Below are 144179 nucleotides of genomic sequence, written 5' to 3' on the forward strand. Positions count from 1 at the left end.
GTCAGTCAGACTGACATGTCACCCTGGCTCCTTTGCTGAAAATACTTGAGGCATTGCTTTTTTTCAAACTGGAGAACTACTGCTGGCTGTGACCCCCACAGCCACTGTCATATACTCTCCCACAGCTACACTCAGATGATCTTCTCCCTCTCCAGGTATAGTCTCTTCATCATCAGCCTAAATTACATCATTGCCTTGAAGTTCCTACTTGTAACAAAACACACAGAGTAAGTGGGAAGGGGCAGGTGCTATTATGCTAGGACTGTTTGCCTAATAGAAGATGGGGTTTCTTGCTCAAATCAGCTTTCTCTGCAAATTTCTTGAAAAGAGGTGACTTCATAACTGCCAAATTATAGTCACGATGGTCAACTGCCAATGAACCTTCCAGAGTCCATAGACACCCAAACACAAGTAAAGATCAGAGTATGATTTTACCACGTAACAAAGAAAAAAAAATCCAAAGAACACAGTCTATATACACAAGGCTTCTCTAGACTGTATGTTCATGGAACCATTATTCAAAACAAATTATGTCTGCAACCCCCACTGTAGCTTGTCTGTAGACCAGTAACATGGTATACAAAAGCTTTTGAGCAGTCCTGCACGTGGAAATAAACAGAAACAAAACATCAGGTAAAGAACAAGCAAATGAAAAAACCCACTGTAGATCTCATACTGTGATAACTTCCAGGCTGCTAAAGTGGCCCTTGCGAGGTTCAAGCAACCACAGTAGTGGATGTCTTGCACATCTCTCCTACTAAGAGACTGACTTCGCTTGCCAGCACCAAGCTGGCTGGTTCAGCACAGACCTCTATTGCATAGCCACTATCGAGTGAGAAAGGCTTTAATCTGACACCAGCTGAACTGCCCTTTTGTTCAGATCAGTATGACTGAATAGGCACATCAAGTCTGGTCATACTAGTTTTACCGTGCCTTCTCAGCTAAGTGACAGCAAAAAATCCCAACTCTCCATTTTTTTGAGAACAAGTACCAATAATACATTGTGGTCAAGCATGGAAATCCAAACGTGGTTTGGCTTCATTTACTCCAGCATCCAGTATTTCCAGGCTTTCAGACCTGCCACCTTTGATTCCACCACATTCTTCCATCAAACATGGGTCTTCTGGAAAAGCAGCAGCTGTTTCTCATGTGTGGTTCCCCGCAAACTTGATGCCTTCTTTCTCCTACTGAGGAAAAGTGTAAGGCCAGGTGGGAACAAAGAGCAGCAACACAAGGGTTTGCAAGGCACATCTCATTAGCCTTCTCTCAGGCTCAGCTCAGACAGGACAGAACTTGAAATTTTCCCTCTTAAGCACCAGAAGACCGTTTTTAATATACACAATTCATGTCTTTTGAACCTGCTAGAAGACCACTCACCTGCTTCAAATGCACAGGGCAACAGCACTCTCAGTTGTTTCTAGAAGACACCAGGAAGAGAATGGTAACTGAACCAGGAACCACTGAACGAGGTAAAAGCAATACAAAGACTTTAATAACCTGTCAGGCAATAGAGTCCATTGCTCAGGCCCTGTTGGGGGCACACCACATACTCACAAATGGGTTTTATCAGTACCAGCTATTTGTCCTCTGTCTGATTTGCTCCTTTTATGAAGGTCAGGCAGTGAAGTAATCTAAAAAGCCTTTAAATTTTTATCTTCAGTATCCAAACATTCAAATTTTCCCAAAGAGTTTTTTGAAAATGCACTTTTTGTGCTATAGTCTCTAGAAACATGCTTATTCCCATGCAATTCAAGTATTTTGCATTCAAGTTACTGGATTACACAAAAAAGTGTCTTGGAAGCAACAGCTGAAACCCTGAGTCCCCTGTTCTTGATGACAGCTCTAATTGCTAGACTCAGATTGCACCCCATGTGTGTTATCTCTTTGTAAAGAAAGGATTTTGAATCCCATGACACAATTTGGATGAGGAGAAAAGATGAGAAAGAGCACCATCCCCAAAACATAAAAAGTTAAAAGATTAGCGTTAAAACCACTGCATGTGGAGGTTGATAGTTATAGCCATAAACTCTTTTTTTTTTTTTTTTTTTTTTTGAGTATCCAGGTAGGCTGTGCTTTGTACCTCTATCAGTTAACGGTAAGCTGGACCAGACACATTTGGAGCGCACAGATAGGGGTATACTTTCAGGCACCTTCACACGCAAAAAGTGCCCATAATATCCAGAAGTATTATGCATTCAGAAAAAGGCCTTATGTGACCTCCCACAAGCTGCTAAGTTGTGGTAAGATGGAGGCAAGTGGCCATCTCTCAGTTGAGACAGGGAAATACTCCTTGGCTCTCCATTGCAGCTGCATGGCAGATTTCCACTGGCAGAAAACCTGAGCATGTGGGCAGAGAAGGCACTACTGTCCCTAAAAGGACCACTGCAGACTTGGTCCAGACTGGGAACACAATTGAGCACAGCAGCCGCATCGTTTCTGAAGTCCTAAGGAATTTCAGCAGATAAACCAAATGAGCCTCCAAGTCTTACAAGCATGCAGAGGTTAGGAATCTCCAGCTTTGGGAGGTGGTATGCTCAAAGGAGCCTAAATACCACACTGCGCACAGAGCCCTCCGTGGGTTTGGGTGTAAGCCTTCTCTACAGGTAACTCCTACTTTGTCAAACAACCTAAAGACACTCAAAAACTAATGAAACAAAGCTTTAACGAGATAAAGTCAACTCACTTCACTTGATAAGATTTTTCAATTTTGATTGATGAGGCTTTTCAATTTTGAGCGGCACTAAGATAAAATACCTTTTAAAAAAAAGTCTCTGTCAGTCCTTCCTCCAAGATATCCAAGCCTAGGTAGGTGTCATTGTTAAAAACAGGGGGAACTAAGTGTTCATAATTCTTTTAGAATGACAGGCATAATTATCAAAGTTAGAACATTTGCTGGCAATTCAATAAAATACTTAAAATAGAAGTATTTCCTCAATTGGGGAGGTTGACACCATAATCTACAGTTTGAAGAAAATCTTACACTTCGACATCATTATCAACTGCTTAGATTGGAATAAATCATGATTTGTTTTTGTCTAACCTATTTCAACAGACATCCTACAGTCCTTCCAATCTATCTACTAAGAGACAGAAAACACTGTTTATAGCTTTGAAACAACTATTTACAGATTGTTATTTTTCTAATCAACACACAACATATGTGAATATATGTGTAATGAGAGAAGTACCTACAGTGAAACACTGAAACTGGAAAATAGAAGTTTCAGTATTTTATTAAAATAGCATATTCAACCACTGTAACCAATAATACATTTACTTTATTCCCAGAGTACGCACAACACAGTAGTGATTCAAAATATCCTTATCCATGGTAATCAATGAAAATATCTCAAATTCAAGTGTACAACTAAAACTAAACCTTTGAAAAAAATCTCTCATTTAAAGAATACATAAAGCTCTCATACAGAATTCTTTTAAACTCCTATATACTAGATGTCAGAGTTTCTCTCACCTGACAATATCACTCACTTTTTTCTTATGCATAGTAGAACATCTCATATTTTATAGTACCCATTTTATAAATAAATTGGCATTTTCCATCCCATTTGTGTTCATCTTCAGCTTCACAAAGAAACCAGTAAATAAAACTGTCAAGGACAGTCACAACAAAATGATCTCACAGCAAGATATAAAACTTGAAGATACTAAAAGATGCTTCTACTCTATTTTACATAAAAAGACAGATTTAAAAAGTGCAAGGCAAGATTTGCAAGGGAAGGGGATTTCTGTTTTTTTTTTTTTGTTTGTTTTTTAGGCACATCCACTTCTTTAAAGCAAGCTTCAGAATGAAATTCCAGTTTGTTCTTCATGATACCTGTTCTAAAGTCTCTCTTAAAAAAGAAAAATATTACATCCCATCAAATGTCAAGTAGGGAATTTCCTGTCCAACTAACAGTCTTCAGTTATGTCTTGTTCTTCCTTTCTTCATCCTTGCGGGTTTTGGTTTGGGAATATACTGATTGTTCGCCTGATACTCAAGTTCTTTACGGAAGTAATGAATGGCTTTATTCAAACCTTCCTCCAGTGGGACCTGTTCCCAAAAACGAAGAGAGAATCACATCACCAAGTTCACATCAGCTCTTTTCACAATAGTATCTTTTTAACACAGCTACTACAATACTGCTCTGAAGTATTTTAATTCTTAGCCAGTATAAGTATTAACAGCACCACATACTGGTTACATCTCTGCACTGCTAATGTATGCTAGCTTTCAAGCATCAGATGTATCTTCTGATGTAGTAAGTTAAAAAAATAAAGTTCATATCAAAGAGTTGTAACTGGTCCGTTTTATGTCCTGACTTACAAAATTCTTTTAGTACACAATGGAATAAAAGATAAGCACAGAAATTTAAGCCCTTCCTGGTTTTAATTATTTATGATCATCTTCCACAAAATCTCTGTAAAGGTAAAAAAGTTTTTTTAAATTGCACCACTAATATACAAAAAATACACAAACTATCAACCAATACCTCATTTTTTTTAGTTTTAAATTCTATACAAATAATTGTAATTCTTCATATTCTGTGCCTGTGTTAAATATTGTAGTTTGCAGAAAGGAACAATAAGAATATTACACACTTTTCTAAGGTGCCATATGTTTTCCTTACTGACACCATCATTAATATAAAAGGATAAAATAGCAGCACAAAAAAAAAAAAAAAAAAAAAAAAAAAAAGACTTACCTACAACATCATGTGCCAACATAGTGCTGCAACTTAAGGGTAAATTCTGACCCCCAAAACAGAAGGTCAGAAGTATATCAAAATTAACTTTTAAATCTTTTGTGATACTTAACACTTTCCATCCTCCTTGTGCCTTGAGCTGCAGCAATCTCTGGTGTCTCTGAATCCTTTTGAAGTGGTCTAGTGGAGAGGGTGTCTAGGATTTCCCTGCTCTTAATAGGCTTACAGTTACTAGACAGGGTCCATACCTTTTCTGGAAAGGTTTTCATCTGCAAATTCCCAAAAGTCTACAAACCACCAGCCTAGCTAGAAAAGGGAGCTGGCTAAAAAAGTCTAAATCTTTCCAGGATTAAATAGGCCTCACCTTTCCCAAAGAAACCAACTCTTATCTTCAGATATGCTTAGAAAGAGCATAGCTATGTATGGTATACACTTCACAGCCTTATGAACAACTGTCTTATTAAACAGGTATTTTGATAACTTAGAAGATATTATTGCCATGTAACCTGGACAATACATTAGGTTACCCCCTCTCCCCATCATGTTTTTGAGCACAACAGCAATACAATTTTACATACCACAGGTTCCCAGCCAAGCAGTAACTTGGCTTTTCTGATGTCAGGTTTTCGTTTCTGAGGGTCATCCTGTGCTTCCGAGAGAAACTGGATTTCACTTCCACTGCCTAACAAACAGGATATCGTACATTACCATCCCCAATTCACTATACTTCGCATTTACATTTTTGCTTCTTCTTGAAGCATCAGGTCTCTCTGCAGCTCTCTCTTATGTAATTCCTACCATTGAAGCGCTTTCTGCAGGTGTAGCTGCACTGACTGCAACAGTCAGTGAACCAGCTGTCAATGAGCATTTTTGCACTGGGGAAGCACTTCACTTCCTCTTTGCTCACACTCTGCAGTCTGACTGTTAAAGATCCAATACAGTACTTGGCTTTCGTCATGACAATGTACGGAGACACCACAAGGTCTCTGAGAAAATCCAGCAAACTGTTTATGTGTCATCTGAGTGATGTAATGGATAAAGAACTAAATGACCTTTTCAGGCACCGTGAAAGAGACCAAGCTGTTTATGGGCACACAGGTAAAGGGAGGTAACAATTATTTTATCTGCTAGATGATTTTGGTGCTGCAGCTTTTAATATTCTTCCCCAATCTGTGGACTCACAGATACTTTCCAGTGGGAAGAGTCCCATGACAGAATCATCACATGCATCAGCTTCCGTACCATACATTTGAATCTCTCAGGTGCCTTTTGTAGACCCCTCAGAAGTACTGCTGGGATGTACAGACTGAAAATCCTTCCCTAATGGCATCAGTATCTTTCATCTCATGAGGAAACCACATTAGAAGACTGAGCAGCACTATTTACTTCCCTTCTTGGGAGCTCAATTTGCTATGGATCTTGGAGCAAGAAAGAAGGGAGAGCCACAGTGTTTTCTTCCTAGCCACACACAAGGAAGGTGCCAACAGCCCCCACCAGAATCATTTTCAGACCTTGGAAGAATCACCGGTAGATCAGTGAAAGGTAGAGAATGACTGTCACCACAGCATGAGCTTCTTTTAACGGTTATTAAAGGAGAACAGCTTGCAGAATTTTGAAGAAACATCTTGCTGAATCTACTCTAGAAGTATCCATATTTCAATTAGGAAGTTATACCAGATATTTTCATTCACGCATTCTCATTAAATTTATGTATTGTCCTTGTGCCAAGAAGAAGCTAAAAGAAATCCCTTTAAAATCACTATCACCATTTTGTATGTATGCAGCAATCATCATGTATTTTTTTGTTAAGAGACAAACACTCTACGTAAGACCACAATGACACTTACTTGTCATCTCTATTCTGATATAACCTAACAGACGTGGGGAAAGGATTGAAGAGGAAGGAGGTGGCCAATAACTTATACACCTTCCATGAAGTAAGTACAACATGTAGTGAGAAAGTCTCTTCAGTGGCCAGTAATAGCCTACTAACTTGCAGAAACAAAACTACTGAGCTAGACCACTCAAACACACACAAACAATGTATTCATTCTACAGGTCATACACAATTCTAGATATAATTGAAAGAGGATTTTGATCATCTGATTAATATTTAATTATATGATTAGGATAGTATTAAATGACTTTGATAAAGTTATTAAGAAATCCAAAGACTAGCTAAATTATCCTTATACTAAACACATTAATCAAGTAACAATCATCACACAATAATAAACACTTCATGAGCTTCATTGAAGAAAGATTTATCATACTCACCAACAAGTTTTTTAATTAATTGGGCAAATTCCAGGATAGTATGCTCTTCTGGGTTTCCCTAGAAATGGAAGAATATTCATTACAACAGCAGTTAAACACCTTAAGATATGCTAGTTTTCTGACTTGAGATAATTATAGAGTCATGCTCAGCTTTGTGAAAAAGCTAAACATTATGCTTCATTTCTACTTTGAGGAAAAAGAATCAGTATTAAAACAAAATACACAATCCAATATTAACCCATTTTCCTCCAACCAAGGCTAGTATAAAGTGATTTTTAATTACTGAAATCTGGGTATTCCTTTTGTGCCATTTAAAAAAATAAAGACTTAATCGTTTCCTCTGTGCATTTCCCTTCACTTTTGTTCTTCATATTATAATTACATTAATCTTACAGCTAAAACAAACAATAAAATCTAGTAAATTTCTCTTATTCTTGGAACTACCAGATCCCAACTCAGTACTTTTATTTATAAAGAGAATATAGGCCTTATTCTGATGGAAAGAACATTTTTGTTGTATTTATTTCTTCTAAAAGCAAGCATCAGTGACAAGGAAGAAAACAGAGGTGATGGTGATGTTGGCTATTGCAAAGCAATGTAGTAGAACTCTCATACTCACCAAGTTGACAGGACTACTGACATTGCTGTTCATCAAGGCCACTAACCCATTCACAAGATCACTATAAAAAAATAAGAATAGATTGAGGCAGTATCCCATTTCCCTACAGATAATCTTCTCATCTAAAAAGAGAGTTGCCTCTTCAGAACTCAGTAAAGCAAACCAGTCAGCTGAGGAATGCCAAAACCAGATTGACTGTGTGTATTTCAATAGCTCCACGTTTCCTCGGCTGTTTGCTCCATAGTCACCATTAGATAAGATTTCCTGAACTGAAAGTTAGTTTTAAATAGTGATTACGCTTGCGATACACTGGATACAATTCCTCTGAGCATATGAAAGATAAAATCAAAAAACAAAAAGTTCATGGAAGACAGTAGCTTTTCTTCTTTCCTCCAGTACCTAAAGTGCTTGCTTATTCAAAGGTCAATTTCCAATATGTTTCAGATGGACTACAGAAAGTTTTTTAAGCAGAGGCACACGACAACACTGCCTGCTTTGCAGTTTATTGTTTGTGTTTGTTCCTTCCAAAAAATTTTAAAAATAGCTTGTTAAAAACAGTATTTTAGTGTCATCTCCTTTCTCCCCAACAAAATAACCCAAAGTTTTTTTGGGGGGTTATTGCAACAGACTTATTAGCTTAACCCTGGACATACAAATCCAGATGCCTTTTATTATGGCTTATTACCAGGAAAGCAATGGCTACTTCAAACAGATATGTGTTGCACTATTACTCTACCATCACCATTATTGCATTTTTAGTGGAAAAGACCAATATTTAGAAGTGCAGCTTTTTTTTTTTTTTTTTTTTTTTTTTTTTTTTTAACAGCCTTCCCCCCTTCCTCTCCCCAAACCCAACAGCAGAAGCCTGGCACTGCAGTTTAGCTAGCACAATAGAGCAAAATGTACATCTTATTCAGCTGAAACAGACTTCAATACGGCAATCTGATCAGTGCAGATGGACTGCTGCAATTGAACAAATACTGCTAATTTCAAAGGAAATGTGTAGACATCAAGATCAAATTACAGGTTTGGCTTTCTTTTAAGTATCTTAAAGCCAAGAAAGAACATGATCAAGTGAAATGTTTGTAATTAATAAAGCAGCTAACATTGCTTTTATCAGCCATAATAAACCGTTTCAAAACTAACCGTATTGAATTTATTAGCTATTTTTCAATCTTAGTTAACTAGCTAGCAGAAACAACATAAGAACTCCTTCATCTCATGGCAGTCAAGACTTGACCATAATAGTAACATAATTCTCTTATTTCAAGTATTGCATTATTCTTGTGTATATCAATGTTTATTAATTCTAAACCAACAGCTACTATGATTTGTCGGCTGCTAATTATTATGTCACTTTGAAAATCTTTCAGAAGATGTTAATGATTATATTAAACCTCCTCACAAAAAGAATTTCTAGCGCTTGATATGTCATTTTGGACAATCTGAATTCTAATTCAAGGGTTTGAATTAGAATTCATGCAACCAATTGTTATTCATGCAACCAATCCTATTGAGGATAAACTTCAGCTTCTGAACAATGAGCTGTTATAGCCTAAGTTTGGGAATCTTGTACTTTCAAACTGGTTGTGGTCATGTATATAGGATAAAAAGTATATTTGGGAATTAGGAAAAAACTGTAAGACTTGACCTGTATGTAAAAAGAAAATACAAGATAAAAAAGGAAGTAGGACTTTCACTTGCTATGTGTTTTGAACTTTAAAATGGGAATTCAAGGTGTATTTTCAATTTATCTTTTTCTTTTTTTCCTCCCCATTAATGCTTTTCACAGGCAGAATGTTGCTTACTTGAAGGATCCTATTCCATCATCACTCTTTTCTCATATCTGTCTATTTTTAACGTGGCACAGTCATGTAGAATAGCTGAAATGGCACATTTTCTACTTTATGTTATGGCACAAAACCTTCCTTTATCTTTAAGCGTTGTAGAATAACAAATCAAAATGTACCAGACAGCTCTCCAAATTGTACCACTGGAGGGCAAACAGGATCAACTCTAAGAATGAGTTCAGTAAAGTCATGAGCTTGATGTAGGTTGCTAACCTCAGCCATTTTAACACATGCACGAAACCGTGAATGTCAATTTTCGGCCACCAGTTTGAGAAAGATTCCAAAACAAAACATTATAATTCCTTTTATCACTAGCACAAACTAGCACAAACTTGATAAAACTTCTCTAGGGAGCCTTACATTTATACTTGCCTGAATCACATAAAATGCTCAAAATTAACTCAATTAACCATCTGTGTTTATGGGTTATCATGTGCGAATGTAGTTATTTAAAACAAATACAATGCATGCAAATTTTTCATAGCACTATATATATTCAATGATATTGTTACAATGTCACTGAAATTCATTAGCAAGGCTTCCCTCAACACACAAAAATGGCTTGTTTCAGGCTTCTCCAAATCCCTACTATATAATTGTATTTCACGATTTTCAAATATCAAGCATGTATTTTAAGATTTTTCTTAGCTTCCGGTAAGAAAAAAAAGATACTAGTCTAAAAAAAATTTTTTTTTTGAATGGAAAGGGAAAACAAGTCAAAGTAGTCTTGAAGTCTGAAGTATTTGACTAAATGGACAATGTTAATTCTTTGTAAAAGCTGTTTTCCCTAAAATAGTAGCTGGAAATTAATGAGCAAAATTTAGGCAGTCTTGTGTTTAACACTGGGCAAAGAAAATACTGAAGTTATCCATTTTGGAGGATGCTGGCTTCTATCCATAAAAGGATATGTAGTAATAAAGTTAATGCCTAATGCTTACTGTCTGAATTTTGTATTTGCTTTCAGACTACGCTTTTACTTGAAATGTTCTGTTTTTCATGCTCAAAAGCCTTGGAAAGAAGGGTTATCAGAAAAGAAATCCAGTAACTCTAGGTACAACCCCTCTGTATCAACAACAACAAAAAAGCACTTCGAATTTGCAGAATCCTATGTTTACATTTTTATTAGGCAATTCCACCTTAACCATCTGAAAAAAAAAAAAAAAAAACTTAACGAAATCAAAATCAAGTCCCCTCATATTTCCAAGTGAATTCTAATCTTGAAATGTTTCTACTGTATACTAAGCTAGGTGAACTTTCAACAGATAGTTGAAAATAAAAAGCAGTTAGCATTCTTAATCACCTATAATCCACTCAGAGCCAGATATTTTTGAATGAATTCTGCAGAAATCAGTTGCAAAACAGAATCAAGTTGACCTAAACAATTTGTCATTGCAAATTTCTGTTAATACAGACTAACATAGAAATATGGCATTAAAAAAAAAACAATACACTGAAATAAAGGATTCTGGGCATGTCTTTCACTTTTTTTTTTTTTTTTTTAACTGAAAGAACATTCTTGTCTTGCCTACCCTGTAAATACTAACTAAAGCAATAACCCTTCAACCCCTTCCTTCTGACAGACACACACAAACTGATAGCATCTCGCAAAGACACAAGGTGGCAGTACCGCATCAAAGTGCAAGGACTTGCAACTGAGGCTTTAAGCAGCATGACAAACCTATTGGTTACTTGCTGTGCCTCCAGGGGAAGAGCACATTAATACCTTAATCCAAAGTTCTAAATCAAATGATATTTTGTTTCTTGGGTATTTTTAAAAAATCTTCAATGTTTCCTTTCTGAAAGCAAAGTTGTTCTAAGGATGAAAAAAAAAAATTCTTTGAATAAAATGGAAGTGCATACTTGTTTTATGTTAACGTAAACTGGCCATGCTCAAAGAGCTATCAGGCTAAGTAAACAATATCAGACAGCATAGACAAGACTTACCTGACATACTGGAAAGCTCTTGTCTGAGTTCCAGGTCCATAGACCTAAAAATAAACAAAAACTAGAAAAGTTAGAGGAACATGAAAGTCTACTTTTCCCCTAATTCCTCACAATGCTAGAAGTCCCGAGGAGAAACACCTGGGACATAAAGCCCATATTACAGGGATTGATAAAGATGTGCTTGCAGAGCCTCTGGCAAAACAGCAATTCTTTGATGGTCTTTGTTGGAAGCGTCTCCAGGAAATATACCCTTACGTATCACATTAATCTAGAATTCTGGATGTACGAAACATTTTGAGATGTGCAACAAAGCAATGTTTTGTCCTCTTCTGGAGCACTGAAAGAGGCTGCAGCATGAACTTAGACAGAAAAAAAAGCCAAATATTTAAATCAACCTCAGAATATTAAAATATCATTATGACAACCAATTTTTATTTGCTCATAAAAAAAAAAAAAAAAAGGCAGCTTAAAAGTAACCACTGAATGTTAGTGTCCTGTACAGATTTGTTTAGAAACCCTGAGGGGTTCCCTCCCTCCCCACTCTGGGGGGAGGAGGAGCGGTAGGGCACAAATTTTCCCTCACATTTTATGCTGACACTTTGGAACAACCAAATTGTTTAAGTCTAAAACAGACATTAAAACATAATTAAACTACATATAATGGCTTGAGATAATGTTAGTTATTTCACAGCTTAGTTGGAGGCAGTACTGAAATCCCTGGAATATAAACATATAAAATCTTAAAGCTACCATTAGGCATATTTAAACAGAAAAAACACTTAGGCTTAAACAGGGACAAATACATCTTCCTACAAGCTTGCTACATTAGAAATACTTTTCTGAAGGGAAATGTACCAGAAGAGGCCAGCAGACTGTCACTATGCTCTCAGAGCAAATAGGAAGCAGATTTTATGTAAGTATAGAGCTTCCCGCATACCCTTGATTAACTTGTGGAATAAGGTTTGGAGACAAAATTGCGTGCATGATTCCTGAAGAGTCATCCTTGTGGCTATACTTCTTAAACATAGGCAATGGCTGGAGAATACTCCGTGGTTTCCAAAATTCCCTTCTTCCTTCTGCACCCTCCCTCCCAGTTTGTCTTAATACAACCTTTACAGCAATAAAAAGCAACAATGGCCTCATCTACACAGGCTATGATTCCTTAAATGAGAATAATTAAAGGAACTGTTTTCACTTTGCAAGATTAATTTACTCCATTTGAACAATTACTTTGAACCAAAAAGAGACTGAATACATTTGATTCCAGAAAGGTTAACACTAGATATTCTTGTCAGTCAAACAAACTCTCTAGTAATACACGAGCAAAATATTTTTTGGGGTCTCAAGTACTGCTTCTTGCTGACAATTCATTTTATTTGACCTGGTCAGTGAGACAACTCCACCCTCAGTTCCCTTCTCATATCCAGTAATTTTCAATGTCAGATAATTACTTCCTAAGAACAATGATGTTGGGCAAAATGTTTAAAGCATTTTATCCTTTGTTACATTCCTGATAAGGTCTGGATGGCATGGCATTAGTTTAACAACAAGAACAAAAAAAAAAAAAAAAAAAACCCTTCAATATTCCCTCCCACATGCAGGCACTGACTCCAGATTTATCTTACTGACACTCCGAAATATCTCAAGGATTGCGTATTTAAAAACAAGATAATGTCTTCAGATTTAGTAAGGCTTCCCAGAACTTCCAGTGATTGTTCTCACTCAGTTCTACTTATAAAAGATACAAGGCTATTTTCAATAAAACTTGAGCCGCTAGGCATGAATGAGAGGAAAAAAAGAAAAAAAGATCCACACCCACATTTTCAACACCAAATACTCTACATGCACTACTAGGGGAACAAACAGGGAAGACAAAATACCTTCTGACCCTCTGTAGGCTAAATAAACTTTCTTGATGGTCCACTGTGAGCCTGTTTTGTTTGAACACGATAGATTTGGGCAATCTACTACAAAATATAACTGACTGCCTGCAACAGCAAAATGTCGTGTCAAGAAAGGGTTGGCATAGAGTAGATTCCTTCCATCCCATAACCCCAAAGCTCTGCCCATCAGTCCCAAGTGTAGGGCATCACTGAACAAATGGAAAGAATAAAGCAGTCTTTGGACAAACAATTACTCTGGCTGTTTAGAGACTGGCTCAACATTCACATTTGAAGAATATATCCATGCCAAAGCCTTGTGGTTTTCATCAGTAACTATTTGCTTCGGAGACAGAAGAAACAACACTTGGAACATTGTTAAGCAAGTATTAAAAAAAAGGAATGTTCCTATAGGTTCTTCCAGCCAGCCAGCCTTGGTAACAGGTCCTCGGTCCTCAAAGCTTGCTAGTGGACACCCCAAGGCTTAGATACCTTTGCTGTCTGCAAAACACTTCTTTGCAAATAAACTACAGTAGTTCTGTTAATGCATAGACAAGATAGGGATTATCATTTTCATGCAAATAATTCACTTCTTGCTATGATCTAAGAAAGGAGGAGGAAATCAGTTTATCGTTGAAGTGCATCCAGCACTCCCAAATCACTTCAGACTGTATTTCAATGCAAATTTTCCCTGTGGGAAGCCATGGTACGGTCTCTTGACATGAGCATACAGTAGTATAAAATTAAAAGTTTGCTTATTTTTGATCATTATTGGCAAATGATGATTCCTTCACCTCCTCCTCCCTCTAAATTGCTTAGTATCACTGCTCCAGAACAGAAACAGCAGAATTCCTGAGAAATCAGGTAGGCAAGTGCTTATTTCTGAATAGGTAGGGTGTGAGCTTTAACTGGCAGACTTATTTTCCCAGCACCAGCACTAAATATAAGTGGTCTCCCTGTTTTAGGGCATTTTACATATGTCCTTTATTTTACAATAGCTAACTAAACAGGAACAGGACATAGGCCAGGTACTGTCTGTATTGTTGAATTATCAAGCAGCGTCTTTGGCATCATTTTGGCCCGTTCCAGCTCTTGCTCTCCCAGACAATGTTGTGACACCATTTAAGCATTAGCAAGAGCCAAGGACCCTTCACAACAGCCTGGACCTGGCAATTTGTTTTAGAGACAGGAAAATTTAGCTGTATAGAGGCACGTTATGCCACATCAGTTTGTCTACAGTCACAAAAACTGGTCCTGACCTGCTTTATTTACTAATATACGATGTAGCCTGAGGGTCTTTAATGTTATTTTTCACATGGAAAATTTTGGCTGTTCTATCATCCTACAAAAAGGTATTTAGATCACTATCTTCCAAAAAGAGCTGAGGGAATAAAGTTCCTCAGCAGAAATACTAAAATAAGTTACTTGCTTAGTTGCTGTGGATCTTGCCATGACTTGTTCCCATGGAAGAGCTGTGACAGAGACTTAAGTTCAGGGTAACTTAAAACACTTTCTCACATTACAACCAGTAGCCTTATTTTTCTCTGGGAAAGGAAGACCAGTAGCATTGACAGAGTGCATCCTTGCTTATATAATTCTGTACACTTCAGCTTGATACACTGAGATTAGATTTTTGGAGGTGGAAAGCCTCAATGCTTACTAAAATCCAGCCTCTTTCACAGCACGTGAGGATAAGCCATACAGCAAACAGACTCATCACATCATTAAAAGGTCATTACTTACAGTTAGGGGTTCTCCCTGGAGAGCTTGAAGGATAAAATTACTGACAACTCTACCATCATTCATGTGCATCCGAGGACCAAAGGTATTAAATATTCTGGCAACTCTCACTTCAACCCCTTCCTGTGGGCAAAGACAAAGAAATGTTACTACTTTATTTCTCTTTCTTCCTAAAAGTGCAAATTAACCCCTCTCCCCCAAGCTTCCTTAAGAATATCTCTTACAGATTTAAAAACACATTATTTTCCTACCATGAAACAATTCTAACCTCTCATCAACCCTACTGCAAACTACAGTGCATACAGCATGATGATTTACACAAAGTCTCACTATTTGTAATGCAAAGTTTAAATCAGTGCTAGCACTGCTGCTGATTTCCGTACACGTTTTTCTTTACCAAGAACTTCAACATTTTCAATAGTACCCTTCCAGCAACAACAACTTCCATCTTGGGCTTATCTAGACATAGACAGACTAGATCAATTAGACTGTTGTTTGACATTTTCCAGGAAAGCAGGGGTGTGTACAGGAAGTGTATTAGTAGTACATCCACAGCTGATGGACACAGCTCACATACACTTCATTCAGGGAGACCCTATAAACTTTTTTTTTTTGGAAATAAACGTAGGTTCATGTAGAAGAGAATCTTGCAGGCAAACTTGATCTTCTCTCTTGGGTTTCCAAGTGACTCATCAAAAAATGAATCCTCAAAGGAGCTTTATGAAAGCAGTGGCATTAGTACTCCACAGATGGGACAATAAAAGAGAAAAAACACACTCTTAATATTTTAGATGTTAACTAGTGTTGACAAATAGGAAACACCAAGCAACTCTGCCCAGTGCTGTCACAAAATAACCTCACATTCTCTTTATACCACTGTGTTACCCTGGGAAGAGCAGAGGTCCCTGCTCATGCGAAACGCAGCAATTAGAAATGTACTCTTCATTTGCAGTTAGTTAAAAAAGCATTGTAGTGAAGATGTCTAATCTTTGCTTCCAGCATCATATCACTGACCCTTTACCAACGTCATCACTGTATCGTAGACTATACTCTGACAGAGTTTCTTGTTCTTTTGTTTTCCCCAGCACTCTGTCCTAAAAGGACATTAACTCCTCCAAGAAGAGGCTGTATTTCATGGGGACTTTCCAGATACATTCTTTATCAATAAGTGCTGAAAATATGGCACTTGGAAGCTAGGGCCCCAAGATAAAAGTAACTCATTAAACTATTGCCCAAAAAGTGACTCTCATACTGCACAAGCTGCAGCAGTGGCAGCCTTGTTTTCCTGTACTGGTTGGAAACTAGTGAGGCTCTAAGTAAGAAAAACAACACTCATAGTATAATAGTAAACTCAGCACTTCCCCTTCCACTATTCATTTTTTTTTCATTTTGTTTTGTCCAGTGTGGCAATTCTGTCCTTTAAAATGCTTAACTTTAAATAAAAAGTGTCATCAGATAAAGCCCTCCCCCGCAGCATACTGAAAATCATATTTGAAAATTATGTGAATTTTCACGTAAGCCTCTAAAACTGGAATCTATCCTCTCTCAAGAAGCATTTCCACAAACAAATATAATTTGGTGCCAGGAACTTAACATTTGACCTAAACATTCCCTTTTTCACATCAGAAAAACCTCTCTGTGATCCTTCGAGCACGTTCAGTAGTTCTCTACTCCTTTTTGCATTACCTGCCTACAAATATTGATAGGTAAGCTCCCATGCCTGGTTCTTTGAACATCTATATCACGTTAACTATAACCAACTCCTCCACAGAATTTCCACTAGCAAAGTCAATTATTTTCCCAGATTTGTGGGCAAACCTAGCATTAAGTCATGTACAATTTTTTATTACATCTTAAAGAAAGGAGGAAACCTTTCCAGCTCACACTGATGCTGCCAACAAAATAGAACCCAATCCCTGGCCCTGAGGCCAAACAGGATCAACTGGCTTTTGTCTACACTACTTAAGACTAGGCCTTCTTATAGCAGATTAACAGAGAAGAAAGTTCCTTGAGCAATCCAAAAAAGAGTCATGGAGCAAGCTAATAAAACACAGCAATGTGGGCTATCAAACCACTTGTATTCATTCCAACTCTCTTGTTTACCAGCAAGGACACATTCACAGAGGCTATGCCTGTGCAGAGGAAGAGGGAAGATAGAAAAATCTAACACTAATTTAACACTAATTAAGTGTTAAAACTTCCTTCTTTGGAAAGCCTGTGGATGTATCTAAACAGCAAGCATAAATCAGAACTCTCCACAGACAAAAAGAAAATCTTAAACAAAGCAGGGATTGATCTCTCAGGGAAAGCCTAGGCAGTTGGACAGGTATCAATGAGCTAAGTCTTGATCAACATTTTGGGTAAAACTATTAAGACTGCTGCCCACCTCCCTTGCTTTATTAGTCACTTTGCTAGTGACTACTATTCTTTCCCAAGTGTTTCAGACCTCACTAACTAACTCTCTTAAAATTACTTCCCATATTCTGAATTGTAATCACAGAAGAATTCCCAGCAGAGTTTACCAGGATTCATTGGTAGTATGTTTTTAAGCTACAAAACTAATACTAAGGTATTATATGTATATCTATCTATATATATTGCCTACTGTATAAGCAAAGTGAGATTCATTTCTGGTTACTAACAACTTTTAGAACTATTTTGCAAATACAGCAATGGTGAGATTGAATTTCATAAGTGATAAGCTCTTAAATAAGCTTGGAAGGACAATCATGATATCTGATTTCACTTTCTGCATAATGCAGGTTCCTGAACAGAGCCAAGGAATACCTGCAATTCTCCTGCCTCATGCTTACAGTTCAATAGTTCCCAGACTACAGAATTTACCATATCACTTCAAGGACTCTTTGTATCATTACTGACACCTCCCTGTTAGAAGTTTGTCTTATTTCTGGTGCGTGCATTTTGTTTGTATTGTATATGGCCAATGCAAACAGTAATAAGCCCATTCCAACAACATTTTTATGAGAGACATCATCGTTTGGAAGAGATATGCACTCATTTAAGTATGTCTATGCTAGGACATCCCCACCAAACATGGATTTTAACTTCAGTATTGTACTGCACAAGCCAGCTTCTGAACATGAGGAGGCAGCTTTTGTCTAGTCAGTGCAGCTAAAATCAGTGTAATGATACCCAGTGAATGAAAACTTTAACACAGTTTCCAGTAAGTTTCCAGCAGGGCCAGGAATATATGCAAACAATAACAATTTAGAGTCCAAACAATTTAATTCTAGATTTCATTGTGATGGAGAGTTCTGCAGAAAGTAATACTTATGAATTAGTGCAACAAGAGCAGTTATGGATGTAAGACAATGGCAATGGCTTTAGAGTCACAGCAGCCATCTTAAAGATGCTTATGAAATTGAGAAAGTGTCAAAAACAATATACTGTTTGTATCAGAAGACAAATACTACTATGTATATATTTTTATTAAAATACTGGCTAAACTTTCTGAAATGAATCAAAAAGAAGAAAAAAAAAGGCTTAGAGTCTTCCAGAATTCTGAATTCAACTTGCCAAACAGTAAAGCAACATCAAGAAGAAAGGACTAAGTTCCCTGATGACTACTTGAGGGGAAAAAAAAAAAAAAAAAAAAAAATCAGAAAATGGACCCAGAGCACACACAGATTACAGGAAGCATTCAAGCCTTTTTTGGGAAACTGCCTGTATTTGTTTAATCTATGGCTTTGACACTCACTACAAGTCAATTTTCTATCCTGGTCTACAGTACAATGTTTTTTTGCAATTGTTAACAGCACAGAGCATATAGAAACAGTAAAAGTACTACTGTGTTAGTAAAATTGTTTCTCAGAATATGGACAGGAAGACCGAAAGGCTTTTTCCTACTGTATACTCACATGTTCGCATTAGGAAACTCCAACAAGGCTGGCATACCAATCCAATTTAGAAACAGACAATCTAGTAAAGAAACCCTCCACTTCACAGAAAGGCTCCTACTACTAACAACCTGATGAAATGATAGATTGCATTTCTATGATATTGCCTTAGACATTACAAAGTTCTGCTTCTTCCCCTCCCTTTCTAACTGGATATAAACAGGTAACTTTGGAAGACGATATTCCACTCCTACATTTCACAGTGCCAAACATAATGATATTGTGGTTCACATGCAAAGTTCTAAAAACAGTAAAAGAAATTACAGATAGCTCTGACAATTCATTAGAAAATGTGCAAATCCATGAATCCAATAGTATGGAGCAGAAATACCAGGAGCTTTTAGAAAATGACAGCCTGCCAGAGAAATATGGTATCACAGCATAATAGTAACTAGAACAAACCAGTTTCAAAAGCTTGGAGGTATTTGATCTCCAAATTAATGCAGTTTGTAGGACTTAAGTTTACTGAACTATGGAGAAGCTGTGATTTTTATCTGATATTTCTTTTTTTCAAAGTATAAAAGCCTATTTGCGAGCCATACAGTTACTATGATTGAAATTAGCATCGCTTCCTGTCTCTGCAAAGTGAGGCCAATTTCTTAAAAAGATAAAAACACGACTAACAAACAATGCTTGATATCTTCAATGAAACCACTACATTTATTAAGAATATTGATACAACTGTGAGATCGCGTGACCTTTCAAACTTTGCAGAGGAAAGAAATTGTGTCCAATTATCATTTCTTTCTGAATTTCACTGACCTGACATACAACTCAGGTAACAGGAGAACACTAGCTGTGATGATGACACCTGCAGTTTAAGAGGTGTCAACGCCCTCTCACAATCAGCAGTGAGAGTATGTTAGCATTTTACAGACTCCTCTCTCCAACCTTTGCCTCAGACCTGCGATTCCTGGATGCAAACCTCTTCTGTATAGCTTCTAAAAAGCTAAAGGGACCCATGATATTTAACACTACTACTTAGTTTTGGCCTGATAAACCCAACAATAACCATCATCTCTGGCACTAAAGGACTGTTCTCTGCGCTTTAGACTACTGCCCTGATGAGATGCAGTGCTTTCTCTTCTTCTCCCCTATGCTGTCAGAAGCATAAGTACTTCAATTTTATTCTTCCACAAAGAGAATCAAGTCTGCATCTTGTCTTAAGCAATCTGCTAGCAAACTTAACATGACAGCACCAAAATAAAATTGCAGAATGCATGAATAAATCTATATTGACAATCAAGGGAAGAAAACAGCTAGCAATAACGAGAGAACGCTAGATAAACTCCCAGAAGACATTTAGGAGCAAACAGTTTTATTCCAACGTAAGTGTTTTCTATCTAATTACTTAACTACCTGGCTATTCATATTCAAGATCTTTGCAGTTGCAATTCAATCAACAGTTTTCATTATTCTTACAGTTTGCATCAAGGCTTTTTATGATTACTGAAATCAGTTTGTGAATTAAAGATTAGAGAAAAAAGTACAACTCATAACACAAACTTCTGAACAAAGCACAAAATTACAATATAATATTATGTGCTGAACTTCCATCCCCATTGCAGGCACTTTTTTCCCCACCTACGTGACCACAAGAACTTATTTACCATTTATTTTAGAAAATGCTGGTTTCATCTTATCTGGTAAGTTATTTTTATATATATCTCTCCATATATCTTTCCATATATATTTTAAGCTGTGTTTCTGAAGGAGCAAACTACTAGTTAGGCAATCCTATCACATATACAACAAGTACACACCACAGATGAGTGTGAGAAAAAGCCCAGGAAGTATTAAGAAGGATAGGCAGAATAGTGCCAAAGACAGGAGTCTAGAATGAAAAAAGCATATAGATAGATAAGCTGTTGTTATAAGCAATGACAAAGAGTTTCAAAGCTAAGCCTTGCACCTTGTTAGGGAAATGGAGTGAACTGCAAAAGGCTTTCCAGGAGGGGTGCTAATAAACACTGAATGAGAGATCAAGAAAATAGTATTGAAGTCTAAATCAGAGGATGCAGCTTGGTTATGAAATGAACAGAGCAAGGAATTAAAGCTCCTGCTGACTTCAGAAGAGGTCCAGCAGTAGGGAGGGTAACACCTCCTGAATTTATTCTACTCAGTTGCATGTGACTGACAGGTACATTGAGCAGGACAGCTGACCTATATTCCTACAATAATTTAAGGAAGGAGAGCTGCTCCCAAAAGCTTTTAGCAAATAGGGTACTCTCAAATCAAAGTCAAGTGCTTCATAGAATCACAGAATCAGTAAGGTTGGAAGGGACCTCTGGAGATCATCTAGTCCAACCTCCTTGCTCAGCAGGGTCACCTAGAGCATGGGAGACAGGGTTGCGTCCAGGCGGGCCTTGAAGATCTCCACAGGAGACTCCGTAACCTCTCTGGGCAACCTGTGCCAGTGCTCTGTCACTCTCACAGTGAAGAAATTCCCCCTCATAGTCAGGCTTCACACGAGATGAGATGGGCTTGTATACATGCTTTGAAATTGCAAACTCTACAATACTCCAGAAAATAGTTCAATTCCCCTCCTCTCCTTTTAAGAAAAGGCTACTGCTGCCCTTGGACTCCTTGAAAAATAAATACTGCTGGTGACAAGCCTGCTGGGCTTGTCAAAGGAAGGCCATTGTAAACAGGAGGCCAAAGTTAAATGTTTAATTCATAGGGTTGAAATAGTGAAAGAATAACCTTGCCAGCAAAAGGGAGTGCACAGAGGTGGTCTTCGTCAGGACATGCTATTGAAAAACTGCAACAACGGTGTATATACAACCAGCTTTGAATATAACCAAAAATTGTTCCAATTTTGAACAGCCCATTTGGAAGGATAATTTGCAAGTATATTTCTATTTTATATTTTTAAAAGTATGACTAGTTATCTAAGATATCTAAGAATGTGCATGATGATGGAAAACTCTGAAAGAAATGAGAAAAAATAGAAATAAGTTTGCTTGTTACTTCTTTTTACTGAAGTTTAAAAAATTCTGGAAATACTTTAGTCTGAAATCCTGCACATTCAGTTCTTTTGGGCCAGGTCACTCCTGTCAGAGTGCCCTTTAAAGTAAAATACTCATTTTCATAACGGAAACCAGATACTAGCTAGCAACACTAGCAAAAGCTCATGTTTCCTCCCCTTGTAAAAGTGTAACATCTAAACTCTTAAAAAAAAAAAAAAAAAAAAACAAAACTCAGCAGTGTTTCAGAATATAGAAGAATGCAGGACAAGCTTGGGCAGACTTCACTAATCTGTAATAAAGTACAGGAAGGATCTCACAGGGCTGCCTTTAGGCAGAGTTCATTTACATCACAAGTTTTTATTTAATGCGTGTGTGCACCACAGTTCCATTTTACAAGCCTTTATTATTCTTTGTAAAACCTTCATAAGGCTTATGACTCATACTAGGGCCTTAAGACACAGTCCATGATTTCCAAAACGACCTAAAATCTTCCCAGCTAAAAGAACAGTGCAGTGTGCACCCCAGACTCAGAAAAAAATACAACTCTACAGCACAAGGATTTCTCATAAAACTGTAATATTTAATGGTGAACAAATTTCCAAACCTATGAGGAATGCTATGCTACAACAGCCTGATCTCTTTCAGTAACGTCATTGTATTATACCTTAAATGGTTTGAAGTAGAGCAAAGGAGATAAGAAAGTTGAGATTTTTCTTCTCTATCTGGCAGAAGAGATGGGCTAAAATTATTACATCCTCTGTGCTAAAATACTTCCCCTCAAATTATTATCTTTTGGAGTTAATTTTGTTTTCAAGTTTTTTAAAAGCATTTAATATTCTATCATTTAAAGGCTTAAAATTCTGTAGAACATACTACATTTGATGGTATTTGCAGCCATAAAATACAAAGGTGAAATAAGAGAAGCTGTGATATGGTTTTCTTTAACGTGTCACATTTTCCAGTAGAATATAATCTCCCAGAGACTAACTAAGCAGTGATTAAGTAAGAAGAGATTCACATGCAGGTAAAAAGTCAATACTGGGTCCCTGTCGATTATTAAACCAGGAAAAATAGGAAAAATTCATATCTTTTACTAAGGGCTATATATTTATACTTACATAATTTGAAGACATTCTAAAGTGATTTAAAGTAGTCTGCTCTTATATGAAGACTCATTGAAGAACTTCTTCATCTTTACCTGTGTGTTTGGATTTCAAGTACACTCACTAAACATACCACTTTTATCTGTAATGGCCCAATTCTGTAAAGCACTTAAGCAAAAGACCAAATTTAAGCAACTTTTATCTGGCTCCCAAATTAGTAAGGTCACTTCAGTTTAATCCTTCTAAAAACTATTTTACGGTACTGAAAGACATAACAAGTTTGAGAAGACTAAAGCATATTTTCTTGGAGAATGCTACTCGACAGAAATATCACAACAGATGGGAGCAATGAAACTTCTGCACTAAAGAAACAGATTTTGTTATTGCAGTACAAATGCTCCTATTCAAGATGATCTCTTTCTCTCTTATATTCCTAAATACATGCAACACTTGGGCTTTGCTGTATATTTGGCCCTCATAATTATAGTTAATCCACTCTATCTGATAGAACTTTAATACCTGTTTCATATATGCATAGCACATGGTCTCTGCAACCCGCTTTCCTTCATCGTAGCAGGCTCTGGGGCCTATTGGATTTACATGGCCCCAGTAATCCTCATTTTGAGGGTGAACTTCAGGATCTGTGGAGGAAAAACAAAACTTAAATGATTGTTATCAACAGAAAAGGTGATTATATGTAATGAAGTGACTATAGGTGACTATATGTAATGAATCTTTTGGTAGACAATTTGGTCACTTGTGTTACGTACTTTAACTCTCTGGTCTATGTATTTAAAAAAAATACTACATTTCAACATCACTCACTAAAAGAGTATTCACTGTAACTATAATACTTCATTCTAGATTCTAATCAGAGTTCAACATTCAAAATTCCTCCCCCATCAAAGCCTTTATGAAAAAGTCATAAACCAAGATGTAGGAATGTTACAGATAACAGTCAGAGCCTGTTTCCACCACTCTGATAAAAGACTTAAAGCAAGTACTAATGGCCAGATTTTAAACTGTGAGAAGTAGATCTGACGAAGAAATGAAGGTAAAACCATGATGAAAATATACTATCTTGACCATATCATCCATCAGAAGGTGTGTAAATACCCTTTGGTTAGTGACACCTCAAGACCTCTAACAATGCTTTTATCCTTCTTACCTCCATATACCTCTGACGTAGAGGCCAGTAGCAGCCGTGCTCCAACACGTTTAGCTAATCCTAAATTTTGGAAAATAAGGGGAAAAAAAACAAAATTTGAGCAAATGAAAGAATCTTTAGGTTGTGTTCGCTGTTTTACTCTGATTGTGCTTGAATATGTTTTTAAAGGGAGCTCATTTTCCCCCAATTATGGAACCAACATCTCAAAGTAACATACTGTGTTGTGATCATCAAAATCAAAGATGACTACTTAAGAAAAAGAAATCACCTACTGTAAGACAAAAGTTAGTGTTTTTCATCATTTATAAATATGCACCTTTAAACAGTCTGGATAATCTACCCATCACTTGGGATTACTCTGCACTCCATTCCAGTAACTTTGTGACCTTAAAGTTAGCACAGCCAAGCATACAAAACTTTTCCAGGCTGTGCAACTGTCTGGTGGCATACTAGCTTCTGAATCACTTAATTCTCTGAATTGTACCCTATGTCTCATATGAGAAACTCAGCAGGGGTAGGATCCAGAAGGTTTTTTGCCTTGTAGCAACTTCTATGGTTACAGACAGCCAGTTTAAGCTGCTGCACATGTCAAATAGATTGAAGGTGTGAATAAAATGTAGTAAAGGCTTCAGGCCCTCTATTTACATGCCTCAACAACATTAGAACTAATAGCTAAAGCTGAGAACCTTGCCTTGTAATTATCAACTATAACGTTAGACATTAAACGTCTTTGCAGAATTGTTAGCTAAGACATGCACAAGAGGGAGTAGTGCTATTAATGTTTGGGGTTGACAAGATCCAATGGAGTTCCACCTAGTTCAACATTTGCTGTGATGGAAAGGAACAGCCACTCACAGTAAACATGACAGTGTTTCACAGCCATCAAGGTAAGAACGGCAGTCAGTGCCACCACATCACAATAAAAATAATCCCCATGCTCCTAATTGTTCCTATGATTTCTATAATTACTGCACAGGTTTTACTCCATAGCCAAGTAACAGACATGAAAACTCTGGTGCTTTGACACTTGAGCTTGCATGCTGTCAAGAGTTCATTTGTAGATATGTTTAAAGAAAAAGCACAAAAATCTTCAGAGGTAAAAAGCCCTATTTTTCTTCAAGAATCTTTATCTCTATCTATATTTACACATACATAAATAAATATATGTATATATGTATGTGTGTGTATATGTATGTTTGTATGTATACACACACAAACACGACTCAGCTGCCTTCCTGCCAAACTCTGTCCAGGTGATATTAGGTCTAACAATGTCAAGTAAGAAGAAAGAAGACTTCAACTCACCCAGCATGTTTAATGTCCCAATAGTGTTGGTTTTTAATGTTTTTATAGGATTATACATGTAATTTGGAGGAGAAGCAGGAGATGCTAGATGATAGATCTGGTCCACTACAGAACAGGTTTGGGGGAAGGGGGAGGAGAGTGGAGAAAAAATAAAAAAAGCACCATTATTTTTCTGTGTAGCATAAACATTAAATGAGAAAGCCTTATAAAGTCAAGAAATAAGTACACATTTTTGCCTATCTTAACACTGGAACTCAGCTCTTACTATATTCCTACCTACAGACGGCACAGGCAAAGCTACTGTAACTCATCGCAAGTCCTAATTTTCAGTAAAACAAAAACTAAAGTTTAGTGTATAACAACATTGTTGAGAGAGACATAGAAATCTGGGGTGCTGAGATTTTTCCATTTGTAAAAATTTTACTTATGAGTACTTCAGGGTCAACACCAGAAGCTGCAAGAAGACACATAATATTTTATTCCTCTCATGTTTAAGTGACTACCAGCTTCAGAGCATTTTTCTCAAGTGGAATCCCAAGGAAAACGGCAGACAATTTTTCCCACGAGGACAAACCTTTCAGGAAAATAAATACTGTATTTTTATTTGTAAGCCACTTACCAGTGAAGTATTAATGGCACTGGTATCATATTTATATTTTAATAGTTATGTCTTGAGGACATGCCTAGATACGGGATTTAACTTTTGTCCATGTTCCACTGGTGTTCTATATTGTACTTTGGATTATTCAGCATTTCAGCTTTAAAAAATGCAATCCTCAATACAAAGATTTTACCCCCTCTGAGTTATGAAATGTATTTCATGAACACACTAGACAGCACCCTACAATCAGTGAAGGTATACTGATGCCTAAGCTAACTTAAAGTACGCTAACCAGCCTAGGTAGCACAAGGCCTCCATTCTTAACTAGTTTACCTTGCCGCACTTTTGTGATCAGTGTTGGCACACCCAAAGATTCAAAACATCCACAGGAAACATATATTTCATGTAATAGCAAAATAGAGCCTGGTGTAGCAAAGCTCCATGGATACACCATGTATCAGGAGTATAGACAATCAGAAACTAGCATTCTTAATTTAACAATCATTCCTAGTACAAGAGAGCAGAGAGAAGAGACAGTCAAGGCTGTATCAGATTTTAAGTTCAAAGGACAGGCACACGACATCTTTCTCTCCCCTCTTCTACTTTTGTTTGCTGTTATCTTAAGCTATACGAATCCTGCTTTGTTCTCTGTTGATTCAACAGTTGAGCAAGCTTATTTATTTTTATCTGTTTACTCACATTTTCATAAAACACTATTTTCAGAAAAAGGTATGGCAGACATTTCTATCAAGGAAGACAGGTATAGATTTCCCAAATAGAACCTGATACAAAGAAACAAGCATGTAGGACTTTACTCAACTTTGGTTTTGTAACAGTCAGGCAAGTTGGTATCTTCATTTCAGAACTCCAGAGAAAATAGCCTGCCCCAGTAAATTCAAGGAACTTAAAAAACCCTCAGTGAGCTGTGCAGCACACCACAATCAAGTCTTAAACACAAAGCCTGAAAGAATCCTGAGATACTAGTTGATTAATACCAGTAACAATCGAAGTCATAGGCAAATCCTAACCTAAGCCTAACCAGCTTCAGCATAACAGAGTTGCTAATTTTGCTGCATGAGACAAGAACACAAGGATTTGAGCTACTACCTCGAAAGCTTCTTTTTTTAAAAAAAAAAAAAAAAAAAAAAAAAAAAACTCTAATAGAAATCAATAAAAACTGGACACATTCTTACAAGCAGCGTCAGAGTTTTAACAAACCTCAACCCACAAGCCTTTCATATAACTCCTAGAAACGTGTCTTTCTTGTCTTCTATGTAACATCAATCACCACCGTTAGTCAATACAACTTAAAAAAGAGAGAACACGGATAAGAATGTCCAAAAAAGTTAAACATAACACAATCAGTTGAGACATAGAAAGCTATGCTTAAGAAAAAGAACAAATCTTCTACCAAGGTCATCCAAGAGAAGTAATTAAAATGTTATATCAGAACTAAAAACAAGGTGAAAGGATGGAAAAAAGAGAAAAAAAACATTCTTTCTTTGTGCTGCGAAAGGAAAGTTTGCTTTTTTAAGAACAGCTGGCACTGAAATCCCAAGGAATTTGGAAAAAATCAAAGCCAGCTGCTATTCTGACAGAAGACATTGCTGCAGAAGGCATGGTAAAAAGTTGTCTTGCCCTATAACAGAACATTACTTGTTTGGTGATACACTCAAAACACTATATATTTTTAAGTATCTTCCCAGGTGTTTTATAATTAACAAGTAATAGGAAATGACAACAATACAAAATATAATGCCAATCTTGGACAGCAAACTGATTACCAGGAGCCCTCTACTGGGTTCAACTTTCACAATATCCGTGAAATAATGAACTCTGCTCTCCATTTTTACAATAAGCACTCTGCCCAAAATGTGACAGAAGCACCCTTGACTGTTAAATACAAAAGCCAAAATCTTCGCAAACTTCTCTTTTTCCTATTTAAATCTAATTACACTTGCTTAAACAGTGCTGCATATAAGCTACATATAAGCTACAACTAACAGGAAAAATAATCAAATATCAAGTTTCCACCTGCTCTCAACTAGCTGAGACAACACTGAAATGTTAGAGTAATACGTGTTTTCTGTTAAAGTCTTCACCTATTCCCTGATTTCCCAGTTTCGTTTAACAAAGCAAGCACACATCCTTATCTCTCTCCACTATCAGAAGACAGACTGGTTAGTTTGACAGTGTATACAAGCAGCTTGTTTTATCCACGTAGGATGTATTTACTACTTTTCAGTAATTCTTTAAGCAATCAAAAATTTTAAAGTAGATGAAAGCATCCAAAACACAAGCATATCTTTCATATCAAAACATCATATCCTCTTTAAGATAAATGTTCTCTAGCAAAATTTTTTTTTTAATGGCAAAGTTGGCAAGGTGTGGTATTTAATCTACCTTCTCTCCAAATCTTTACACCAAATCCAAGTGTATTTGCACATATATTCACATTTCTCTGAATTGACTGATATTTTAAAATCCACTGGGTATGCTCACAGTACCTGTGACTGCAGTGGCTCATCTGTAGGAGGCATGTTAAGTTCAACACACCAGTTAAACTTCACCCTACCCTATATCTTCATATTATTTGTGACACTGAGTTATCCACCTTAATTTCATGCCCCCCATGATACCTACAAGACTATGACTGCACAGTTAAGTAACCGAAACTGTCCTCCTTTTATCTCCTTTACTTTTACCTGATTCTTCATTCATGTTTTCTGCCTCACCCCATCTTTTTCTGCTTCCCAATACTGAAAGCCATTTGCAGATAAACATGTGATGGTGACCTTCAGCAACAATTTTTTACACAATAACAAGTTGACCCACATTTGTTTCCCCTGTTTCCACACTGGTGGAGTGTGAAGACCAGTCCAAATTGGGATTCTCTCTCATTTCCACATGAGCAGAAAGTGTCCGCAGGTCCAACTGCAGTATCAAAGCTACAAGAGTAAATCTCTACTAACCACTCTAAATATTAAAGAAGAGGGAAAAATTGTCCCAACACAATAGAAGAAATCCTACAGAACAATGAATGTTTCCATAATACAAAAGAGCGAGGCAAGGTTTATATTTTCAGGTTTAAATTTTATTCACTACTTAAAATCAAAATGTCAACAGTGACCAACATACATAAAAATTATTTCAAGTCAAATTTCATGCAGTAGAACAATTAACTGTCAGCATAAACACACAATCAGCTTTAAGATGATCTGCATGACTCCATCACCTTTAAGTCTTACTATCTTGACAAAGTAATGACATTTGATAGTTTGTATTCCCAAGTAGGTGCCACAAAACACATTCAGTTCTTACATCTTGCGATGGTTTCTTTGGTCTTCAGCATTTAACCTCAATAGCATAGAGGACTGGCGGCCTAGAAGATTTTTAAATAGCCCAGAGAGCTAGAGCGATGAAATTTAAACAGATATTTCGCTCTGGTGAAGACCTGTTCTCAAGCAAAAGGTGCAGAGAAATTTGATAGCAAGTAGCAGAGCAGTCTGCTCCATGAAATCTTATCAACATAAATTAAGCATTTCCATGCAGTACCAAATCCACTGCAGTATCAGAGAGCTTTTCACAGTATGCAATCTGTATTAACTTGACTAACTAGAACAATATCCAAAGATGATCTGAGACTACAAGTGCTGCAGGAAGCCAGCTCCCAGATCAGCCTTAATTCAAAGACTGCCTACACTCCTAAAACAAACTCAGTTGCATTAGCATTCTGTCTGCCACATGAAGTATACCATGAATATACATGAAACTTACGAAAATTTCAGGATATGTCTTTGCATGAAAGCATCCCTGCACCACAGCACAGTGCTGTCATGATACCAAACAATACAGGTAGATTGAAAGTTGACCGAAGAAATACTTGGGGGATGCATTTACTGCTGCTTATGGGCAGAATGTGCACTTCAAGAAAGGTAGCTCAAAGGAATGAAATAATGACAGCTAAAGCCACCTGCGGCCACCCCAGAGGTGAACTCTGACCTTAGTCTTTGGCTGGCTGTCTCTACCTGCTCCCTCTCAGCCCTTTCTGAAACCGCTTTTTGATAGGCTTTGGCGATCTTTTGCAGAGATAGAGTGTCATTTCAAAAGCACTTATGTCTGTCAGATAACTTACTGCCTGAACCTATTCTGTCAAAGCAGCAGCAAATACTTCTCTGCCTCCCCTCGCCCCTTCCTCAAGACCTGCTGTAATTTTCTGACACAAGCAGGTACTATAGGAACAGTTCCTATAACGGCACATGGCAATTCAGATGAACTGGGCCAAAATCTATCTTATCTCATGAATATATAGTTAAGTCTATTATTATCCAAATGGACATATAATTACTATCAAGAAACAAGTGCAAACCTGAAAAAAAAATCCAAAGATTCCTTATCATTTTCAAATTTCATTTTTGATGCAAAGGTAAGTTTAAAACATCATAACAAAAAAGAGAAAGCACTCTCCTTCTAGTTCTCCTTCCTCCCTTTGTTTCCCAGCTCTCAATTGCTTTAGAGCACAGATGCTGGGAGGAAAAATGAAAGAGAAAAAAAGGGCTTTACTTGCCCATGATATGGACATCTCCACAGTTTGCCTCAACATGCTTCCTCCTCTACACACAATGGCAAAAATAGACCTCTTCCCTACGAAAAATCTTCAGCAAAAGCAGAACTGGCATATGGAAGGAAGATGGAGCACTTGCCAAGGGGCACATGTCCATCTGTTAGACCAAACTGGCAGGGAGCCAGCCAGCTCCAGGACCTTTCTCCCTTGCCCAGAAAGAAATCTTTAGTATCTAGCTTTAGACCAGCTCAAAACATTGCTTGTTTTCCATAACATTTAAAGAGCACTGGACCTTTCAAGAAGGTGGAAAGGCAAGCTTCTACTCAATGGTGCTATCAAGCTCAGGATCTCGAGACAAGTGCAATCATTTCTAGTTCTACTTTCCTTTCTGCCAAGTCTGAAGAACACACAGTGTAGAGAAGTCAGACAAACCCTCTCTACTTTTCCCTCAGAATTTCATCGGGTAAGCCAAACTTCCCAGACAAAAAAAAGCCACATACCTAGCCTGGCTGACAACCTCCTATCCTTTAGCACAGACAAAATAGGAAGCTGTTTAAGCCAGCAGGCAACTTAAATTCTACTCAAGCCAGAATTGTGGAAAGCTAGCTAGCTACTGTTTTTCAGAGGATTAACAGTTTGGGGCATCTGGGAGGAGCATCTACAGGAGGATGCAATGCAAATATATCTGGCAGTTGGCCTCCAATCATATTCCTTTTTTATGAAGAGGAAAAAAGATTTCACAACTCTTAATTGCGCCTGCTAAGCCTTGAGCTTGCTTTGCAATTAAGCCACAGTGGAAATTGAAAATAGACTGTGCGCAGGGACGTGTAAAGCCTTAAGTGTATAAATAGGGACCATAACAGAAGAACAAGAGCAAAACTTGTAGAATTTTGACTCATACTGGAGGCAAGATCCTGTAAGTGACTGTGAACATGACAAGAAGCAGCTTACCAAGCAGGGGAAGCAGGTTTAGTCATAAAATAAAGAAATGTTATCTAAGAAAGTTTTAAATTTGAGCAAATACATTTACTATGTTCTAGTTAGCCTGACACCAAAAACCTAAAGGCAAGTTACTTTTTGGCACAAAAAAAAAAAAAAAAAAAAAAAAAAAAAATCTAAAGGCAAGTTTAATACTTGCAAAAAAGATTTTTTTCAAGCAGAGCCAGACGTTGCAGATGGAAATGACTCAGCTCCAAGTGTGTCGGCTGAACAGGACTGCAACAAAGCATATTTCTCACACAGAAGCAGCACTTACTCTAACCAAAGTCTTTAGCCAAACTGAGACACAGCTCAAGTTTTTATGTTTTCATTTGTGTTTATTCAGCTATTTACAGATTAGAATTGAGAATCTGTATAACATCTACTGTGGGAAAACATTAAGTTGCCACTCAGAAGTGATCATTTCTCAAAAAAACCTGTGAATTTTGCAAGTTACAGCTTATGCTGAAAAAAGCAATAAAATAAATTCATTTCAAAAAGCAGAGATAGAAGCTGGCATTAATACCCAAGCCACAGATTACACTGTGAAAATGACAATGTCATGTCATGAGATGAAAAACAAGCAAAAAAGAAAACCCCACTGTCCAAAAATGTATATGAAGGTACCCACATTACAAGTTAAAAGCTGTATTTGAGAAGAATCAACTCAGACCCAAAAATCAACAAAGTCCTTAAGAATAAAAGCACTGATAGTCACAGCCAAGTGAATGACCTATTACAGTTTTGTAAATAATTTTATTTCATACACATATGTGCATGTTAATAACACCATACAGTCTGAAAACTCTAAATCCAATCTCCTTACCATAATGCATGTCACGTGCTCACTTTTAACACTTTTCAGCCCGTAAAATGTATTCTTATCTCATCATCTGGAAACCTCTTAATTGAAAGTTGTAAGAGCCCAATATAAAACCTAAATCACCTTTGTAGTCGAAAAAGTTACTGAAAATAGAGCTGACATTTAAGAACTACCTTGCAAGAAACTGGACTGCTGGGATCAAGAAATAAAGAACAGTACAGATCAGCTTTCTATAACTTTCTTACCAATTCTTATAAATCTTCTCAGAAAACAAGCGATAAAGTAGCTCCTCCTTACCACATATGAAAATTGTTCTTCTCACTTGATTCATGTTATGTAATATAGGCAGTGCATTCACATGTGTTTTAAAGCCTATCTTTGAATGTCCGAATGAAATTATTCATTACCCTCAGCAAAATGTAATGGGCTAATTTCCACTCAGCTGACAGAGACAGCAATTTTAGCAATGTCTTACTGATATTTTACTGAAAGCTCTGTGTTAAACAGTGAAACACTGGAAGCCATCAACAAAATTTCTACTCTGCAACTGTGCTCCTATGGTTCAAAACCAAAGTGGCTAGCATGATATACCTAGAGAAAGAAAAAATCTCTAAATGAAACTTATGATTAAAAACATAATCCTTAAGGACTATAGTGAACATCTTTTCAAAGGGAAGAGTCTTTCTGAGTTTTATCATTTGCTTGATGTAACGATGAAGCACTCAAAACATACTGCACATTCGTGATCAGCAGAATGAAATCAGTTTAGTTGAGTCACTGTTGATAAAGCACTGGAACTCCTGTAGCATCTTCAGGCCAGCTTTTGTTTCAGATTTGTGAAGAGGGTAGTATAAACGAGCAAATAACCCAAAACACTAAGTGTGTCTGTAATACACATATCTATACGGCCAAAGGGACTGCAAAAGCAAATTTTTGCATATTATTCCTTGATTCCAAGTAGGAGGGAAACGCTTCCCAAATGTTAAGGGACTGCTAATTGATTTCAACTACTCTATTATTATTGTAACACTACTCTCACTCAAAAAATTGTAATGCAGTGCTTGTTTACAGAGTCCTTCCAGTCTTTGACAAAGGTTTACTACTCTAAAAATACTATAAGGTCTAAGTATTTCACATCATTCATTTCAATAGTTTCTTTGTGGTCACAACATTTATCATAAGACGCTGCGTACATTCAAAATCACATTTCCCTGTTTAGCCCATTGCCCAGCTGTGGGGGACCTCTTTCAATCCAAGAAACACCAAGAGGTAAAGGGAATGTGCATATATCACCTTATAAAAGACTGTTTGTAAGGCTTACAAATACTGCTAAAGAAGCAAGAAGAAAAGGCAGAAGTGGCAGCATATGGGTAGCGCTTTCTCGAAAATTTCTGGCCGAGTTACTCAACTGTTGTAGCTATTGTGGACAAAAAGGTGCATGTACCTAGTTGTAGTTGATAAGCAGCCACCAAGCTTAAGACTGAGAAGTATTAATTGATTTTAAGAGTCCATTTTGTGGTATGACTGCCATCTTATGGCTTCATCTTGAAATTGGCCAATATTTTTCCTCTTATTTTGCATAAGTTTAGTATGCAAGTAAAATGACATTTTAGCATAGAAGCACAGACACGGCTGCTGAGTGAAATAGCTAATAATATTAAATAGAACAAAAAGGGACAGAACGGGACAGATCCCCACAGGCACACAGTCAACTCTCACGTGGTCAAAACTAACAAAGACAGCACCTCAGTGACTAGGCAAACTAAAGATGTAAACATTTTCTTTTCTACATAATCTAAAATTTCATTTGGTGGTTTTTAATGCAATTCTATTACCATCAAGTCTGTAGATCACAGTGACACAGGTGCAGGCATTTATACTCATCTGTTTTCTGAGTACTATCTGTGGGTCTGTATGCTAAAGTTTACAGGGATGCTAGCAACAGCTTTCTCAAGTAAACATCTTTTTGGATTTCTAATCTTAAAAGAAGGTAAAAAATGAGAGTAGAAAATAAGAATAGAAAGATGGATGCTCCATACCTTTTGCCAGGTAATTCAGAAAACAGTCTTAAGAAATCCTTTTCTTTACAGATCACCCTTTGGAAAAAAAAAGTCTTTCCAGAACAAAACTCCTCATTTGTAGTGTACAAGAAGTCAACACGAAGGTTAAGCTAAAATGTAAGTATCTTTAAAAATCCCAGGTACTTTAAGAAGTAGGTTAAGAAGTTAGAAGTTTAACTTAAGAAGTTAAAACAGGGCTTTTAAGTAAAAATAAAACAAGCTTTATACAAAAGTTTTGAGAAGTTGTGCAAATTTTCTTTTCAGACAACATTTTTGACTATTTGCTGCCTTCCAAGATTCCCCAAAGCTACTTTCATTCAAAAACATCAGAGACCTTGTTTTTCTTCTTGAAAAAAGCCTCAGTGAAAGCTATGTGTTCTTGTGAGTTTTCTACTGACATCATCTTCCCCAAACGCTAAACTAAAGGAAATGCTACTGGAGGAAGAGGAAGTCACTCAGCACTACAATTATCACAGGATCAAGAAACAGAAATGTGTGTGTTTAGGTGATTTACCACTGTTTCTGGCCAATCAGATCTAGATTCAAGAATGTAGTTTATCACTTCATGGCATGAATCAAAGAAAGATTTAAACAAGGCAGACTGTGCACAGCATCACTGTGAAGCTAAAAAGAATGAATCAAGAGATTTAGTGAAAGATCTGCATCTTGAGACTAAATTCACTTTCAATATCAAAAGTGCATACATTTTTCCGTCTAGATTAGAAATGAGGTTTCTTACTAAATAAACCATCCATTACTGTCTCTGAAATTTAAGCATTAAACACTCTGATATGACCTTGTTCAAATATGACAGCAAATAAATGGAAATTCTTCAGATACAAACTGTTTTCTTAACATCTTTTTGTCATGACCCCAGTTACTCAAAGTCCTATTTACAACCAAAAAGATTTTAGAAGTTAGAACTAACTGTGACTAAGAGAAGAGGTAATGATCCATAGGTCAAAAGGGGAGGGGGGAATATGACTTGTGAATCTGTTAAAATTACCATCCTCATTCCACTTTTTTTTCCCCCTTTAAGCCTGTCCTTCTAGCCTTTTTTCTATGTTAGTCTATAAACTCACCACTGTTTTTATAACCTATACAAAATTTTATCACCCCCCCCTATATCAGAGTATCAAAGTTAATTTTATTTCAATATTTAACCATACCATCTTTAATTTACACTGTCATAGGACAAGAAGAAATTCAGTAAACTGCCCGCTGAATCTCACAGTGTAATTCATAATCAGCACAAAATGTGGAATTGGTATCTTAATTACATACAGCATAGGAGTTAGCATAAGCATCTTGGAATTCCTGTTAATTAGTGCCCAGTATTTGGACAGCAGCATTAGCATTAACTGGTAATTCCTTGAACAAGCCCCAAATACAATCAGTTAGAATGAAGGTGTTTCAGGGGAAAGATTAGGAAAGGTGATGGAAAGAACTGGCTGAGGTATAAGCTACAGCACCTGCAGTGAACAGAAAGCCAATTACTCAGATCCTAGTCCCATTATACCATCAGTGGAAGCAGAAGTTTGTAACAGACAGTAACTGAAGCAATGCATTGCCAGAACAGACGAGGAGCATGTCTGCAGAACTGTTTCAGTGATACTGTCAAGACTCATCACAAGCAATACCACAAGAGATAAAATTGATAGAGATTTTTTCCTCTAAAATTCAATCCATTAGAATACAGTAAGAAGGAAAAAAAAATACAGCCTGAGATTTAGTTTTTCTTTCAAAAATGAAACAACATTTCTGCAAAATTTTAAAGGAATGAGGCAAAACCATCACAACTTTAGTGAGACTAGAATAACATTTTCATTGATCTAGTACAGGTTTATTTATTTCAGAAGTCTATAAATACATATATATCTTGTAAATACATCTTTATTAATGCTGTCTTGCAATTCAGCATAATATTCGGAGGTTTATGGTAGATTATACATTGAGTTATTTCTACTTTTTCCAATTAGGATGGTTTACCTTTCTTTTTCTGAAAACTGTGTGAATTCAACACTGTTGTATTCCTGTTTTACAGGCTGCTGTAGAATGCCTGTACCTATAATAGGAGCATTGTTTTTGATAGAAGAAAAATAAGCCTGTTAAGAAAAGTGATTTGACCTGCCCTCTCAAACAGCTTATTTTCCTCTCAGCTGACTACACAGAGCTCCAGGAGGTATGCAAGCTAGTCCAACTACACTCATGAATTAAGATTCTCAGTCCGTTATGTATCTAGGCTGCATAATGAGTGAGTGTGCACACAGGGACACGAGACATTGGATGGAGACAGACAGACAACCTACCTTCACCTGTTTTCTCACAAAAATCATTGTCACATTACAAAGTTTTTAATATTTCCTTCTTCCTATCTGACTAACCACAAAGAAAGAATTGTTTCAAAGACAAAATCCCTCAGAACCTTTCACCTCATGATGGTGAGAAGTCAGGCTAATAATAAACAAAGCATACAAGTACTGGATGGATCAATCCACACATCTGTGCATAGATTGGATTTCTTTACAAAGATACTTAGAAGGCAAAGCATAGACTACTCACCTTCAATATACAGGGGCTCAACGACATCATGATTTATCAGTTCGAAGTTCTCATGACCAATCCAGTGCTCCACATTTCTTTTCCTGCCCGTAAAGAAGTTGTCCACAACTGTAACCTCATGGCCATCCATCATTAGTTTGTCAGTAAGATGAGAACCCACAAACCCTGCTCCTCCAGTTATCTGCATTAGGACAGTTGGTATAAATTTTTTTTCTTTTTACAGAAACACCAGACAAAGTCCACAAACATGAAGACAGAAGAACAGTAGCTTTCAGATCTTTGCTTACCCCAGGGGAAACAACTCCATTTCCATGTTTGCATTTCTTACCCATTTTTAGAGGATTTAAAATTTCAAGAGAGATGTTTGACATGTTTCATCACTGTCAGCCTAGAGCTTCAACTAATTATTCCCATCAACAAGTTTTTTAAAATTACATTATTTCCTTTTTTCCTTCAAATTGGATTGTGCCTGTTTATGTCACAGCAAAGCACAAAAAGACTCAAAAAGGATTCTCTTCCATTCCTATTTCTCAGAAAGATGACGACAAAATGTCAGGTTATTTTTGTATAAGCTCTATAATATCAAGGATATAAAATCCAGCCTTTCTCTGGTTTTAATGGAAAGTATCTTTAGTGTTCTAAGTAAACACTATGAATTCTTTCATTCTCCATGGAAGGAAGGAAGGAAGGAATGGTATTCTTAAACAAAAGCAAGTATTTGAAGAACTCCCATTTTAAATATTTGCTAAAGCCAAAACTATTTCTTCTCTGTTTTACTGTATCCATAACCCACATCCTAAATTTCAGCCTCTGACACCATTAGCTCCAACACCCACTATCTGCCCGTTTTAAAACTTTATGTTTTATTATACAGAAGTAAGTAGAAATCAAATATTTAAAGACTCATACTCTTGTTCCATAGTAGATGCAAGAGAACAGAGTAAATTCTTTGTTTTTTCCCTTTCTGCAGCTCAGTTTTAAGAATGAAAAAAAAAAGAAGTATCACTGAACTCAGCACTGGAACAGTCAACACAGCAGTGGAACTGCAAGTTGTGTGACATCCTAAAAGACACATCTCCGCAGTTAATTAGCTGTTTTCAAGAATACACAAAGAAATAACAGGTAACTACTCTCAGAAAATGAATGAGCTTGTTAAAGCCCGGTGCGGTACCAGCTATTATGTGACTGCATTATCAAATCCACATTTTGAAAAACTGATTCAACTATTATCTCCGTTCTTCATTTTCAATCAGAAACAAACAAACAGATTTGGTGAATTTGTCAAAAAAGAATCTAACAAATGGATTGTATGCCATGATGACAAAATGCTGTGTGCAGAATGATGCAGATGGCTGAAATCCTTTCACTTTGGACTTGTCAAAGCCTATCCTGCCCACTCCCTCAACCCACTACTGAAAAAAAAAAAGAGATTAACACATTAGGAAATCTATTAAAGTGGTAATCTGAAAAGGAAAAGTAGATAGCTACATCTACTTTCTTCTGAAACAAAAAAGAAATCCATGTCATACTTCCCCTTCTTGTTCTGCGTGTTAGTAAATAAAAAAAAAAAAAACTTGGGCTATTTAGCATTCTTTTGGATTTGTCAGTTCTTCATTGTAGCAGATTCAATATATGATTTACTTCCTTGACAAACCTGAAGAGGAAATAGCACTTACGGGAAGTGCTCTTTAAAAGGAAGTAATAGTCTTAGTGCTCCTACTGTCCTGCTACAGGCAGGAGGGAAGAACAGCAAAGTACCTGACAGAATGCTGAGAATGGGCAAGGAGAAGGGCACTAACTGAGGGAGGATAGTCCTTTGCCAGGTACAACCACTCTACAAAAGGGAAAAAATAATCTGCATGGAAAATTGATTGCCAGAAGTTCATCCCAACTCCGAAGAGAACTGTAGCCTTGTTAACCTTTCTCAAGGTCTTTTTTGTGGTGACCAAGACAAAAGTTACCAGTAGATAACTTCGATTTATTCCTTCAACTGAGGGCCAATAAAATTCCCTGCTTCTATTTCTATTTCCAGAGAAGACAAACTGCATGTACCCAATAGGTCTTTGGCATAATAAAACATGTTGAAGGTGTCTTGATCCTCAATCCTCCAATTTTTTGGAGAAAAAGAAGAACAAAAAAACCTCACCCCAAAAAGCAATTCCCCAGCAGTGCTTGAAGCATTTGTCTATGTTCTATTTAAGAAAAAGCACAAACCAATTTTGTTTGGGAAAAAAGTTTCCAATTGCTTTACTGATATTTTAATGATAAAAATCTATGTTGGCTTTATTAATGCATCACTTTCACAGGTATTAGAAAAAGAACTACTTGGAAAAGGAGCTGAATTTCCCGTGGAAAAGCAAACAATTGCGTAATTTTTAAAAAAAATCATTACTCAAAGCTTCATTAAAAAGGGAGAGATGATTATCACTGAAACTTTCTATATAACCTTCCTGTAATCACTCATAAAGGCAAAGTTAACACACTTTATTTCTAAATACAACTTTCTGTAAATCACAATGACATATTAATCTCCAAAATCATACACAATACACAAACCATTTCCATATTAGAATTGGAAAGCTGCACTTGCAGCTTAGACAGATGCACTTGGAGCTTAGACAGATATTCTTTTAAAAGCCCTCATTAATACAAAACATTTAATTATGTAACAGAGTCAAAGCGCTTGGTAACTTCAGCAATACTGAAAGTCATAAACATTACTGAATAATTTCCTCTATCTGAGGCATTTGAGAATTTTTGTATCTGCCAGACGTGTTCATTTCTACAATCTGACTGCAGATAGGAGACATCTAGTGTCCTATACAGAAATTATATTAATTTTTCATTTTATGCTTTCATTGGTTTAGTGTATTCAAGTCAGGGAAAACACACAACAGACCAATCCTATGTCAAAACTATTATCCATAATTACAACATAACCTTGCATAAAAAAAAAAAAAAATGTTGCCTAGTCACTTCAGAGAAGTGAGCAATCATGCTCCATAGCATGGAATTCAACAGACTTGAGCTCTTTCGGATGAATGTGCCAGAGAATCTAGTCTTAGCTGAAATACCTCCCCTCCTGGTAAACATCTGCAAATAGAGGAGCTATAAGCAAAGGTAATGATTAGAACTGCTGTCTGCTCAGGTCATTGATGTGGGCACCTTCAGGTTGTAATAAACCAAAAAACTGCACTCAGAGAAAAATAGAAATTAGAACAGATTCCAGGAAAACACACACCATCAGCAAAAAAAAACCCAAAGGAAATCATCTGCAAAAGTTCACTTGCCTTGCTGATTCCTATGTTTACTCCTGACATATTTCCAAGTGTCATGCAAGCCCTCCAAATGCTATCTTCTACTACTCAAAAGAACATTTTTCCCCACATAATGATGACTGTGATGATATAACAGTCTGCAACTGCCCACTTGGGCTGGAAACTTTTGAAGACCAATCTGAGTTCACACTGAACTGGTTACCAACCGTAATATATAAGAAATGACAATATAACTCACACATCCTTTTGGCCAACTTTCACTTTGGTAACTTCACCTCTCTGAATTATGCAGATGTCAAAGTTGTTCATCCCCAGGCCAGCAGGAAACATTCCAACTGCTTGCAACTAAAGCTGAAGCAATATATTTTGCTGGTATAGTTAGGAATATCCAAAATCTTTAAGTGGAGAGTTTTAGTATTAAGAGCTCCATAACTCATGGACAGCTTGCACTGATGTTTTTCTTGTAAATGACTTCTAATTTTTAAATAGAAATCATGACATTAAGGTAATATTATTACATTTGCATGTGTGAGCACACTATTTAGAAATTTTCAGCTAAGCCTGTCTATGCTTTTTCTTAAAAAAAAAAAAAAAAAAAAAAAATTTCTGCATACCTTCCAATTTCAACAAGGGAGGAAGCAGTGTAGCAGTGTACAAGTTTGTATCCTTCACACTATCATAAAAATGATGATAGAATAACACTGCAAAACTAGTGAAATTTGATAACTTATTTTTTATATAGCACTGAAGACAAATCTGCTTGTATTTGCAATTCACTTGGCCTGTGGAAATATAAAAGGGAAATTGTATGCTATCTGCAACTTTACAGTGTTTTTCTTCTAAATTGTGAAGTGTCAAGTCAAAAGAGAACACCAGACAAGTTAAAGCTACGGGCACGTTAGCAGGGATTTGCCCTAGCCTTCACTGTCTACTGAAGAGGTAGAAATTTAAACTATACGTTTACACATCTTAAGTGGCTTCACTTTCTTCTACCTCTTGAAAGCCTGGGGACAATACTGTCCCCAAGATAGAGAGAGCAAGTACAATCTGAGCACTCAGCTAACTTGAAAAGTGTTTGTAGATGCAAATTAAAAGCTGTCATAGCATCACAGCTAAGCCTAAGAACGCTCTGGACCAGTCCTTCTGACCTAACCTGCTGTATTCTCCCACCCTAAAACATCCACGGTGCTTGAAAATCCCACAGAAGCAGCACAGAAGATGACAGATGCAGGAAAACTCCCTCAGTCTGACTTACAGCTCCGCCTTAACATTGCTGCAGGGCAGCTGCTTTTTCAGCCTCATGATTAGATTTTGTCCAGATCAGTCATACAAGCTCTGCACTTTCAAGATGTGCCTAAAGAACTTCCCAGTCTCAGCAAGTTTAGTTCAGCAGGAAGCACAGACACACACCTTCGGCAATACAATTTAAGGATATTACAAGCAAAACAGTAGCTCAATCAGCGAGTCACACCTCCAATCCAGAGCCCAAGTCCATTCCTATATGCTGTATTTTCAGCACATCAACACAGCATAAAATAAGAGGATCACCTCTCCTGAGCCAGGGTAGCCCATACAAGGTCCATGGTAGTTTACTTTATTCCTGCCCATGCCTTTATTTAATTCTCTATCCCCAATTGCACTCCACATAGTTCTTTACTTCCCAAGCACAAGCCCTGATTAAATATCAACTTACCAATATTCTTTTGCGATCCTTTTCTGATAAAAACTTCACTGGTGGATATTTCTGGGTGAAACTACAGAATATTCCAAAACAAAGAAGAAAAAAATACATTAAGTTTCAACTTTGCTTTTTCTTAAGAATGCTTTTTCTTTCATATATCTATCTTTGAAGTGTCAAAAACTACTCCAATTCTGAATGTTCTTTTAAGGACAGGTTTACTTCATTTTTTTTTTCAAAGAAGAATCTGGGTCAGCGTAAGAAATTGTTTATGCTTAGCCAAAGCACCTCCCTCGATAATAACAAAAAGTTTTAAAAAATTTTGCCTAATAGATTTTCTAGTAAAAATCACTGGGCTTCTGTCTTTTGAGACAGAAGTAATGTTGTTAGGTATGGTATCACAAGAGAAAAAAACTTAAGCAATAGAAGGATTTAAAAAAAATGTTTTAAAGATCAAACAACTTTCTTAGAAGAGCTGGAAGAGCAAATAAAATGGGTTAACTTATACCACTGATTTCAAACAAATCTCCTTGAAGTTTCACCAGTGTAAAGTTTAAAACGAGAAAGTTGAAGAAACTATTTTTAAGCTAGTTCAACCATCTTACCAGAGAGTTTGTTCAGTATGAGCGCTAACCATAACTTGCTTCTCAGAAGTGACTAGACTATCATTGTTTTGATGGTCTTCAAGCTACTTTCACCTTAATTTTTTGCATCTTCTTGTTTATGAGAGCTTAGTCAGAAAAAAAATATCCTAAAATGAAGTGACAAATGAAACTTAGGTGCTCTCTTAAGTCAAATTAATGCTCAGGAGCTTCAATGCTTTTATGCACATAAATTATATCACTTTTTCTCCCTCCCCCCACCACGCCTGCTGTATATGGCAATAACCACCTCCAGAGGGAGGGAGGACAGCATAATTTTTTTTTTTTTTTTTTTTTTTTTTTTTTTTTTTTGTAAACAGCATTTTAGAGTTGACAATATTTCCATCTCAGGTGATTGTTAATAGCAACAGATTTTAAAACACTTTGAAATTTTAAGTTTATGAAGAGTAAAAGAATTAATGCCAAATGACTAGATGCAAGATAAAAGTCAATCTCCTCTGTTTTTAATGCCATACTTATATGGGCACATTAATCCAGCATGAAATCCAACCACTGCCAAAAGGACTCCCAACCATTCCTGCCCCTTTCTTACACTTAGGCTAACTTAGAGGGAATGGGCAGGATTCTAAAACTGATCCAGCTGAACGCTCAGCTGTTGGCAACAATCTAACTTAATCTTGGCTTAATACTCGCTTTGATCCAACTTCCAACTTTAGCTCGAGTTAAATAAGGAATTCTTTTCTTTCCTCCTTCTTGAAAGCATGGGTATGGCTTGCTTTCAGATTTTATCAGCTTATGAGGTTAAAAAAAAAGCCATTAGAGAAGTTTCCTTTTTTTAAAAAAAGGAGGATCACTCACACTATTGTATTTACTGTCATTTTACACAGTTATAAAATTTAAAATTCACTACCACCAAACATCTTGCACATGATCAGACCACCAAAGGTAAACAACTACACTGTTTAGGAAAAAAACAACAACCATATGTAATGCCCACTCTTTTGAGAAATTATAATTCCATATTTTACTTCTGTATGAGCTAATGTATTTCTTTCATTACTAGGGACTTGCTACAGACATTTGAAATAACTCATTAATATATGGCGCACTACTCAAAACCAAAAGAGCGTTTAGGTACCTCCTGAGAAGAGTTTAAATTAACAGATCCAACCCAACAACTTAATGCTCATTTGAAAAAAAATGCAGTAACAATAATGATAATAAAAAAGCCAATCAGGATACCCTAACAGAAAGGTTCCCTGTAACTGGCAGAAAGAAGTATTTGAACTACTGGGCTATCAGTAAAGATTAAATAAGTTAACTGAACAGAGACAAGGCATCAACAATTTCACCTGAACACAAAGTCATTAACTCTACAGTTTCTCCATTATAATTGACATGTAACCAATAGAGGTGATACAACATTGTTTAATGTTACCAATAAATTGCATAGTTCAATCCATGAAGTCCATGCTTGCATCAAAAGATAAGCAAAGGTATCAGTATTTTTCCTAAAATAAACTGCGTGTGTCAGGTCAGTGACTCTTCCAGGTCAACTGTGAAAAATCAAAACGGACTCGAACAGAAAAAAGAGTATAGGGAGAGTTGGGAAGGCAACTGCTCACTGATAAATTGGCAAGACAAAATTCAAAACTGTGAGAGTTGAGCTTTCCTCTGGCTGATAGGAATGAGATTCTGCCCCCTTAAGAGGAACAGCACATTAACCACCAATATGCCATATGTAACCACACACACCTATAGGCACTGCTTGGATAAGGCAAGATTCAGCCCTTTGCAAAACAGCACTCTCCACTAGCTGTTTGTCTGGCACATCAACAGTGTTATCTATGAACGAGCATCACTGTCAAAAGTAGCCACGTCCTTGTCACAGTTGCCAATTCCCACTCCTATTCCAGCCCCTTCTTCGTGATAGAAAACATCTGTCCAAGTGAAAACTGAAACTGGAGAACTGATATAGCTGCAAGGCAGTCAGGCTGGGGTGGGAAGGACCTGTTTATGAAGGAAGACTGAAATGCCTTAGCTTCTTCATCAATATACTATCAGCTACACAAATGGGTCTGCTGGTATAAACGTGAGAAAAGGATGTTGCAGGGCAGACGCAAGCAGAGGAGTCAGTATCCCCTTTCGCCTCGCCTTTTTTTTTTTTTTTTAAACAACTATGCCAACTTAAAGTGCTCAAGGAACTATGGCGCAGAAGCTCTCCATATTTAAGATTTGTGTTTAACTTAGGATTTGCTGTTCACTCAAAAGCTTGTCTGCTTTTCTCAGTCATATAATCTAGTTTAATTCAAGATCATCACCTTCCCTTACAAACTTTGAGAGAAGAGTCTGTTACTTGTACTCATGCAGAGCACATGTATAGACTAAGATTCACAATCATATCACTCTGCATTAGCTGAACCATGGTAACAGACCACAAACACGGGGAATACAATACTTTACTTTCAGTCTCTTGAGGCTGAAACCAATACATTTTAGTACACACCTATGCTGGACTTATTACACGATGGTAATCTGTGCACCAACAGGACTTAACCCAGCTAATTCCTCCACAGTATTTGAACTTCACAAAAATCAAGTGATCCCCGTTACTTCAATGGGACTATTCAGTCTGAATGTTTTAGACATGCATTAATGTATCTTGGCATTCAAGGCCCCAGTTTTCAAAGGTATCGAGGGCATACGCAAAACATGCAAACATCTCAATCCCAAAGCTACAAGACTGTCTGCTACAAAACAGAAACTGCTTTTTGATCAGTTTCCAAACTTAGTAGATGACTTACCTTTTCTCTAGATCTTTGATTTTCTCCCTTAGAGGTGCAACAGCCTAAAATAAAGGAATAATATTTAATCTTTGAAGAGCAAGATTTGCATCACAGAATATCCATAAAAGTTACTTTAGAGCAAGAATTGTGCAAATAGTCATACTTTTCATCTGAACAGCTTCACTGAAGACACTCAAGCTTACACCTTCAATGTTCTAGGTCAAAAAAAAAATCCTTTAACTTAAAAAAAAAAAAAAAAAAAAAAACAAAAAATAGATCAGCTATTTTACCAAAAGCAAATCAGCTACAGTGTGAATTCCCTTAGCTTACCAGGGAAGAAAAAGCACCTCCAAAGCTAATGCAGTTGCTCAAAACGCAAATAAGAACACCTAAGGACATAATTTCTATCTACCAAAATGCAGGCATGAATGACTTGCCCAAGGTGGTTCAAGACAGCCTATACAGCGAGCTACAGCACAACAGACAATCAGTAAAACCTCAGCTACTTAAATGGACAACATACATACATACTTCAGTGGGTACAGAGAAAGAGGCATTAGTTCCAGTGCAATAGCTATAATTCTCTCAAAACATGGTATGAGAATTTAAAGAAACATTTTTAAAAAACTAAAACATACCCTCAAATTATGTTATAAAACACATTTTGGCTTTTAGAAATTATTATTAAAAGATTTCCTAGACAATAGTTCACCTACCAATATTTCTATTTGCATTTTTGTAGTTTTGGAAGAGAGAACCAGTGAAGTTGGCATCAATTTCAAGTTCTTTATCACAGGACCCAAAATTCTAGCACCAGAAACAAGTTCCCAAGCTCTTGTTAAGTTCACCAAAAGTCAGTCATACATAAGTTTAAAATTATCAGCAGGTATCACCTGAGATGTTACTAACTAGCAACACATTACCAACCACCATTCATCTCTTTTGTACAAATACTACTGGTAAGAGCTAGACAATTCAGAACTTCATGAACTGAAATAAGCTGCATATTTATGTTAAGAGAAAATATAGTATTGTTATTTATGTTCATTAAAGATCTATCTCTGTGGACCAGCAAGTAGTCCTTCAAACAGTCCTACTGGTTCTGATTGTTCAATATACTGCACAACTAAAGCTTTAGAAGGAAGGACTTGAATCACTTGGGGCAGTGATATTGAGGCTCTATATCCTATTATTGTAGTTTCTTTCTTTCTCACTCATTTGTACTGAAGCATACTTGAGGCTTAGCACACTTGAATGTGTCTGCTGCACTTGGGTCATCACTATATCTCATTCTGCTTTTTATTACCAAGCAAGGAAATAGCCAGGGATCTTGAGACCCAGTAATGAGATTTGTTTTCTGTTTTTCTGGTCACAGAATCAGTAAGGTTGGAAGGGACCTCTGGAGATCATCTAGTCCAACCTCCCAAAGATTTCCTGGTGCTGGTTCCACTGGGGCTTGAACTCAGGACCTTCAGCATGTAAAGCAGAAATGATAACCACTACACTATCTCTCTACCCCAAGATCCAAAAAAGCTTGACCTCTCAAGAGATCTTAGAGTAACTCTCAGTTATCCATCGAATTTGAAGCATTTCACCACTCTTAAACAAGCAGAATTTTCAGAATGCCTATTGCAGTTATTTACCAGAATTAAAAGGAACGTAAAGACAAGAACTAAGAATACAGTCTTCCCATTGCTGTCAGTGGGTTTCTGACTGTGCTCAGAGAAATGGTTGCTATACAAACCTGTTAGAATACAAACTCCAGGTAGGCTAGACACATCTCGGAATGAATATGGTCACATATACACACACAAGGAAGGAAGACCTGATCTCAAAGACAGATCTTAAATTCTTCCTTTCCTTGTTGTTAGACTGGAATTCTGTAAGCACCTGGAGAAAGTCCCATTTGCAGAACACTTGTAACATTTCATAAGAAACAGAGGTTGAAATAGAAATAGGAACTGGTATAGAAATTCAGAACCACCAGTGAGTTCAATATCCATGTCTACTTTAGAAATTGCGAGCACTTGTGCATTGGTGGTGCAAACCAGCCCCAATCTACAAACACAGCTAATATATTAGTTCAAGAGTTAATAAAAAGGAAAACGTGTTTGGGGAGTTTAAAATTTCTACTGAAGCTGATGCCTACTTAACATTTCGGAAAGATAACAGAGGAAATAATTTGTGTGAAGAACTGTAAGAATTCCTACATTCAGTAACAAAGGTCAACTCTCAGGAGGACTATGACTACTACAAAGTCTGCAGCAAGAGAGTACCTCTAGAGTTACAGCTTCTAAGAAAGGTTTAGAGGAAAAAACATAGAAGAAGGAGAGTCACCGATCGATATTAGAAACATCACTATAGTGAAAAACAGTATTGACATGAATCTAATGCTTTGTATAGTTTTAGTAAAATGAACAGTAATGAAAAGGGTTAAATAATCTATTTCAATATGAAATGGAGATTTCAAAACAACAGACTGCAACAACCGGCAAACTAACCTCCTCTATTTTACTTTCCACCTTCTGATCCCCAATGTCTTGAAGAGACCTGTTAGACAGAAAAGAAAAAAAATAGCAAGAATAAATCAAAGTGGATGACCAGTCTCCACCGAAATCAATGAGACAATCGTCACAGTTTGGCAGACACTGAACCAAGCTCACAGGAGAAAGTAGGAACACTCAAGACGGCGTTCATTTTACAGAGAAAACTCACTTAAGTGTAGAAAAGTGTTTAATTACCACACCAAGAACAGGGTTAGCAGGCACATTTTTCAGTGTAACTTTACCATGAAAGTGTTTAAGATATCTTTTTGAGGGTCTGTTTCTATTGTATGCTACAAGTACGCTAATAAGATATTTTTCCTTATTGCCAAATTGTAATTTCAATCTAAAAGAGAGAAGTACAAATCTGTTTAGCTTTGATTTTGAACTTTTATAAAAACAAGAACAAAAAATATTGAAGCTTTTCTTAAGTGACCATCTGAAGGGCAACAGTGACTTCTCACATGAATACTTCTCCTATGAAGTGAAGCCAAGCCTATACTCTGAAGAATGAAGGATGTCAAGGTGACCTATGAAAAAAGTCTTGCACAAATCTGCTCGGTCTTATTTAGCACGCAATTGTGTAAAATATCTTAAGCAATTAGCATTTTCCATCCTCTGAGTAAACTTCTACAAATGTAGAGTATGCATTTTTTGATTTTAACTATTGCATCTATGGGATTTTCCTCAAGTTTCCATAATTCTTTTTGTTTTTTCCTCCAATTATACCCCCCTCAGAAAGGAGAATTCTTTATCAATCCTTATAGTAGTAAGTTTCTGCATACTAGAGGATTCATAGGTATTCAGCTCTGTCAAATAAAACAGAGCTCCTTTACTTGGGACCAGAAGTCATTACACCTAAAGAAACAGAAGGCCCTTTGTTAAATAGATATATGTATATACATATACCACCACACTTAGAAGTTACAGCAATGATTCCCTTCATATCCCTCTGTGAAACTCTCTTACTAAAGTTAATCCAGTCTACATTACTGAGGCAAAAAGCTCCTTGAGGAGATTCATTTTGTCTCATCAGTAAGGAGTGCAGTGAACTCCTACGCTGAGCCACACAGGCCCAGACAACCTTTTCATAACCAACTGTCATTTATTATAACAGTAGCAAATAAAAACAAAATCCAGTTAACACAGTATGAATTTATTATGAGGAAACTGTATTACATAATTCTTGTAAATTCTTCACATTTCCCCCCAAAATTGAAAGCTTCAAAAAGCTTTCAGGAAATTATCTGTGGAATACATATTCCTTAATCATACAGCAAGGAGGAAAGGCTACTTAGAAAACCCTTCAAATTATTAAAAGGTGTTCTCAGAAATGGTTCCTACAATTATTTATTCATAAATCCTAGAGTTTAAGCACTAGCACTAGACAGTTTAGATTTTAATAACCTTTTGATCCTAACAGAAAGAAAGAAAACACACACTCCACAGCCTCTTAACATACTCCTCAAATAACAAGGCAGATGTAACTAATGCTAAAATCTCTGAGTAAGGAGAGCTTATCAGAGAACCAACATACTGGAGCCCATCACCACCTGCCCCACTCAGACCACTCTCTGAGGTTCTTGCCCTTCCTTTGGAAATGCTCAGCTGCTCATGTAACAGCTGCTGAACTGCCATAGTTTGCTGGTCACTATACCATGGTAATCCAAATGATATCTCCATCTGTAAACTGCAGCAGTTCAACAGCTGTTTTGTTAACAGCTGATCACTCTTTGCAGCAAGCGTGGGAAACTGAGAGGAATGAAGTAGAGAGCTAAGGGTAAGAACAGATTCCAAGATAAACTGTCCTGGGTGAATCAGAATGCCCAGAAAATTCACTGATTTTCTCGCTTTGCTTCAGTTTTCCCCCAACTCTGTGCAACTAAGCATGGCAGCAGAACAACTAAATTCTTTTCTAGCAAAACAACATGCTGGAATAGTTTGTCCTCTATGGGCAAAGACTTTGTTGTAGGGAACAGACTCTCTCTATATTCTCCTCACCTTCTATTTTAATCACTTCTTCCCTGAATTTTCCAAGACGATGAACAGTTCTGCGAGCAGCAATACTGTTAAAACCTTTACAAGTTGCTTGTATGTCAGGCCTTCCTATTTCTAAGGGCAAAAATTCTGGGGGAGCATACTGCAAGATTTTTTAATTTTCAGCAGTTAAACCACTGGATTCTTTCCCAGCTAACTATGGAAACAAAAAACCTTGTAAGCACACCACAGGTTTCTAGGCATAGAAGTGTAATTATGGTAAGGAGTGAAGAACCCGCTGCTCTTGAATGTTTAAGCCTATATTGTCACTGAGAAATGGTCAGGTCTGTCCATGTGCCAACAACAGTTATCAGCTGCTGTCCTGTTTTTTCCCTTCTTGGTATACGATGACACATAGTGATGAGAAAGGTAACAGTTAACTGTATTTCAGCTCAAGATTTTCAATACCAAAAATAATATACAATACCTCATATTGACAAAGTTTCCCCATACAGCTGTGAAATAAGAAGAAAGAGAACATTTTAGTGTCATATAATAATACAGAAAGTCATTTTTCTATTATCATCTGAAGGAATATAAAATAGTATCAATTTTGTTCATCACAAATTATCTAAAAAAACTGCATGCATTATGTACATATAAACCAAGTAATCAGAACACAGTTTAAAAGTATGGAAGGACCTCCCATGAAATTGCATGATACTATCAAAAAAGGAGGAAAATAGAATCATTCAGTTAAAATGGACTTAATTCCAGGTGTAACTTGGAATGGTTATCTGAGCAAACAAGTCAGTGGATACATTTACCTGATCATTATTCCCACACTATATTGCATAACACAAAACATAAGAATTCTCAATCATAATTTGTCACAGCACACAGATTAACCAAAATAGAGTTCTTGACTTGTTTATTAGGGATATCAGAAAAAAAAAAAAAAAAGTTGTGTAGACTTGAATGACAAGAACTGGAGACTGCAGAAGGACGAGCATAAAATGACTGGCCACTACTTGCTGCAACTGAACAAATGCGAAGAGGTGACACAACAGTCCTGCATTAAAAGTTTCAAGCTCTCTCACTTAATATTGTGATGCAGACTCAAAAAGGATCTAAGTAGTACAACCAAATGCCTCATTAAACAAACAAAGCTCATTTATTTTTGTACAGAAAATAGTTTTTAGGAAGATAAAGTGATTTATAACAGCACAGCAAACAAGTATCAGCTGTTTCTGAAAAGACTTATTTGCTGAATCTACTCTTTATCAAAAAAACTTTTGAAGCTATTCAGGATTTAAAAGATTACACTAAGACTATCAGAACACTACTTTTGCTTTTAACTAGGAGATGGAATGTAGTCTAAAGCAAATGGATGAGAAGGCTCAAAGTCATAAGGCAGGCTATGCTAGAGAGCTGACAATTTCCAATCTTCGGAATGAGTAAGTTTAATACAGAATGTTTATGTAAAGGACTCTTCAACAATAAACAATACAGAAAGAAAATGCACCCACAATATTTCCAGATCATTCTATAACTGCTCTTAAAGAAAAAAGGCTCAGCCTAAGCATATAAATTCCACCAGGTCTTAAGGAAGAGTAGCAGTCTGTACGCAGTTATCATATTAACATACATACAGAACAAAGCTTCTGAAGTGATCTCAGTTTTCATAAGCACTTTTCAGCCCTCATGCAGCAGATATTTAAGCAGTTCAAAAAATTAATATCTCACTTTACCTAGATTCAGGTGCTGTGTACGTATTTTTAGGATTATTATTTATTGATATCAAGTATATGATGAGTTATCAGTGAAACAAGAAAGCAAAAAACAGCAACAGTCACAAGCACGTTCTTGGCAACAGAATAAACAAAGCAAGAGAAATGTGGGGGACACAGGTGAGAATGCAATAATGCAGTTACTGTTCTATCCATTTGGGGATGGAAAAGTAACTAAACTGCTTTTAACTACAAATACTGCTGAATAATTCAAAGAGTAACTTGAATTCATGACAGACTATCAAACAAACTGCAGGAGGGCACCAGATCAATGATGGTATCAGAAAACCTCTGTTGTCTTTCAGGGATACAAAGGGAAGTTTTATATCAAGAACAGCTGATCAATAAAATCTAAATTAATATAAGACACTGGATTTTACATTTATTAGAACCCCTGAAGGTAATTCTCAGTGGGGAAAAGGGGCAGTGTTGAGCGCTAGGTTAAAGGAATTTACTGATTGACTAGGATTTTATAATTTTTATATTTATGAAAAGGTTAACAAAAAAAATCCTGCTTTTTATAGCGATTTACAACCTTTTAAGTGACAACCATGGGTACAGAATTACCAGGTTATACATTAGTCAGACATACTGATAACAGGTTATTTTCCTGTGCTATAGAAACCTGCACCATATTGCTTATGCAGTGACAGGAAACATCTGGTCATAGCTGGTGAAGCAGGAATTGACAAAACAGGAGTGTCACCAGCTGCACCTGGCTGTGCCCACTGTCTTACAGCAAAGACAGTGCAACTACATTGCATACAAGAAACTGGCTTCCTAAAGAAAAAACATTATTTGTGTATTCAGCATCCCCAGAAAGGAAGGGGAACTCAGAAAACCACCTGTATGCTTCCAAAAACACTAAAATATGCTTGGTATCACAGTTCCATAGCTAAATATATCTAAGTAAAAGACCTTCTATTAAATTTCTTGAAAGCTTGAGTATTTTTGTAACCCTGCAAAAAAGAATGAAACTGCAAAATGAACTACATACAGGAAATTCCACATGGAGGGATCTGAAGAACTGTGAAGTATTTTACACATGGAGAGAGGTGCTGCAAAAGCTTCCTTGAACATAAGGCCCTCAGCAAAGAAGTCCAAACGCATGTTTCTAAGGAAGTTCTCTTTGGCTTGGGTGCATTCATATATAGTTTATATAAAGGTTGAGGGGATCAGAGGTACGGTTTTGTACTACAGTGCACACTGCAATTGTTACATAAAGGTCACAGCAAGGTAGGTCTGACATTCAGACAAGGAAGTTTTTCTGAATGAAGGAAATATTATCATATTAAAATATTTGAGCCCAAATCCACAAGCAGAATGATGCAGGATTATAAGCCTAAATCCATGTCAAAAATCTTCAAAGGCATCATAAAACTCTTTAATGCATACCAAATTCAATCACCAAAAGCAATAGGAATATGGATGGTCAAAAACACCTCCTCACTAGCAACATCATGAATCCGGTGCGATACACAAACACAGCTTTCCAAAGCCTCAAACTCCTGATGGACTCTATTTGAGCAAGCCTTAACATAACTGAGCACCCCACAAAATTTAAAAGCTGGTCTTTAAATAAAGAGAAATCCCCACACAATACCTTTTAACCCAGAAGGTATTCATCAAGAACAAGAATCCTATACCAATTCCCAAGCCTTAGAGACACCTCCACAACCACACATATGCAAACTACATACTCCCTGGAGTACTTCCTACCCATCCAATTAGTGGGCATTCGTAAACAAAGTCTCCCTGCCATCTACTGAAACTGTCAGAGTGAAGAAAAGAAGAAATGATTAATTGGACTAGACAGGGAGAAGCATGACATTGTAACCAAACATCCACCTACAAGAGAGAGGAAATAAAAGTTGTTCTTATTCTCTAAAAGGACTATTTGTAAACTTCATCCAATGACCGATTAAGGTAAAACATATTAAGTTGCCATTAGAGAAGAGATCAGAACATCTGGATTGTTCTGAAACACACAAAAGCCTAGTTTAATGGCCTGTAGGAGGAAGATGCAGTCCTTTACTTTGGTTCTATCTGATCTGGAATTTTTCTCTCTTTTCCTTCTGCTTCACTTCCATAAAACAATGACAATCACGTTTTTGGTAGGAATTCTGCAAGACTTAATTACGAGTATTGTGAAGGTTAAAATACACCAGAGGCATTAATCACTCTCACAGATACTACACTTTAAAATGACAGTTTCCAAAGAAGAAGAATGACATTACTTGGAGGAAGTGATAACTATACTTTTAGAAAAGAAGATATTTGCTTCTTAAAGCCTTAATCACAGTTTTGTTATTAAAGAGGTATTTAAATTTTTACAGCTAAACATTAGTGCCTCATGGTTTTCAGCAAACCCCAATTCCTCTTCCTTCCTCTCCTGCCCCTGAGAAATAAAACTATAACCATTAGGCAAGCACAATCTTATAGTAAAATTGTTGCAGATTTCCCCAAGGCTTCTTGAAACTGCCCTCAACAAGAGGGCCACATTTGAGTAAAGATTGGTTTTCTTTCTATTGAATAAACTTGCATTGCTGATAATTTGAGTTCTTGTTTACTTTTCCAAGAGAAAACCACTTCTGAAATTAAGATGGACACAGAACAGTATAACAATCAGTCTACATTCAACAAAATGCCACGGAATATTCCAATATCCAAGTATTCTTTGGATATTCCATTAAGGCAGGGTCTGGCCTGAATTAAAAACAAAATATATTAGTCTCACATATAAGAAGGAAAAATAGAAATCCACTGTTAGATGGACATCTCCTTATCCATCATAGTCAGAGTTTTGGTTCCGACCTGTTGCACTTCATGGCAAGAAAAAGTTATTCTTTTAGATCTCGAGAATACAGAAACAGAATATATGTTTCCTTTGAGTCTGTCGTCTGCCATAATACTTACTGTGCAGATTTTTACAGAACATAGATTACTACACTACTCAAGAACGTGACAAGTCTTAACACATCCACAGCAGCCTGGAGAATCGAAAACATAATGCTATCAGCATCTGACAGCTGGGGGAGAGGGGAACAAAAACCCCAGAATTTCAAAATAAATCTGTTACCCCAGGATGATCCCTCTTCTCTAGATTTCATCAAACAACATTAAAATCAAGTCATGGTCTATCACAAGGCACATATGGTAATAACCACTCAATCTCACATCTTCACTGAAAATACTGTTTTCAGTATCACATGCTTTTTAAAACAGATGTGATGCCTGTGGAGATCCAATTGTGCTACATGTAACAATAGAAGCAAACTCTTTCAAAACCATTTTCTTTCCCAATGGCTGTGTTGTGTGCCTTTTCAAGATATTTAACTTTGAAACTTCTTTACAAAATTTTGCTCAAATAATTTCAGCTGAAAATGCAGGATTTTTTTTCTCTATATTGCTCTCCTTATATTTTCCAGACCTCCAAACAGGAGAGTACAAGATGATATTGACTAGAAAGGGATTTCACCATCAATGGCAAAAACAAGCAGAAACAAATGAAATTCAAGAGCAGAACCTTAGTATCTGAATACTCAGAGTGAATCACTACAGTCAAATCTCTTATTTCAGAGAGATGCAAAGACATTCAAAGAGATTTTTTCTTAAATCAGACTCAGCAGCATCAGTCTCTTGATAAAAATAAGCTTTTCCTTTTCCGAGAAAAACTTGGCAGAATGGAAAAGCATGCAAGAGGAGTTCATAAAATGTTGATTACTACTACAGATGCATAAAACAAGCATTTAATTCTTTTGCGTATCTCAATTAGATACATAACAAAAAAAGTGATTAAATGGTCAGTGCATTTGGAACTGTATTTTATAGTCTGCATTCCAGAACAACAACACCTCAACTGCATCCTAACTGTAATCTCAGGGCTTTTTAATTTGCTTTAGGAAAGTATTATATTGATGAGAGTATATTGCAATATTATTGGATAGAACAACATACAATTATTAATAGTAACTTTGTATAATGGAAAAGCCTCTTCCTAGGTGAAATTTAGGAATTTTGTACTCCTTTTGTATTCCTACATTTCTATTTCCTAAAAAGGTGTTAAAGGCTCTGTTCAACACGCTTTTTGATTTGAAAAGATGCTGCCCAAAATTGTAGTAGTATTTTTATGAAATGCACTGAAGTAGAAATCATGACACTGAATTCCTTGGTAAAAGCATGGTAGATTTAGAGGCCAAGTGTTAAATACGACTGAAATATGGCTAAATAAATGCAATCATGGTATATCTAGTAAAGATACATGCACATGTATCTAGTATGATTCAAATGCTTGGAAGGCTGTTTTAAATATTTATTTAAACATCAGTAACATTATCTAAGCCAGACATCACCAAGTGAAAAGAAAAAAAAAAGAAAAAAAAAAAAGAAAAAAAAAAAGAAAAAAAAAAAAGAAAAAAAAACAGTTTCCTGGTTGCTGTAAAATTATACAATGCAGGCTAAAGGAGGCAAAAGGATTTGCAACAGTTGAGTATTTTGAGCTCACAACCCTGCCTCAGGTATCAATAATATAATGTTAGTCACCTAGGCTTCCTGCACTTTCTAAGCAAACAGGCCTGTACCCGCTGTTGGGCACAAATCTCCCTATTTTAAGTGAAGGAAAGAGAAAGCAGTACTATTATCTCCAACCAAAACGTATTATATTCAGTTTTACATAAACCATGACAGACAAAACCCAGTCTACACAGCATCCCTGCTTTCTCAAAGGTATTTCCATTTTTTTCAAAGGAATTTCCATTTTTAAAAGCACTGTCTGCTTAATTTAGCTCTCCATCTTCCCTCTCCGTTTCTCTGACCTTCATAGAAAAGTTCAGGGACATTTTTCCAGAAACTCAAGAGAGGCATAGGAATATTCCACATGCCCAAGATGACGACGATACACCAGCACACACGTCAAACCTCAGAATCTGAGCAGTTAACTGAAGTGGCATGACTCAAATAAGAGGCAGCAATCAAATACGAGGTCATGACTCCAGTCAATTATTTTCTATATTTTTTAGTTTGTTGACTGCTAAGGTTTTCTCAGTTACAGTACAGACTGGTGCAGTATACACTTAAATCTACTGAAAAAAACCTCACTTCTCCCAGTTAACTTTCACAAATCCCCTCAGGTAAGTTCACAGTGATGCCTACCTCCCCTGACCTGGGATCCAAGGATGTGAGGTTGAAAACAACCAGTTCAAACTAAGTTCTACTTGGTCAGTCAACCTTCAAGAAAGGAAATAAGCAGTAAAAGCAGGAAAATGAAGGGACAAACATTTTCCCTTTGCATAATGGCAGGGAAGAAAGATGATGAAAGCTCTAACAGTATTTGTCCTGGAACAGAAAAATGACAGCACCATGTTCTGCACATGCCACAGTGAAGACAAATACTAAGCAGAGATATACTGTAAACTGTGAGGGTGAATTTGTCTAGTAAGTAAGAAAAAAAAAGTTGTGGCAAGCAAGGCACAGTCAAAGCCCATTTATTCCTGACTTAAACATTTGTTAGACCTCCAGTAGCAGTTCTGAGTTTATGAGCTACACGGCCATAGCTAGTTGGAAGCCTGATGAGCAAGGGAACTGGAAGCAAGGGAGCTGAAGACAGTAAACTGATTTACATAAACCCACAAATGAAAAGCAACTCTGCAAGACATGAAGCCAGCAAGCAAATGTTTTTTTTTTTTTTTTTGTTTTTTGTTTTTTTTGTTTTTTGTTTTTGTTTTTTTTTTTTTCTTTTTTTTTTTTTGGTGGAGAATCCCTGGCACGCTGACACAAAAAGCAGCCAAGCATGATGTCACATCAGACCATTCCTACCTCTTCCCTGGCCAATCCTGCTAGCTAGTTGTAAAGCAGCTGACGAAGGAAGAATGGCTCTGCTATTCTCAAAAGCAGTGCTAAATGACTTTCAGACAGTTAATCTGAAGCAAAAGAAGAGGGTCAAACTCACAGCTACTTTTACTAGAAAAAGTTTTGAATTATCAAAAACCACAATAGTAAGTAGCATTTAACTTTCACTGTGAACACATAGATGACATTCAAAATGCAAGAAGCTGGTGAGATTCAAATCTAAAAGCTTACTGCCACTTTGATATTTTTAAAAGTGTACATTGCATTTTTTGGCCAACTTTACAGTTCACAGGATAACAACTGGGGAAACTAACGATGCTGGGAGAAGTCAAGTCACTAGGCTCCAGATGGACTTTACTCGCACTATTCTGACATGGTTTTAAGTTGTATTAATAACTGTGCTGTAATTTATTTTGTAAAAGTAACAAGGTCTTAATCCTAGATCTCATGACAGCATCCTTCCACTCATTCTTTTTCATCTTGGAGAAAAAACAAGATATTGACACATTTCCAGAGAATTATCTGATCCACAAATGAGGAGAGAGAACTATTCTACTTTACCAGAAATAGAGCTCTTATTTTATTTTCATTATGAGCACACAACTCCCTTATTACATCAAGGCATCATTAGATTATTTAAAGCAGCATCCAGATTAAAGCAAACCATGCAGATTGACAAAATCTGGTCTTTAAATCCCAGCTACAACATTTTACAGATATATTTCCAAGAACTTAAATAAGGTCCTGACTCTACAGTCTTGCTAAAGCACCTCAGTATGCCTGTATGAAGGCAAATAAAAATTTACAACTTTGCAAAAGAAAGGATTTTAAAGCACCTATATATTGACATGTCATCTTACAAACAGGCAGATGCTTTTAAGTCTCAGCCTGCATGTAAATAAGTTAATCAGGTTGTGATCACACTAAATCTTTTCCAATGCATACTGGTTACGGTTTCATGGTCTGTCTACATTTCTCTTCCTATGAAGAACAAAAAACAATTAAAATCCATTTCACTTGTGTTTACAGTCACCTCGTGTTCTTAAGTTGTGGTTTCACAATGGCTTCAAGATGACGCAAACAAAGTCTGTGACAGAAATGATTGGCTCCAGGCCACCTCAAAGTCCTCAATCTCTCCTTCACTTAGCACAAGCACTCCTGCTTGTAGGGAGTCAATTCAGAAAAAGATCTAGCACAAGATTTTCTGCCTTTAAAAGAGCAATGAAAATTCAACTTTTGGCACGGCTTCCCATTTTATCTAACACAGTAGAGCTATACATAGAGCCGTGATCATAGATGGAGACAGTAAGTCAAGCAATCTAATGCAGCTTCTCTACCCTTTGCCCCTCATCCAAATGAATAATATTATACTGAATAGCTCCCTAGATATATGAGCTCCAGATTCATCACTAGACTGATGAAAGAACAAAATCACCTCTTCTGTCAAAGATGAACAGATTAGGTAAATACAACTGCATCCTTCATTAAACTGTTCAGTTTTGCAGGGGAACATTTATGTAAGTTATAGCAGCTTTTAACTGTCTGCTAAAGAGAAGTGTTACTTTTGGATTCTTTGTTCTTACAAACTGTGCATAGCAGTTTGTTTCAAGTGGGCAATGATTTTTTTTTAATTAATAGAAATAAACTTTATAAAAATGAGGCATCAAATATTTCAAAGCAAGGAGCCTTCTTACTATAAGTGGGACCAGGAAAATCAATGAAGTCCACAAAAAGAGTTCCTGACATCCTTAGTATATGCCTGAATATGTTAAGAGTAGCACTTTACCTAAAATCAGCAAGATTCCTTGGATAAGACAAGTTGTAGCACCTGTAAACTACGTGATGACAATACTGCTTATCAGTGGGCCCAGCTGCTCATTTTCCCACTGCCCCATCTCCTCTGCTCGGCCAGAACAGCTTTCTGAACACCCATACTGTGAACCGGTTTTACTATCTAAGAAGGACCCCAACACCTTTGTGCTAGATGATTTTAATCCAGACCAGTCCCTTTACCTAGTGTACAGCATAGCCACCTAAGTGCTTGAAAAGGTGGTGGAGGGATGGACAGGCAGTGCAGGGATACCAAAGCCAGACTAGCCATACATCACTTTGTGCTGTGAAACTACTAAGAGAGCCACTCAATGACTCTTGGAAGTGAGATAGCAGAGAGCCTTTCAGTTGCCTTTAGTAAGCTCTAGGAGAACCAGCAAACTAGAGGAACAGAAGTTCTTCGGGCATGTTTGTGTCAACTTTGCATTCCAAGGCAGAAGCTTTTATGAAGTAAGACACTTGCTGAAAAGACTAGATGCTCTAAACATTTAGGCTATGCTCACAAAATGGCACTATCAAAAAGCGCTATCTCCTAACTCATAAAAATCAACATGGAATACTTTACTAAGCATTTCGTTCCTTATAACATAAGTGCCAGCACATACACCTACACCAGCAGCTTGGTTTTCTCAAATTCTGTGCTATTTTAGTCTGGTATTATCTGACTGCAGAGCAGAGTGATGATTCAGTAATATTGCAAGGAGCACAGTTTCAGGATAAGGGGATGAGATCATAATCACTTCCATAGAAAATGTAAGAAAAAATAGTTTCTTTAGAATCTATTAGAGCAGTGCCATCTGCCACCATGTCATACTATACTGAAGACAGCAGAGCTATAATTGATGATTCCACTACACAACTAGCCAAAAGATTGAAAAGTACATCTAGACATGACAGATGTACAAAAAACATACTTCTATGAAATACAAACTTTTTCTCTTTTTAGGCTATTCTTTGCCACATTAAACTGCAGTCCCTCTTTTCCTCCCATTTTTCTGAATCTCAAAGAGCTGTCCGAAACAAACAGTGAGAAGATTTCTAATACTTACAGATTAGACAGCAAAAGATCTTATAACATTTTTTCCTCCAAAAAGGCTAATCTCCATTCATAAGATTAGAAACCCAACACCAACTGCTGTCTATAGAATCTAATCAATAACTAGGTCTCCATGGCCATGTCAATTGCCACTCAGTTTTTATATCTGCACACTATCCCAGTAACAGTGTTTTTAATACTGTTTCTTTTCTAGCAAAATATAAAACCCTTTCAAAACAAGAATAGACATTAAGCTATCCCTGTTTTATTATGCATGAAGCCTGAAGCCACTTGGACAAATCTAAGATTGTACAAGGAGTCACAGCTGGCATTTAATTTCAACAGCGGCAATATCTAAATAATGAGGTTTTACACAGTAACACACGGTTGTAAAAAGAATTCCTGTGCTGTATTCCTAGGATAGGAAATGCCACCCTTCTTCCAAAAATCAGTACTGGAGTAACACCTTTTTTTCCCCACCCAAATGGAAAGGGAAGATTCTAAATATGCACCCCCTCAAAGCCAGCTCACTTATATGTCTTTCTGAGCATCCAAAGAGTTATCTGTCTTCAGCTAAGCTGACAACCTTCAAAGCTCCCTTCTGCTGATGTACTCACTACCTCTGTAAAACCTATGTAAGTCTGAACAGGCTAGCATAAACTATTATATAAAAAAAAGTACAACAGAATGAATCTGGGCAAAAAAGGGAAGAGGACTGACAACACTAAGTCTGAAACTCCCCCTATTTGATTCATATCTAAAAAGTCACACAACAAACATCCTTGTCAATGGTTATTTTAAGACGTGCCCAAGTACCTTTAACTCTGTCCTCAGGCTCTTAGATTCCAACTGTGTTCAGTAAATTAAAAAAAAAATCATCCCCCAAAGGAAATCAGAAAGCTCTACAAAAACAAGACATTAGGTCTGTCCTGAAAAACTTCTTTTCAGTCTTTGCCTCACACAGCTACTAGGTTAAGACTAGTGTAGACAAAGAGTGGTCTAAGGAGCAGCTATGGAAATACTTCTTGAGCCACCTCTCATTCAAACAGCTCCCCCTCAGACTATTTGCCCAGGCAGTATACTCAACCACCAGACACATTCACAGTACACGCGCCTCACAGAGCAGCCCTTACTCAGCCCTGTGGCTCTACTTGGAGACTTGCCTGCAGCAGTCTCAGCAAGTCCTCAAAAGTCTCTTTCTGCAGCATGTCCTTTCATTCACATGTAATACTTCTGCACAATACTGCGCACGCACAGAGCTCAGTACACAAGCTGAAGAAATGGGAAATATAACTGTACGTCTCTGGTCTGGCACAAAGCTGTCAGAGGCCGCATGTGCAACGGGAGCCAGCCCTCCTGCACGGGGCACCATCACCCGCTATCTGATCGCCCCTTCACTCTGGTGCCACCTAACTTCTCGCTATTTTTGGAAGTCTGCCTCGTTTGAGGGAGCTGCAACCACTGCCATGGGGAGAGGCCGCGACGCGTGCTGCTCTCACACCGGCAGGCGCCTGCACGCAGAGGCTTCCCTCCCCACCGCACATCAAATCCCGGTCACCGCCAAGCCCCACCACGTTTGCAGCCTGCCCGGGCGCCCAGATGCTGAGTAACCCGCCCGCAGCGCAAACACGGCGCGCTTCGCCGCCCCTGCCCGCCAGCGGCCGCGCCCAGCTCCCCTAACGGTCGCCCCAACGGTCGCCACTGCGTGGAGCGGGGGGAGGGGGGGGAAGGTCAGGGCCCCGTCCGTCCTCCCCCTCGCCAGCCCTCAAGGAGGGGGGGGATCGGGGCACACAGGGGTGGCGGGGACCAGCGCACCGCCCGCAGCCACGGCCTACCCGCCGGCCCGCCGGACTTGAGGAAGTTTTGGCGGGGCGCAGAGGCGGGGGATTAGGGGGGAATCCCTCAGCCCCGCCGGCGGCGCCCAGAGAAGCGCGGAGGGGGAGGGCGGAGGGCGTTCCGGGGCACCCAACCGCCCTCCCCTCCAAGCCCCCTTCCCCGCGGGGGCCGGAGCAGCCGCTCCGCGGCGCTTCGCAACTGGGAGCAGGAGCCGCCCCACCGCTTCCTCTCGCCGAAAGGGGCCGGGTGCCCCCCCAGCGCGGAATGAATGCCCGCCGCCGCCCGCTCGCTCACTCACACGCGACATAGGCGATGAAGGCGAGCCCCATGAGCAGCTTCATCCTCCTCCGGTTGATGGCGGTCAACAGGCGCAGCAGCGGCCCCTTGCTCACCATGCCCAGCGGGAGCGGCACGCAGCGCCGGGCGCCTGCACAGACGGGCTCGCCCGCCCGCGCGCGGCCACCCACGGCGCGGCACGACACGGCGCGGCACGGCGCGGCTCCCCCCACCCCAGCCCAGGAACCGCCCGCGCACGCGCAGCGCCGCCTCCCTGCCTTCCCCCCGCGCTGGATGCGGTCGGCGGCCGGAGCGGTGGCGGCGCGGCGCGGCCGGGCAGGGCGCATGCGCGCACCGGTGCCGTTGGCGCGGCGCGGCGGCGGCGGCGTTGCTGAGCGGGCGCTGTGCCCTCCCGTCCTGCCTCTCCGCGAAGGGGAAAGCGAGGGGCGCCTGGCTAGAGGCCACTTGGCTTCCCCAGAGTTTGCCCTGAGGAAAAGATGGGCGTTTTCACCCTCTTTCCCCCTCAGCCTTTCAGGGCTTTGAAAGCCGGCGGCCGTGGCCTGCCCTGGCAGCTGCGTGCCTGCCTAACGCTCGTGCCTGCTGTTGGCTAATCTGCATGTGCCTCTGAAATGTTCACTTTCCAGCTTTCCACACACCTCCCTATTAAGGTTATTTGAACTATATTCAATATACATAAAATCTGAAGGATTTTTTTTTTGCCCAAGGAACTTTCTTAATCATTTATTAATTGTTCAGGCTTCAGTTACTTCAGAATGGCTTATGTTTCTACTGCAATTTCCATCTGAAGTTCCTGTGGCTTGTTAAAAGCTGCAGGCTTGCATTTGTCTAGATAGGCACCTTTCCTGCATGTCAAAACATGTTTGTTTTTTTTTCTTCCTTCGGTAAAGTACAACTACTTAAGCTGAACAGAAGGCTTCCTACGTAACCCAGCCTTCCCAATCAGTAGTATGACCTTCATGCAGTTGCTGAATCGGGATGTTCTTTCTCACATTCGTCTCCCTCGGGAGAAGCCTGCAGGAACAAGTGTTCCTGAATTAAATGACTCGTTTTAATCATTTCATTTCAAGGCAGAGATAGAGCTGTTTACACTGAAGAAACTATGACCTCAGTCAAGTAGAGACCCGCATAGTTAACTCCTCCTTGTAAGGAGGAGTCAAACACATGAAAAGTTGGGCAAATATGTAAGCCTTCAAAGGGAATTTGCAGTGAGGTCCAGTTCAGTATCACACTATGGCACAGAGAGGTTATCTAACTTTATACAGGAAGCCTTGAAAATTGAGGTTTCCTGATGCCTAATCCTGTGCTTTAATGAAAAGGCCACTCCTTTCCTCTTGACTTCTGTTTTCTTTAATTTGTACTTGACATATGTTTATTTCACTGCTTATGTCTCTGTAGAGAAAAATTTAAATATATCTGTAAATACATAGTTATTTGGAACACAATCAAACATGAAATTTATCTGAGAAGTATTAACTTGGATAGTAACAATTTTAAACCTGGAGAGATTTTGGCCACCAAAAAGCTGCACATGAACAATGCTGTATGAAAGCTAGATAGTATTACTGGAATATCACTCCATCTATTTGTGAGGTGAGCCCTGTGGCTTAAACTCCAGTAGTTTTCGGTTTGAATTTTGCTTAAACGGGAGAACATGTTGGTATATAATTGCGTCCACAAGTACAATGGTCTTTAGGGGTAGGCAAGACTTTTTTGAGAGTTGCTCTACCCTAAATTATGCTGCACAATCCACAGCTCTGGCAAGCTGCCTTCGTGAGGCACCTTGGTTGGTACGATGTTCAGCAATCAGACTAATCTTTCTGCAGAAACGGGTTGAGGCAGGCTGCAATGCATGAATGTGGGAAAAGGAGGAAAAGGGAGCAAGAAGCACCAGGGAGCTTCATGGTAGAGGAGAGTCAGACCCTGTGGGAGGCAGCATGACTGGTGACCTCTACATGGCTGGCTGTTTGTCATCCTTGATGCCATGGCCAGCTGCTGTGTCCCTGTCTCTCTCCAGTGTACCCAGAGCATGTCTAAATTAACAGAGGCTGCAGAAGGGTGAGCTTGTCTATCATATCTTAATAACTATAGGCATGTACATTATAAGTACTACAGAGTTCTCTAGACACATGTTGGCCAGCAGTGGGGTTATTTATTTCAGGATACAGCTGGTCACATTCACAATCTCGAGCCAAGGACTGGCATCAGTAACAGAAGTGCTGGTTTATAGTGGCTACCTCATGTGCTGGAAGAAAGACTGATGGATCATATGGTCTCGAGCGCTGACTCTTAGGAGTGTGTTACACATCAAGAAGCAGGTATCTTTCTGCCTTCAGGTTATTATCTTATCTGGGCCGATGAGTGAACTTTGTTAATGGCAATCCTCTTGGGGCTGCTTTGCAGGCAATATGCTCTGCCTCCCATATTGCACTTTCCATCATTAGTTCTCAAGATGCTTTATGAGAGCATTTTGATTTTTTAGTAAGCCACAGCCTATAAATCTAGTGCATTATTTGCACATGATCTCCACATTATGCATGAGGGAGACTTCTGCCATGTGGAAATACAGATAAGATCACGTCTTTCTGTCTCTGGCATTCCACAATGTGATCTGGGAAAGAGAAATGGACCCTGAGATCTGAGACCTAAGCAGAAAGGACTGCTGTGTATGAGATGAGGAAATGATATGCAAAGCACTGAAAACTGCACAAAGAAAAAACAGCCGTATCAACAGACCTGTTACCACACTACTGTCATCTCTTGTAACTTTGGTCTCTGAGTTGGTCAAGGCTGAATGTAGCCAAGATGTACAGTCACACATGCCTTCCCTCATAATTCTGTTGCATGCTACAGCTAGTGATATTTATGTGAAAGGAATTTGCTGGTACCTTTATCCTCCTCTAGTAAATGTACAATTGATTCTATGAAGTAACATATGCCTACTGCATAGGCACAACAATACGAAGCCTTAGATAATCTTGGAAAATTAATAACATTAGTATATGCACAGATAGTAAAAAATGGAAAATAATTGTTTCAAAAAGTTTAAAATATGAATTTTTGGACCAGCTGTACTTTTAGCAACAGATCCTGGTTAGGAGGGAAAGTGTGAGTTAAAACTGGCAGTTTCTTTTCAGGGAAAGTTAGAAGGGTTTTTTTTGTTGTTGTTTTGTTTTTTTGTTTTCTAAGACTAATGAGAACATGCAGTTCTGGGAACAGAGTCAATTCTTTCAACATTAGCATCTCAAAGGGAAAAAAAGACCCTGCTAAGTTCAAAGAGTTATTATTTATCATTTGGATGGTGATGATGGTAAACAATTTCAAATAGGATTGGATCAGATCACAACTGTCCTAGGTACTGGATGAATGCAGAATTGAGACAATCCAAGACCTTGAAAGCATACAAAGTAAGAGACAGATCTTCCAGTGAATGTGCGCGAACAAACAGATGTCAAGGATAATATGAGAATGACTACTTAAATACATGTTTGCAGGCATTAGGCACATCTAGTGTATTATTTAATGATTTAGTCAGCTATTTGCAAAGAATACATGATGATACATAAGCCAAAAGCCAATAATTTTATTTCAAAAATCTCTACAGTCCTTACAGTAGTCAGTTTCCTATAGGCATCATGTGTGAATAGTCCAAGATTACTTCATTCTGTAGGAGCTGATACTCCTTTTTACATCAAGAACATAGAAACCCAAACGACAAAACTACTTGGAAAATTTGCTTTATACTCCAGTTTTGAAACTTATTTATTGACTAAAAAAAAAAAAAAAAAACTTTCATAGATTGGCTGGTAACATCATCTACACAAAGTACTTATTCTTCATAATGCATTTTTCCTCTGAGGTAACAGAAGATAACCTTCTGTATTTTCAAAGTTGGAAAGAGATGTAGAGATGCTATTTCTATTCTGAAAGTGTAGAAGCTGACATAAAAGATTATCTGGTAGTTGGGCCAGAATGAAGTAGCAAAGATTGTGGCTAAGTTACTGATTATAGAAATTTTAAGCTGGAAATAGTTGAAACGACAGGTGCCCTCTCCCTCTCCCTCTCCCTCTCCCTCTCCCTCTCCCTCTCCCTCTCCCTCTCCCTCTCCCTCTCCCTCTCCCCCAAGTTCTTGTATCATCCATCAAAGAAGCAATTTATTAGGGTAGGTCAAGTAGCAAGTTAATCATTCACTGCTGTTTTACATTTAATAATTTCCCAAGTCCTTTGGAGGTTTTTAATTGGCATGGTTCCACCCTACAACATTTGGGAAATCAGTGACTTTGAATAGCTTTATTTAGGGTTGGATTCAGCCCAGATCATGTTGGAGTTAATAGCTGGCTTGTGCTTTCTTTGTATGGTGGTTCAGAGTCGTCATAAATACATGCCTCTATTCTCCAGGATATCACTGTCCTAGAAAGTGAACAAGAATAAACCTATTTTGGGATGGGCTAACCCAAGGATATGCATGTAACATATATGTGAGTTGGCATCTGAGGAATCTTAGTAAAAAAGAGCATTTCTTATGCTGGAAGCCTGTGTTGGCTACTGCAGCACTGGGAACAGGGAAACCATTTTTATTCTGCATCTTTGCTTGTGATAATGCTAGCTGAATGTGACTTTAACATTTTTAGCGGCATTTTATATAAAAGATCTGCTTCTCCATTGTTCATGCCAGCCTCAGGTGTGTGGTTTACAAGATACTTCAGTGATAGTGTTTCTGTGTAATAACAATGTGAGAATTATCAACTTAATTGTGAATAAAGGTCTCATGTTGGACAAGTAGAGTATCAAGACTGCAAGATGCTAGAGAGCACATATGCTCTGCAGTGGCTATTGCTATTTTTTTATCTGAGGTGAAAGATTCTTAGTGCTATTCAACTACTAACTGCTGTCAATAAAGGAGAAAATAAAGTCATTAAAGGTGTTAGAGAACTTTTAAGGTTGAATTTACAGACAGACATTAGTCAGAAGAGTCAGTATCACAGCCCAGTTGAAATATATTTGGAGTCCACATAATCTCTAAGAATAAAGTCTTGCTGATGTTTCATGTTATTCCTCTTCCACAAGTCTCCCTAGCTCTACTGTGAATAACAGAGGTAAGATGATTGACAGAGGGAAGAACACACACACTCACATGTATCTGGACATGTAATATAAAAACTTTGTTAAGTTTATGTGGTCTATGGCTATGGACCGTGGCCTTAGGAAGAAGGATATGGAACACTTACAAGGAGAAGACCCTCTTGCTGAATAGCTCAGAGTGTCCAGGCTCATCGGAGTATAGGGCCAGAACTGCAAAGGGCCAAATGAGTCATGGAAGTATAGGGCCTAAGCACGGATGTGCCTGTGTATTTCTTCAGAGCTAGGACTTCACCAGTACCAGATACTTCTTTTCTCCCCTACAGGAAAGTATTTTTCCTCCTGAATGGAATGACATCGAAGAGATGTATGCAAAGGGAGTCTCACAGAGGTTCCTGCCTCATCTATCATGTGAGAGTATAGCCAGCACAAAGGTTATGTTTCAATACAGCATGATGCATTGCCATGGAGAAATAACCAAGCTAACGAACATCCTAATGTAAGTCCTGAAAGTAGAATAGACATGTTAGTGGAGTGCACCACCAAGATTAATTAGCTCTGTTCAAAAACATAGTTACTGCTACACAGTACTGGCATTAAATTTGGCGTAGCCATACAAATAAATATAGCATTCAATCAGACTGCCAGATGTGCCTTTGTCTCTCATTCTGCAAGTTTCACCTCTTTGATCTTTATAATGTTATAATTGCTTCAATTCACCATTCACTGGGAGTGTCTTTTAGGAAAATTTCACAAAATAAAGTTAACACCTTAACTTCTAATGCAAAATGAACTGGAGACATTTGTATATCACAAAACAAACAAAAGCACAGACCCGAATATTTTCCTTTGCTGATGGTCCTTGTGTTATACCTTTGTTTTGATCTTAGATACAGCTCGATAGCTACAAAACCATACAAATAGAAGTACCTTTACATGAGTTGGCTTTAGTCATCTCAGCAGAAATATTCATGTGAATAAAGATACTAATGAACATGCTTCTGTGTAATCTTACTCTCTTCTGCAATTACAAGCCTTAGAATTATAGCCTATGGTCTCAATAATGTTACAGTATCAAATTTCTATTTTGAAGTAAGGAGAATTAGGAATTTCCAGATAGGATTTCCAGAACGTAATGAGATTTAACCGAATGAACTTTCCTTCCTGTCTTCCAAATTTTATTTATGGTCTTATATAAACAATAAATTTCCCCAGTGAATACTTGTTAAGTGAATTTGCAAATTGTGTTGTAGCTCAGCAAGCAAGCAAACAAACCTAATAAAAACAACTTTTTTTTTGTTATACAGAATATAAATTAGTTGCTAGTATTCATAGATTTCCAGATCATGTAAAAGCAGTGTGAACTTTGCAGTATAAACCTATTCATTAAAAAAATTCTGATAATTCTTAGACGCCAATTTATACCCTTTGCTTGTCATTGGAACTGAAGATTTAATAGTAATTGTTGCAGTGCTCATTGAAAGCAACAAATGAAAGACAGTGAAGGTCTAATGCATACAGCATTTGTACTATTAGCATGAAAATAATTATCAGAAAGTTATCTTGTTCTTTTATTCCAAAGCCTCCATGAGAATGTTTTATAAATGAATAAGCTTACATTATCATGGGCTTCATACTTGACAGTTAAGCCAAGCTAGTTAGGCCAGCCCTGGAAAGTACCGTATGTTCTTACTAGCTTATTCAATCATGTCTGTTTCCTATATAAGCAATAGTTGGGGCAAGTGTTGAATTAAGGTAAGACCTGGCTGAAGGCAGAGCTAGAACATACACCTGAAACACATCTGAGAAGTACTGTTAGATCCCAAAGTTTCAATGTGTGGATTGCTTTGAAGGATTCTGCAAAAAGTACAGAAAAAAAGTAAGCTTATTATCAGTAAACTTGTATCTGAGGTATGGGGAGGGAGAGATACAGATGAAAAAAGTCTAGAAACCTCTCTCTCTGCGATATGGTGACTAAGTATGAACAGGATCTCAAACCTGTTAAAAGGAAAATTGAAATTGATTGAAGGTACTGGCAGTTTCAACAGATGCTTGTGTTTGTCCACCATACACACAAAATGACTTCCCATGCTACCTATACTAGATTCACTCCCAACAGGTTACATAGAGTATATTAGCAAAACAAGTCTCTTGCCAGGATAGCTTAAACTAGATCCCAGAATAGAATTAGCAATATCAGAGGGATGAGTCGTTAGACATTTTGCTCTAATCTCTGTGCTGGTGAAGTCTGTGATTTTTTAGCCTGTATACATGCCTGTATGCATATATGTACACGTGCTTGTGTATGTCTCTCTGTCTTCCTACTCCCCTGTCTATCTGGTCCCTCAGTAATTTTTTAATCACTGGCTTGTTTCGTCTGAAATAGCATAGGTTTCAGGAGGTTAGGTTGCCTATACATTTACTGGAAGTAGGTGCATGAAAAAGGCATAGGTTATGCGCAAGTCTTATTGAGCAACAAAGAATCTATACAGGAGAAAGATATATGAACACTGTGACTGTGAGAAAAAATTTAATCATAGCTCACAATTTGTTGGATATGAAACAATCTAACAATAAGACAAAAAATCTTTGAAAAGAAGGCTATTTCTGTTGTTCCTGAAGTTACTAATGGTTCTGGCAAAACTTCAGAGGAAAGCCGGCAGTGCCTGGGAGAGAGAGCTTCTTGGGAGAACTAAATGTGGCCACAGAAGCAGAGAAATGTACAGGAAAAAATGGAGAGTTATATGGTAAGGGGAAAGGAAAAGAACCCAGTGCGTTGAAACTAGAAAGCTATGCCCAAATATCTTAAAGTAAAAGCTTTAATTATCCATTTTTCTCTCAAAAGTGTGAGAACAATGCCAGGTGATAGAGATCTAAAGCAAAGTTGAGAACCACTTTTCTGCACACACCCAGTTCTCTGTGTAAGAGCAGGGAAGGAAGGGTGTCATCCACATGAATGACATTTTGGTAGCATTTGTTGGCTCAGTGAGCCTGATTGCACAGCACCCACTCTCACACAAAATGAACTTGTCTGTAGAGACTCGATTACACATACATATCATACCATCTTCATTTTCAAAACCCAGCCAACTAGAGGGCAAGTGCAAGTGAAAAACAGTTTTGTATTTCATCTGTCAGGCCATTCATTTGACTTCTGTATGGCTTTACTGCATGTCAATGGACATTCCAAAACAAAACAGTGCATCTGAAAAGAGTTACTTCCCATTTTCATTTTTTAAAAGAACAAAATGACCATATCTATAGACTACACCAGAAAGCTCTGTCTAGAAATTAGTGTCCTATTCTAAGGAAATTTCTGAACATCTTTTTTATTTATTTCAATCTCTAAAGCTATGTAAAGTAGGATTTTTAACACCTGAATTAATCTTGAGACACTATAAAATCTATAATACATTTACAGTCTATGCTGTAAACCCTCTTCATATTAGTCTAGCTTTCGTGTAGACTGTGTTTATACATTTATGATCTGAAGTACTCTGTGTGGTGTCTGAATAGAAATAGCTATGGCTGAACAAAAACTGTATTCAAAGTCCGACTGTTAAGGACTTCTAAAATGATGTCCTTTAACACAGTCGTGCAGTTTGAGAGAAAATTATGATTTGCTACCAGAGACAAAGAAATATCTCTTTTTAGAAGTAATTGCTGTCTCTTCTGCATTCTACATTTACTTAAGATGCTATAGGACAGTTGTTCTTCATTGGGAATTCTTGTTTGGACAACAAGAACAAGAACCCCTAAAAGTAAACTCCTGACCTTCCTGACTATTTTGATGTCAGACCACACAAAAAATTACTGTTCGAGTGAAATAACTGATAAAACAGCACAAAAACTTTGCTATTTTCCAGTTTTCACGTGCCATCTAGTATATCCATAAACAGTCTTGATAAATCCTATAGGTTCAAGTGCTCAAAGCTCCAGCTGGGCCTGGGTGCAGGTTCTGTGGATGGCATAGAGAAGCAGTCAGAAAGACCAATAGCCTAGAGATTTGTATTTGACAGCTGATTCAGGTTTTCTTCCTCTCCCCACATTGCTAAGCTAAGGTGTTGGGCAAATGTGAGAAAAAAGCAGGACTGTCTGTGTAAAGGGTGAGATACAAAGATTTGGGATATAGATTGGGTTTCTAGGGTAGACATTACACCCCAGCACATTCTGTGCTGTAGGTGGAGTAGATATAACACAACCACTTAGAGGAGCTGGTAAAGCATGCACTGTGGTCTTGGTAAGGCATTCCAGCTAGAGGTTATATGCAGACATGCCTTGTGGACATAGCTACAATATGTGGCTGGAGAAAGGGGTCTGGTTAGCCTTTCTGTGTATTTATGAGACAAGGCTCAATGCTCTTGTAAATGCTTCTTTCCTATTTATTGGCCTACTTGGCTTGGAAACTCACAAGGGCATGGATATTCGTTAGTTAAGTGGGGAAAAGAAAGGCAGCCTAAAAGGAAAATGGGAAAATGTGTTTTGGTGTAATGGTCTTTGTACTGTATAGTTTATGTTTTCAATGACTTAGTACACAGCTTTCTATTTTCAGAACTGAGCCTGTCCTAGGGTATTGCTTCTGCTTGAGATGCTTTTAATTTTTTTTTATGGCTTTTACTTTATTCTTCAGCTTTTCAGGAGTTCATTTTCCCCAGAGACATAGCTACTCCCTACAGATAGCATGGGAGTGTAGAGTTCTGAATATAGTGAAGTAACCAGTACAGAATGAAGTAGTCAGTGCAGAATTTATTCATCTCTGAAGCAAAGCCAGAGTTAGCACTCACTCTGCAACTCAGATCTTCAACTTACCTATTTAAATATTTCACTTTTAACCTGTTCAGTTTTATCATTTGAAATTAATCACTAGAAATAAGGCAGTTAGTTGTGGGCTTTTTAAAATCATTTTGGTGCATATGGTGTTTCTATTAGCTTTGTGGAAAAGAGTATCTTCCCAATTTACAATTTCAAGAAGATGAATAAAGCGTGTAGAACAATTAATACAAGTCACTGAAAAAGTGTTCACACCTGAGTTTTTTTAGACTCCACTAGTTTAATTTCCTTTTGAGTCTGATGAGGTGTTGATCTCTACTAGATTGTAATAGCTGAGCCTCCTCTGGCAATAACTTGGAGATTTTAAATAACATTACACTAGGTCTTATTTGGAAAACCGGATGGCGAGATGATATTTACCCTATTTTCATTTCTAAGTTATTGCCAGAGGACACTCAGCCAGCAGAAGTGATCATATAGTTTATATAATTCTACTTCAACCTAGTAATGTTAAGAAAGTTACAAAGTGGCTACTCACTGGTTATTTTGGATACAGGAGTCATTTTTATTTAAGTTAGCAGTTTCCACTGTCTCCATCCAATTCTGAAGGGAGAAGGAAGGCAGGAGCTAACGAGCTGCAATCCAGAGTCAGATGTTTTAATATTTAAAATGTTGTACCTCTTCCAGAATACAGTTTTTAACAGTCTTTCTACTCCTCATGAGGTTAGTAGGAGCTGCACATACAAAACATACCTTTTTTGAGTGCGAGCCATTGCCAAGGCAGTAAGAAGCCTTACATGAGAAATCAGGTGAATACCTTGAGGTACATGTTAAAAGCAAGGACAGTGAATTTCAAAAGAATAAATTCGTAAGAATAAAATTCTTATATAAGGATAAATTTGTTATCCCACAGTGCTAATCCACATGTTATTGATCAGATGAACAGGTGTCAGTGTCACACTCTAATCTGAATTAGGGGTTGGGAACAGAGGATCCATGAATGTCAAAGCAGATTCTTGTCTGGCTTTTCTGAGTGAAACTGCATCACTTCTGTGCAGGACTTTCTCCTGTTGTTCAAAACAAGCATTAAAAAAAATAAACCCACTAAATCCAGAATTTCGTAGTCTCGTGGACATTCAACTGAGAATTATATAAGCTGAATGCTATTTGCTCACAGTTTTATCTAGAATTGGTACATAAACATGTCTTGGGATCCTCTTGCATTCCTTGTGACTTTTACTTTAGCTGTAATTGTCTTGCAAGATTGAACAAGACCTAATGAGTTGAAAATTGTGAGTGGAGCCTTCCTCCACCCAATAGCTTTAAAGTAAATGAGTCAGTGTAATGTAAGGGAGATCCTTGAGGGTCCTGAATATGCTGCTACAAAGACTAGAGGAAACAGCTAACAGTTCATGGTTCAAATGGATTTTACACTGAATTAGCTGATTCTCCTTGTACATTACAAAAAGTACTCTAGGCACAGAAGTATAGATTCAGCTTTGGAGGTCAGATGTCTATTAGTCTCAGTGGAATTGAACTTTTAGGCAATTTTATGGCCCTCACCAGCTCTAGTTCAAAATGCCTACCAGGTTCCCAGAAGAACTGGGTCTCTTCTGAACATCTTTCGTTCTGCCTGGCCCTTCAGTCTCTTGCACCGGTCATTGTCATGGGATTAGATCAAGAGCATCTTCCCTCTTGTTTCATGAAGCAAAGGAAAACAAAGGAGCAAACTAAAATACCCTGGTGCTGCAGGTTGGAGCCTTAGTGAATTCTATGAGGTATGGACTATTTTTATATGTTGTGTTGTGGTTGTACAACAGCTAGCAAAATCAGCATGACATAATTTAAATAGTAGAAGTGGTCTCTATAAGCCTGAAGTGTTGGCTCCTTTACAGGACTATACAGACTCTCTAACAAACTTCCTAACAAGGCTATTACCTCAGTCTTTCATGAATTATTGCATCTGAATTAATTTGCTAGCTCAGCTGTTACTCTCTTCGCAAAACGTATCTATCTGTCTGTATATCTGTCTCTCTCATACTCTGATTCAACATTTTTCATTTACAAGGAATCTGCTTGGTTTCAAAACTAGGAATAAAGGCTTGTCTCATTTTGATTGTGTGAACGAATATTCTTTTTCTATCTATCGTTGAGAAATAGGATGGACATAACTTTCAAATGTTACCTGAGCTGCAACAATCTCCATTCATTTTAAACCAGATGGCAATTTATTTTCACGTTTTTTTTAGATGGAGTATCCTGTGTGGTTTATAAGGCTCCTTACAGCTACATGCTTTTTCTTTTTCTTTTTTTTTCACCGTAGAGCAAATGAAATGCTCAGATTTGTCATTAATGTTAAAGTATATTACAACCTTGTTTCTAAGCACAGCTCTGTTCTTATTTCTTCAGAGAGTTCATCACCATTTGGAAGAACACATGTTGAATGCTGATGTTGGAAGTCTGAAGGAATGTTGGGATCCTAAGCATATTCCCCCTGCCAGCCTCCTGGGAGTTTGCCTCCTTGGGCTTAGGGCCAAGAGTGCATTCAAGGCCATCTCACTGAGAAGAGCTCTTATGAAGAAAGGCTACAGGTAAGGCTTCCCGCTCCTTCTCTGCTTTTAAGCAGAGCTGCTTTTAAGCAGAGGCTTGTCCTTGTTCCCTGCCTGAGCTGCACTGCAGCTGCACTGCAGCCTACCTGTCCCTGGCTATGGACCCCATTGATCCATACCCTGATCCTGTCTCATGAACTTGACTTCCTTACTTAATCTCAGTCCTGCCTGTGGACTTGACTGATGATCTAGGCTCTCAGCCTAAGCTGACTACCATCACCAGACTTGCTCTGCTCACCTCACCTGAGTACTGTGAGACTCAATCCTTGCTGGCTAGGTCTTTGTACCTGCTTGTTGTGTTATTATGCTTGGCTTCCTGCTTCCTTTTCCTTAGGGTGCAGATGGATCTTGCAGCTCCCTGACAAGGAGATTCATCACAGGCATGGTTTCGTAGTATTAGCCTGGTTATTACACTATACAGTAATTCCTTGAAGAAAAAAGGTAATTTGAGAGGTGAATAAGGCCTTCTTGCAGGTTGAAGAACAGTCATCCTAAATCTTTGTCTATACTTGACAAAATTTCCTGTTGTAATTGTGCCAGAAAAAGAGGTATCTGTCCCCCATAGTCATCTACCCACTAAGATATAATAGTAGAATGATATTTATTATTGAGGTTATTATAAAAAGCTGAAAGGTGTATTCTGAACTGTGTGAAATATCGGACACAGGTACCAAAAAGAATCACACATATTCTCACCACCATAATTAAAAGTGGTAAAATGTATTATATTTAATATATTTAATAAATATATTAAATGTATTTTAGGCTTCAATTTGTAATTTTGATGTAATTTTTCTGCTATTTTAGTTACCAAAGCTGTATGATTGTGCTTCTTTTCAGTAAAGTCGAATCCTAGGAAGGGTGCATATTTGCTCTATCTACACTATGAAAAGATGTTTGGAGGTACATGCAGGAGTTCTTCATTTTGTCCGTACCTTTTTCTAAACAGCTTTCGATCACACTTGTCTCTATGCTGCAAAAATACAACTAGCTAACATGCAGGTAACACAAGCACATTCTAGCCAATGTGCCAGAGAGACTTAAGTGTGGTTACATAGCTGGGCATAAGTAAGTACTAGTGGCTTTATTTCAGCAAGCCTCTAGTCTACCCTTTTACACTTCTGCTTTATAGTCTTCACAATCACATGACAGGATTGACATTTTCTCCCTTTTTTGGTTTGTAGGTCTTTCCTTTAGCTTCTCTCCCTTTCCAATGCTAATTATAATTTTGCATTCTTTTTTTACTCTTTTAAACTTCTATCTTCATAAATATCTTACTACAGTTGAGAAGGACTATAGCCATGTGATGTACTGCTCAGCTTTCATAAGACCTTGATTGCTGTTTTCAAGAGCAATTTTGCCACCTAGAGCTAAATCTGCATCTGATTGTATCTGGGTTAGATGTATTAGTGATTCACAGTTACTGGATTACACCTCCATGAAAGAGTATTCACCAATAGAGAGTTTTAATTATAGCAACTTTTCAATATTAACCAAAACCCACAAAGACCAAATTGTCAGAGTAACAGACCTCTGCAAGCAGATCAGCTCCGTGGGCAGAAATTTCCTTCTCATACATTCAGTCTAAATTACGTATGTATGTTCTGCCTATACAGCTGGTATTGACGAGAGGAAATAAAAGCAGTAATACATTTGAGACAAAAGCAGAAAGACAAAAACTGCAGTGCACAAAAAGAGAGAGAGATTTTCCTTTGTTTTATTTGTGCTACTAATAGTGTTTTTTTTTACAAGACTACTCAGAAACCTCACTTCATGTGTTGCAAGCCTTTCCCATTTGCTAAGAAGCTTTTACCTCAGGGACCATATTATAGTAGCTCATTGGCTTACTCAGCATGTTTTCATTTGTCTGGAAGGTCTCCCATGACTACCTCAGCTCACTTCTCTCATAAGTACTGTTAATAGACTATCTTCACAGCAGAGTTAATTCAATTGCAAACATAGTGAAATATAATATGAGACAACTCAGATGAAAAGTGCGTTAGGTCTAGAAGCCTTTGTCCTGGAAACACTGTAGGCCAAACCAATGTGACTGTGTCCATAGAGACATCGTCTTAGCCTAAGTGCATTAAGAAGAATTGTTCCATGAATTCATTCATAATGAATCCTGCCACAGACAGGAGATGCTGTCTGTGGTAGTGATATGAAAACAATGCTTTACATAAGTAGCTTCCAAGTAGTTACTCATTATTAATGCAGACAATTCTGACAGCAAAAGCAAACAGCATTTGGCAGCAAGAACTTAATAGGAATATCATTAAGGAATTCAGTCTGCCAACCAGCAAGTACTCTGTTGTGCAGTGAACTGAATTCTCTGCCACTCTTTCTTTGGCTGCTAAACATAAAAGTGTCATTGTAAATTTATTTCTCCTCTTGATGTGTCTTACTGGTACCACACCTCAGCTTATCAGAAGATTGATGTCAGCCTCTGGCAATCTATTTTCTATGTCAATACCATAGAGATGGAACAGAAAAACATGAAAAATGTAGCATTCAAGAGAAGTTAAGCAAAGAAATACAAGACTGGTAATACATGGGTTTAAAATGGAAGATCAGCTATACCAGCATTTAGTTTGTCTGCATCTTCACTCAGTATACATTGATTGCTAGTAACAGCAGGAGGACCCACATGATCAAAGCTTCTCAGCTTTGATACAGAAAAGCCCAACTTTGTGAACTTACTTTAGCCCAGAGACCTGTAACACTGAAAAACACTTGGTTTTGTTCTAGAAATTGTTCATGTTGAATCCATTATAAGCTTTTATAATAAAAACCACTGTTCTCATGAACCACTCTGAAGTGAGTAGAGGTTAATTGTATCCATGTCGCACACTGTATCACAACTGCCACAAATAATAGTTTCTTCCTGTATTTGTAAACAGTTACTCGTGTATGTGCTTTGCAGGGTATTAGCAGATGGCAAAGGATAGTTTAAACACGGTCCCTGAATTTCCTGTTATTTCCTTCACTCACAGTTATGTGAGTATATTCACTCTGTTTTGTGTCACCAAACTGAAATGTATTTGAGCCCCATAGTTTTAGCTTGACCCTGAGACAGTAAAACAGTTTTATAAAATATCTGAACATAATTTCTGTATCTATTGCTTTAGAAGAGTTAATTGACAAAATAGGATTGGCATGTAGCACTCAGACCAGCAAGGCAGAATACCATCCTGTGTGGCTGTGCAGAGATGTAAAACAATGTAGTGCCCTGGTCTCAATCCAGACTCAGCTGGCTTTGGATTAGCAAGTCAGCATGTACCTACTGTTTCACTAGAGGTGATCTGCAAAGGATAATAATGTTTATCAGGCCTCTTCCAAAAAAAAAAAAAAAAAAAAATAAAAAGAAGAAGAAGAAGAAGTGCATACTGTTCAAAAGAACAAAGAGCTATAAAAAGCCTCATGGCTGGAGAATGACGAGCACTGAGCTTTTTTTCCTGCTTCACTTTTGATCTTATCAGGAAATATCAGGAAGAGAAATCTTGTCTTTTATAGCTTTGGTGAAAAAATTATCGAGCATTTGGTACCTTACCGTTTTATTCAGCTTTCCATTGAGACTCTAAGGGAAAACAACACCTAAAAGTGTTTCTTTTTTACAACCTGAATAGTTGAAAATTCTTTTTGTAGTAAAAGTCTTTCAGGCCATCATCCTCACCATAATTTAACCATCACCTCCAATTTTTCAGTTCTCTGCAGGTCACTTCCATATGTATATAAATACATTTTTTTCTAGGACTCCAATAAAATTAATAAAAGGCCAGTCAGAGTATTACTATGAACTTAAAATTTGTGTTCATAGGTTCATCATCAACTACCCTTATTTGAAGTATGTAAAGATAATTTGCAAGAGTAACTTTTCTCGTAACTACTCTTTTTGGTCAATACACAGACACCAATATGTATCAAGGTAAAGGAACTAGGATGAGTAAATATGATAGAAAAAAAGTAGGGAGCAGCTATATCTAGAGCTTGAGTGTCTCTGAGAGTATTCTTGAACAATGCATAGGTAATTGCTGCTATTATGTCTGATCTCTTGAGAGTGTTTTTTTCCCCTTGTATTTAAGAAAGAAAAGCCAGTAATATTTTAATCCTGAGATAATTCTGTTTTTAGTGGTGGTGTGTGTGTGCACCTATATGTGTTCATAGGATTTTAGTAGACAGGGGAGTCAACTTCCATACTTACACCACAGGAAGTATATTTTGGAAGGTGATTTGTCCTGGCTAAAGATATTTTCCAACAAGCATAAAATCTGCTTTTTTTTCAGGCTGATGCCATCTGTAAAGATCCTTACCTAGGTCTAGAATGCACAGGAATCCTATTAGTTGGTGTCTACTTTGATCTGATTGTGGTTATCAGTTACTCTTAAAACAATATCCAAACCTCCATTCAGGTTTGTCCTACGTATTTCACTTTATTAAGCCATCAGGTTTGACTGCACTCATTTTGCACTAGGACTGATGATTTCATTAACTTTTTTTTCACTTTTTTGATTATTTCACTAGTTTTTCTCTACTTTTCCAGGGATAACTACAACCAGCTTAGTATAATTTGATAATTCATCTGCTTTCTATTTTTATTCTTCTATAGAATATTTCAGCAAATGGTCTATGCTTACAGAATATCTTGTTTAAAACTCATGGGCACACCAGAGTTGTGAACTTCCACAGTTCCATATTTTTAGTTCTATATATTCTCTTATGTCTATATGTTGAATAATTAGGGTTAATAAATCAGCAGTTAACCATGCAAAACCTCATTTTAGAGGACCAATGTCCAACTGGTCCAGAGAAAATGATGAATGCTTTCTTCTAGATTAATCTTGTCTATACTGTTGCTTTAGATGTTCTAATTTAGCAAAGCGGTTTATTTTGTAATTCTTTCAAGCATTTCTTATGGGGAACCGAATTAGAACAATGCTAATCAGAAGCTTCAAAAGTGACTGTTATCAATACCTTTGAGATTTTGGAGATTCATGCATATTCCCAGACTTTTTTCTGTTGCTATGGAAGAAAGCTACATATTACTAAACCCCCTACTTTTTGTTTGTCTATAGTCTTTCCTCCACTGAATTTCTCGTCGTTGGGATTATAGTAGTGTGAACAATTGTCATTTACTAACCCAGTTCCAATCCCGCCAAAGGGCAGAGTGACTTTGCAGGGAAGCAATGCTATCTATACTAATAAGCATTAGTGGCAGTCAGGAAATTGGGTCTTTTGAGTAGACTCTGCATGTTGCCAGCTCTCTCTGCCATTCAGCATTAATGAAGGAGCTGATGAACTTGCTGGAGCTAACGACTGCTTCAGGAAAGGTTGCAAGGCTATTAAATTAGGAAAGCAAATACAGCACATTAAGACTAATTGAGCAAGTTGATTCCTGTTGTGACTGTGATGTTGCTGGTTATGATAATGACACCTCTTCAGTTTCTGAAGCATTCCAGGGTTCTCGTGTAGGAGTAGAGGAAAATTTTGGAATAGCAGCAATTTTTGAAGTAGTGTTAATGTCAGCAGTGACAGTACTGGTGACAATCAATTTTGGAGGAGTAGTCTACCAAGGGTGGCCAAAATCTTCAGGTCTGCTCTGTCGTGGAGAAGGATAGATTGCCATCATAGTGACATAGCAAAAGGGATTGGAAGGAGCCTTGAGGGTTTACCAACTTTCTTCCTCTACTGTGTATTCCTGAGAGTTATTTGCCTAATAACTGATGGAGATTCTCTGAGCTCCTAGGCAATCTGTTCAGGTGTTCCATCAGTCTTGCTGTTAATCATTCTTTTCTATTGTTTCAATTAATCTTCCTTGCTGAATCCCATTAATTCTTTCCTTATTCACTAGAAATGGGGAGCGCAGATTATTCTTTTTGTTTTTGTAATGGGCTTCCACATATTTGTAGACAATTGCCATGCTCTCGGTCTTCTCTTCTGTAGACTAAAAATTCTCAGTTCTTTCTTTTGTGACAAAAAGCCTTAAAGAAAGTCTTTTCCTAAAAATAGGCCTATTTAATTTGTTTGATTGTTCTTATGACTACTCACTGTGACCAGATTCTTATTAGGGAAGACAGCATGATTTCCAAACAAGATGAAGATGAAAGAGAAGAATTTTAGAGATGAGTGCCATTCTCAGATTGATCCGTAGTGAGGCATGTAATATTTTACACTTAGGTTATAAAGACAGTGCATCATCAATGGAAAGTGAAAATTATATTCAGTGTATGCATTTAGTTCTGCAGAACACTTTTTTTTTCTAGACTGGATCACCTCAGTCTTGCTTTGGTTTCCTTTGAACCAACTCCTTTCCGTCTGAGATGACTTTTGGGGAGAAGGGATGCAGAAACTTCAGTGAGGACAGTGATTCCATCACCACAGTATGGGATACAATACTGAGTTCATGATATCATGATATTGGATTGAGGAAGGGAAAATATCAATCCCTAGTTGCAAAAAAATCAGAGTGGAGGAACAGCCCCTCTGAGACTTCCCGTTGAGTTCTTCTGCAGAGAAAGCAGAACTTCTGCCTTCTGGGTCCTATGTTCTTGCTCTGTTTTGTAGCTAACTTAGGGGTACCCAAATGCTGAGATAAAAGGTGCTGAGAAGCCTAGCAACGTGGACATAGAGATCTCCATGACCATGAAAAATTTACTTTTTAGAGCACCATGAGTCCTGCAAACTCTACTTACAATTAGATATTTATTATTTTATTCATTATCTTAATAACACACAACAGCTCCATTGAAGTGTTCCAGAAGAAGTGAAGCAAAACCTGCCCTGTGGACTCAGTGCCAGGAGGAATGGATCACAGTCTGAATTTTGTTTCCAAGCTAAGAACACTTTGTAGAGACAGAAAGTTCAGCCTAGAGAAAGTTCACATGTGGCTGAAAAGTGATTTATTTCTTTTTTTAATGTGACAGACAAAATCAATGACATGAACAGGGAATAACCATTAAATCTTCTTACCAAGGGGAACAATGACTACAGAATTATGCAGTCCTTGCAGATTCCATTTATTCTGCTTTTAAAGAAACTTTCTTGTAGGTCAAGTTTTTACTCAGAATGACTTCTGTCTGCAAATCAGTGTGAAATCATAGAGTTTAATTGGTTTTATTGTGAATTTTAATTGAATGAGGTAGTAGCAGAAATAGAAAGTAGCATTTCCACAGTTCCCCAGCCAAACTCCTCATTCTCACATGAATATTTTCCACTCCCACAAAATATGAAGAAAGACTGATGCTCACACCAGAAAGTTATGTTTCAATATACAATTAATCAACAGATTCCATACTAATTCTCCTGATCTAAAGACAAGCAGGTTATATGAGATATTACTTGACATTTGGTGGAGCAAGTTACGAGGATCTATGGCTGCATCTACATTATGTTCTGCTTTGATATAAAGTGAGGTTTTGTAGCAAATTCTCACATCTGTACCTAGCTGTGTTTTGGTTGATTTGGCCTATAAGGTGATTGGGTGTGTGCAAACTTCCGGTTGAAGAAAATTAAACCTGAAGCTGTTTTCCAGGTGTGCAAGTACACTCCAACCCTTAACAAGGACTTAAGAGCTTGGATCAATGACTGGTCCTTTGGAGAACTTGAGTCCAAAGCCAGGGTCCAGAGAAAAGCTGATCTGAAGTAGAAGCCTGGCACCACCTGATGTAGATACAGAAGACAAGCATTAATTGCTTCTTTGCACTGAGCCACTCCTCTTACACCAAAGAACTTGCAAAAGTTGACATTGCCATTGAGTCTTCAATATCTGTTTTAATCTCCTTCCTTTGTTCATACTTTTTTTTTTTTTTTTTTTTTAATAGAGACACTAGGCCCTTGCCATAATAGGACTTTTCTGATTTCTGATTTGTTCTTGGGAACAAACCAGTGGCCTGAACAAGTTCTCCTGTTTCCAGTTTGTATATCTAAATGTAAGTTATGACCTTTCATTTTTCCTTTTTTTCTTTCCTGGAACATTTTCCATATAATTTTCTTATCTTTGAGATGCCCATTCCACTGTTAAATGGAGTAGCATGGAGATGGAGAAGCTGCTTTTGTATAAATTAGCTTCCTCCCTTGTCTTACTTTTCTAATTAATTTTGCAGTAGCTGTTTTTCAGAAGGTCTTTAGAAACATTGTCACAGGGGACTCTCATTGGATTGCTCATGGAGTTTTAGCACAGTATATATTACAGTATAGCAAAGGCATAATGCAGTAAATGTTATTAAATGTTAGTATGCTTGAAGTAGAATTGCAGCATGCCTTCGTCTATGACCCTGACTGTTTTATGATTTTACGTCATCCATATTTGGCTACAGTTTGCGTACGCAGTTTGTTCTTAGGCCTGTTGTACTGGAATTGCTTCAGTCTCCTTCTCATACAATTTTTTTAGATTATTAGACGGTGTAGTTATGTGTTAAAATTCACATGGGTTCAAGGGAAGGCTGGACAAATAACCAGAGGAAAAATGCAAAATGCTAGATATAGGGTAATAATAATACCTCTTGAGAGAGGTATTATATCTGTTCAACCTCTTCTTACACACTTTCAGGCATCTGCTTCCAGTCGCTCAGGACCACTTCAGCCACCTTTTCCTTTTTGTGGATGTACTTATTCTCTTGACAGTAGCAAGTTCTGCCAGTGGTTATCAGCTGTGGATCTGCCCCTTTAAGCTTGATCTTCCTCACAAAACCAGCTAGTGACGCTTTACTCATCTTCCATTCTTCAGAGTATCTGTAGAAAAAGCTTCCTACTTCTTTCCTCATTTCTTTAGAAGCAAGAAAGTGCTTTTTCAGGGAAGAGATGTTCCCTCGGTAGGAGGAGGTGGCTTTCATTTAGCAGTGGATACCAGAATTATTAATTTCCATGCTGTGTGGCTACTTTTTATCTCTTACGACCATTTTTCCCTCAGATGCTCTGGAGCCTTTTTATTTTGTGAAGTTGTGCCGATACCAGACACAGCACATGCAGGTACTGATGCAGCCTAATGACTGATGGGTTGTTGCACCTGATATTAAACTTGCTTTGCAAATTTGATATTGCTCTTGCAGCAATAGCTGAAAAGGGAGCAGAGTATTTTCAGACGTGATGGAGCTTCCCTGTTTTAGAAATTTGGAAGTATGCTGAAATTAGAAGAAAACTCTTCCTTGTCACTGTAGTGAAATGCAGCAAAATCTGAAAAAAAAAACAAAAAACAAAACAAAACACCTCAGTATTTTTAATGTGTGACCTGTCTAAAAATGCCTGCTAAACATCCATACAGAACATACTATATGCAGGATATTTTGAGTGCAGATGTTGAGACTGCAGCAGCAACCAGTCAGTTGCTTTATTATTTAGCTGCTGTCTGACTGAAGGCCATCAAGGAACAACAGGACTCCCCTGAGTGTACTGGGCTGCCTCCAGTGATACTGCTCAATGCAGGGAGCTTATCTGATGCTCATCTCATAATATGAATTAAAAGACTCATGTTATGGAGTCAATGTGGTGGGCAAGGGCTGTTTTCAGACCCTCCAGTATGGATGCCTGATTTGGGTATTTGTGTAGTGCAGTCTCTATTCAAGAGAAGTGTGCCATTCAGATTGTCTACCACCCTTTGCTTTGCTTCTTCTGAAATCACCATACAGCCTAAGTTAGACCCATGAACAAGGGTTCTTCTCAGCTAACTTTAGCAATTCACAAGAGAAATGTCTAGTCTTTTTTCTAAGTTCCCCTTGTAGTCTAGGGAATGAGACACTGCACTGCAGCTGATGATATAGTCCACATTCTCACAAACCTCCACAACTACCTATTGCCCCCTGTGAGCTATTTTGGTGCCCATTCAAAAGCTCAAGACCCATTCAGGTCCCCACTGCCCATTACTGCCAGGCCCTGGATCTGCCTGAAGAGAAATAGCAGCTAATGTGAGCATCTAGAAACACAGCAACTTCTGTCATCTCAGTAGCATCGGAGATAATTCCAAGATTTCTTTGGAGAAATAATTGAGTTCAGTATTAAAAAACCCATGTCCCAGTTAGGCATGTTTGAGAGTTCTGGAGATCAGCCCTGCAAAGGATTGAGTAACTTGTTCCCATGTAGGCAAAATGGTTGAGAATGAACTTAACTCAAAGCTCATGCAATTTCCCAACCTAGCAAGTGCTTTGCTGAATCAGCACAGCACCTTCATTTATTGATAGCTTGCTTGGAGTTAGTATTCCAATTATCTAGAGCAATATGACCATTATCTCTGGAACAGAAGTGGATAATTTCATCCTAGAAGGTGTTTAAACAACTACTTTCAGAAAACAGCTGGTTTAGAGTTACTGCAGTAGTTCAGGATTTATTTAGTGGGTTGATGCTGAGCAAAGTTCAACATGACGTATTTATTCCTTTTAATCATGTCAATGTTATCTTGACAATAAACCTTTAATGATTCAAAATCCATTTGAAATAACCAGGATTCAATATAATTCTGTTTGTAAATCTAATTAAAACTTTTGTTCTGAACATGATTTTCCCTTTAATGTCAACTGCATTACTATATATTTTAAAAATTCAGTCATATGACTGAATAGATTTAAAGTAGTAGGTTATAAAGAAGGAATGGACAATCTGAGTGAGAAAAGACTTTAGGAAAAACCTGAATAATAACTAGCTGGTTAGCAAAGGTTTTTTTACTATTTTATGAAAGGCAAATTGTTGCCACATTTTCTATATTGTTTTTATCATAATACCTCTGGATTTTCTTGTGTGCACAGCTTTGCTCCTTGGGCTAATCTAAATCTAAATCTTAATTTATTTTTTTCTGGAAAAGGAGATTTTTGTATGCATTCAACTGCTAATCTCCTTGGAGTGCAAGGGACCAGAGATTTTGAGCCAGTCTTAATAGAAGGCAATGAAATGCTTACTTTGGCTTCAGCTTTTTTAAGATATGGAGAATACTTAGCTATTATTTTGAACTGCTACTATTGTTAGTTGTTTCTTGTTTTCAAATCTTATGAACTCTCATTCTTTTCAAAATAAAACAAATTCAATGAATATGACTAAAATGCACAATGGGATTCATTTGCATATTTTATTTACTTGTACACATATAAAAAAGCACACACGTACCCATGCATACACCCTCAGACATTTCTACATCATGAACAAATAAGTGCTTTCTCTGATAACTGTAATTTAACAGTGGCTGCTGGGATCTGCTAAATCCTGCTGAGGGTAATTTTTGACTGTACATTCACTAGCAAATATTAACATCCACATTTCAATTAACAGAACCAGGATAACAAGAAATTAATGAACCAGTCACTTAAAATTAATTGCTTCTGTCTCTCACACTGTCTTACACAGTCAGTCTGTAAGAAAGATGTTTATTCATTATAATGCAATACATATAACTAAATGTATTTTCTCCCTCACGTCTGCAAACTGCTGTGGCTCAGAGCTCCAGCAACTTTAGCTGTGAGCTCGAGTGGCGTTGTGGCAGCTATGAGTGAGACCATTTTCCTTCAGAAATTCAATGTCTTGATTTCAAGTGTGACAGAAACGGGGCGCAACTGCAACCAGAAAGGCTGCAGCTTGATCCTGAGTTAATTCTGCCTTGGAAAAAAAATACGGACCAGCAAGCTGCTGCGCAGGGAAGGGGCTCTCTGCCACCATCTCCTGGTGGACAGGGGACGGTACATCCAGGGAAGGGATCGTTTGTGGAAGTGTTCCCCTTCCTTGCAGCGATTTGCCAAAACGTCTCTTGGCTCAAAGAGGTGCACAAAGGAGAATTTTTTCATCCTGATGGGCAGAGAAGAGAAGAGAGCATCTCTCGAGCTGGGATGCCTGTAGCTAGAGGGTGCAAGCCCAGGCAGTGCTTTGAAGCTGGAGACAGCTTACTGACTCATGCCACCCAAGTAAAAAGAGCAGACAAGTGAGAAAGAAAATGGACATAAGTGATTCATTTAAAGAATGTTTTCTTTCATTGCAATGGGCAAGGAACTGATTTAAAGTTACCAGAAAGGGTGGAGTGTTATTTATTGCTCCTTTATATATAAATATGGCTTTTCCCATATTGACACAGTCCCCCTCTGTCTTTCTGTGTCTCCTATACAGATTTTGTACCTGCAGAAAGGGAATTACTGCTCAGTAAGGGTGCCTGAAGAGGAACTGAGTATTTCTGAAGTTTATGAATGGCGTTCCTCGGTATTTTTAAATGTTAAAAAGAACTGCTATGAAATTGGAACCTGACAAGTTTTGCTGGCAATTCTATTGGCAGGAAGGCTGCACAGATACTTATCTAAAATGGAATACAATGAGTCTGTTGCATTACTAATGCTGTTCTTTTGAGGAAGGCACAGTGCTTGTAGAGCCAAGAAACAGAGAAAACTACTTTTTTGAGTCATTATCTTAAGAAACCGTCTTTCACTCAAGAATACTATAGTTGTGTAGCTCTTCTATGTCTATGAAAGGCAGTTGAAGGCCTCCCAGATTTCTCCTCTAACAGGAGACACCACTGAGTCTGGTCAGCTATCCAGGAGTGTACATAGTACCTAGGGAGAGTGCAGGGTACTGTGTGAGGGAGCAAGTCAAAGCATTCACTGACCATGGCATGCTGAGTGGTAGAGCATGAGGGAGTCTGTAGCACTGCATTGCCTAGCTATATCAGGACTCTGCCTCTGTGGGGTAGAGGAGGGAAAAGCCTGTATGTCTCCTGCTCAGCAGCCCCTTTTCATATTGTCTGGAGAGTTGCATGAGAGATTTTCTTTATTGCAGTAGGTGTCCTACAGCTCAGGACTCCCTTTGCAGGGAGTAAACGGGATACAGTAGTGTGAGTAGCAGCCAGTGTTTTTAAACTAAGCAGCTCAGCATCTCTGCAGATGCTCAGATGAGCCATTGCAAAAGAAAGAAGCATAAATCTTCCTTAGGCTGAGGATATTATTGTAGCTGTGCTTTAGGCAATGACAGCTGTCATACAAATCAGCAAAGAAACAAACATCCCCGCAAAGAAATAACTATATGCTACCAGAGTGTGATCTTTCTGCCAACAACTGGCAGCAGCAAAGCTGCTCTGAATAGAGCCCCATGGCATATAAGTGCCAAGTACTATAGGAAAGTGTTAACGATTATTGACTGAGCTAAGTACCCTGGTACCACACAAAGACAGATAAACATAGGTTGTGAGGTGACACATAGCACAGTTGCCACATATTATTTTGAGGAAACTCCAGAAGGTCTGGATCATGAGAGTGAGTAAGAGTAGACTAAAGTATGTGTCCTTCTTCAGTGAACTGTACTCGGCCTGAAAACTAGTGACTGACTGAACAAACTAGCTGTGTAAAAAGATAAATACTGAAATGTGATGTGATGTTTGAATAATTTCCTGCAGTAGCTTCAAGCTTTGTTAGGACAAAAACCATTTCAGGCAGATTTCCAGAATATAGCTTGACGGAAAGGCATTTACCTTCCTCCAAATTGCACATCACAATTTACTTTTCTGAGGCATCAGAGATTGACTTTAAGGATCTGGGTAGTCTGGCTTTGACCTGGGCTGTGTGACTCTTTCTTCACTTCAGCTTGTAACTTCTAGAGAACTTAACAACTCCAGTATGATTTGGAGGTGGAGAAAGAAGCACCTGTGGATATACAGTCTCATGGCAGCCTTAAGTTCCCAAAAGGACACGTAACAAGATATTTTTTCATTTTTGTTTTTTTCTCATTAAATCTTCAAAGGCACGAGCATTATAGTCATCTTCTTTAGGATGAACGCTGCTCTAAGATGCTAAGTGCTCTTAGATGGTCTAAGAAGACCATCTGTCAATGAAAACATCAGAAACAAGAACTGCAGTAGCCTGGTTTCCCATGTCTGTTTCTCCTCATCCCTTCCCTGTTTCCCCACTACTCCTAGGAAAACTTTTGGTGTCTGGTAAAGTGCAAAACCACCCTTTAATGGGAGTACCAAACAGAAAATATGATTCCATAAACCTTATTTATGTGGAAAACTTAGTTGAAACTAAGAAAGAGCCTAAATTATGTTAGTGTGATTTCTGTAGAAAATTTCTGTAGAAAATGACACTAACATAATTTAGGCCCTTTCTTAGTTTAAACAGTAGTTTACAAGCTATTATCAAGTGGGAATATGGGGCAAGAAATGTTGAGAAAACATCGGTCTTTGGGTATATATGGTAGTGGAAGACTAACATTGCACTTGCATCTGAGGTGACCTTAGGATGGCAGTTTACCTGCCTAATACCATACAGATTAGGTCATTGTGCTTTTTTTTTTTTTCAGATCTTGCTGAGATGAAGCAGTTAGGTACCAAACCTAATGTCCACAGACAGTCTAAAATAAAAAGACCTCTGCCCACATGGACTTCATTGCAAAATTCTAACCTCCTAATGCAATAAGGCATCTCATTGGACTCAGAGCCATATCACAACAATCTATTCTGGTTTTAGGTACTCTTACAACACAAAATATAAGCAGTTAAAAGATGCAAGTGCAATATTTCTCTCAATCTGTGCAAAACCTAATATATAGTGAAACCACAGGCAGATCTATATGTGAAGGTAAATAAGCAGAATTTACAATTCAGCACTTCACAGCAGAATCAGGAAGGAAATGCATGAACTTATCAGTGTGCTAAAATAATTTGTTCTATTTTCCAATTGATATTCTTCACATAGTTTAGTAATTTAAAATTTCATGTACTTCACTGAAGCTATAGTTTGCTTAGCAGGATCTTTGTACAGTATCGTGCATTGCAAACTTTGCACTGAATCTAATGCTAGACAAGGGTCCAGAGGCAGAAGGGCAGGGGGAAGGAGGAGAAGAGAGGGGAGGAGAGGAGAGCAGAGGAATCATTTTTTACAAGATTAGAGGCAGAATGTCTGCAGTTGCACTTCATGAAATCTACTCTTTCGGCTCATTAGCGCCAGTGCTGGTGCTCTTATATTTTGAGGTAATTCACAGAATTATTCATTATATGACTTCTGCAGTCCTTACTTTTAATCTCACTGCTCATGCTGTTGTTGTTTTGAAAACCATGGGAAGAAATCTGTATAATTTTATTCAGAAACATTAACTCAAAAATCGTCTGTCAGGAAAGCCTACAGATTTGCATGGTACAGTCCGTTTCCTATCCAGTCCCTGTTGCCAGATGAGAGACTGCAGATCAGAGTGTCTGGGTAGGAGGCAAAAGTTTTATGTCAGATGTGAATTAGAATTTGCATTTATCTTGTGTGGGTGTATGAAAGTAGAAGTAGGTGCAGAGTGGATGAAAACACTATATGCTCTTCAACCAGCATGTGCAGGTGTGGATGAGGAATGTAAGCCTTATACAAGCTACTCCCAAGACCCTGTTTAGCCTTCAGCATTAGCCACCAAAATTTCCCTGATGCATATAGTAATTCATAGTGCACTGTAGTTACCTGAATCGGTCTTAAGAATTCTGCTGCCAACCTAAACTCTGCCTGAAGATTTTGTTTTCTCCAAATAATAATTTCTAGTTTATTTACTTTTTCAAATGAAACTACTTACTATCTGTAGGGTAGATCTTAAATATTTCTTGAGTATTTGCACTTGATTTGAATGTATTTCGTTCTAAGATATTTGCACAGCATCCTGAATGCTGTGAAAGAGCTTTATAACTCAGTAATGTGTCATCAAAATCTATTTTTGCCTGAGCTCTTGAGCACATTTTCAAAATGCCTACCTGACTCAATCAGCTGCAATCATCCAGAGTATACATGAATGATTGATTTTGACATCTGGAATGGTAAGATTATTATAATACAGAATAAAGCACCTATGCCATTTCTGCCTTGAATGGCTATTAGGGTGATAACATAAAATAATGATCTGTCTATCTAACACAAATGTGAACATTTAAACTTAATGCATTTTACAGTCAAAGCAGAATGCTTTGCAAGGAGCAAGATGTATAAAAAGCTTGTTTTAAAATGCATATCATCATCATCCTATATAAAGACCTACATAATCATGATTCTCATTTTCAGCTAGCAGTACCCAGCACTGTATTTTGCATAATTAAGCTAGCAAAGGCTGTTATTTAATGTTGCTCAGCTGGCATATATACTAGTAATGGAAAGGCTTGTGGTAGTAAGAGCTCCCATGCTTAATATTTTTATAAATAACAAAAAGAAAGCGGTCCAAATCCTTGAGAGTAAATAGTTATGTTCAAGTCAGTGGCGCTGTAGCTCATTTTTATCAGCTTAGCATAAGCTCATCACATTTTAACTCCTACTGAACACCAATAAGGTAGCAATTAAATTTTAATGAAAAGCATGTCAGACTTTAGCAACTGAATCCAAGCACTTTGAGTCCTCTTTTTCCTGGCTAACTAGGAAATTGAATGTATTTTCACTGTATAAGTCTCTGTCTTGTAACTAGGGAATAAATGACCTTATCATGGTTGTGCCCGTTTGTTTGTAGTTCCCCAAATTTCAAGAGTTAATGCAATCCTGCTTTTGTGCTGCACTTAAAAGCACCCATTCTAGATCAGATTAATTCCATTTTTTGAGGGATCTAGACTTTACCAGTAGGTGCTTCCTGGGCCAATACCAATATTTACAATAGCTGCACCTTAATTCATATTTTGCATTCCTACATGCTCCGAATTGACTGAAAAACTACACTGGAGTGGAAGTGACAAGAAAACATTTTATATAAGGCTTCTCTATAGCAAAATGTCAATAATAGTGATGATAATGTTCTACAAAGTCTAATCAGAAGAGAATTTGAAAAACAATGGCATTGTTATAGAAGAAAGTGCCAATATTGCAGTCAAATAAGCAGAGAGACACTGTGGACCTGAAGAAGTTGGCAGGATTTGGATCAGATTGTGGCTTTTGTGCTGTTTCAGTCAGCTACGCCTGTTGCAGGTAATGTTCTTCGGAGTGGAGAAAATGTTGGATATTCTCAGTTAATCCATTTTTTAACTATTTTTCAGTCTTCAGGCTGTACTCAGGTATTTCAGAGAGGAAGAAATATTAAAACTTTTAATAAGTCTACTCAGATAAATAATAAATAAAGAGATATTTGTGTGCTTAAAGATGTAGAAGCTTAGGGCCTTTATGGAATCAACCAGAAAGCCTGCAATGAAATTCATCTAACAAACATTTCAAGCCAAATCTGTTTAATACATCAGAGGTCCCTAAAAAGGCAGCACATTACCTACCATTTGTTTGTTCAGAAACTGGATGAAAATTGTAACGGTACAAGGCTGGGCAAGCTGCTTTTTTTAGTTTTCTAGCTTCACTTCTAGTTCCATCAGTCTGCATACCTGGGATCCATGCAAATTTTGTTTTAGGAGCTCTAAGCATAATGGTTTTGAGATTTGAAACCTAGATAAAACCTTAAAGTATTTATGTCACTAAGACCTATATCCATGCTTAAAATTGAGTGTATGCTCACTGATGGGTCAGTGCCCAAAGATTGTTCCAGATACTGAGGAAAACACATTATATTTTATCTGTCTTTGTACGTTTCCCATGTTAACAATGTGAAGAATAACCTGCTTTGGAGTTTTGCAAAGAGTGTGCATTTGTTTGTGTGTGAAAGACCAACACATTTCTCCTCTGAAGATTTCACCTGTGAACCCTGCTCATCTGTTGCGCAAAAAGAGAGCTTGAAGCAAGGGCCTGCCCCTCATGTCCCCTGGGAGCTGTTCCCAGGTGGAGACCACACCGCTGTGCAGCGGATTGTCTGTGCCTGGTCTCAGACCTCCTTAATTCTGACATGGACAAGCTGGACCTTGGACCTGCCTCATCACTGAGGACGTTCGGGGTGGTAACTGGGCTGTGCCAGGACCAGTCATTGTCTCTGGACCCAATCCTGACCCTGTGTTGCTGGCCCAGCATGTTGGCTCCCTGCTGGTGAGTCCCAGCTCCCGCCAGCCTGGCTATCATGTTTGGCTCTTGGCTCACCTTCCCTTGCAGAGCAGCTGGCCCTCATTGCTTCCTGACACTGTCCAAGCGCTTCAAATGGAAAGTCAGGAATTTCCATCTGAGAGAAAAAGAGACCTGATTTGGAAGAAGAGAGTGATTCAAGTGATCTAGAAATAACCAAATCAGAATTTGCTTAGTTTGTCCCACCACTGTTCCAGGGGTCTTCCAGGCAGACACTGGCCCTGATCCGATTACATTCTCTAGACTCTTCTCTTCCCCAGAAAAAAAATTAACAGGATCATCAAGTTATCTGTGTAACTGCAAAGAATCTGTCCTCCCTGAACTCAGTGTTCACAGAGTCTAGCCCGACTGTGCTAGGGTTTGTCTTTCTGCTGAAAGTAATATCAAAACAAACATAGCTTTTTATCTGCACAGACTGGCTCATGTTTTGCATTCCGTGTGAAGGATTTCCTGTCTATCCCTCTCCTACGTAAAGCAGCCTTTCTGTTCTCCTTGTTATGCCCTTCTGACATGTTGACAGGTAGACTGAGCAAAATTTACTTTACATATTCATCTAATGTTCTTCTCACAGTCTGTTAAAAAAACAGCAACACCATAAAGTGCTCATTATCAAGTGGGACTTTTCATTTTAACAGGTGATTTTTTTTTTTTTGTCAGAGTGATTTTTACAGAAGAGACCACACATTTTAGGGAGCTGTTTGTCATTTTCTTTCCTCAGGTGGCAAGACATGTATAAAAATGTTATCTTATTAAACAAATATTTGGCAGGAAGCTCTGAACCTTACTGAGGACTGTCCAGTAAGACTGCCCTGCCAACACATATTGCAGAATGTAACCACAAAGCTGCCTTTCCTGTTTTTGCACATGAATAAGGGAAGAATTCATCTCAGCTGGACTTAGACAGCTAATCTTAGTTAATCATTGCAGCAATTGTAATCATTTTTTAAAAAGTATCTAAAATAACTAGAAGGAGTTTCCCCGTGGAGATGCCAGTCTCTCTCTCTTCCCTAGAGGAAGTGTCTAGACTGCCAGTTCAGAGTGACATCAATTTTTTAGACAAGGAAGTTAGGTGAAACCCTACTCTTAGTTTCTAATGTCATCCTAGGTTATTTCAACTATTTCACCATTTTTTACTCCCCCATTGCCTTTTTCAACAAGCGAAGCTCTTAGCTTCTGAGACCCACTCTGCAGCTGCCCATGCCTGCAAATGCCTGGATTTGCCATCACTGTTATCTTCACAGGTCTTCTTGACCATACGGAGGAATGACCAAGGGGAAGAGCAGCTAAGATATGGCAGATCATGGTTTTTAAAGCACACTAACCATAGCAGGGGAATTACCATAAGTCTAAGCTGCATAGTGGCCTTTTCTCAAATGTGATGCCACTCCATCTCCTGATGAAGGTTCCTGGATCAGCTGCTTTCTCCACTAGATCTCAAATTATATTTCTCTAACTGTGACCCCAACTTAGAAAAACAACAAAATAGAATCATCAGACAGAAAACATGGTATGTCAGATACCATTGGGCACAAGGAAAATATAACTCATAGTTAAGTGACAGGAAGGTGGTGGAAAAGCCCATAATTCTAAACTGATCTAAGTGATGTAAACAGTATCTTCCTAATGTAGTATCTCTCCTGGCATTGCACAGCTGTCATCACACACAGGGCTCAACACATTAAGGTTCTGCTGACCTGTAAAATAATTGTCCCTTTCCCTCATAGAAAATGTTTTTTTTCTATGCAGCCTTTTTCTGGACTGCATCACTCAGCCATGAGTATAAAATATAAGAAGACTGTATTAGCCGGAGTGGACTACTCTGAGTGATGACTAGACAGAAATGTGGGAAATATTGGCAATAAGTTGAGCAAAAAAGGCACAGATGTTTTGCTTTTGTAAATTCTTCCAATGCACAGGATTTGTATTATGCTCAATAATTTTCATTTGAAATAACTTTTTTGTTTCTTCTTCATTCCCAGCATCTCTGGGACATACTGTGTGGTCACTGAAGGAGCTGCATCACTTTTATGGTAGTAGCTGTGTCAACCCCTGCCTTTAGTTTGGATTTTCCATGAGAGATATAGAACTTTCAAAATTCAGGCTGAATTTTCAAGAGTTCCCAAGGGAATTACTTGCTGAATGCTCTGAAACACTGTGGGAGTGTTGAAAAACTCACTCCTTACATCTAGAGGTTACTCCTCTGCATTAAAAAAATGTGGAGGCAGCTTGAAGCGGGAGAGATAAGACTTATTTCAGCACTGTTTCAAAACTCCTAGGACTTTAACATAAACCCACACTATTATGTCCAGGCAGAACAATAACACTTTCTGGTTTCTTGCTTTGATATCATAATAAGAAAGCATGGGTTAGAGTTTGCTCTTACTACATTTCAATTCAAAAGCTGATATTTTTACATTGGTCTCTCAACTTTCCTAGAATCCTTGCAAAGACAGAAGACCTGTGCCAAAGTGTACTGAAGTCCATGGGAAAGGAACCTTTAATCAGATTTATGGTATATCTATGGACTTAAACAGAACAGAAAATTAAGATAACTGCTAACACCTAAACAGCTTTTTGCTGAACTTTGAAACATGTCGTCCTGCTCAGAAACATTCATCCTGCTTGAATCTCTCTAAATCATGACTGCTTGGTGTGTTTGCACACTGAAATGGCAGGACATTCTCCCCATATCTTCTAAAGTGGTAAAGAGCAGCTACTGCAGGAAGTACATCTGTTCTGCTTTCTTTATTAGATATCATATTTTTAAATGTTTCCTACATATAATTAGGTATTTATCTTTGTTCAGAGGTGTGCAGGAAAATTATGACAAACTTCATGATATGGTACAAAAAGCTGTTCAACAAAATCACTTCATCATTCATCTGAAAGGGAATGGAATGTTGTACATCAACATAATTTTTTAAAACAGGATGACTGAACAGGCTTTTTCAGGAACAATGTGATAAAAGGCTGTCAAATTTGTGTGGCTAGCTCTTCATAAATATTAGTATGTCTACTTTTTTATTTACTGAAAAGTCATTGTTTTAGAGAAGTGACAGGTATATGTTATTAAAATCATTTTTTTACAGGTTTTACTTTGCCAAAAGTCCACTGTTAGCTGAAAGTTGCAAAAAGGCTGTACAATACAATGTGATGCCATTAATTCCAGGGTCTTTCTAAATGGGTTTTCTTGGAAGAAAAAAAAAAAAAAAAAGAAAGAAAGAAATGTACCATTAAAGGATCTCACCTTCACACCTTCAACCAGTTGTTGATGAGGGGGGATTTGAGTTATGACAAAAAACCTTCTTTGTCTTATTCCTGATGTCTTAAGTTTCCATTCCTTTTTTAGTCACTTACATTGTTTTTGTTCCTTTTAGTTTTTAACACTTGGAGTATTCCTATTATTATAGTTACCTATGATAGTATTTTTTTATTTTACATAAAAAAACACGCAAAGTTATGTACAGCATTGAGACAGAAGCTGAAGAAAATCTTGACCAATATTGCTTATTTTCTTAGCTTAAAAGCAAATTCTTGTCTTTGTTTATCTGTATTCAGATTAGCTCTGAAACATTACTATGATTCTTATGTAGTTGGGAAGGGACCTCCAGAGGTCATCTGCTTGAAGCCCATGCTCAGACCATGTCTGGTCATTTCCGGGGGGTTATCGGTAACCTGTCTGATCAGGTTGCTCAGTGGCACATCCAGTTGAGTCTTGAACAGCTCCAAGAATGGAAGCATCTGTTCCAGTGTTTGGCCTCCGTTACGGTATTTCCCCCTCCACCCCCACCCCCAGTATCTAGTCAAGAATTCCTGTGTTCCAGCTTGTGTCTGTTGTCTTTTGTCCTATTGCTCTGCACCTCTGAAAAGAGTCTGGCTGCATTTTATCTGTGTCTTCTGACCAGATGAAGTAGCTATAGTTGTAGTTGTAGTTGTAGACAAAAACGAGGTGTCCCCCTGAGTAGTCTCTTCTCCAGCTCTCTCAGCCTCTCCTCATATGCTGGGTGCTCCAGACCCTGACCAGCTTGATAGTTTCTGATGGACTTGCTCCAGATTGTCTGTGTCCTTCTTGTAGTGGGCAGCACAAAACTGGATAAAACACTTCAGATGAATCTCACAAGTGCTGAATAGAGGAGAAAGGTCACTTCCCTCGGCCTGCTGGCTACGCTGCTGCCAATATAGCCCAGGATACAAGTCTGACCCATTCCAGCTCAATGTACTGAGCTGGTTGTTTCCAGGTAGAGAAACCAGCACATCTTTTAGGATTACACAATTTGTTGTACTCTGCTTTAAGGTGCAACAGAGAAAATGTAGCCTGAAAAATCTTTAGAAGTACCTTCAAGTCAAGCTTATCTTGGGACTGCAAGGCATTTGCCTGAGAGTTCAAACAAAAGAGACATTGCAGTCATTGTGCTCTGGATAGCACACAGTTACATTGCAGGGTATTTTGTGTAACCTCCAGGATCCTGTTTGCACAAGTAAGACACAGGCTCTTAGCAGTTTAAAAATATTTCCAGCAGACAACCCCAGAGTAAAGTATAAATCATACCTTTGGAGGCCTTTCTCTCAGCTTTGTAGTTCTGGACCAGCAGGGAGGTTTTGAAGCAAATTCCCTGCTTCAGTGATTCTCCATCATTGGTTTGTATAGCAGAACAATTTTGGCATACGCAAATAAGTTCTTTTCAGTGGAAATTAAATCAGGAAGCCCAGACCTGGAAGAGATATGCTCCAACCTTTCTGTGTACATAAGGCTTGGAGCCTTTGGATAGCTTTGAAGTGGATGGAGATGAGGAGTATTTGGTTTTGGGAAATCCAATTTGAACCACCTGGTGTAAATATGGGAGCAAGGCATCAGTTGCTTTGATGTGCTGATCAGCACATCTTGTGCTGAATTATTTGCTAAAGTAGTTTGTAGTCCTCAGGATACATACACAAATTATTACAGTTGTGCTTTAATATTTCTAGATTTGAGTTATCTCTGTCCAGCATCCATCCGTAAATGCATGCCTGTATACTACTGCCTTCTCTATCTACCCAGTCTCCATTCTTGAAGATTGTTCTTTCTGTGCTAAAACCACATACTAGTCTATTAGTGAGTAAATAATAAATTACGTAGGACTGAGACTTGGATTTCTCATGAACATCCGATTACTAAGGCTAGATAGTATAGTATGAGTTTCCATCTACTTACTACAGGGTTTTATCCTGTTCATCTCCAACACTACCGCAAAAAGCCCAAAGATCTCTATCTTTACTATAGCAGTAGTCCTAACTATCTTGGAGCTATATAGAATTGCTTAGCAATTTAGGAAGTGTATAAAACAACCTTTTTCTCTTCTTCATAGTCACAGCAATATACAGGCACAAAGATACTCCCACCATCACTACCTTGGGCAGCCATCTTCTTGGCTTCACTTTCCTTTCTTGAGTTTGGGGAAGAAAGATAAAGCAAGAAAATACATTTCACAAGCTTCAGAATGATCACAGCTCCAGCTCTCTAGTGTCATTAAAAACATTAAAAGTCTCACAGCAATTCCAGTCCATACTGAAAGCCTGCTAAAATTGTTATCAAAGGCCTGCTGTTAAAGAGGGCCTTTCTGCTCTGCCTTGGCTAGGGAGCTCTGCACCAAAGCTGAGCAAGTAGGAGTGTGGGTGCAGGGTTTAGGGACATGAAGATGAGTTATCTGTCTATAAGCAGACCTGACTGCTTTTAAATGATATGCAGTTTCGTACTTAATTGTTCCATGGCTGAATCTGGTCTTTTATTCTTTTTTTTTCTTTTCTCCCCCCCCCCCTTTTTTTTTATCCCTGTGCTCTCATTGTGTCATTACCTTGTCAGTGTAGTCTGTAATGTGTAAAGTGAGGCTCAGTCTCCTGAGTGCTGTGAAAAGTCATTCAGTGTTTCACCACAAGATGTCTGCCCCTCCTTTCCTCAGTTATAAATATGAACTAAGAGAATCATCATGCCTCCTTATTGCCTCTATGACAATCTTTTGCTGAAATACTTTAAGCTATTTACCTCACATACTAAGCCCATTATTCCTACATCAGCAAAAATCTGATTCCTTGAGGAAAATTTGTTTTGAAAAAAAAAAAACAAAAGAAGAAACAGAACAGTAAAACTCAACTTTTTTCACCTGCCTCACTAATTTCTTCCTTTCTTTTCTTTTTACATTAAAAAATGTAACATTGAGGTGACAAGGCCTGTGGAGGGTGGTTAATTCTGAGTAGGTAGGAGACTTTGTTGGGCGGATGCTGTAAGATGAGGGGAAGGAGTGTGACGAAGGCAGGAGGTTATGGATAGGGGAAGAGGAGTGGAAAAGAGAAATGCATCACCTTTGGTTTGAAGACATGCACTTCAGCATGGCAGAAGGGAGAGGAAAGAGAAGTGTCCAGGGAAAAGAGGATCACAGGAAGATAGTAGAAAGGAAGAAAATAATGAAAATAAGAAGAAAAAGGAAATTAAATTAATTACTTTCTCATATATAGTTTTGAAGACTGGTGGTTTGAAATGAAGGCCAGGACTCGGGGCAGATACTGGGAAGGGCAAGCTTCAAGGAGTACCTCCTGAAGGTAGCCAGTCTACCAAAAACCTCAGCTAAGCTGAAGCACAGGAAAGCATTGTAGGAAAAAAAAAAAACAAAAAAAGCAAAAACAAAAATCAAGGCAGACACAGAACAACTGTACTGCTTCTTAATGCTTACTGACTGGTCATGACACTGTTTCTAAAGATACTATAAGCCACTGATCTGCTTATTAAGTCTTATAAAAGGGTAACTATAACAGCTACAGAAATGAATATACACCATGAAAATAATACAGTGCACGCTGAAAAATATGGTGTCATACTCTGAATTTACTTGGAAAACTGTCAGACATGTTCTGGTTCTAATGGGGGGAAACTGTTCTGCCTATTGCTGAGGACAGACAGTGACAGAGGAAACAGAGACTTACTGATCTTCATTCTCATTAGGAAAATTCCTTCCTTTATCTGCAGATAAAAGTTGTCACTCAGCGGTGTCACTGAGCAGGTTTTGGTAACAGTTTAACTACAAGCAAAACCAGAACTAAAATCCTGTTTAGCAATCTTTTTCTCATTCTGTATCCTAAAGGATGCTCATCATGATTCAGTGTCTTAGACAAAATGTTATCCGGCATGACCTACTTGCTCTCATGTATTGTTAGAAAAATATTTTCTCTTTGCGCTCAAACATGGTGTGTGATGGTGCTGTTTTGCACAGTAAAATGTCACTGTACAGGCCAAGGTGAATTAAGTTGGCCACTTGAAATGATGACTGCACATGTGGTAAGAATGCAGGAGCAATATATAGTAATATTGGACAGGGTCATCGACTGCTATCTTCCTCATGTATGTTTGTTACACAAATTATACACAGGTAAATGCCATATGCCTGGAAATCTACCAATGGCTATACTGGATTTTCTGCTTGACTCCAGTATGTATTTCAGTTGAAAACCTGCTGCTGGCCACAGGTTTTTATCTTACCTGGTTAAACTGTGCATGAGAAAATGCTCAGAGAACATCTGGCAAATCCAATTAGGTTCTGTTCTCACAGAAGTCACTCCAAGCTATTTTAAAACAGAACTTACAGGACTTTTAAAGCTCTGCTGTTTATAAAGCCCTCCTAGAATAGGGCTTTATAAAGCTTTGACTGGGATTCTGAAAAGAAAATGAGACTTAATTTTTTTGGGGGGTGGGGGATTTTAAAAAGTGTTAATAAAACTCTAATTGGTCACATCTTTATTACTGCAAATAGACAAAAACAAGACAAATCCCTTGACAGCTAATGGAGATTCTAGGCAAAGCTGCTGGTCTCCTTGGGTATTTGCTCTAAACTCATGATTGGAGCTATGCTCAGGTCCTCTCTTTCAAGTTAAAAGCTCATTATACAGAATTTATAAAATTGTTCTTTCACAGGGAAAACACTGATCTTGACTATATGACTTGTAATGATAAATTCAAAGTGAAGTCAAGCTATCAGAGGTGTCACAGTTCTCATTCGGATTGATGAGTGTGTGGTGAGTGAGGAGCAAATAAGTCTCGATTTGGGTTTCATCTCGTCTAACAGATTCTTTGAGCACTGTGATGAAAATTCATTCTGATAAACTTAATATTTTTAAGAGAGACAATTTTCAACCACTTATAGTAGATGTCAGCAGAGCTGACATATTAATTGGGCTGCTGCCACACTGATGTAATTCAGTGTATACATTTACTTTCTTTAAAAAAATGTGGATCAGTAATTCTCCTGCTTTTTGAAACAAGTCAGAGGGTAGCAAATCAGCAGCTAACATTTTTGGTTTCATTTTATGCTCAGCAGCTCAGTGCCCTAGATTCTATTGTTCTTGTTCCTATTCCTCCTGGTCTCATTTTGCTGATGAAAACTATTCACGATCAGCTTCCCTATGGAGCAAGAATGCCAGGTACAGTGAGAAGCAGAAGGGCTAATGCCATAAAACAGGTATTTGTAGAGCTCTTTCTTGACTGTACTGGTAGTCCCTTCATTTTGTTAGGAGGATTCCTTTTGAAAGCCCAGAGGGACTGATCTTATCAGAGGACAGATTCCTTCACTCAGGGCTAGTTCAAGTTGACCTGTGCATGTTTGCTCTCTGTAATTCAGCTGGATTTTTTAAAATGTTTGGGCACCTCCTGGAACCACCAGAGTGTCTATTTGGGCTGTGTTAGTTTCTGACATGTTTTTGAGTATTCATGCCTCAGAGGCATGAAATAGGAAATAAAAAAGGCAGTCTAGCATAAATCCCCTCTTACCTCAATGCCACAAGAACCAGACTGAAAAAAAAGCATAGTACAGTCCTAAAAGCAACAACCCATATACTTTAGGGTTCCCAAAGCTGCTAACAGAGAGAGAGTTTAAAGAGTGATAACAACATACGGCAACTTTTGGCCTATTTCTCCCCAGAGTGAACAAGGTCATTGTGAGAACTCATCAAAAACAAACATAAAAACCATGCCTGTGTTTCTCTGTCTGACACTTCAATATCGGGAAGGTCACATAGGCTAAACACTGCTGCAGCACAGGGAACATAATTAAAATGTAAAATAACAGCAGACTGTGTTATTGTCAGTGGAAGGTTCATTTGAGTGCTAACTCCAAGTTGCTCTGAAGCACTTTAGAAATGATGACATCAATGTGAATGCTCCCAGCAGCAAGAGCCACTGTGGCAAATGTTTGTATCTTTGGTTAGTTTCTGGAAGTTAATGAGACCTACAGGGAACCTTCATGGAGCAAAAAGTGCCTTGTTTTGGCTTGTTTACTTTCTAATCCAGAAAATTATTGGTCTCCAGTCACTCCATGATGACACTTCCTGCTTTCAATCTTTGGCCTCTGTCATTCCAGATATGAATAAATAAGAAGAGAGACACTTTGCAAACTGCTTTTAAAAACTGCTTCCTTTTGCACTTTCCCCACGGGAGTTGTTTGCTGCTGTTTGTTAAATACTTAGAGACTTTCCCCTTCCTGATCTCTGCCACAGGAAACCCAGGGACTTGATCTCTGGGTCAGCTTCTTCCAGCTTGGTCCTGAGCCAGCTTCTACTTCTGCACAGGAAACGCATTAGGTCAGTGGTCCCATTAATACCCCCTGGCACATACATGGGCTATCATAGTGTAGCAGTGTGGTGCCTGGGGCAGGATGATGGCCCTGCCCCAATAAGCTTATTTGAAAGGACGACTGTGTTCACAGGAAGGTGATACAGGGAATCTTCCCTGCCCAGCCCCTTAGGCAAACAGACATTAAGAAGGAAGATTTTATTCCATAAATACATTTACTCTCTTTTGCTATCTTCTCGGGACAGGCATCCTTCCCTTGGTCTCTCTCTGGCTATGGCATGTACACATAGACACTGTCTGTGGCTTATGCACAAGGCTGCCAAATGAACTGAAGGTCTTACACGGTAATATGAGTGCCCACATGCTCAGAAATAGAAGCTATAGCTCTGAGGAACAGCAGAAGTCTTAATCTCTCCTTGCTCAGCAGTAATGTCAGGAAACAGTGAATAAAAGAAAAGCTATTTTATTTAGACATACGTTTTTTTCTTATTCAGAGACTTAACAGTGACATGCCAGAAAGTATGTGTACTTTGTCTTAGACCAGCTCTCCACAACTAAGTCTGTCCAAAGGCTAAGTGATATATATGGAATTCCTGTATTTGCCTAGGATTGCTGATATAGCAGCTGGTGAGCACTAGTTCTCGCAATTGCCTCCATTGCTTCAGACTAAACAGAGATGAACTACTCCGTTATAATTAAGATTACTGGCTTGAATAAAGGAAATATATGCAGAGTTCGGCATGGATGTACCTGCCTTCTACTAACTTACATTTTCACAGCTGGTTGTGAAAGCTTGAACGTACAGAAAATTGCCCTGCAATAGCACTAATTGGCTTTTATAATAGCAATAATTAAACTGCTATAAAAGGACTATGTGGACACAGTATGATTTTGATGAGAAAGCAGTTCACTTTAGTTGGTAAGGATTATGAGGGAACATTTGGGAAGTGAGGTAAAGAGGAGTCAGAAGGTCTGGGATCTGATCTGGAGAAGAAGAGACTGTGAGAGGGAAATGAAGAGAGTTGTGGAACAGGAAGTTGTTATAGGAGGTCAGGACCATGTGTATATGCAGGCATAGCTAACGAAAAAATTCCTTCTACTTATGCCATTTGTTTGAAAATGTTGTAGTTATAAGTTAGCAGACTTCTCAGAAAGAGTTTCACAGAATCATAGAATCAGTAAGGTTGGAAGGGACCTCTGGAGATCATCTAGTCCAACCTCCCTGCTCAGCAGGGTCACCTAGAGCATGGTAGACAGAGTTGCATCCAGGCAGGCCTTGAAGATCTCCAGAGGAGACTCCACAATCTCTCTGGGCAACCTGATCCAGTGCTCCATCACTCTCACAGGGAAGAAATTCCCCCTCACAGCCAGGCAGAACCTCCTGTGCTTTAATTCCTGCCCATTGCCTCTTGTCCTGTCACATGGGACAACTGAAAAGAGTTTGTCCCTGTCCCCTTGACATCCTCCCTTCAGGTACTTATACACATCCATAAGATCCCCCCCTCAGTCTTCTCTTCCCCAGGCTAAACAGGCCCAGCTCTCGCAGCCGTTCCTCATAGGGCAGGTGCTCCAGCCCTCTGATCATCTTTGTAGCCCTACGCTGGACTCTCTCCAGTAGCTCCATGTCTCTCTTGTAGTGGGGAGCCCAGACCTGGACACAGGACATGAGATGAGGCCTCCCCAGGGCTGAGGAGAGGGGCAGGATCACCTCCCTCCACCTGCTGGCAACAGTCTTCCTAATGCAACCCAGGAGACCATTGGCCTTCTTGGCCACAAGGGCACATTGCTGGCTCACGGTCAACTTGTCATCCACCAGCACTTCCACGTCCTTCTCTGCAGAGCTGCTCTCCAGAAGGTCAGCCCCCAGCTTGTACTAGTGCATGGGGTTATTTTTCCCTAGGTGCAGGACTCTGCACTTGCCCTTGTTGAACCTCATGAGGTTCCTGTCTGTCCAGCCCTCCAGCCTGTCCAGGTCTCTCTGACTGGCAGCACAGCCCTCGGGTGTATCAGCCACTCCTCCCAGCTTGGGATCATCAGCAAACTTGCTGAGGAGGCACTCCGTCCCCTCATCCAGGTCATTGACCAAGAAGTTGAATAGGATGTCATACTTCCTTTCAAATTGTTCTGCTATGTCTGAATTCACTCGTGAAATTATACTGCTGCAATTTACTTTTTTGTTTGTTTTGTAGACCAGATACTTAGGAAATCTTAGGATACCAAATCAATATAACTTTATGGACAAAGCTGTGTGAAGTTTAGCAATTTCATTTAGCTAGAATTTCTTGAATCTTTTTTTTCCTTATCTAAATTATTTAAATTAGAAAACAGCTTACTGGAAATAAAAAAAATTGCAGAGGAAATTGCTCCCCAAATTTCCCTTTTTACAGATTTAATCAAAAAGCTAATTAAAATGATGACAGCATTTTGACTCCAAACTATAATCTAAGTTCTGCAGTGTTCACCCCAAGGTTACTCCATGTTAAGCTTATTTCTTTCTGTTTATAAAACTTAGTAAAACACTTGGGAGGGGAGACTGGAGCGAAGTTTTAACTGAAGTGAATGTTGTTTGGATTTTGATTTCATTATAAAAGCTTTTATTTTTCTGTAACACCTTATTCTCCATAGAAAATATCTTCCTATTCCTCCCAATTGTTAAAAGTTTCTTAGTTGTGTTTGCATCATGAAATGTTTGGTTTAATATGAAATTCTGCATTCCACTTTTAAAAAATTATCATGCAGAAGGCAAGCATTTTCAAGAAAGCACTTGTGTTCTAAGGTAAAGAGGTATCTTTCTTTCCACAGCTAGTCCATATCTAACTTAATTTAAAGAGGCAATGGAAGACAAATTTAATTCTTTGGGTAGCCAAGGCTGCAAAGAAAATCAATAGGAATGGAACTAATTCTATAACACAGAGAAGACATGGAGGATAAGGCTCTGATACGTTTCCACATCTCCTGTTTTGGCAGACTGCAAAACTGAAAGTCTCTTCAGACAGTCATACTAGAGTTTGCTTTTCTTTTGCTGACAATCTTGAGGAGGAGAATAAATTATTTATGATATAAATAACTGCAATGTGTTTTATCAGTTCATTTCCACTTTCAAATGAAGATTTGTCTTGCTCCTTTGGATGCAGGCGAGTTACTGATAAAGTGAGAAATATGCAATAAAGCTGCAAAAAGAGCTTCTTTTTAATATGGGAATGCATAAACCTTCAGGTTTCTAAACAGTATATATACAACAAGAGAGGAAATCTAATCAGCTGAACCATAGTAGCATAGAATCATTCAAATTGGAAGAAACCTCAGAGGTCTTTAGTCCAACCTGCTGCTGAAAGCAAAGTCATCAGATCAGACCAGGTTGGGCCTTGAAAACTCCTTTAGAGTATTTCTTCATTGCAAAATTCAGCAGAAACACCCATAAAAGGATACAAGTACTGCCTGTAGAAGTGATTATTCCACTTCACTCACTGGCTGTTGTATCATATCTGTTGCACTGCGTCCAGTTTTGGGCTCCCAGCAAAAGAAAGATACTTCTGATCATATTTAAAGTTTTATTTTATTTGGACCAATTTCAAATTATTTAGCTTATTTAGGTGAAGCAGCTCTGTTGTTTCACCACAGAAACTGTTGAGTTTTATTTCTTGATGACATTTTTTTTCTTCAATTGTATAATCTCTCTCAGGTACTATAAATAGCATAGATTATCAGGTTTGATTTTCCTGAGATGCTGATGTCTAAAGATATCTGGGGCTTCTGAGTTTTCCCCATTGCTCTAAGACAAAGATTTTTTGTTATTGATGAAAGACTAAAATTTTCCCACTGCTGTTCATTCTTTAGCAGAGGAGGTCTTCTTTTATTTAGCTTCTTTTTATAACTGTAATGCTTTTTATGTATATTGACATACATAGAAGAGGCATTGACTGTTAAACAGTTCCTACAGGATTCTAATATAGTAAATATTAGAACGTTGTATAATAGTTCCATCATCCTGCATTGCCGGCAAATCGAATGAGGTGCTTCTCCCTCTCTACTCAGCACTGGTGAGGCCACATCTCAGTCCTGCACCCCCTGCACCCCCGCACCACCTCCAAGCTGGAACAAAGCTTGGCACAGGCAATGTCCTCAGGGGGAGCGAGTGGAGGCCAAGAGTTTATATGGATGCAGAATGGACAACTGGAGAACCAGGACCCCACACTGAAACAGCGATCAAGCCATGTGGTGTATATGCACATTCTGATAGGTTTTTTCCAAATTTTTAATTTTGTGGGGTTTTTTTGAAGAGAAAGGATAATAAGACTGCTGCTATAGTGAATACTTACTGTTTATTATATTCTTGTGTGAAGAAGTAAAATGCTTTCCAAGCATAGCTGTACTTGAAAGTTAAGTTAAATTAACTTTCAAGTGTGAATTCAATGTACTGCAGCTATTGTTGATTAGCTGCACGTGGAGATGTATTTTCCCAGAGTAAAATGCCTGTTTGTGTTTAGCTTAATTCAGTCTGAAAAGAACAGGTCAGACAGGGAGAGAATGCAGTGTATTCCAAGAATGGAATTGATTTGGAACGGCAACGTGAAATGTTGTGATAGGCAAAGTGCTAAAAACATCAAAAACAGCTAAAAGGGTTGAAGCATTTGTAAAAGCATGATGTGCAAAGTGTGAAAAGAGACAAAAGAAAACCATGGCTGGCTGCTTTCTGTCGCAGTGCTTTTAGGGTCACCTGTGTCCGTGCTGCGTGCTGCTTGCGATCTCTCCACATTGTCATAAGGGCACATAGAGAACTCACAAATTCCCTTCTGGTGGGGGTGGGGGTAGAGTTTTTTCTTGGATCACCTCAGCTGTTGGCTTCTTTCTGCCCAGCAATATACATGCCTTATAAATTTATTTTTACTATTCTGGGATATTTTAGATCTAGAACAACATTTTCTTTAGTAAAGAAATTGTTAAAATAGTGAAGTGAATGTGTTTCCTTCATATGCTTGCTCTATAAATGAATCTACTTTTACCTGGTTAGGGTGACCAAGCCACACCTCTCCTGTGAGTGCTGACTGAATTCAACTTTCCTATTAGTATTGACAAAAAAGAAACAATTTTTGTTTGCTCATTTTTGTTGACTAAAATATGTAGGAACTCCAGTGGCAAAAGTTACACTGAAGATAGTCATTAATAATCATAGCCTGCAAGCCTAGAAGTCTGCAAAATATTTGCCTCCGTGTTTAAGACAAAGAAATTATTACCTTGTAAAGAGGATGTCAGAATAATATTCAACGGTTGATTGAACATGCGATTAAAGATAAATGCTACCATGCTTTCCAAACCCTCAGCTTACCACGAAAGGCTGCAGTTTCCAGGCATACGTTTGCATCCATTAGAAGTCATTCTCCACAGCCATCTTTCTGAAGAGTCTCCCATTTGCTTCCAGAAAGCACATGGTGTGTATAGCTCTAACGTGCAGACCCAGAAGTAGAGAAACACAGAAGTGCAGAAGTGCTGCTCTCTGCAGAAGCACAAGGAAGACATCTCTGCAGCTCTCTGAGCTGAGGGCTAGCTCTGTTTTGAATGTGATTTAGAGCATCCAGAGAGCTGCTCCAGCCATTGGGACTCACCTGAGCAGTGATGTCTTTGATGATATGCTTTGCCAGTCTTTACTTCTAGCACATTCTCTGTCTTTTAATGGTTAAGTCAGGAGTTTCTAGCAGAGGATACCTAGCTTCTGTGTCATATTAGGATTTCCCTAAACTAGGGAACGTAGGGAATTTTGAAAAGAATAAGTCAATTCAGTGATCACACAGATACTCTCAGGATAAAACATGACCCTTATGACCTGCAGATAGGTAGAGTCCCTCTCTTTGGGATAGGACAAAATGTGTGTATGCTTTTAGCCTGGCAAATACATGGTAATTTGAATCAGTGTAATGGACAGTGCAGGATTTGTAAGTATTTACTACAGGCTGTGAGCATTTGCCTTCTGAGGTGATCTTTAGCACAGATCTGCTAAAACATGGAAATTTGTTAAACCAGGGGAAGCTGATCCACACTCACAACTCCCAGTGTCCTATGTGGTGTAGCTTATTAAAGGTGTAACCTAGATACTCACTAATTGTTTTATATAATTCTTTTGCACTTTGGCTACATAAATCTTTTTTTTTTTTTTTTTTTTTAGTCATTTCATTTTCCTGGGGGTGTTTCAAACAGTCCAGACAAAGAAGAAAACACCCCTGTAAGTCATGGGGCAGCTTTCACCCAACCACTCCACTCCCAGGCTCAGGCTTGGGGCTGCCCCTCAGTGGGCAGTGTCCAACGAACATGGAGGGCCTTGAGCACCAAAGAAAGGCATTGGCCTGATGAGCAGTGAGTCAGTCCCAACCCTATTTACGAAAGTTTTTAGTAAAATGCCTGACAGCTTATAAGCAGACAGCTATTCTAACAGTGTGTAGGAAATCAACTGCATTTTAAAAGGGGCGTAATGTGCAATTAAAATGAAGGTGTTTTATCATGCACTAACATGAACAAAAGACTAAATCACTGATAGTCTGTTGAAATGTCCATACTCTGTTCTGTATCTACTGAGCTATATCTAACTTCAAGTAAATGTGCAGTAGGAAATGCACCAAAGTGTACGATCAACTACAGTGTTATCCCTGTGCAAAGCAGAGGACGATTCTGGAGTGTGCTCAGCTCCGCATCATTGAAGTCTGGATTTAACTGTGGGCAACAATAATGACAAAACACTAGGAAACCCCAGAATTCGTATAAAAGACTGATACTTAAAATTTCCTTAATGTTCTCTTTCAGAAATTCCTGTAGAGTAGCTCTGAGGCCCACCCATGCTGACTGTAGTCACTGCAGCTGGCAGCTTCAATTGCGTTGAACTCAGTTGCATTGAAGCTCTCAGGGCTCTGGGCCCACTGCACCAGGAGGCAGTTTGTCCATGTGTTGCATGGGGACAGGGCACATATTGCGCCAGAACAAAGTGGGGTGGCAGAGGTTTTCTTCCTCTGGTGCTAAAATGCAGTTGGCAATTAAGAGTTTTTAACTAACTTTTTTACTTGTTTGTGTATTCTGCTCCAAAGTGACAGGACATTTTCTGTATTCCTTCCATTGCTACTGTTATAATTTGATTTAAAAGTTTTACTCGTTCAGTCACAGTATAGCATTCATTACAAAGCAACCAACCAACCAAAAAAAGAAAAAAAAAATCCCTTTTGCTCTCATTCCCTCACCTTATAGCTAATAACTATCCCGTGTAGCCTTGCTTCCTACCAGCAGGGGTCAGACGACGACCGCAGCCTCCTGATGCCGCTGCTGCGCTCGTCACCGATGCCAGCGCCTGCGTAAGATGCTCTTGGAAATGCCTGTCAAATCCAAACTGATGTGAAGGAGAACAGCGAATGATCATTTTGTTACACAAATATTTGCTTGGAAAGATCCCATACTATTTCTAGCCTTTTTGTTTGTTTGTTTTTGTTTGTTTTTTGTTTGTTTGTTTTGGAAGTTCGGGTGTTTTCCTTTACTATCACACTACTATTAATTGTCACAGTTCGGATGAATATATCCATTCTGCACTCCAGTGTGCTTGAAAGCTGTTATTACTCTCCCAGTGTTTAACTTGACTCACCAGCCTCTACTGCAAACAGGAGGAACACTCACATCTCCTCTAGGAGAAGAAAAGTAAAGTTGTTGACTACTGGAACTCTACTAGGAAAATTTAGAGTCAGGAATTGAAATGAAAAGCATATTAAAATTTTATGCATTCCAATCTGGTATGCCAGTTACAATTGTATTCTTAGTGAAATTTGCTTCAAGAAGGAAAGTCAGCAATGAAGATACAGCAGCTAAATAATGAAAGCCTTTTATGGTATGTGCAAAAGGACTAGTGGGATGCAGTGTGAAACTTTTAGCTCATTTGTGCATGACATTGTTATTGCAACTGCAGGAAAAAAAAAAAAAAAGGATTCCAGTGTGGGCCGAGGGACCCATTGTGCTAGGTCATGCGCACAGAAATACTAAAAGGACAGTTTTTTGTCCAGATAGCTCAAATCTATGATCTGGATGATTCATGGTGGGTGGAGCACTGTGTGAATATGGAAGCAGAGGCAGTTTTTCAGAAATCATCTGTAGGCACGGTCACAGTAAGCAAATCCCTCCAGGTCACCTACTCCAGCCTCCTAACACCAACACTACATCAGGTCAGCTGTGGTTTTATCCAGTCAAGTCTTGAAAACCTCCAAGGATAGAGATGTCACAGCCCTACTAGGCGATATGTTCCAGGGCTGCACTACTTTCCTAACAGAGATTTTTCTAATGTCCAGTCTGAACCCCCCCCCCCCCCCCCAGGTAAGGAGAAACGGTCTGCACTCCCATCACTGCATCTCCACAGGCTGCAAGGCATATCTGAAGCCAATATACAGCCCTTATTTGGATGAGAATTTACCCACTTAGCTTTAATTTCAAATAAGTAGAAGGGAAATATCTTACCACAGAAAAGGGAGGGGTACAAACAATTCAAGCTATGACAGTGAAAATGCTCTAAACTGTAATTTCTGCTATGTGATTGCCCACTAATACTTATTCACATAATTTTTTTTTGTACTGAACCGGACTGATTAAGATAAAAAAATATCAGGAGAGAGAAAATCAGAATTGTCAAAAGGTCAGAGCCTTTTAACTAACTTAAACAAGCAATAAGAGGATGAATCTGCAGACCTGATAAGAAAGGAGAAGAGTAGACAACACCCTGAGATAAAAATGCTTGGTAATTACCATAATGTCAGTACTAAGTAGAGGTACACAAACCCATCTATAAAGGGAGGAATGAGTCCGCTAAATGTAATTAAGGGTAACACTTGCCTTATCTGTGCATAGCCCTACATTTCCAAAGGAATTACAAATGAGTAAATCATCACCACATTAGACAAAGAGTTTTAAATCAGGTATTAAAATTTACACTATAGACACTGTTTGTTCATTTCTGATAAATTTTCTTAACCTTGAGTTATTCCCATGCAAATGGACTGAGAGCTATTAAAACAGCACTCAGAATCTCTCCTTTTAAGATTCTTAAGTTCCATGTAATTATTACCTTCTACAGACACTGAAATACTGAAGTGAGTTCAACTGTTAAGCTTTAAACATTAGACTAGAAATTGTAATGTGAGTGTTACTAAACAGCTAATACCCACACAGCTCATAACCTAACAGCCTAGGAGCAGATCAATGTTACTCATTTCCTTCTGTCAAATAGGCAAGATTATGTCAGGCACTGAATGACCAGGTTGTTCCAAGAATAAATAATTAAATGTTACCAGTTGCAAAATGGTTCTTCTCTATATGACAAATGATAGCCTTTTCATTGGACAAAATTATAGTACAAATCATGATGTTATTATGTGAGATGCATTCTAATTTCATCTTAAACTGCAGGTTACCTGTGCGGGAAAAAATATCCATTTACTCAGAAAGATTAAGTATCTTTTTATATCTAGCATTATGCAGTGCACAGCCTAAAAAAGTCAGTCAAACACTCTCCCAAGGGAGGTATTCATTAGTGTAATGAACCATTTTCTACCTGATCAGAACTTACAGAAGTCTCAGGCAGAAGATTAGATTGACTCATGAGAAAAACTCATCAGATCATAAGCTCAGAAGATGTTAGGAATAAGGGATGGCAAAGCCTCAGAGAAATGTCTTCTCACAGTTATGCTGTCACTCACCAGATTCAGATGGAGATAAAATTGTTCCTGTTACAGGAAGCCTCAAAGTGGTAGCAACTCAGAGATGCTCAGCAACATGAAATAAGCAATAAGGACAAAGAGTACCATTTCTCTGCCACTGTCTGTAAGGCAGTACCCTTAAAATTAAAAGCACTTTTTCAATATAAGTTTAAATAGGAACAAAAGTGGCTTGGTTCTTTAAATACTCTGAAGCAAGCTATACCTCCTTTCTTGGAGAGAAGCTCTCCAGGAGCAGTGCAGGCAACCCAGCACTTTTCAGTACTGTGCAGCAGGATCAGCTTGTGATCTAACAGCACCCAGCATCACACCTTAGTTCATAAACAGGATTCTCAGATTCTGGTTTTAGAGCTGTCTCCTGGGACCTCTGCATTATAATGTGTTATACCACAACAGTCTGCCCTCATTCTCCTGTGCTCTTTTGATCTTCAAACAAGATTTCCATGCAAGTTGATATGAAGTTAGGCATGTGACAAACTTCATCAAACATGTGATGCCTCCTGGTCTCTGAGACCACTCAGTCCCCTGCAAAATTTTGTGCCACTTTACCCTTGTGAACTTTCCAAGTGCCTTGTGTTAGTAGAATCATACAATTGGTAAGATTGGAAGGGACCTCTGGAGATCATCTACTCCAACCCTCAAGTAAGTGTCCCATACGGGGATTGAATCTGACCTTGTCATTTATTAGCACCACGCTCTAACCAACTGATGTGTGGAAGGAAAAACAGAACCTTGTGCACTAGAAATTTTGAATGAGTTTTCCCTTTTCCTTGCTTTGGAACATTTCCTCTGGACCCAGTGCATCTGAGCAATATTCAAATGCCTTTTTGAAGCTAAGTGTGCGCTGATTGCGACCTGTAAAGGTTTTGCCAGTACATCTTCTTCACAGATTGTTAGTGTTTAACCAACACTCGAGGGAATGTTTTATATGTCTGTAAGCATCACTCTATCCAGAAGATGCTGAGAAGATAGTACTTGGAGGCAATTTCTTTGAGAATGTGAGTGAAGTTGTCTGTGGAACAGCATTTTTGACACAGCGATGTTAATCCTATTAGGCACAAAACTTTTTTTGCTGCTCATGTTTCACTTTACAAAGGAGATCTTCAGACCTCTACTTTTTAATCTCTGCTTTTCCTTTTCTATTCTGAGAAGGAAAATAGCTTCAATCCCTTGTGCTGAACAGAGCTTCTTAGCTGGTATAAATACTGACCCAGACCAACAATGTTCATTACAAAGTTAAAATTTTGATTATTGTTTATTTGCTATATTAAAAGTAGTTACTTAGTTTTTTAACCCCAGTCATTTAAACATCTGACAGGCAGATGCTCTGCAAGCCTTCCATAACAGCAACATATTTTGAGAAGATTTAATGATTGCCAGTGGGAAAAGAACTGATTCTTCATAGGTTACTGAAATGCATGTGTTGACAAGGTAACAGCCTAAAGAAGGTAATGGAAATATATGGCACTCAGCTCTTCCTAATGCAGTTCCATGATCAAGCATCTCAACTCATTTACAGTATATAGCAGAGTAGAATTATAAATCCTTTATCACTGTGCTACTGTTCCTGTGAAATGCAAGGCATGTTTATGCATAGCAGACATACATTTTTGTAATTTTTATAGTTCTATATATAGAAACAGGACTGTGAAAACACTGTAGAGAAACATTAGATTTTAGAATACACTGTCCTTCTAGTGCTGCTCATTGTACTATGCATTTTTCAAACCACAAAAAAAAAAAAAAAAAAAAAAAAATCAGAACATTATAGTATGTGCAGCTTGGCCTTTTGTGCTTATTTACAAGCAGTAAAAGTAAGTTTTTAGGAAACCTAATACCATCATTCCTCATTTTATTGCGAGAAATGGACAATAGATAACTACAAAGAAGGATCTCTCTGTTTTCTGAAAAAAGCTATATTTCTAAAAAAAGCACCTCGTATTAAATCATTCCCTCCTTAGATTTGAAACATCAGCTTTCAAAATACACACGGTCTGACAAAAAGAAAATATTAACTTCTGCTGATGAAGAAAAAAGAGCAGATGGGAAAAAGTTATATGACACTACAGGTAAATTAGATGGATAATAGTTCACAGACTAGTAGCACAGGGAGAAAACAAATCCTTTGTGACTGATAAAACCCGGTAAGTATCTAAACTGGCACCACTACCAAATTCTCTCTGCATAAACAAACATAACACCACTGGTTTAGGGTGGTGAATATATTTTATATGTACTTAATATGCACCTGGCATTATTAGAACCAGTTCCACTTCGTGGAAAAAAAGGTAAAATACTTGGCATTTTGACAACAGACAGAGAGACATATATAGCCTGTTTCTAACTCTGCAGATCATGAAGTCTCCAACGTTGAGCACTAACAGAGGAGGAACATAGTATTAGGTTCAGTTAGTCAGCGCTGTAGGAAGCATTCCCTTTTTTTTTTGTCATTTTCTATTGCCATCTGATCTGAAAAGTAAGTTTTAACTGTGCTCCTTTGTTTAATGACAGTTCTAAAAGCCTTTGGAGTTTCTGCCATCTCTTCCTTTCTCTTGGTGTTTCTGTTGAGATTCACATAAATACAAAATAGTACCAACAATATTAATGAATGGTAATTTGTGGGTAAAGATGATGCAATACTGTCATGGCTTTGCCTAGAAATAATAAATGTGTCATCAACAGATGAGCCAAGTATCCTACTTGTATCTTGAATACCTGAGCATATATTTGTATGCACAAACTGAGCAGAACTTCTGAGACCTCTGAAAACAAATTATATTGAATCATTTATACTTTCCCTCTTTGAGTCCAGTGTTAGGTGTTATCCCATGTTATTAAACATAGCATTGAGACTATACAGAAGATTCAGACCATTGTTTAACTCAATGGTGGTTTTGGCTTGAGTACCATCCCCGTGATTCCTTCTCCTTTGCCCATTCACCGGCAGCTTGATCTCTGCACAGAAGTTCCCATATCTGGTTTACAGCAAAGCACCACAGCTGAAGGGCAGTTTCTTATGGTGAGAATAAACAGCAGAGGAAAATGGGTGGGAGTCCTTTTCCAGTCTTGCCACTATAGTCCCTGATTAATGTGATGCTAGACAACAGTTTGCAGGTTTTCATTTGGAAGTCATATAAACAAATCGAGTTTGCTGGGAACAATATTTTTGATTTCCGAGGGTAGTTCATGATCTGGAAATCTTTCTTCTGGTATAGAACAAAAACATTCCTTAATGCTCTGTACGAGACAAAACTTCCTTTTAAGACATTTAAATGTATCATTTTTATTTCAACTTTTTTTGAGCTTTTTCAAGTTTGATTCAATGCTGCAAGTTTGGGCATCTCCAGAGGGTGATTGAACCCACTGAGTTTTGGCCCCCATCTTAGCAAAGGGTGAACAGTCCTTGGAGAAACTTATCTGTCCCTGTTGACTACAGATAAATAGATCAGTTCACATGTGGAATTTCAGAGTGGTTAAAGTCTTACGATAAAAATATTATCCATTGATATAATCTGGTAAGAATTATGAGACACCATAAACTTGAGCACTCAGTTGTCTGATGTGAGTGTCCGCCTACAGTTCTCTCATGGCCAGCGTGAATGATACTGAAGAGGTCTTCCACGTTTCCTCTTTTCTTTCAGATTTTCAGTTGGAAAATATTCCTTGTTCACTCAGAAAATAAGACTTTCCAATGTCATACACATAACAAGCAAAACAAAATTGTTTCCTTAGTTTGGTGAGAATCAGCAGGGATCAGAAGGAGAAAATGTATTAGATTAAACAGCTGGAGAGAAAGGCGAGAGATCATTATTACTCTGTTTGTGGTTGCGCTCACAGCATGGTAAGCACTTTTTAAGCAAAAGAAAGCATAGTACTCGCTCTCCACAATTCACAGCAAACTATCAACCAGTGCAGAAAGAAGGAGAAGGCTTCAAATAATGTCGATATCATTATAATAACTACAGATAAACCATAAAGTCCACTGTCTGGTGGAGTTTGAATCAGAAACATGAAAGCTAAATATACACGTTTAAAACACTGTGCCTAATTAAAGTGAAGCAATGATTGTTGATGTGAATAAGTAAAATGAAGATGTGAAAATCTGGAAGCATGCTTATTCCACTTTCATCTATCACTTCATTTTTTTTGTGATATGATTTTGTTGCCTTCTCAGCTTTGTTTGAAGCTCAACAAGGGAGGGATGTAATGAATACAGTGTTAAAAAGCTGGACAGAGCAGGAGACTGCTAAAGGTCAAAGGGAAATCAAATGCCTAACATTGAAACTACACAGAGAGAAGATCACTGACTTCTTGAGATTCCTATGAATAAAAATGTCTGGCTTCTTCCAGGCAAAAAAAAAAAAAAAAAAAAAAAAAAAAAAAAAAAAAAAAAGAGAGAGAGAGAGAGAGAGAGAGAAAGCTCATTCTCACTCTTTTTTTTTTTTTTTTTAAGAATGTAGAGTTAACTGGAAAAATATTTGCACAACTAAGATAAAAAGGGAGAGAAAAAACTTGGAATTTTATGAAAAACCTCTCTACAGTAATAAGTCAGATACAGCTGTTTTCAGTGACAGGAAGTACTTTAAGTTATAAATTCTTTAGGGTAAAATCATCTAGAAAGTTCAGGCTCCAGCTTCTGTATGTCGGAGAGACTATTTTTTTCCCTTTAAAAATACAAATCTGTAGACAGAGCCAGGGGAGCATTGAGGTAGAAGGTCAGAAGTCGGTTCAGCAGTAGCAGGTTTTAGAAATACGCTCTGTATGAGAGAAGACTAAGAAAGAAAAATACAATTTCCTTTTCTTTCCCCCAAAGATTTTATTTTTGTGCAAGAACTTTTCTCTTTGCTTAAAGACAGAAAAAGAGAGAGAAAAAAACAGTTAGTTACAGGCAAACAGCCTTTATTCACACAAAACTTGCTTTCATTTAAGAAGAAAGGGTTGTTTAGCCCTTCTGGAACAAGTAAAGGTGTTAGTGAAAGGAGAATAACTAATTATGAACCTGTAAAGAACACACACAAACATAAGTAGGTAGCATTTGTGGAACCAAAAAGGATAAGGAAAAGGCAAAATGCAATGTGAAAAATGCAACAGACAATAAAAAGTGTTTCTATTTAGTCTATGATTTTTAGTGTCCAGTGGCATTATGGGTTTTAGTTTCCAATTTTGTCTTTTGCAATGATACCTGATAGCTAACGATCAGAATTCTTTCTTGATGAATATACCTTAAAATAAATGTTCACAGAAATAATTTCCTTTCTTTCAAAAAGCTCACCAGCATCAGAAACTTCTAATGAACCTATATGCATCAAACACAAGCAGGTCCCGCTAAAGCAACCAGTGGAAAATGGCCTGCACAGTTAAACCGTTATCTACATCAAAGTCACCAAAATTCATAGACCAACACATGTGAGTTCCCCAAAGTATCTACCTGACCAGTGCAATCAATATACTGTGGAAAACTCTAAGGGTAAAAGCACCCTCATACTTTGCATTGGAATTAATCCATACACTGAACCAAGCAATTGTTCACAAGTGAAAGCACTTTTTTTACAAAGCAGTCTCTGACCTTCTGATCCTGAAGGCAAATTTGCTCAGCACATTCTCAGCTATAATACTACCATTTCATGAGATGTCCAGAATGTTTAAGGACTGGATTTTCATGCTTCCCTGATGAGAAGATACTTCTTGAATTTACTTTCAGATTGAACATTGTGCCAGCTGTAACTTCCATGAGATATATGAGCAATGTTGCAGTTCATCAGAAAAAGAATACATTTTAATGAACTCATCTGAAGAGAGTACCTGAGAGAACCTCTCAGGAAGCTTGCTTTAATTGACTGGACTTAGTTCATACAGGTAGTGCGGGCAGGACCAGATGACGTTCCAAATTTTGGTCTTAAAGTACTCCTATTCGATCTGAAACTGGAATCAACTGTTATCAGCCACACTCACAAAAGGTAACTTATGAATGGAAGAAAATGTTCTTGGCAGTATAAGCTTGCAAATTTCTTAATATTTCTTGAAGATAAATAGAAATGGCATTATAGAGAATACTCACAAGAATCATGCTATAATGTAATGTACGGAAAAAAATGTATATCCCTGAAGAATGCATGACTATTTTCCCACTACATTAGCTTTATGAATGTAAGGAAAACACCAAAATCTTAAAAATGTTTATCTTTGAAAACCTAAATTGAAATGCACTGCAGCACTTCTATGCTTTTATTGCTTGCTAACACATGTTTTCAATTCTTATTATTGTGGGATAAATTCAGCCCCAGTGTAACTTGTTTAACTTGAAAGGGATCTTTCCTAGGATTGCGTTTAACTCTGCATGTGTCTGTCACAGTCAAGATTTTCTTCTGGAAGCTTGAGACTGGTTCAGAGATTCTGTCTCTGAAAATGTACTTACAGCAGGAGAAAACAAAATCAATTTCTAGAAATCTATAAGATTGTGATATTAAACAAACTTTACAGAACATTTTCACAAAAATGTTATCACAAGAAGAAGTTATCACAAAAGCATCCAAAGCCAATGAGGAATTGTATACAGCTACACAACAGTGGTTATATCTGTACATCATTCCACATTTAATTCCAGCCACAGGAAATGGAAGCATGTTCTCTGATCTAAATTTATTTCTTATATCTTATCTGTTTTTTAGCACAAAAGAGTATTTCTGAGATACATCATTACCTAGTATAGTGTGTTAAGAGTCCTCTTTATGTGATGCAAGTCTGTACATTACATTAACTGAGGAACTGAAAGCTTCTCTCTGGAAACCTGAGCAGCCTGAGGTCATCAATTCACTAGGTTTTCTCCAAGAGGATAGAAGTGGATTGTATAAGAAAGGAAAAAAGGAATCAAATGCCAAAGAAATCTATACATATATAGCTTCAGGTAAGTGAAAGGAGGCCTTAAACTCAACTTCATGGCATTTCTGTTTGTCTTTAAGGCTGTAGTTGCATGGTATGTTTTGAGCAAGCACAGGATTTACTAACTCAGTAATTTGAATGCAAAGCTCGCATAATTAAACAGAGCAAGTTTTCACCTGCCCAGAACATCCTGTATAAATGCTGTGCTATGGAATGCAGTAACTTATAAGCACTACATTTGAGCAGTTCTAACCTTACCAGGAATTGCTTATTCAAAGAATAAGTATGCAGAGCTGTATAGATTTTAATGAAAACAGGGAAACTATATTTTATTTAAGAGTCAGAGCTCATGCGTGGTGAATCCTTAAGAGGCAGATGGCCCTGGCTAGTGAGTTCTGGCAGTTTCTTTCCAAAGCACAGGCAGCAACAGTTGCTGCAAGACAGATTGTTTGTACCTAGGAGTCTACCTGAAATAAGAGTTATTCTCAGGGGGAAGCTGTTTGGGAAATGGAAGGGAATGTGGAGAAGATGAGACGAATAATGGAATTTGTGAAGGTTACAGCAAGAGAATAATTATTGAATAGGATGTTTTGAGGGATCTTTTCCTCCTACCTGGGGAATTCCCTCCTCCCCTTCCTCCTTTGCCTTGATGTTAAATTATTGTAGTGCTTTTAAAATAAGAGAGATACCATGCAGGATTACCCACTTGGGAAAATGGCAACCTGGCTACAGACTGAGGAATTTCTCAGGAAGAGCATGTGAGATTCATGTTTTCTGCTGGGAACTGAAATTCAGAATGTCACTTTTTCATGTCTAAAGAAAATCTGGAGTGTTTTGGATAATGTTCATGTTATTTGGTAAACATACTGCCAGATCAAGCAGTCACCTAAAGTGCACAAACTAACAATCCTCTGCAGAAGCAAAAGGGGCAGGTGGACACATGCTTTCAGGCAAGAGGCCTGAAGAGCATGTTCTGTGTCTTGGTTCTGGATCTTCACTTTTCATTTATTGCCCTATATTGGGTTTTGAAGCATGAAATATCTATTACCTATAGATTTAGTTGCCCTGTCTCCACTTATTGTGTACCCACCTATATTTACTGCTATTACACAGATGTCTGAAAGAAGCTCCACTTCTGTATAGTTTGTATTCATTATATATTCTTATCTAAAAGTATTTCCTCCAGTTGGCAATTCACAACTCACTCAAAAAACACAGGTGTTGGAAAACCTAAACTCCAGCAATAAATGCTGATAAAGGTAATTTTGTGAAGCTCTGAATTTAAAAAGACTGAATTTTCTGCTTACCCCTCTAGATATATGTTTTTACCTACATTTCCTTTTAATACCTAGAGATGCATTCAGTTGAATTATGATTGCATTCAGAAGAATGAAAGCATGGGAACCGCATAGTAATTAATGAAAATTTATCTTGGACAGGGCAAAGATTTTCTGTCTTAAAAAGACTTTAAGCTCTCCACATAGCTCCTAGTATTCAGGAAGAGAGAGTCTCTCCTCTGGATTTCTCTCCTGTCCCTTCTCTGGTTTCTCTTATGGAACAGGGAAGATAGTCTGTATAATGCACTCAGCATGACAGTAGCTCGTAACCATGTGAAGAAACACCATTATGATTTCCATAAATTGCATCATTGACTCCAGTTAGGTGAAAACATGACTACGGAACTTGCCTTCAGAAACACCTTTCCTTTTCTCAGCTTTTGCCTCTAATCTCAGTCCTTGGGAGAGCTGTGGTTCAGCTAGTGATGGTATTTTCAAACTGGATCAGCCATGATGACAAAATGTCAAGGAAGGGAGAGGAAACTAGGAGCTGAGCACAATAACACGGCCAGCAGGGCTGGGACTTGCCAGCAAGAGCCTCGGTAAGCAAGCTATGATCACTTCTGTTGGCACAGGTATGCCCTCTACAGGCATTAGCCAGATGTGCCCAGCAGCTGGACCCCAGCCCTCTGCCTGGGAGTGGGGGGAGTCTACCAAAACCTAGTGAGAAAGGGGGAGAGAACCGTGCTATATCACTCACCTTGAGAAGATACTAATGTGGAACAACTGCCAGTGTACTGCAGAGAAGTGGCCACCTGGGTGCCTGCTGATTACTTTACGATTGCTGGTGCTTCCCCACTTCTGTTAAAACACTTTGGTGTGAACTCAGCATTTGCAAACAGAGAACTCCTCAGACACCCCAAAGCTGTCATGGGTTTTCTTAGCCATTGGCCCCTCTTCCTTAGCCAATCCAGCCCCCATAACAGCCCTGGGGCTGTGCTGGCACCAATGTTTGAGTTGTTGGACAAGGAATTGGGTCAAACAACTCTATTGGAAGGGGGAAGTAAAGCCCTTTTTTACAGTGCTTTTGTTCAGCTGTCTCCTGCTGCAGTTTATCTCAGAGCGCAGACCAGGAGGTGTCAGCCAGGGGGTGGGAAGAAGTGAGTAGCAGCAGCAGCAGCAGACGGACAGTGGTGAATACACTCATGGAATCACAGCCACCCAAATTTTATTAGGAACTTTTAAAAGTCAGCTTACTGTTTCAGCTGCTGGCTTGTGTCTGACAGAGCAACTGCACACCCGAGATCCCTGCGAGGCATCAGGGTGAGCACCAAGGGTCCTATGGGCTGCCCTACACTGCAGTGCAGGCTGTGACTGCTGCCCCCAAATCTAATCCAGGTAGCACTGGCTGGCAGGGCTAGCAGTGGTGTGGTGAGCTTGATGCACTATAGGCTTATTTACCTGCTATAAGTCTGTGCTGACATGATTTCAGTTCTAGTAGGGGCTAAGGTGGTTTGATTAAAACCAGATCACAGGAGTTTTCAGTTTTTTTCTGTGTGGTCATGCCTCCTTTTCCCTTTGCAGGAAAGATGATAAAGAACATTTTTGTGCTTCTCCAGAGCAGAAAATGTTTTCAGGCTAGCCTGAAACATTATGCTAAATAAAATGAAGACCACTCTCGAAAGAAAGCAGTTGAATGGATAACGATGGCATAAGGGTAATGAGGATGCAGGCTAAGGAAGGGCTGGAAGTAGTTTAGCAAGCATCAATTTGAATGTTGCTATAGTTAATGGGAGAGAACAACTTTTGTTATGACAGCATGCTTTCACGTCCTCATAAGCCTTCACTTTTTAGGCTTCAATTCACTGTGCTCACATAGCTCCTATATAAATTACAGGGAAATTTTCTCCATCCTAACAGGCTAAGTTTGTAGAACTAACTATGTTTTCTTATTGGTGTGAGTATTAGTCACAGTCAGCTCACTTCCTCTTCCCCCCAGTTGTTCTGTCATAAACTAGTCCCCTAATCTAATATATTGGTAATCTCTTGCTTACACTTTGAGAGGGGAAGCAGCTACTATGCATATTCAGCCATTAGGTGCTCAAATATCTCATATGGTCATATATATGTGTAAATATATATATATATAGAGAGAGACCATATGTATGGTCAACAATTTGACAACCATATGGCACACATGCAATGTTAGCTGTCCAGTTTCTGTAGAAATTCACTGTTATACTCTTCTGCAGGGAGAAAAAAATCCAGAGATCTCTAGCACTCTCTAAATCCTTTAGATAACAATTGTAAATTTGGATGCAAAATCCACTTTAAAATTTGTATTGATAAAGGAAGTGCTATTTATGAATTAATTTGCCTTCATGTTTATGTCAGCACGTATATGAATTACTGTACTATAACAAAATCAGTGAAAAAAATGTAGTCTTAATTATGAAAATACAGCAGCAGCTGGGAAGCTTGGGTAGGTGCCAACAGAAGAGCTGATGTCATTTTGTTTTAAAAGCCAGATCAGTGGTTTTTGAATACAGCACATCTTTCTTGTACATTTTTATAGCTCTGGGAACTAGCTATGTCAAACCCATTTAAAGCTTACGACCTGCATAAATGTTCATGACATGAATTGGAAAATAGGGTTTTTAAGAACATGTTTAAAGTTAATTGCTTTAGTGTCATCTCCAGACATATGGAGGAAAAAGAAGATGATCAGGAGTAGTCATGGATTCACCAAAGGGAAATCCTGCTTAACCAATCTGATAGCCTTCTGTGATGGAATGACTACCTGGGTGGATGAGGGCAGAGCAGTGGACGTTGTGTACCTTGACTTCAGCAAGGCTTTTGACACTGTCTCCCATAACATCCTCCTAGAGAAGCTCAGGAAGTGTGGGTTAGATGAGTGGACAGTGAGGTGGATTGAGAACTGGCTGAAAGGCAGAGCTCAGAGGGTCGTCATCGGTGGTATGGAGTCCAGTTGGAGGCCTGTGGCTAGTGGCGTCCCCCAGGGCTCAGTCCTGGGTCCCATCCTGTTCAACTTCTCCATCAATGACCTGGATGAGGGGACAGAGTGCCTCCTCAGCAAGTTTGCTGATGATCCCAAGCTGGGAGGAGTGGCTGAGACACTTGAGGGCTGTGCTGCCATTCAGAGAGAGCTGGACAGGCTGGAGAGCTGGGCAGACAGGAACCTCATGAGGTTCAACAAGGGCAAGTGCGGGGTCCTGCACCTAGGGAGAAATAACCCCATGCACTAGTACAAGCTGGGGGCTGACCTTCTGGGGAGCAGCTCTGCAGAGAAGGACCTGGGAGTGCTGGTGGATGACAAATTGACCATGAGCCAGCAATGTGCCCTGGTGGCCAAGAAGACCAATGGTGTCCTGGGGCGCATTAGGAAGACTGTTGCCAGGAGGTGGAGGGAGGTGATCCTGCCCCTCTCCTCAGCCCTGGGGAGGCCTCATCTCGAGTCCTGTGTCCAGTTCTGGGCTCTCCAGGGCAAGAGAGACATGGAGCTACTGGAGGGGGTCTAGTGTAGGGTTACAAAGATGATCAGAGGGCTGGAGCCCCTGCCCTATGAGGAACAGCTGCGAGAGCTGGGCCTCTTCAGCCTGGGGAAGAGAAGGCTGAGGGGGGATCTTATCAATGTGTACAAGTACCTGAAGGGAAGGTGTCAAGGGGACAGGGACAAACTCTTTTCAGTTGTTCCGTGTGACAGGACAAGAGGCAATGGGCAGAAACTGAAGCACAGGAAGTTCCGCCTGACCGTGAGGGGGAATTTCTTTCCTGTGAGAGTGACAGAGCACTGGCACAGGTTGCCCAGAGAGGTTGTGGAGCCTCCTTCTCTGGAGATCTTCAAGGCCCACCTGGATGCAACCCAGTCTACCATGCTCTAGGTGACCCTGGTGAGCAGGGAGGTTGGACTGGATGATCTCCAGAGGGTCCTTCCAACCTTACTGGTTTTATGATTCTATGATCTCTGTACAGGACATTTAACAATAACAGAATAGAGGAATTATAAAGGAGCACAATCACAGAAGGTGGACAGTTAACAGAGTGGTGGATCAATTCTGCAAGGCAGTTCTAAACAATTATATATATCAGCTTTGCTATTTTATAGCTTTGCTAGGCAGAAATGCAAATTATGACCATAGCAAAGACAAACAAATACAGCAGTCTAACCCTATGTGAGTTAACAAAAAGCTATGTCTATTTATGTAGGACCTTTGAATGTCTGTTTTGAAATCAGGTCTGGGAGGAATAATAAGAAAGAAGAATTTTAAAGTAAGTGAATGCAGTTCATTACTGTTTTTGATTAAATAGCAAACTACTAGCCTCACCATACAATTATCCATATCATAAAGCTTGCATAATTTTCTAGGTCCTGTGGGTTCCCAGGCATGAGTACAGAAATCATAATTCATTGACAGTTCAGAAAAGTGCCGAAACATACATATTGGAAGCCACAACAACCTGTGTGGCTATGCAGTCTGACGAGATAGTAAGAAAAGGCAAAACACAGTGCAGAATATACCACTTTGCTACAGATTATGACACAAAACTGTAAAACGTAAGTCAAAGTAGCTTTCACATGCCAGTTAAGCAATAAAAGTAGCTCCAGCCCTGTGCGTTTAATGGAAAACGGTGTTCTGTAAATGACTATCGCTTCAGGGGAAGCCCTGGCCCTCAAGTCCTTTCTCAGCCTTCTTCGTTCAGATCAACTATGACCCAGTTGTACCAGTGACGGCAGGGGAAGGCGTCCAGCCGCTCTTTGCACCAGGCCGCCGAGCCGTGCAGCCGAGGAGCACACAGAGACGGGCACTGCTCGGGGAGCAGGCGGGAGGCAGAAGAAGCAGTGCACCAGCAGAAATGTTTGCCTTCATCCTTCCAGTGAAAACAGAAGATTTGGATGGATATTATGCTATTTGTCTGTGTCTCAGCAGGACTGATGGCACACTTTTTCAGTGCAGTGGGGAATCTACTTGCAGGAGCCATACTAGATATAAGAACAGCAGCAATTTGCCTGTTAATAACAAAAATAATTAAAAAAAATGTATGAGAAGCAGCAAATAGAAATTCTCAGTACTTTTATAAACAGTGCAAAAGGCAGCATCAACAAAGTCATTGCATTCGATTGCCATTGCGAAGACAGTGCTGAAACAGAACCAGAAAAGCATGTTGTATTGTATTGTGGCTGATATGTGCAAGAATTTGCAATATTAATTTAAATTATAATCATTTCAGTCATGATAGCATTCGGGCAAAAAAGACCATAGCTTGGCTTTCCAATCCCATGCTGAGTTTGCAGTGTTGGCAGTTAGAAGGCAGATTTCTATTTGTATACTGTGCTGATTTGCTAAGAAACCATTGTGAAAAATCAGAGAACAAGAGGAATATTTTAACAGGAACTCTTTTGGCTATTATCTTTCCATGCCTCCGTACTAGCAAACATCTTTGTTGGATTTACCCAAACTATTTTGTTCTAGTTTATTGTATTTAATCTTCAAACACGTTAAATGCAGGAACCCAGACTGCAGGTTTTTTTATTAGTCAATAAAACCAGGAAACACTGTTCAAAAAAAAGAACAATAGCTGAATAAAAATTATTACGAACAATTAATTCAATTAAAAGGAGTGCCTTGCTCTGACTTTGGTAGTGGACATCTGAATCAAAACCACATTCCTGTAGAGAATCTCATTCTAATAAAATTATGTCTAAGTTCCTTTCCCTCCAATTTAATTATAGCTAGCCCTTATGTATTCTGGCCATGTTCTCTCCTAGGATGAGCACAGAGCTTCTGCTCACAGTAAAGGGAATTTTGAAGACAGAGCTGACATAACCTTAGTTTAGCAAAAATTCCAACTGAGGTATCATTGGTTGATAATTGCATTCATTTTTCTATAGGCAGATGTAACACAGTGACACAATATGCAAAATTTAATATAAGTACACTGCAGCTGAAGTATATAAGCTCACCTGATATGGTAATATACATGCATATATTAATATTAGTAAAAATATGAAATTGTCTGTGCCCCCTTACCTTGTTCCTTTTACCAGCCCACCCACTCTCAGAAGGGCTGGTTGCAATGTGTGGACACCTGCATGTCTTGTTATCAGGTACAACTGTATGTACAGCATTACATATCATGTAGAACAGAATAAGGGATAAAGAATCTAATTGAATTAGTAAGATACATAAATATGACAAATTCTATAACTGCAACCAGGGTAATTCTCTAAGCAATTTATATCCAGCCAAGAGAGAATCGAACAAATGCTCTAGATAATTGTGACGCTTCTTAGATATTCCATTGCATCTTTTACTGTAAGACTTACTCCATTCAGTAGAAAGCTACAGTATTTTTTCTTATTTGATTATTGATACATCTACTGTATATTCAGTTATGAAATAAAAAGGTAGCTATTCTTAAAAACTAAATCTAGTTTTGCCATGATTTTCTAAAGTTGATGAAGGAGTTCTGCTTTTCTTATTTGATTAAAATTTTTCATTATCTTCATATTTTATGTGCATATTTTTGTGCGTGTGTGTTTGTAACAGCAGTATTACCTCCCTTACTTTTTGCACAGAATTTCTGCCTTATTTCAGGAACAACAGCTGCTGAATTACAATAATTCCTACCATGTTTATGTCCAAGATAATAAAAGTCTCTGTGGATCAGGGATAGTACAGAGCTATAGGCAAGCATAAGAAATGAAATTAGTGTACAGAGTTTTAAATTCTTTTAGTTCCTAGAGGCTTTGCAAGTCTTTTCAAATATGAAATAATTTCTCTATAGAAGCATGGCATTTCATGATTAATTAAAATGCATTTTACAGGCCTCTAGAGAGTTCATGTGCCAGTTTACTTACTTACCTTTAATTTTTTAAAAAAAGCCTATAAAATATGACCTCCTAGTGGATTTTAAAAGCCAAGAATATTCTAGATTTATGTTTTCCAGATGTGAAAAATATGATCACTTTGAAAAGCCTGACATACCATGTAAAAGTGGACACAGCATAATATATAGTTAGGGTTATCTGGTAAAATTCTTACAGCTTAGAGAAAAATACTCAGTGTACAGAACTGTAGCATAAGAGGGAGATTATAAATCTGACTATAATTTTGCTTGCAAGGGAAGAAAAAAAATGTGTCTTATCTTGTTAATATATACATATATAATTCATACAGTGGCTTTTAAATACTGCACATACGTATATATGCATGTATATGTAAGTGTATTTATTGTACCCATCAATACAGTTGATAAATTACAGTTCTAGTCAAAATGAGGAGAGATAAGAGGGATGGGAAGAACTGAAAGGAGAAAAATAAGAGGAGAGGAAAACACCAGTCTGGGTACAGTTGTGAAAAACTGTCCAACACTGAAAGATTGACAGATCAGTTCATCAGCAAATCACGATACACAATGACTGACACAGCTGCTGAATTTCACAGGCCTTATTATATCTCTACACCAGTTTCCACTTACAGCTTCTCAGTGGAAGCTGTACAAGATGAAGATGTTTAACTACCTGTCTGTAGGACAGAAGCAACTCAGATGAAATTATGCTGCCTTATGCCCCCCAGGATGAAAGCTACCATCCTTCCTCCTCAGTGAACCATCAGTACAAGCTCATGTAACCATGCTTGCATGGACAATATCATACTGATTCAGAAGCTTCCCCTTTTTACCTCCTCTGTCACTTCATGCAACTAGTTTCTTTGATCCTGTGCACAGTGACTGGAGAAAGGTTACTTGAGAAAGCAGATTTCACCTAGATTACTCAGTGGAGTGGAGTGGATAGGAAATGGTAAATTGTCCCAGGAGAGCTTTTTTTTTGAAAGGAAGATTTATGCCTTTGCCCTCCTCCAGTGTTGATAGCTCTGGGCCAGCACAGTGGGTCCTTTAACTCTCTTAGGTATATCCTTAAAGAAGAAAGCAGCACCTTTTGCTCCAGGTCACCCTCAGCTACTCCATTCCCCCAGGCAAGGTCAGAACTGATACCCCTATTTGTCTGAGAGCCCCCTCCATGCCACTTGCCCCGCTCCCTGTATGCCATGCCCTCATGGCCACCCAAAAGCTTTAGCATCCCTTTCTGTAAGGAGCCCTGGCAGAGGGCCAGCCTTGCAGAAAGGGAGCCTTTCTCTTCTCCACTCCCATGTGGGTGCAAGCACCTCATCACCACCCCCCAGGCAATGTCTGCAGTGTCGGTGATCATACTGTTTCCAGGAACTAGCCAGACTTTAATTATCTGCACACATAAAGGAAAGGTGAGTACAGGAACTAAAGGAACCTTTCATCTTTGATCTTGCTTCTTACTCTACTGTTGAATGTGATGTTATCTGAAGTTTACACAATGAAGGCAGCACTAGGGCAGGACACACTGATTTGCTTCGGAAAAAGCCTGTAGACCAGAACAGCGCATGTTACTTAGTACAAGAACAATAAGAAGCTTTCTAAAATCAGGTAGTATTATTACAACCCAGATAATGACAATAACTTGAAGAAAATAACGTTGTTTCTGCTTGGTGAAATGTGTTAATATTTGTTTTATGCTTTCTCACTGATATGTAAAAAATAGCCTGTTTGTACTGAAGAGGTAATATGTTTTTCCTTATGAATGAAATGCATGATCACATTTATTTTCTAACTTATTTTTCATACATGGAAAATATTTCTGAAAATTCGTATACCAACAAACACAGGGAATCATTGCTGCCTGCTTGGATCAAGATAAGACAGAACACAAGTGGAGTCCTTTGGGAAGATTTCATGGCATAGTGCATATTTTTGCCAGATAATATTGTGAATTATTTGGACAGTTGTAATGTTCAGCTAAAGAAAAGACACTAACCTGGGAAAGCATCAAGTCTGGACTATATAGGGGTGGCCATTTGCACAGGAAAGCATAAAGTATCACTTAGCCAAAGAGATCCATGAGTAGATATGGTAATGTTTAGATTGTCTGTCTGGAAAACAAGGTTTCTAAACTGTTGCTGTTGCAACAATACCCAGAGTTAGGGTGAGGACAGGAGCCCGCGACACCGCCCGCCCCTGGGCCACACCACACTGACTCCATATGGAGGATGCGGCAAATGGCGTTTATTGCGTCATTACAATTCCTTATATACGCGCCCGCGCTGCCTTTTCCTGTCTTAGCCCTGCCTCGTTGTGACGTCACATCGCGTGATCTTCCGCAACGCCCCGTTTCGCCTACCACAAGTCCCCCTCTCCATGCTACAATACAGCCGTTGTTTCTTGAACCATCATGAGTCTTTGCCTGTGAACTTGGCGTTGTTCTCTTTCCCGCGACGTTGTTCTCGCGATATCAGCCGGTCACAAGCACGTATTTCCTCTTCACGGGACCTGCAAAAGACACTTGAGAACTAAGGTGAGTATTATTGATGGACATCAGGACGTATCCACCGTGCTGGTACCCAGCGTATTGCCTCTCCCTTGCAGATTGCCGCATATCCTCTTCCTCCTGTTATAAAGGTCCAACCATCCTCCCAGACCCCTGACTCAGGATCTCGAACCCTGACTGGAGGGCCGTCTTCCACCGCTGCCTTGGCCCAATGTTTGTTGACCGGAGCATTTCGATTTTCCCCGCGCACAAAATGATTCAGGCCAAATAGTGTGCGAGCTAAAAGGTTGGCTTGGAGGGATAAGGGGACACGTTTCCCACCTATGCCCAATCCGTCCCCCTCCCCAAGCACCCGTAAGCGTTGCTTCAGAACTTGATGGGCACGTTCGACTATGGCCTGACCTTGGCTGTTATATGGAATTCCCTGTTTTAATTGGATGCCCCATTTGTTGGCCCACTCCCGGGTACTGTGAGCAACAAATACGGCTCCATTGTCTGTTTTGATGACCTCAGGAAGTCCCAAGACAGCGATTGTTGTTTCCCAATGAGATTGTGTGGCCTTGGCGGTTGCTTTACGGTGACAGGTAGCCACAAGGTACGTGCTGGCCGTATCAATGGTGACGGCAAGCCACGCTTGCGGTTGAAAGGGCGCATACCAGGTAAAGTCTGTCTGCCAGATTTGGTTAGGCTCTAGACCTCGGGGGTTAACACCCGCCCCCCACAAAGGACTATGTTGACAGTATGGACACGTGGCTACCACTGCTCTTGCGTCTGAGATGGAAATGTTGCACGATTTGGCTAACCCGCGCGCACCAATGTGAAGGTTGTCATGGAGCGTACGCGCTTCCTGCAGAGTGCATATCTGTGCGGCGGTCCGATCTGCCACTGCATTACCATATTGATAGTACCCGGGGATATTGGTATGGCTTTTTACATGCAATATTGACACAGTACTTCCACGAGTCTGTAGATGGCGCTCAAGCATATAAGCGATGTCCGTGCCCGCCCAACCGGGCGTGGCCATGGAGGCCAGGAGCTTAAAGACAAACATAGAATCTGTGACAATGTTTACATGGCCCTCATACGGTAAGTCGAGAGCCAGGCACACGGCTTTAGCCTCCAAAAATTGTACTGATTGAGCGGTATCCTGGGCAGAAACAGACTGCCATTCACCCTTGTCTTGCCATACTACTACCGCTCGGCCCGTCTGTGACGAGGCGTCTGTAAAGACTGTCAGGCCTGGTTGAGGTCGCGTCAGTACCCGGACTGACGCGGATGGGTGAATAATGCGCAAGTGAGTCCAACCTTGGAGCGTTGGCCCACATCGTATCTTCCCAGGGTATCCCTCTAAAGCTAGCACTATTTTTTCCTGGTTGCATAATTGCTCCTCCCAGCACTGGGTTTTATACGGGAGCCAGAGAGTGGAGGTTTCGGTACCAAACATACGCAGAGCGGCCGTCCGCATCTTCGTTATCATGGCCGCTAGCACACTAGAGTGGGGCACAAATGCACTATGCATTTGCGAGGAAAACAGCCACCACAGGGCCGTTGGCCGCTCGCACGGCCCTTGCCCAAGCAAACCCACCGCCCCGTGCGCTGTCAGCGAGCAGTAACCCTCAATAGGGTGTCCAGGGTCCCACCGGTCCAGACCCCCTTCCGCCATCCGGCGGCTGATCTGCTCTAGTGCATGCTGGGCCGCTTCAGACAGTTCCCGTTTTTCCCAGGGATGTTTGCCCTTAAGTAGCTCGTATAGCGGGGACATAACAGAAGGCGAAATACCCAAGATGGGGCGGAGCCATTGGAGGGCTCCCACAAGGACTTGGACATCGTGTAGGGTCTCTACTTTGGGATGGAGTTTCACTGGGAGAACCGAGATTTTTGTGGGAGAAACTAGCATACCGAGATATCGAGCTTGGGTGCCTCTCTGGACTTTTGTATCTTGTATGGTCAGCCCATTGGTGGCGAGCTGCGCGATAACAGCCTGCTCTAGTTGGGCTAATAATGCAATGCTGTCGGCAGCAAGGAGAAGATCATCCATATAGTGGTATATACGAACTTGCGGGAACGCTTGCCGGATGGGTTCCAGGGCGAGGTCAACGGCTCGCTGGCAAATGGTAGGGGAATTTTTCATGCCCTGGGGTAAAACGGTCCAATGATACCGTCTAGCGGGGCCCGTCAAATTAATCGGTGGCAAAGTAAAAGCAAAGCGCTCACGATCCTCTGGGTGCAGAGGAATGGAGAAGAAGCAGTCTTTGATATCTAAAACAACTACTGGCCAGTGTCGCGGGAGCGCTGAAGGGACCGGCAGCCCCGGTTGGAGGGGCCCAAAGTCCTGCAAGGTCTGATTGATCGTGCGCAAATCATGCAGTAACCGGAATTTACCAGGCTCTTTTTTGGGAATGACGAATATGGGAGCATTCCAAGGACTCAGACTCTCCTCCACGTGTCCTTGTTCAATTTCCCTTTGGACTAGCTCATGCGCGGCCTGAAGTTTCAACTGGGACAGGGGCCACTGCTCAATCCAGATGGGGTCATCAGTTAGCCAACGCAATTTTACCATAAAGTCAAGACCCATCAGGAAGGCAGTGGCCCTCCCCCTAAATTTGTTAACCGTAGCTGCAGTTGGTTGAGGGCATCGCGGCCTAACAAGGCCTGGTGAATGTCGGTGACATATGGGCGCACCCGCGCTACGAGAATGCCATGATGGGGGTCCTCGACCTCGCAAAGTATTTCCTGGGCGCTCTGTTCTGCCTGAACCTGACCGCCCACCCCGCAGATGTTGCTTGCGGCTGCGGTAGGCCAGCTAAGCGGCCAGAGATTGCGAGGAAAACAGGAGCGATCCGCGCCAGTGTCACACAGGCATGTCACGTAGACACGCTGGGCAACCCCGGGGAGGTGGAAACAGGCCGGTATTAGTGGCCTCTCACGGATATCTAAGGCCAAGGCCAGGCAGTCTGGGCGTCTTCGCGGGGCAACTGCGGGGAGCGCCGCCCCTGGGCTGTCATAGCGCGAGATGTTTCCTGCCAGGGGGGGGTCCCGCGCCGCACCCGCCCTGGCTGCCCGTTTCCCTGCTGCATAGGCGATGGTTTGCGCTGTGGGCAACTGCGCAGACGATGCCCTATCTGACCACAGCCCCAGCATCCGGCTGGCTGAGGGCCTTTGTTCGCTGGCCCCTGGGGACAGGTCGCTCGTACATGCCCTCTGCGCCCACATCGAAAACACACCGGTCCTGGTTCCCCACCCCCTTGCTGCACTATACGTTTCTGCCTCCCAACTTCTTCCTCCAATCGTTGCAGCACCTCGAGCACCTTGCGCAAGTCTGAGCTAAGTTCTGAGCGGCCTTGACTGTCTGGGTTGTCTTGACTACCACCTCTCCCCACGTCCTGTTGTTCTTTCCATTCTCCTTCACCCCCCACCCTCGTTGTGCCCACATCCTGTCGCTCAGGCGAGTGCGCAGCCGCTGATGGACCGCGCATACGCCGCAACTGCTCCGTTAATTTCTGCATGTCTGCATCAGCTTCTGTCCTGCTCCTCTCTCCCCCCGGTGCTCCCTCGGCTCCCCAATTAGGTTTAATCAAGCACCCCGGTAGCCATTCGTCGGCAGGCACCACCGGACGCCTGTCGATGGGGGCCGATGGACGCGAGGCGTCTGTGTCAGTTCCTGTCCTATCTCCCTCTCCTCCCGCTGTCCCCGTGTCTCTCCACGTTTGTCTAATCAAGCACCCCGGTAGCCATTCGTCGGCAGGCACCACCGGACGCCTGTCGATGGGGGCCGATGGACGCGAGGTGTCTGTGTCAGTTCCTGTCCTATCTCCCTCTCCTCCCGCTGTCCCCGTGTCTCTCCACGTTTGTCTAATCAAGCACCCCGGTAACCATTCGTCGGCAGGCACCACCAGACGCCTGTCGATGGGGGCCGATGGACGCGAGGCGTCTGTGTCAGTTCCTGTCCTATCTCCCTCTCCTCCCGCTGTCCCCGTGTCTCTCCACGTTTGTCTAATCAAGCACCCCGGTAGCCATTCGTCGGCAGGCACCACTGGACGCCTGTCGATGGGGGCCGATGGACGCGAGGCGTCTGTGTCAGTTCCTGTCCTATCTCCCTCTCCTCCCGCTGTCCCCGTGTCTCTCCACGTTCGTTTAATCAAGCACCCCGGTAACCATTCGTCGGCAGGCACCACCGGACGCCTGTCGATGGGGGCCGATGGACGCGAGGCGTCTGTGTCAGCTTCTGTCCTATCTCCCTCTCCTCCCGCTGTCCCCGTGTCTCTCCACGTTTGTCTAATCAAGCACCCCGGTAGCCATTCGTCGGCAGGCACCACCGGACGCCTGTCGATGGGGGCCGATGGACGCGAGGCGTCTGTGTCAGTTCCTGTCCTATCTCCCTCTCCTCCCGCTGTCCCCGTGTCTCTCCACGTTTGTCTAATCAAGCACCCCGGTAGCCATTCGTCGGCAGGCACCACCGGACGCCTGTCGATGGGGGCCGATGGACGCGAGGCGTCTGTGTCAGTTCCTGTCCTATCTCCCTCTCCTCCCGCTGTCCCCGAGTCTCTCCACGTTTGTCTAATCAAGCACCCCGGTAGCCATTCGTCGGCAGGCACCACCGGACGCCTGTCGATGGGGGCCGATGGACGCGAGGTGTCTGTGTCAGTTCCTGTCCTATCTCCCTCTCCTCCCGCTGTCCCCGTGTCTCTCCACGTTTGTCTAATCAAGCACCCCGGTAGCCATTCGTCGGCAGGCACCACCGGACGCCTGTCGATGGGGGCCGATGGAAGCGAGGCGTCTGTGTCAGTTCCTGTCCTATCTCCCTCTCCTCCCGCTGTCCCCGTGTCTCTCCACGTTCGTTTAATCAAGCACCCCGGTAACCATTCGTCGGCAGGCACCACCGGACGCCTGTCGATGGGGGCCGATGGAAGCGAGGTGTCTGTGTCAGTTCCTGTCCTATCTCCCTCTCCTCCCGCTGTCCCCGTGTCTCTCCACGTTCGTTTAATCAAGCACCCCAGTAACCATTCGTCGGCAGGCACCACCGGACGCCTGTCGATGGGGGCCGATGGAAGCGAGGCGTCTGTGTCAGTTCCTGTCCTATCTCCCTCTCCTCCCGCTGTCACCGTGTCTCTCCACGTTCGTTTAATCAAGCACCCCGGTAACCATTCGTCGGCAGGCACCACCGGACGCCTGTCGACCGGAGCCGATTGACGCGAGGCGTCTGCCTCACTCTCAGGCTCTTCCCGGACAGGAGGCAATCCTCCGCCACCCGGAGTGTAATGGGCGGCTCGCAACTCCTCCCAAGGATAACCAGGAGGTGTAGGATTACGCGTTTGCGGCGCTGCAGCCGACACGGGCTGCACCGGCAGAACTTGCGGCTCCAATGGGGACAAATGGCCCTCATCGGCGTTGTCAGCCGCTTGCGTCACCGATTTCGATACCCCCAGCGAGTCCGAGGGGTCCCCCGTTTGGGTGCCCCGCGGCTGTGAGTCATACAGCAAGCCCCGTGCTGCCTGCCAAGTATCCTGCTCCTCCCGCGCTCGGCGAAGCAGGGTAAGCACAACACCCCAAGCCTTAAGGTCTTTTCCCGAGTGGCCGGACATAGTCCGCTCTGCTAACACCTCGGAGCACCGAGGCCAATTTGATGAGATAAGAATGTCAGCAGGGCGCTGCACAGCACCCTCCTGGATTAGGCGTTCAACACACGCCGAAATTGCGCTCGACTTCACAGAAGTTCCCCATTCCTTCGCGCACGTTTGAATTACCTTAATCACTGCTTCCATCGTCTGGTGCCACCCCCGTCGCCCCGGCGACCACCCTCACCCTATCACGTCGGGGTCACCACTTTGTTGCTGTTGCAACAATACCCAGAGTTAGGGTGAGGACAGGAGCCCGCGACACCGCCCGCCCCTGGGCCACACCACACTGACTCCATATGGAGGATGCGGCAAATGGCGTTTATTGTGTCGTTACAATTCCTTATATACGCGCCCGCGCTGCCTTTTCCTGTCTTAGCCCTGCCTCGTCGTGACGTCACATCCCGTGATCTTCCGCAACGCCCCGTTTCGCCTACCACACTAAACCAAAAATGTTCTGTTCTGTATGAATACTACTCCTCATGAAGACAAAGGCTGCACTTGCAATAGCAAGAATTTTGCTGAATTATGGATTCAGACTTAGCTGTTGCAGTGGTCCTAACCGGAAGACTATTGTACATCAAGGAGCTAGTGATCCACGCAATAGTTAATCTAAGTAGGTGCAGGCCTGTGCTGTGATGTTCATCTCCCTTGGCAAGGGTAAACTTAGTCGGCTAATCGCAACGGAGAAGCCTGTAGGCAGCTCCCACTTGGCACTCGCGATTATGCCACCTGCGTGTCCTCGTCTTTATCTAAAAGTGAAGCAGCATGTTCTCATGTGAACATCCTTTTGCTTGACAGTAGGATGATGAATAGAGTTGTTTTCTTCGAAGAAAATCCTATAAGAGCTCTAAAGACCAAAATGCTGGTGAACTTCACCATGGGTGGGATCTGCGCAGCATGCCGTTTCCTGATTAAGAGGTCCATCTGATGCTGTATCATCTCGGGGTTCCCAGCATCAAAAGGGATGTAAGATTTAAATTGCTAATCTTTTATTTCATACTTGTCTTTGAATATTCTGATTAAACATTGTATTATGCTTCAAGATTTGAGCAGACATTCTTTCTTACTGAGATCCAAAAAGAACTGGCATCTGCACAGTGTTTGAAATAGCTGGCAAGATCTCAATAAGAAAATGTCTTTCTGTAAGAAGGATAGCAATGTAGAACAGTCTGAATAGGTGCCAAGTTGGCCCCACATGCAGGTGTGGGGAGCTGCTGCACAGTTTTTGGCTCAAGCAACCTTCCTAGTGAGCTATGAAAATGAGAAGGATTTACCTGGATGTTCAACTCCAGCTGATATATTAACCTGTCCCCAAAAGGAAAGGGTAGGGAAAAAAAAACATCCAGCAGGATTTGCATTGTAATTGGTTGTTCTTAACATGCTTGAAATGAGTGTGGGAATGTTTTGACAAATAGAAGTGTTACAAAAGACTAATACAATATGGGAAGAACTAATGCAGGTATCCCTCCGCCAGTAAATGCTGGCAAAGGGGCTTGCTGCCAGCTCTGCTGTCCAGGGCCAGAGTGTGCAGTGTGTGGTTCATGGGCAGCAGGTGTAAGGCTAAGCCTGGGATCCCCAAATGTGGGACCATCAGTTATGAATAAGGTAAGGCCCAGGGACCTCCTGGGCAACCTCAGTGTAGGATGTCTGTGTGAGATTGTACCCAGGGAGAACTGCAGACCACTGCTGAAGCTTACTGGCAAAACCCTGGGGAGACTATGACAATGGCTAATGTGACTGGGTGAGTGTGCAAAAAAAGTCAAATAGAGTAAAAGCCCTAATCCTATGAAGCAGTCCCTCCAGCAGGAGAGGGTGTGAGTGTGTGAGTCAGTGTGCTGGATTATAATGCTGATAACTGCTATGCTTCAGGGCAGCAGACACATGGATCAGCTGATTGAGGTCTCCCAAGTTGGTAGGGGCCTCACCAGAGATCCAGTGTGCCTGTAACCTTTATGCCTTCAGGCAGCAAGCACACGGGTCTACCAGCTGGTCAAGGTCCGTCAGGGCTTCACTGGAGATTTTGTGTGCCTGTAGCCACTATGCTTCTGGGGGCAGCAAGCGCGTGGGTCTGCAAGTCAGCTGGCATCTTCTGTGCTGGTGGAAATCTGGTGTGCATGCGAACATAACCGTTACGCTTGAACCTCACATCACAGCCAAGTCCAACCCTCGGCCAGCTTGTAAGCCAGCTTGAACCTCACCAGTGTTTAAATGAAAGGGCAGCGGAGGGCTGCAAGGGCAGCGGGATTCCCTGGGTCCTGAAGTCCATCCTGCTCGTGCTGTGACAGAGAGCTGAGAGCATCCCTGAGGCCGCTCTGGTGTGAGGGCATAGGGGAGTCATCCTTTTGCAAATATATCCAGAACACTACCACTGATGATCAAACTGTACAGCTCACTTGGAGTATATTCAGAAGCACCCAACTGTTGAACCAGCAAACTCTATGGGTCATAGAGCAGACCCAAGAAAATAAGTTTAGGCCAAGCCCCCTATACTCTGCTCACTGGAAATTGTGTAAACAGTTACATAACAAATAAACAATTGCAAAAGGATGTCTTGTCCTGTGCAGGTTGACTTTTCCTTTTAAGTGAGGAAATTAAAACTCCCAGCAGTGTTGAAAGCCATACCTTTGAGAGGAAAAAGGTACAAAGCGTAACTATCACCCTATGAAAGAAAATAATATCCATCATGGGGTGAGGGTAGAAAGGAAATGAAATGATAAAGACTTGCTTACAGGAACGGTGAACAGAGATGGAAGAGTTAAACATCTGAGGGGTGGAAGTCAAAGCTCCTAGAAAGGTGATAGCTGTTGCGTGCTGTGCTGCTGCAGAGGCTAATCACAAGAATGTGAGAAACAGATAAGAGCCTTAGGAACACAGTTAGGAAACAAAAAGAGACCTGTAATTAAAGATGTTGGCTTTTCATATTAGCAAGCAACTTTGACTACCAATTTCTGGTATGAGTCTGGAAAATGCCCCAAGATGAGGTAAAAGTTTCTATCATAAAGAAAAAATAAATGTAAAGAAATTGTTCATACTTGAGTATTGGATAGATATAACCAAGTATTCTTACAGGAAATGGTTATAGTAGTTCCAGTTAAAGTCAAACTATAACAACTTAATAGCCTTGGCAGGCCGCTTTGTTTTGGTTTTACAGAGTGATCCTCTGAAGAACAAGTTGAAAAGAAGCAGCCAGAAACAGTGATAAAACTTGCGGGTTTTTTTTTCAGTGTATAAGTAACAGAACAAAGATACAGACACAATAGAAGTAACAAAGGAAAATGGCATAGACAAGAGGATGCTCATATCAAGAGGATGATAACAAACCTTGACAGCTGTATTTTAGTGTTTGTAAAAATTAACTCTATATAATGCATGATCCTAGAGTAAGGTGCTAATACTTTCCTTTGATGAAAGGAAAGGAAAGAGATGGTAAAATCTACATGTAAATGGTAAAATCTACAAATCAGTTAAACAACTGTTGATTTAAATTAAAGTGTGAAGTGGTCTTTTTATTATAGAGAAGACAATGAGATAGAAGAATAAAAAAAAGTGACAAAGTATTTGAAGCTACCACAAAGGGAAAACTCCCAGCTTGGGGAATAAAGATAATTATTAACAGCAATCTTTTATCTCTTAGCTTCAGTAAGTTATATAGAAAACCAAGAAGGCCGTTAAATTTTTATAGATATCAATATATGTCTTTTAATCACAGAATGGCTGAGGTTGGAAGGGACCTCTGGAGATCATCTAGTCCAACCTCCCTGCTCAGCAGGGTTACCTAGAGCATGGTAGACAGAGTTGCATCCAGGCGGGTTTTGAAGATCTCCACAGAAGGAGACTCCACAACCTCTCTGGGCAACCTGTGCCGTGCTCCGTCACTCTCACAGGGAAGAAATTCCTCCTCAATTCAGGCAGAACTTCCTGTGGTTCAGTTTGTGCCCATTGCCTCTTGTCCTGTCACATGGGACAACTGAAAAGAGTTTGTCCCTGTCCTTGACACCCTCCCTTCAGGTACTTACAGACATCGATAAAATCCACCCCCCTCCCCAGTCTTCCTCTCTCCACTGCTCAAGCTTGCAGGAAGTGATGTTGGAATATTAGCCAGCTCTCCTGGACCCCCCTTCCCTCTAGGGCCTTAACCCATGAGATTCCACCAGTTAGGTCTCTGAGGAGCCCAAAGCCCACTCTCCTGAAGTCAAGGGTTGCATAAGCAGGGTTGCTTATTGCCTTACTTCTTTCCTGCAGGATCCTGAACTCCACCATCTCATGGTCACTGTAGCCAGCGCTGCCCCCAACCTTCACATCTCCAACCAGTCCCTCTCTGCTGGTTAGGACAAGGTCCAGCAGGACACCCTTCCTCGTAGGCTCCTCCACTACTTGTGACAAGAAGTTATTATCAGTGCACTGCAGGAGCCTCCTGGACTGCTTGTGCCTTGCTGTGTAGTCCCTCCAGCAGATGTCAGGGTGGTTGAAGTCCCCCATGAGAACCCAGGCCTGTGATCATAAGGCTGCTTCCAGCTGTCTATAGAAGGCCTCAGTCACTACCTCTTCCTGGTCAGGTGGCCTGTGGTAGACACCCACAACAGTGCCCCCCGTGTTGGCCTGCCCTTTGATCTTCACCCATAAGCTCTTGACTGCCTCTTCCTCCTCCCCCCTCAGGCAGAGCTCGATGCATTCCAGTTGCTCTCTCACATAAAGAGCAACTCCACCACCTTGTCTTCCTGGCCTGTCTTTCCTAAAAAGCACATAGCCATCCATGGCAGCATTCCAGTCATGTGAGCTATCCCACCATGTCTCTGTGACTGTAATGAGATCATGGCCCTGCGACTGCACACAGATCTCCAGCTCCTCCTGTTTGTTCCCCATGCTGCGTGCATTGATATCAAGCTTACCTAGAAGATCTCTAATCTGATCCTCCTCAACCAAAGGAAAGTCTTACTTTCTCCACACTTTCTCTCTTGTCTCCACGCTCTGAGATTCCTGAGGACTACCCTTACCAGTAAAGACTGAAGCAATGTTGCCACAACATGGCCTCATTAGTGAACAGTCAGTTGCGGTGACCGAGCTGCGAGATGAGCGTCTGCAGGGCCAGCTACTGCACTCACAAGAGATCTGAAGTAGTACAGAATCACAGAATCACAGAATGGGTAAGGTTGGAAGGGACCTCTGGAGATCATCTAGTCCAACCTCCCTGCTCAAGCAAGGTCACCTAGAGCATGGTAGACTGGGTTGCATCCAAGCAGGCCTCGAATATTTCCAGAGAAGGAGACTCCACAACCTCTCTGGGCAACCTGTGCCAGTGCTCCGTCACTCTCACAGGAAAGAAATTCCTCCTCACGTTCAGGTGGAGCTTCCTGTGTTTCAGTTTGTGCCTGTTGTTCTTGTCCTGTTGAACTATTGAAAAGAGTTTGTCCCCGTCCCCTTGACACCCTCCCTTCAGGTACTTGTACACATTGATAAGATCCCCCCTCAGTCTTCTCTTCCCCAGGCTAAACAGGCCCAGCTCTCGCAGCCGTTCCTCATAGGGCAGATGCTCCAGCCCTCTGATCATCTTCATAGCCCTACGCTGGACTCTCCCCCGTAGCTCCATGTCTCTCCTGTCCTGGGGAGCCCAGAACTGGACACAGGACATGAGATGAGGCCTCCCCAGGGCTGAGGAGAGGGGCAGGATCACCTCCCTCCACCTCCTGGCAACAGTCTTCCTAATGCGCCCCAGGACACCATTGGTCTTCTTGGCCACCAGGGCACATTGCTGGCTCATGGTCAATTTGTCATCCACCAGCACTCCCAGGTCCTTCTCTGCAGAGCTGCTCCCCAGAAGGTCAGCCCCCAGCTTGTACTGATGCCTAGGGTTATTTCTCCCTAGGTGCAGGACTCTGCACTTGCCCTTGTTGAACCTCATGAGGTTCCTGTCTGCCCAGCTCTCCAGCCTGTCCAGGTCTCTCTGAATGGCAGCACAGCCCTCTGGTGTGTCAGCCACTCTTCCTAGCTTGGGATCATCAGCAAACTTGCTGAGGAGGCACTCTGTCCCCTCATCCAGGTCATTGATGGAGAAGTTGAACAGGATGGGACCCAGGACTGAGCCCTGGGGGACGCCACTAGCCACAGGCCTCCAACTAGACTTGATGCCACCGATGACGACCCTCTGAGCTCTGCCTTTCAGCCAGTTCTCAATCCACCTCACTGTCCACTCATCTAACCCACACTTCCTGAGCTTCTCTGGGAGGATGTTATGGGAGACAGTGTCAAAAGCCTTGCTGAAGTCAAGGTACACAACATCCACTGCTCTGCCCTCATCCACCCAGGTAGTCATTCCATCACAGAAGGCTATCAGATTAATTAAGCAGGATTTCCCCTTGGTGAATCCATGACTACTCCTGATCATCTTCTTTTTCCTTCATATGTCTGGAGATGACGTCCAGAATGAGCTGTTCCATCACCTTTCCAGGGATGGAGGTGAGGCTGACCAGCCTATAGTTGCCTGGGTCCTCTTTCTTGCCCTCTGGGATTCCTGGGGGCTGCCCTTAGCAGTGAAGACTGAAGCGAAGAAGGCATTCAGTAATTCTGCCTTCTCTGTATCCCTTGTCACCAGGGCCCCCGCCCCATTCAGGAGCAGGCCCACATTTTCCCTAGTCCTCCTCTTGCTGCTGATGTATTTGAAGAAGCCCTTCCTGTTGTCCTTGACATCCCTTGCCAGACTCAATTCCAAATGGGCCTTAGCCTTCCTCGCAGCATCTCTGCATACCCTGGCTGCATTCCTATAATCCTCCCAAGTAGCCTGTCCCCTCTTCCACATTCTGTGTACTTTCTTCTTCTGTCTGAGTTTTGCCAAGAGCTGCTTGCTCACCCATGCAGGTCTCCTACTCCCTTTGCTGCACTTCTTACTCATAGGGATGCACCACTCTTGAGCTTGGAGGAAGTGATGTTGGAATATTAGCCAGCTCTCCTGGACTCTCCTTCCCTCTAGGGCCTTAACCCATGAGATTCCACCAGTTAGGTCTCTGAGGAGCCCAAAGCCCACTCTCCTGAAGTCAAGGGTTGCATAAGCAGGGTTGCTTATTGCCTTACTTCTTTCCTGCAGGATCCTGAACTCCACCATCTCATGGTCACTGTAGCCAGCGCTGCCCCCAACCTTCACATCTCCAACCAGTCCCTCTCTGCTGGTTAGGACAAGGTCCAGCAGGACACCCTTCCTCGTAGGCTCCTCCACTACTTGTGACAAGAAGTTATTATCAGTGCACTGCAGGAGCCTCCTGGACTGCTTGTGCCTTGCTGTGTAGTCCCTCCAGCAGATGTCAGGGTGGTTGAAGTCCCCCATGAGAACCCAGGCCTGTGATCATAAGGCTGCTTCCAGCTGTCTATAGAAGGCCTCAGTCACTACCTCTTCCTGGTCAGGTGGCCTGTGGTAGACACCCACAACAGTGCCCCCCGTGTTGGCCTGCCCTTTGATCTTCACCCATAAGCTCTTGACTGCCTCTTCCTCCTCCCCCCTCAGGCAGAGCTCGATGCATTCCAGTTGCTCTCTCACATAAAGAGCAACTCCACCACCTTGTCTTCCTGGCCTGTCTTTCCTAAAAAGCACATAGCCATCCATGGCAGCATTCCAGTCATGTGAGCTATCCCACCATGTCTCTGTGACTGTAATGAGATCATGGCCCTGCGACTGCACACAGATCTCCAGCTCCTCCTGTTTGTTCCCCATGCTGCGTGCATTGATATCAAGCTTACCTAGAAGATCTCTAATCTGATCCTCCTCAACCAAAGGAAAGTCTTACTTTCTCCACACTTTCTCTCTTGTCTCCACGCTCTGAGATTCCTGAGGACTACCCTTACCAGTAAAGACTGAAGCAATGTTGCCACAACATGGCCTCATTAGTGAACAGTCAGTTGCGGTGACCGAGCTGCGAGATGAGCGTCTGCAGGGCCAGCTACTGCACTCACAAGAGATCTGAAGTAGTACAGAATCACAGAATCACAGAATGGGTAAGGTTGGAAGGGACCTCTGGAGATCATCTAGTCCAACCTCCCTGCTCAAGCAAGGTCACCTAGAGCATGGTAGACTGGGTTGCATCCAAGCGGGCCTCGAATATTTCCAGAGAAGGAGACTCCACAACCTCTCTGGGCAACCTGTGCCAGTGCTCCGTCACTCTCACAGGAAAGAAATTCCTCCTCACGTTCAGGTGGAGCTTCCTGTGTTTCAGTTTGTGCCTGTTGTTCTTGTCCTGTTGAACTATTGAAAAGAGTTTGTCCCCGTCCCCTTGACACCCTCCCTTCAGGTACTTGTACACATTGATAAGATCCCCCCTCAGTCTTCTCTTCCCCAGGCTAAACAGGCCCAGCTCTCGCAGCCGTTCCTCATAGGGCAGATGCTCCAGCCCTCTGATCATCTTCATAGCCCTACGCTGGACTCTCCCCCGTAGCTCCATGTCTCTCCTGTCCTGGGGAGCCCAGAACTGGACACAGGACATGAGATGAGGCCTCCCCAGGGCTGAGGAGAGGGGCAGGATCACCTCCCTCCACCTCCTGGCAACAGTCTTCCTAATGCGCCCCAGGACACCATTGGTCTTCTTGGCCACCAGGGCACATTGCTGGCTCATGGTCAATTTGTCATCCACCAGCACTCCCAGGTCTTTCTCTGCAGAGCTGCTCCCCAGAAGGTCAGCCCCCAGCTTGTACTGATGCCTAGGGTTATTTCTCCCTAGGTGCAGGACTCTGCACTTGCCCTTGTTGAACCTCATGAGGTTCCTGTCTGCCCAGCTCTCCAGCCTGTCCAGGTCTCTCTGAATGGCAGCACAGCCCTCTGGTGTGT

At 39.8% G+C, this 144179-nt stretch overlaps 1 protein-coding gene and 1 long non-coding RNA gene across 7 annotated transcripts; both read right to left on the bottom strand.

Moving 5' to 3' along the window:
* Positions 1–3215: 3215 nt before the first annotated feature.
* On the bottom strand, positions 3216–62731 carry UXS1 (UDP-glucuronate decarboxylase 1). 6 transcript variants are annotated; one of them, XM_062601637.1, is made up of 15 exons: positions 62565–62731; positions 50415–50442; positions 47909–47957; positions 45426–45469; positions 42035–42095; positions 37064–37244; positions 25476–25580; positions 24171–24230; positions 23522–23643; positions 15017–15136; positions 11394–11437; positions 7600–7660; positions 6981–7038; positions 5282–5385; positions 3216–4051 (listed from the first exon to the last, which is right to left on the bottom strand). In XM_062601637.1, the coding sequence occupies exons 1-15, from the start codon at positions 62659–62661 to the stop codon at positions 3920–3922; spliced, it is 1266 nt and encodes a 421-aa protein (XP_062457621.1). In that variant the 5' UTR covers positions 62662–62731; the 3' UTR covers positions 3216–3919. The 6 variants fall into 6 exon arrangements, with proteins under 6 accessions (XP_062457621.1, XP_062457623.1, XP_062457626.1 ...); XM_062601639.1 differs by lacking the exon at positions 62565–62731 and adding an exon at positions 62266–62282; XM_062601642.1 differs by lacking the exon at positions 50415–50442.
* Positions 62732–129471: 66740 nt separating this feature from the next.
* On the bottom strand, positions 129472–135675 carry LOC134154964 (uncharacterized). Its single transcript, XR_009961385.1, has 2 exons — positions 135500–135675; positions 129472–129757 (listed from the first exon to the last, which is right to left on the bottom strand). It is a non-coding gene; the product is annotated as an uncharacterized LOC134154964 (long non-coding RNA).
* Between the last annotated feature and the right edge of the window lie 8504 nt (positions 135676–144179).

This window comes from Rhea pennata, chromosome 1, assembly GCF_028389875.1.
Source record: "Rhea pennata isolate bPtePen1 chromosome 1, bPtePen1.pri, whole genome shotgun sequence".
Lineage (NCBI taxonomy): Eukaryota > Metazoa > Chordata > Aves > Rheiformes > Rheidae > Rhea > Rhea pennata.

Bases quoted from the DNA above. Each gene is read 5' to 3' on its own strand.
- UXS1 (XM_062601637.1), bottom strand. From the start codon at position 62,661: ATGGTGAGCAAGGGGCCGCTGCTGCGCCTGTTGACCGCCATCAACCGG. The intron at 25,581-37,063 runs GTGAGTAGTCTA...CCTGTTCTGTAG, and splicing joins TGAGCCCCTGTATATTGAAG to TGGACCAGATCTATCATCTA. The intron at 4,052-5,281 runs GTATGTAAAATT...TTTTGGGAACAG, and splicing joins TGCTTGGCTGGGAACCTGTG to GTCCCACTGGAGGAAGGTTT.